Source organism: Balaenoptera acutorostrata, chromosome 13, assembly GCF_949987535.1.
Source record: "Balaenoptera acutorostrata chromosome 13, mBalAcu1.1, whole genome shotgun sequence".
Lineage (NCBI taxonomy): Eukaryota > Metazoa > Chordata > Mammalia > Artiodactyla > Balaenopteridae > Balaenoptera > Balaenoptera acutorostrata.
The window spans coordinates 77724879-77869057 of NC_080076.1; the positions used below are offsets into that span (position 1 = coordinate 77724879).

Consider the following 144179-nt stretch of genomic DNA (forward strand, 5'->3'; position numbering starts at 1 on the left):
AAGACCAGGTGGTTGTTAAAATTTTTTTTTGACTGCATCCTAAAAGCAATGAAAAGCCATTGAAGGGCTTCCCTGGTGGTGCAGTGGTTAAGAATCCGCCTGCCAGTGCAGGGGACACGGGTTCGAGCCCTGGTCCGGGAAGATCCCACATGCTGCATAGCAATTAAGCCTGTGTGCCACAACTACTGAAGTCTGCACGCCTAGAGGCCGTGCTCTGCAACAAGAGAAGCCACTGCAATGAGAAGCCTGCGCACCACAACAAAGAGTAGCCCCCACTTGCTGCAACTAGAGAAAGCCCGCGCGCAGCAACCAAGACCCAAGGCAGCCAAAAATAAATAAATAAATAAATTTATAAAAAAAAAAGAAAAGCCATTGAAGTGTTCAATTTAAGGAGCAACTTGTTTTGCATTTTAGATTACTGTGGCTATTATGTGGTGAATGGATTGGAGAGGGCAAGCCTGTAGGCCCAAGATCAGTCAGGATGTTGTTTGGGTCATCTGGGGGGCCAGGCTTCAGGGGAATGGAGAGAAACAGGCCGGACAACTGCTTGTTGAATACCTATTACCTAAATTAAACTGGCATATATTAAATACAATTTTTGTAAGGATTTTTGGGTAACATCAATGCTGAAGCAGTTAGCATACTGTATGAGAATTCTTTGTATAGGAATGAGATGGGGAGCACTGGGAAGAAAAAATGAGGATTTTGGCGCTCTATAGATGTGGGTTTGAATTCTGGCTCTGCCATTTACTAGATCTGTGGCCCTTAATGAGTCACAGGAGCATTCATCAGGTAAAAAAGCTCTACCTTCTCACTCTGGTCTGAGCTACCTCATCTCCATCATCTCCAATATTACAGTATTCTAGTATTCTGAACTGGTCTCTGTTTCCAGCCTTGCCCTCTTGATCCAATAACTCAAAGTACCCAAAGTAATACTTTTAAAGCATAGATTATATTCCTTTTCTGCTGAAAATCTTTCAGTGGCTCTCCATTTTACTGTTCATTTAAATAGCCTCTACAACCCCTTACCATCTCTACCCCTTTCTCACCTCCTTTCTACTATTCTCTTTACATCTCCTATACCCCTTGCACCTCCTACTGTGCTCCAGCCAGAGACTTCTTCATTTTTCTTCAAATACAGGAGGCAGCCTCCTGCCTCAGGGCCTTTGCACTGGCCTCTCTCTGAGCTTTAAATGTTCTTCCCCTAAATTATTCCCACTGACTGCTCCTTTACTCAAATGTCATCCTTAGTGAAGCCTTCCATAACTAACCTATTTAAAATAATATAAAGGGCTATGGAAAAAAGAAGGGAAATGAGGACCGGAGTATTATCTTGTGTGTTTTATTTATCTTGATTACTGTAGCTCCTCCCGTGAGAACACCAGGATTTTTGTCTTTTCAGTTCGCTGTTGTATCCCCATAGTCAAAAATCAGTGCCTAGCAGATAGAAAACACTCAGATGTGTCCTTCTAATGATATTTAATACAGCTAATAATCACAAAGCACTTATTAAATAGGCCAGGCCTAGTTCTAAACATTTTACGTATTTAATCCTCCCCATAATCCTACGAAGAAAATACAATTACTATTTTCATTTTACAGAAATGAAGGAATGGAGGAAACTGAGGCTCAGAGAAACCAAACAACTCTCCTACGGTTACACAGCTAGTAAGTGGAGCGACTATTTGTGGAATGAAATGAATGAAATTCGACTTGGCGCAGGAATGGAAATTGACACGGTGGGAGCGGATGCGATCAATTCACGCGACTGCGTGCAACTTGAGCGCGCAATGCACCGCCTGACGCCAAGATCTAAAAGAGGATGAGAGGGTGCTTTGGAAACAGCGCGGAGAAGGCTCCAGTGAGCCACCGAACTGCCATCACCAGCCGCCGCTCAGTCCACGGCGGCATGGAAGCAGGAAGTAGCGGCGGGCGTCGCATGGGATGACGTCACAGTGGCGCCGGCAGCGAAGGGCGGGGGAGGAGGAGGAGCGAACCGGGCTTGGGGGGCGGCTGCACAGTCTCTGGGATCCCCAGGCCTGGAGGGGGGTCTGCGCGCGGCCGGCTGGCTCTGCCCCCCGTCCGGTCCGGAGCGGGCCTCCCTCGGGCCAGCCCGATGTGACCGGGCCCAGCGGAGCCTGAGCTAGGAGCGGGTCCGTCGCGGAGCCGGAGGGCGGGAGGAACATGACATCGCGGAGGTGAGGAGCCCCGAGGGCCCGGCCCGGGCCTCGGCCCGGCCCCCGCCGCTTTCGTTCAGCCCCGCCCGGGAGGGGGCGGCCCGGCTGGGCTTCGGACTCCCGCCCGGGGTCGCGGGGGCAGGCTCCGTCCCAACCCCCTAGCCCTCCCGGGCCCGGGGGTCCGGCCCCACCGCGCCCCCACCCCTCGGGTCCCCATTCATTTCCTGCCTCCCCGAGTTCCGGCTCCCGCAGCCCTGGGGATGCCCGTCTGGACGGGTCAGGTAGAACCGCCCGGGGAACCGCGGACGCCAGCGGCCCGGCTCGGCGCCGCATTCCTGACCCATTGCCTCATGAGAATTGCCTCATGGTGATTCCGAAATAACCCCGCTCACTTGGGGAGGCTCCTCGGCCTCGGACGCGGGAGGGGAGAGTAGGGGCCAGTTGCGCGGGGCCAGGCCCCCGACGGTCGAGCCGCTCTGGGTCCCTCTGCCTCTTGCGCGCATTTGGGGGCTTTACTCAGGATCCCTGACCCCTTTATATGCCTCTTTGCATCTCCTTTCCCCCCCACCCCTCACGTGCCAGAAATGGAAAAACTGACTGTATCTGCAGCTATTAGAAGTATTTCCTTCCTCTGCGATCTTCGCTTTGGGAGATGGGAGGGAAGGGAGCTGTATCTCTAGTTACACAACCTTCACAACCTTAAAAGTCAGGTAACATTAATCACCCCCGTTTTACGGATGTGGAAACTGAGGCTCTGAAGAAACGTGCTAGTAAATGATAGGATTTGAACCTAAGAGTCAGAAGGAAGGTTAGTGAATTAATGAGATCCGGTGAAAGCTCAGGGTAATCATATTACTAATAGCTAACATTTATTTAGCTCTTACTGTATGCCAAACAAGTTTAATCCTTACTATAAGTCTATGAGGTAGGTATTGTTATCCCCCTTCTAAAGATGAGTAAAGTGAGTTTCAGAAGTTAGGCAACCTGGGCTTCCCTGGTGACACAGTGGTTAAGAATCCACCTGCCAATGCAGGGGACACGGGTTCGGGGTTAGAGCTGTGGTTGGGGAAGATCCCACATGACCCGGAGCAACTAAGCCCTTGCACCACAACTACTGAGCTTGTGCTCTAGAGCCCGCGCTGTGCTCTAGAGCCCGCGAGGCACAACTGCTGAGCCCATGAGCCACAACTACTGAAGCCCGCACGCCTAGAGCCCGTGCTCTGCAACAAGAGAAGCCCACGCACCACAGCAAAGAGTAGTCCCAGGTCCCCGCAACTAGAGAAAGCCCGTGCGTAGCAACGAAGACCCAATGCAGCCAAAAATAAATAAATAAAATAAATAAATTAAAAAAAAATAAGTTAGGCAACTTGCCTAAGGTCACTCAATCAATAAATGATGGAGCCAGAACCCCTCTGTTAATTACCAGGTTACTATTATTTTATAAGTATTGCCAATAATTTGTAAGCCTTAATGTTGTTGTTAAACAGTAGTGTGATCTACTGTTTTCAGATAATGATCCTGCTATTTTGTATTTCCACTCTTTATATACGATTCCTATATAAGACCCATTGTTTAGACTTCATTGTCCTGTTATGGTCACTGTCTTAGACATTTGAGAAACTGTTTCAAGCTGTTGGAGTTATTTGAATGAGAGACTTTTCAAAATATTAGGAATGTCTTCTCAGAAATACACCTGCACATTATTCATTCATGGAATGAAAAGAGAGAGAAAGAAGAAAACTGAAAACTTAGGAAGTGAGTGATTTGGACAGGTCTGTTGGCAAGTGCTTACAGATCTGGGTAATATATAATTGCATTTCAGCAGAACAGTGTATAGCCTCAAATGTTCTAATTCCTTAGGGAGCTTTTAAATAAAACAGTTGTCTATTTAATCTGTCAAATAGTCATTGAGCCTTTTGTTCCTTGTGTCTGCTCTTCCAGACAAGTAAGGATCTGCTTCTTTTAGGAGACAAAGACTGGGGGCTGGGAGTGGGGTGGGGGCTGGGAGTGGGGTAGGGGCTGGGTAGTAATAGACCCTACATTGTCCAGCTTGTTAGTTTAGAAGCCAGGAAGTGTGGGTATAGCCAAAGCAGCAAGTGGTAAAGATGACAGTTTGAAATGGAGTAATTCCTCCTCTCCTCCAGCCCTCCCTTACCTATTATGGAAAAGAAATGTGTGCCACCTAAAAAGCAGATTATGAATGTAACACACATAATTGGGGATTATTTATTATTATTTTTCAGATCATAGGTCTATTTTATTATTTTAACCCAGCTTTATTGAGGTATAAATGGCATGCAACAAATTGCATATATTTAAGTGTACAATTTGATAAGTTTTGACACGTGTATACACTCGTGAAACCATCACCACAATCAAGATAATGAACATATCCATCACCCCTTTTGATGGCTCCTCGTGCCCTTTATAATCCCTTCCTTGTTGCCAGGCAAACACTCTTCTGCTTTCTGTTACTATACATTAGTTTGCATTTCCTAGAATTTTATGTAAATGGACTTTTATGTGTGGCTTCTTATGCTCAGCAAAATTATGTTGAAATTCGTCCATGTTGTAGTGTGTGTCGTATAGTTCCTTACTTTTTATTGATTAGTAATATTCCATTTTATGAATGTACCACCGTTTATTTATCCATCCACCTATTGATGGATGTTTGGGTTGTTTCAGAGTTTGGCTTCCCAAATAAAGCTGCTCTGAATGTTCGTGTACAAGTGTTTGTATGGATGTATACTTTCATTCCTCTTTGGTAAATACCTATCAGTGGTATGGTTGGATCACATAGCAGATGTATATTTAACTTTTTCAGCAATTGCCAAACTTTTTCAAAGTGGTTATACCACTTAGATTCCCACTGGCAGCGTATTAGAGTTACGGTTCCTCCACATCCTGGCCAACACTTGGAATGGTCAGGTTTTAAATTTTAGCCATTTAAAAGGTGTGTCATTGTATCTCATTGTAGTTTTTTTCCCCATATCAGCACTTTTTAATTTTTTAATTTTAATTTTACTTACTTAATATTTTAATGGAGGTATAATTGACATAGAACATTATATTAGTTTCAGCATAATGATTTGATATTTATTCATTGTAGTTTTAATTTGTGTCTTCCCTGGTGACTAATAATGTTGATCATCTTTTCATGTGCTTATTTGCCATCCGTATATCTTCTTTGGTGACACGTCTATTTGATCAAATATTTTCCCTTTTAAAATTTACTTGTTAAAAAAAATAAAATTTACTTGTTTGTTTTCTTATTGAAATTTGAGAGTTTCTTATTCTGGATACAAGTCTTTGATCAGAATTGCAAATATTTTCTTTTAGTCTGTGGCTTGTCTTTTCATTTTTTAAAGTGTCTTAAACAGAGGTTTTTAATTTTGCTGAAGTCCAGTTTATCAATTAAAAAAAAAAAGGATCATGCTTGTGGTGTCATTCCTAAGAAATTTTTGCTTAACCCAAAATGTCTCAAATGTTTTCTCTTTGTTTTCTGTAAGTTTTATAGTTTTAGGTTTATGATCCACTTTGAGTTAACTTTTGTATGTGGTATGAGGTGTGGCTGTATCTTCTCTTTTTTGCATATGGGTGTACAGTTGTTCTAGCACCATTTGTTGAAAAGACTGTCCATCTTTATTGAACTTGTACCTTTGTTGAAAATCAGCTGTCCATTTATATGTGGGCCTATTTCTAGACTCTCTTCTGTTCCATTGATCTATTTGTCTTTCCTTATGCCAGTACCACATGATCTTGATCATTGTAGCTTTATAACAAGTCTTGAAATCAGGTAGTGTTAGTCTTCGAACTGTGTTCTTTTTCAAATGATTTTTAACCTCAGAATTAATTCATTCAACAAGTAGTTATTGAACCAGGCAGGATGAAGCAATAGAATAGGCAAAGATCGTTGTTCTTATGGCTGAGAGAGAAAGTGGACAAACACATGAATAAATGAGACTATTTCAGGTAGTAATAACTTCTGGGAGGGAAAAAAATAAACCGAATGTGGAGAACGTGGTTAGTTTTGATAATGGGTTTAGGAAAAGTCTCTGAGGAGGTGATCATATGAGCTGACTCCTGAATGACTAATATTCTGAATTTTGTGTTGTTTAATTATCAAAGTAATTCTTTTTGGTTCATGGGTTTAGGGTTTAGAGTTTGTATGCATTTAATAATTACAGTGTCATATATTCAGTATGCTGATACATCTCAACATCACAGGTAAGGAAAGGAAGGAATGAGCAATTATATGATTCTCCCTCCCACCCAGGTAATATAGCAATGCTAGTGCTGAGTTTAGATTTTGAGATTGCTTGGCTGCCCTACTCTGCCTTGTTTAGCTGACAAAACTGGCTGTATTCTTCAGCATCTGGTACATCTTTTGCATTTGCTTTTGTTCCTCTGGAAGGTAGTGTCTGAGGGCTTGAACTGAGAGGGCAGAAAATTTAGCTTATTCTCAGACTCTAGGCTTTTGATTTATCTGATGCAGGTCAGGTACATTTGTCCCAGGCTCTCCTTAGTGGCCCTGTTTGTTTCTATCCTGTGGGAGTAAATAAACTTGCCTTACTGAAAAATAACAGTTCTACGTCTTTCCAGTTGAAACTGGGTTGTCTTTATTAATGTCCTGCCCCGATGTAACCTCGGGTTTTTGTCCAGAGCTGCTCAAATGCAGGGGCCACTGCTAAGATCACTTACCCTTCTTGCACGTGGTCAGTATGGCGAATGTTAGAGAGTCGCACAAGAGCTGGAAAAGCAGAGCCAACCCTTGTTTGTAATTGTTACTAGCGGGCCTTGGTGTACTTTGTTAGGCAGCTATGGAACAATAGAAGATACTGTGCTTATTCCTCTTTCCCCGTGGGAAACACAGACAGCACTTGCCCTCCAATGCTGACCTTTTGAAGGAAGGGGAAGGCAAATACTGATGTTTGGCAGGTTCTGTGGCAGTTGTGGCCTGCAACCAACAGTTTGAGACCCTCCCCAAAATGGATTCAAACACCCTAAAATGCAGCCCAGTTCATTACTGAGTTTTGGAGGGTTGTGTGCATTTAGCAAGCTTGTATATGCTGTGGTCCTTGGCAGCACTGAAATATGAAAGATACGATTCATGTTCACAAGGAGCATTGAATTTAGAGAGGGAGACAGACTTGTAGGCCAGCATCAAATGAGTTTGATGAACGTAGTAGCAAACTGAAACTGAAATTTGCCAGTATAGAGCATACTGTTTAGAATACATACATACTTGTATACTGATATACACATTCATGCACGCTGTATATATGTCTGTCTATACGCACATACATATACACACACGCAATACGTTTATTTTAAAAATAGTAGACTGTAGATCCAAGTCTGTGTCATTCCATTGACCCACTCTAATGAAACACTGACCCATTCATTCAAGAACTTGTGATTTAACTTATTTATCGTGGGATTACTAAGTGCGGGGGGCACTGTGCTAGGCATTGGGTGTTCCAGGTTTTAAGGAAACAGCAAGTGCGAGAGTGCTGAGGTAGGGAGTTCTTGGAGTGCTTGAAGGACAGAAGGGAGCACGTGGCGGAGCTGAGACTGGGGCTGTAGGTGGGGACTAGACCACACAGGGATTTTTAAGGTCCTCACTGTCACGTGGACCATGGAGAGGAGTTTGGGTTGTATTTTAAGAGCAATGCAAAACTATAGAAGGATGTGATCAGGGGAGTGGCATGAGCTGATCTATTTAAAAATATCCCTCTAGCTGCTGTGAAGGGAGAATTGTAGGAGGCTGGAGTGGACCCAGGGAGAGCAGACAAGAGAGAGAGAGGCTTTGAACAGGGTAGAAGCCATTTGTGGAAAGACTTTTGGAGGCAGTTTCCATTTATTGTCTTGTCATCAGAGCAGAGATGCTGACCAGTGAAACTATGAAAAGATAATGATTTATAAAGACATAGCTATCCACTACCATTAGAAAGCTAGCTGCTTTAACTTTTTTTCTAGCCTCTGTTACCTAGAATGCTTGTCCCTATCGACTGCCCCTCCCTTGTGACTCATCCTTTTCCCATAGAAAATTAAAATTTAATTGGAAAAGAGGAATATTCTTGTAATCTGCAGAAAGTACCAAACTCTAAACTTTCTCCCCAAGGACAGAGAGAATGATTTTTCTGGAGCAGCGGGTAAGAAAGCTATACCCAGTATCACTTTATATTTAGGCAAGAAACTGAAATAAGACTTCGGATCCCTAGTTTAAATTCCCTTCTTAGCATAGCAGCCTTGAGAATAAGTTCCTGAAATTATTGGCCTGCTTGACTGTTTCCCCACATCACTGGGGGAAGGGGACATAGATAAAATATTCAGCATCATTGTATTTTCTTTTTGGTTCATCAGCATTTTTTTTTTTTTTTAAACTCACTTGACATAAATAAGGTCCTGGCCTCAGTGAGCTAAGCCTTTGCAGAATCTGTATTCACTAATGAGGGATTTAGATTTCTGGTAGGATTTCTGGGCAGATAGTTTGGGTTTGTAAACTCTCTTGGAGGCAGGGATTCTGTTTTTCCTTTCTTCAAGCCCACTCAGCACAGAACTGATTTGTTTTAGACATTGATTTGAGGCTCTTTTTCACAAGTGTTGGTGTTGTGTGTGTGTGTGTATGTGTTTTCAAGCTCGTTCTGTGAGATGGGTGGTACCGACCTGGACCATGTTATGACCTGAGAGTCTTAATAAATAATAGACAGTGCCAGAGGATGACCGATTAGAAGGGATTGTGAAGCTCTGGCAGGTTTGCAGGAGTTAGAATGTGCAAGAGGAGAATGCTCTTCCCCCCCTTCCCTGTGTGACTTTTTCGCTATGCCCTTCCTCTCTCTTTTCTCCTCCCTGGTTTTTCGTCATTCCCCGAAGTTAATTCAGGCAGCAGTCATTCACCAAGTGCCCACTGTATACATGAGGAAGACTAGAAATTTATCTGTTTTTTTCTCATCCTGTATGGACCCACCTTGTTGACAGACCCAAATGTAGATATACTAATTTGCCCTTTTCCCCTCCTTTTAGATAATACAGATACATTTACATTACTTTTTGGGGAGACTAACCTCTGCTATTTGAATTCACACTAGGTGGGAGATGGGGGCAGGGTTTAGAGATGTACAGCCTCAGTACCTAATATCACCAGTGTAATATTCCTTGAGGCCAGCTCTATAATATCATATTAGTCCTATTAACTCCACTATTCTTCCTTACCGTCTCTCACTAAGATCTCAGGGGTTGAATGAACTCTAACTGCTCTGTGTTAGCGATAAGCATGTTGCAAAGCACAAAACTGCCAGTAATTGCACTACAAATATTAAACATGTAATTGGGAAAGACTTTTTTGGTAAATACAAAGGCTTTTTGAAAAAAATAGCCAAGGAAGGAGAGTTTACAGTATATCAAAACTCAAGTGGGTGGGTTATGGAATAGAACTTTCAATTTCTAATTATATACTGTTTGAGATAATGTAGGGACAGCCCCTGAGCTGTGAAGTTCAGTTTTTGAAAAGGCAGTGTAACATAAATGATTCATATCTCAAAATGGTCTGTGCGAAACTAACATTATTATGCAGGAGAAGAATCTATCCGCATATCTTCCACCAATAATAATAATGACAACAACAGTGATAACAAATGTTTATTAAGCCCTTACTCTGTCTAGCCTTTGTGCTAAATGCTGGTTACTAAGTTTCCCCTGTAAACATCACTCTCCTGTGTTCACTCTTCTCTGTGTGTGTGTGTGTCTGTATGTTCACTCTTAATAACATGATAGGTATAATTAGAAGTTGGAAATGAAATAATAATGGTTTATTTAATAAAGGGCTAAAGAGACCACCTGCCTTATCTCCTCTGCCAATCTACCTGATGGGTGCTGGTTGTAGTTACCCAGCGTCACCTTCAGCAGTGGAAGTCACTTTTATAATGTTCCTCAGCATCAGCAGGATACTCTACATAAGTGTTATTTTTGTAAAATATACAAAGGTGAGAACACATGGTTGTGAATGAAGACCATCTACAGTCAGAGTTCTGCTTTAGAAATTTTTAGAAATAAATAGCAGAGTGTAATGGTTAAAAGTTTGACTTCTGGAGTCTACTTTGCACACTGGCACATGGCAAACAGTAAATGTAGCTACAATTTTAACCAGCCATAATATATAATGGCCAGTAAATTATTTTTTTCCTTGCTATCAGAGCTAGTTGATAATTGAGGGGAAAAAAAGTATATGTAATAATACAAGCATGGAGAAGTCTTTTCTATTTTATAATTCATAAATTTTTATTAAATATAAAATATTATTAGTAGTAAATAATAATTCTGTCTTCTCTTTGTCTCCATACTCTTTCTTGATGTAAATTCTCATCTCTGTCTTATTTACTTTCTTCTCCCAGTCATCCCTGCTTTTTAGTACCTATTGCAGGGTTCTGTTAAAATCTGTGCCTTTATTGTGTTTTATTCTGACCTAAAACTAAATTCCTAGTTCCAAAGGTGAAACTCCTTGGAGTTTTTTTCTGTGCTAAGCATTTTATGTGTATTAATTTATTTCCATTTCACAACAGTGCTGTGGGTTAAGTTTTTCTAAACATAGCAAGAAACCCAGAAGCCATAAAGGAAAAAGCTGATAAATTTAACCATGCCAAGATGAATTTCTTTGGGGAAAAAAAATAACCACAAGCAAGTAAAAAGGAAAAAAAGCTAAGACAAATATTGTCACATGTATAATAAAGGATCATTTTCTGGTTCTATCAAGAAAGGCCCCTTTAAATTTTAAATCAGTAAGAAAAAAAAATCCAATAGAAAACAAACAATGACAAGCTGACAACTCACAGAAAAGGAAAAAAAAAAGTGGTCTGAAAACATGAAAAAGTGCTAGTCTCACGTAGAAATGCAAACTAGAATGGTACCATTTTCCATGACTCAGATGAAAAAGTTTGGTAATATACGTAGTATTGGCAAAACTGGGAGAAAACAGGCTTTCACGCTTAATTTGTGGGAGTCAAAACTGGTATCTTCTTTTGAGTGTGGTTTGGCAAATTTGTCAGAGTAAAAAAAAAAGCTCTTGTCAAAGCAGTTTTATTTCTAAACTTTTAATTTACAGATATACTTGTAAAAGTGTATAAAGATGATTATAAAGGGTGTGATATGCTGCATTATTTGTAATAACAAAAATCTATGAATAATGTAAATGTCCTCTAATAGGAATTAAATTATGGACAGTACATTCTTATAATGGAATACTGTATAGCCATTAAAAAGAATGCTCGCACGGAAAGATCTTTGCGTTGTAGTAAGTGAAAAAATTGGGGTGTAGATCAGGCTTGCATTTGTGTATGTGTGTGTTCCACACAGGCTGACATAGAGAGAGTAGTGTGTTTGCACACATGCACACGTAGGTAAGTAAGTATATGTATGTATATGCACGAGACATTTCTCAAAGATTAGGAAACTGCTAACTGTAGTGACTTCTGACGATGCAAGGGAAGCTTGGGCTTTTTCTCTGAATTTCATACCTATCTGTGCTGTTTTAGTAAATAATTTTTAAAAGGTTTTAGAAAGTTTATGTTTGTGTTCTCAACAAGATTCTAAAGGACATTGAGTCTATAAAAAATTAGAGCTGCCTGAAGTAGTTGGCTGAGATAAGGAAAGATGAAACGGGAATGAAAAACAGGAAGATAAATAAAAAGATCTTGCTAGAAGCAGTAAAGAATGCCCTTGAGGCAGCCCTCCCAGTGGTGAGGTTGTGGACAAACCTGAGAAATTCTTCTAGAATCAATTTTAAAAAAGAAAGAGGAGATAACAGTGGTGACAGTAAAGGAACAGATCCCCCATAGGTGGTGGCGGCCCAGGCTGGATGACCGGTATTTAAAAATGAAGCAACCTCTGAGCCCGCAGTATTTCATTTAATGAAGACCAATAATGGAGGAAGATGCTGGGAGAGAGCTGTAGAGGGGAGACAGAATGGTTTTTCCCTTTGTTCACTTCATTAACCTGATAATTGTAGGTTTAAGGACTTTTTTTTTTTAGATAGTGCAGTATAACCATTACTATAATTTTAAAATAATTAGAATCTTATTAGAATTAGGAGCAAGGTGTCTGCCTTCCGTATCACTGAAGTAGCTGTCTTTATCTGGTATAGGTATCGGTGTTAATATTTGCTTCATGAAAGGAAGTGGTACGTTTTCCTTTCCTTTTGACTGTCTGGAATAATTTATAGAGCAGTGGGATGGTCTGGTCTTTGAAAGTTTGATAGAATTCCATTTAGAAACCATCTGGGCCTGGTGCTTTTCTGTGGGGTAGTTTTAAAATTGCTTTCTCTATTTTTATATAGAAATTGGTTTGCCTAAGTTTTCTCTCTAATGGACTCAGTTTTGGCAGTCTGTATTTCCCTAGATAATTATTCACTTCATCTAGATTTTATAATTTATTTGCACAGCAGTCTGCAAAGTAGTTTCTTTAAAAAATTTTTTTTCTTCTGTTTCAATGCTTATTTCCCCCTTGTCATTTCTTGTTTTGTGTATTTGTGATTTTTTTCTTGTTTTTATACTCCTGAATAAGTTAACTAGTGGTTTGTCTATTTTGTTAATTTTAAAAAGCAGGATTTTTATAATTAGATCTACTACTTTTTTGTTTTCTTTTTCTTTGATTTTTGCTTATTTATTTATTTATTAGCTGCGTTGGGTCTTCATTGCTATGCGCAGGCTTTCTCTAGTTCTGGCGAGCGGGGGCTGCTCTTCGTTGCAGTGCATGGGCTTCTCATTGCGGTGGCTTCTTTTGTTGCGGAGCACGGGCCCTAGGCATGCGGGCTTCAGTAATTGTGGCTCGCGGGCTCTGGAGTGCAGGCTCAATAGTTGTGGCGCATGGGCTTAGTTGCTCCACAGCATGTGGGATCTTCCTGGACCAGGGCTTGAACCCATGTTCCCTGCATTGGCAGGCGGATTCTTAACCACTGCACCACCAGGGAAGTCCTCTATCTTAATGTTTTATACTTACAGTTGACCCTTGAACAACGCAAGTTTGAACTGCACGGGTCCACTTATGCACGGATTTTTTTCAATAAATATGTAGTACAGTATGACACAATCTGCCATTGGTTGAAACCATGCAGTTGGAAGCAGAACTGTGGATATAGAGGGCTGACTATAAAGTTATATATGAATTTTCAATTGCGCGAGGATCGGTGCCTCTAAAGCCCATGTTTTTCGTGGGTCAACTGTAGTGTTTCCTTGCATTGTTTCTCACAAGATGTGTGTGTGTATGTATGTGTGTGTGTATATATACATATATAATTTTTTTCTAAGATGTATATTTAAAAATTTTTTGTTGAAAACAGTTTTTTGAGGGGGTATTTAGGAAGGTTTGTATTTTTTTAAATCTAGTACTTACACCTTTTTGAATGTCCTTAGTCCTCTGTTTTGTTATTTAACTTTTATTATCAGGCTTATCAGATTTTTTTCATTATCCTTAAACATCCATCTATTGCCTATTGCCTATACAACAATGAGGTTTTTTCTGTTTTCCTTTTCCCATTTTCTAGTTGTAGTAGTTCTACTGTGTCACAGTATATAACTATTGTACATTAGTTTTCTACTCTCATTCCCATCTTTGTTTTAGTCTTACATGACATTTATAGATTATTAAATGCTCACCATCGGTTATTTTGTCAATGTTGCTTGTTACCATTTGGTTAGATAAAGTTTATCCTCTAGTAGATTCATCAGGAAAGACTGATAAGTACAGCATTCCCTTAGTTGTTGTATGTTGAAACTTGTTTTTTCTGTAGCTCTGATAGTTGAAGGATAACTTAGCTAGATATAAAATTCTTGGTTTACCCTTTTCTTTCATTGAGTTTTAAAAAAATGCTTGTTCATTTATCAACTTGCTTTATATGTTGGCTTTGAAAAGTCAGATGCTAATCTAATTTGTTATAGTAAGTTATTTGTTTTTCGTGGAGGCCTTGATTTTTTTCCATTTGTCTTTAAAGCGTAATAGTTTCATTAGAATAAGTGTCAGCGATTATTCTGGGCTAATTTTCCCAAGTACCTGGTGGACCCTTCCAATGTATAGATTCACATCTTATTTTATTTGTTTTCTCAGTTTAGGTTTAAATATTAGTTCTGTTCCATTGCATTTCCCCCCTCCCCTTCCCCCAATTATATGTATGTTGTTTCTTCTTCGCTTGTCTTTCATATTAACCATTTTCTTTGTGATCTCTTTTACTTCTTTCTTCATCATATTTTATTCTCTTCATTGTTTTCCTACCTTTCTTTAATGCCACTTATTAGATTTTCATTTGAACTTATTCTCCTTTGGGCGCCTAGTAATTTAGTTTTCATTTCTGAGATGATTTTCTTTTCCTATTTCTTTCTGAGTTTGATCAACTCCCTCTTCATTTTTTCCTACTTTTTGTCCATTTCTGTTTTTAACTTTTAAATTTCTTATTCAGAGTGTTTTTTCATATCCCCAAATCTTGTTTGAGTATACTTAATTCAGATTGGAGTGTTGTCTTATAGTTTTCTTCTGCATCATGGGTGTTTGTCTGGGGTAATTTTCAAAAGCTGACTGATGTGTGACTCTTCTTTTTTGTAGTAACTTTGTATAGACTTATTCACTTTTTTCCTATTTATTTTGTGGCTTTTAAATATTTTAAAGGTTCCTAATTCAACGGCATCTTCTTCTGTCAGTATAGAAAAATCCAGGGTTTTTTTTTTTCATGGATTTGTGTATGTATTTGTGTTTGTGGTAGGGGAGAGGTTATTTGTCCTCTGGGTTTTTTGTTTGTTTGTTTGCAGGTAAATAAATTTCCCCCTTCTACTTCCTTTCCTTTTTGTCACCTAATTGCCAAATGGATCCTGTCTCTTTTTTGCCTTTTTCTTCCCCAGAGACCATGCATTTCTAACACTACACCTTAAATCACTCCCCTTTCCTATAAATAGGGCTCTGATTTACAAGAAAACTTTTTCAGTATTTTCACACTTAAAGTGGACTTTCTCTTTCTGGAGGTGGTTTTATAGCAATTTTAGGCCTGCCACTAGCTCCCCTGTTCTCTCTGACATGCAGTTTTTCTCAGAATGCCCTTGGCTTGGCACAGAGGGTTGCAGTAAGAAGATGAGAGATCACTACTGAGATCTGATATGTCTTCTTTTTTTACTTACAGGTAATTTGGAAGTTTGGGCATTCTCTATCTTCTACTTATGTTGAGGGCATGGTTAGGTTATTGTGTGGTTTTACTTGTTCTTTTTTTTTTTTTAATTTTTATTTATTTATTTTATTTTATTTATGGCTGTGTTGGGTCTTCGTTTCTGTGCTAGGGCTTTCTCTAGTTGCGGCAAGCGGGGACCACTCTTCATCGCGCTGCGCGGGCCTCTCATTATCGCGGCCTCTCTCGTTGCGGAGCACAGGCTCCAGACGCGCAGGCTCAGTAATTGTGGCTCACGGGCGTAGTCGCTCCACGGCATGTGGGATCCTCCCAGACCAGGGCTCGAACCCATGTCCCCTGCATTGGCAGGCAGATTCTCAACCACTGCACCACCAGGGAAGCCCTACTTGTTCTTTTTTAAAAATTCCATATTTTAAAAAAATTTCCCCTTAGTTTTTAATTTTTTTAAATTATTTATTTATTTATTTATTCTGGCCACACTGTGTGGCATGGGGATTGAACCCGTGCCCCCTGCATTGGAAGCGTAGAGTCTTAACCACTGGACTGCCAGGGAAGTCTCCCGTATTGTTTTTGAAGGATATGTGGGAAGATGTGAATTTAGGCAGTCATCATTGTCCTTGGCTACCCTGAAGTCCAGGTACTGTTATAGACACTTTATAAATATTAACTCATTTTATCCTCTCAACACCCTATGACACAGTGTTGTTGCTATTCCCATTTTATAGATGAGTTAACAGTTTAAATAACTAGCCTGGGGTCACACAGAGCTGGGATCTGAACCAAAGTAGTCTGGTTCCAGAGTCCGTGCTCCTACCCATAAAGCTTTGCCACCACATGCCAGCGATTCTCAGCTTTTTCACTTCTGGGGTCTCCTCTTTTTTTTTTTTTTTAAACCATAAACCCAGTATTCTAAAGAGAATTGTTTCCTAACCTGTATTCATCATATAATAATTAGTTTTCCCTTTTTGTTGTAGAAGAAAACATATATGCCACTCAGCTTCAGACTATCACACCAAGTAACATAATTGTTTTGTAGCCAAAAGCAAAAGAGATTTGACATTTTAACTAGCTTATACAGATAGACAAATTGAAGATTAATGTAAGATTTTCACTATACTTTTTGAAAAGTTAAAAGTAACTGGAAGCCTTCCGTTATTGCTTTTTGATTCCTTAGGGCTGTGGGGACTCAGGTGGGAACCATAGATTAAAGAAGCTGTGGACAAGATTTAAAAAAAAAAAAAAAGGGTAGTTTAGTAATCATACTGTATGCAAAAGTATTGGATGCTGGAATGATAGGTATCTTATAAATTCAGGTTGAGTTTTCCCTGGGCAAAATTCTGCCTTGATCTTCTGACAGGCTCTCAGAGGGAGTAAAAAGCAAACTAATATGTTTTCCTTTTGATCTGAACCCTGTGATTTTTCTCTAAGATAATCAGAATGATGTTTAGATTTTCCCCAAAATGCTAGTAAGATGCTATAGGAAAAATTAAAAAGAAAATAAATTTCATTTAATGTAAACAACAGGAATGTTGATAGACTATGTCTAGATTCTTGCCTTTTCTGATTATTTCTTGTCAGAACAATCTTATAGTTATTGTTATGATTGTCAGTAATATCTAACCATTAGTGCTTAATATGTACCAGACACTCAGATGATTAAGCATCTCATATTTAACATGTACCAGGGCTTCCTTCCGTGGTGGCGCAGTAGTTAAGAATCCGCCTGCCAATGCAGGAGACATGGGTTTGAGCCCTGGTCCAGGAAGATCCCACATGCCGCGGAGCAACTAACCCCGTGCGCCACAACTACTGAGCCTGCACACCTAGAGCCTGTGCTCCACAACAAGAGAAGCCACTGTAATGAGAAGCCCGCGCACCACAACGAAGAGTAGCCCCCACTCGCCGCAGCTAGAGAAAGCTCGCGCGTAGCAACAAGACCCAACGCAGCCAAAAATAAATAAAAATTAAAAAATAAATAAATTAAAAAAAAAAAGATTTAACACGTACCAAATCTAACACTTGATTTTTCCTCTCCCCACCCTTTTTCCACATCTCGTACACGGTACCGCCAACCTTCCACTTGCCCAGACATGATACCTAGGAGTTGTTCTTACTCCTTTCTTTCTTTCCCATCTCATATGTAATAAATTAGGAAATCCTGTTGGCTACCCTTAAAATATTCCCAGTTGGACTGTTTATCACTACTCCTTCCACCACCTTGGTCCTTGGTACCATCATCTCTTGCCTGGATTATCACAATAGCTTATTTAACTGATCTGTGTGCTTCTACCCTTGCACGATAGCTTGAAGATGATTTAAAAATATAAGTCAGATCACGTTGCTCCTCTGCCTAAAACCCTCTAGTCCTTTCTCATTTCACAAAAAATAAAAGCTGAAGTTTTTACAGTGTCCTCTGAGGCCCTGCATCATCCGGCTTTTCATTACCTCTCTGGCCTCATCTACCGCTCTGTCCCTTGCCTGTTCTGCCCCAAGCATACTGGCCTCTTGAGTGCTTGAGCATGTCAAATACGGTCTGCCCCCGTGCCCTTGATCTTGTTCCTCCCTCTGCCTGATATGTTCCTTTCCTATATGGCTGCGTGTTGCTGCTTCATTTCTTCCAGGTCTGATCAAATGTTACCTTATTGCTAAGGCCCTCCCCACCACCCTATATAAATAGCATCCACCTCAGCCCCAATCCCACTGACCATGCCCCCAGCCCCCTCTACTGTGCTAGCAGGATCCCAAGCCCCTACCATGGGGAAGACAAGGAGGAGGCGGTGACCAAAGAGAGGAAGGGAAAGGGGTTGTGTTGGTGTTCTTATTTGCTACTCTACTAATAAGCATTTTAGCTGTGACGGTGTGGGAAGTAGTGCTGACAGAGTCCTTTGTTTTTCATTGGTCTATTTCTCTCTCTCTCAAGATGGTTTCACCCGAATATCACTGGCGTGGAGGCAGAAAACCTACTGTTGACAAGAGGAGTTGATGGCAGTTTTTTGGCAAGGCCCAGTAAAAGTAACCCTGGAGACTTTACACTTTCTGTTAGGTAAGTTGGAAGAAAAAAAGAGAATCCTGAGAGTGTTTTCCAGGGGGGAAATGTTAAGACCTCATGTGGACAACTTGCGACCCTCATTTAGAGTCTGAAGGTCTGCCTGCTGCCCTGTGGGTGAGGCCTTGCCAGTGCCCTGGCCCACAGATCAGGTGTGATTCAGGCCTGCTGTGGGGTTTAGGACGTGGCCTCCTGGGAGTGATAGGCTCGGGGAGTCAGCAGAAGGGGCCTGAAGGGGGGCTTTTCTCTCTTGAGAGACCACTGAGGATGAGCTGGAGCATAACATAAGTTCCTAAGGCCTGGGTCGATCCTGGTTCAATCCAAAGCAAGGCTCAATCCTTGTTCCCTGCACTTTTCCTTTCCCGTCTGTTGATTACTGAATGGGAAAAATACTTCCTAAGAGTTTCTTCAAACAGCCTCACAGATGTAGAAAACAAGCTTATGGTTACCAAAGGGGAAGGTGGGGCGGGGGATAAATTAGGAGTTTGGGATGAACAGATACACACTACTATATATAAAATAGATAAACAACAAAGGCTTACTGTATAGCTCAGGGAACTATACTCAATATCCTGTAATAGCCTATAAGGGAAAAGAATCTGAAAAAGTATATAACTGAATCACTTTGCTGTACACCTGAAACTAACACAACATTGTAAATCAATTATACTTTAATTAAAAAAAAGAAAGAAAGAAAGAAAGAAAGAAGAAGAGTTTCTTCAGATCACTTTTCTTTTTCAAGAAATAAAACATCACTGAGGAAGTTGTGGTCCCGTTTGTTCCCCTGCCCAGTCCCATTCCCCTCCCTCTTTCCTCAGAGGAAACCACCATCAAGAGGTTGGTATATCTCCTTCCTGAACATGTTTTTATACTTGTACTGCATTTGTACTATGTGTGAATGATATGAGGTTGGTTTGTGTGTTTTTAGAATTCATATCCATGGCTGAGACTACCTTTAAATTTTTTTTGAGTTCTGTGCTGATATATATAGATCTAATTATTAACTTTAATGGCTATATAATATTTGAAGGTGTGCATATACCACAGTTTATCCCATCCTCTATTGTTGGACACTGAGTTGTTTTTAGTTTGTTTAAAATTGTTTTGAACAGTATTGCCAACATCTGTTACATGTCTCTTTGGACACATGTGGGAGAGTTTTTCTAGAAATTGACTTTCTCTTATACACTTATTCTCCGTACTCTAGCTCATTCCAGGAGCCAGAACTGAACTGCTCTATGAATTTGCTTTTATTATTATTTTTTTTAAATAAAGAAGTAAGGAAAACATGTTCTGAGGATTTATTTAGGACCCCTTCGGGATTCGGAAGTCCCTTTTTGGTATCGATTAGTTTCTCAAGGAGCTCACATTGTTGGCTTTTACTTCCGTTTTGCTACAAGGAGAGGGCAGAAGCCTTCATGAATTTTTCCAGGCTTATCCTAGCACAGACTTCTAACCTACAGTTGAGTGACATTTGACCTGTAAGAGTTTGGATGGAGATTATATAATAATAACAACAATGATGTTGAGGAGGAGGAGGAGGATGATAGCAAACGTTATTGAGGGCTTGACATATTCCAGGCCATCTTGCTAAGCACTCTCCACATATCATTTTATTTAATCTCTCCAACAACCTATGAATAAATACCACTGTTACCTTCATCTTAGGGGTGAGTAAGCTGAAGCACAGAGGTTAATTTACAAAGCTGGTTTCATAGCTAGTAAGTGGCAGAGCCGGGACTACAGAACTGGTGAGGTGTTTTTTTTTTTTTTTTTCCTCAACTTTTTATCTTGAGAAATTTCAGACCTATAGGAAAGTCAAAAGATGAGTACAGTGAATACCCACATTCCCTTTACCTGTTAACATTTTGCCATGTTTGCTCTTTTTCTCTGAGTGTGTGTTTGTGTGTATGTATATACTCTCCCCTCCCCCAACCTTTTGAAAATAAGTTGCAGATGTCAGGATGCTTATTTTTACCTCTGCGTACTTCAGTGTGCATGTCCTATGAACAAGGACATCCTGTATAACTACAGTATCATTATTATATTTGAGAAATTTTAAGTGATTCCATAATGTTATCTAACACACAGTCCATATTCAAATTTCTCTCGTCATTTCAATAGTGGATTTTGAAGCCACCCCTTTATTTCACATCAGGAAGCACATAATATCTGTTTGCCCTGTCTTCTGGAGTATCATTGCTTCTAGGCCCTTATAGTAGACAGAGCTGGGAAATACTTATATATTTAAAACCAAATTTTAAATATATCAGTATCAATAAATATATAAATGTATATCAAACAAGTTTGATAGCTCCAGTTCAGCCCAGTTTCCTTACCTTTTCCCATTCCGTATTGGTGTTTCCCTTCTGTAGAGAGAACCGTGTTTCACAGCAGCATCAATGTATGACCTCATTTGCCCAATCTTATAATACAAAGATAGTTTCAGAATTACTATACCACTATCATTTCTAATTACAAACCCATTAAGTAAAGTTCATGATTTATCTGGAGTGTTTCTGTTCACAGCATATATCCCACTAAGGGTGTACAATCTGTACTGTGTTCAAAAGCTACAGGAATTAATTTTCTGTGTAGTTATGAACTTACTGCAAAGTTAGAGTCATTTCTTTCTTTCTGTATTCAGTTTTTTGGTTTTGTACTCATTTTTTTGATCCTTGTTGATTTTATTTTTTGAATATGTGAAACATTTACAAGATTTAAAAGTCAAACTGTATAAAAAGGTATATTCTGACAAATCTTATTCTTATCCCTACCCCGTGTACCTTATTTCCATCCCTGTAGGTAACCAGTTTTATTAATTTATGGTTTATCTTTCTGTGTTTCTTTTCACACATGAAGTGGAATACTAAATCTATTTCTTTGTAGTTTACTTTTTTCACTTACAGAAATCTTTTAGTGATCTCTCTCATTTTTTAAATTAACTGCCTAACATGTAACTTTATACAATTTCCTAAAAATGGGAATTTAGTTATTTCCAATATTTTACAATGATAAATAATACTGCATTTCATATGATAACATTTTGCATATGTTTTGTGCTTTTGGAAATGTATCTTCAGAGGTGAATTCCCGGGAGTGAGATGACTGGGGCAGAGAGTCAATATATATTGGTATAGTTTTTCCAAATTCCCCTCCACAGTGATTGTACCATTTTGCATTCTCACCAGCAGTGTCTGAGGGTCCCTGTTTTTCCACAGCTTCCAGCTGAGTGTTGTCAAGCTTTTCACTTTCGTCAACCTGATAGGTGAGAAATGGTATCTCAATGAATTTTAATTTCTCTTATGATTGAAGCTGAACATCTTTTAATAAGGTTAAAGGTCATTTGTATATCTTTTTGTTGAACTGTCTTAGAACCAGTGCTTTTAACAACTCTTAAACTGCCAAGTTTCACTTTATATATGTTTTCTTATGTATATGATGTATATTATAGACACTGAGATGCATGTGTGTGTGTGTGCATGCATAAATGACAAGTTTATTGTTCTAGTTTTCTACAGGTGATCTAATCTTTTTGTTATGTGCCCATGCTGAAAATTTGATGATTAAGTTGCCTTAGTTAGTCAAGGAAGATCCCCTTTTTTTAATTTTGAGGAAAAAAAAATACAGAAAAATACAAAAAATTATGTCCAATTACCCATATTGTATTTATTGCCAGTCATTTTTTTCTTCAAAATAAAATATAAAAAAAAGCAAAATTTCCCTTTTTCACCACCCTTCCTGCTGTTCTTCTCTTTGCCACAGAGACAGCTACTTTCTGAGTTTGGTGTATTTCTTTCTAGTTCATTAAAAAAAAAGTACATATAATATAATAAGTAATATAACATAAAAGTAATATAATAATAAAATAGAATATATATGTATGTCTGTGTCATGAATAATGTATAATATTACTTGTGTGCGTTCTGAAATTTTCATAAATGGTACATGCTGAGCATATCATTCTGCATTGTGCTTCTTTCATGCAATATCATGTTTTATTTTGGCTGTGCTGTGTGGCTTGCGGGATCTTAGTTCCTCAACCAGGGATTGAACTTGGGCCCCTGCAGTGAAAGCGCCGAGTCCTAACCACTGGACTGCCAGGGAATTCCCAGTATCATGTTTTTGAGATCCATCTGTGTTGCTTTATAGTCCATACCTGAAATATCTGTTTTTGTGATATGTTAAGTCAAGGTTAGAGATAGAAAGCTGAGGTGTTAAAATAGAATCAGGTGTAGCTGGAGGAGAGAGACCCAAAGTGCCTTTTTTACCCACTGGAAAAGACTGTAACCAAAAATTAGAAGTAGATATCGTTATTAACACTGTAGGACAATTTTTCTTACTTTTCTTCGTTTCCATTTTCCTTTATCTTTAGTAGAAGTGTGTTTATATTTAACAGAGGCTTCATCAATAACACTATAGGGTCAGACTAAAAAATAAATATAGGTCAGTGATTACCATTTTGGGGTTGCCAGACCCCTTGGGTCCACAAAGATGATTATGGGTGTCCTTGAGATGTACTTAGTAGTACAGAAAACCAAATGGAAATCATCAAACTGCCTAGGCTAACTAAAATACCAAGTTTTAGAAACTTTTGGCCAGTGTTGTCAATTCATTGGGTTGACATACTAGCTATCTCACTTTGGAAACTCCGTTAACTATATGTCTTTAAAATGATTTTTAAAGATACAATTATGTATAGTATCTTAAGTGTATAGTGAGATGAGTTTTGACAAATGTGTTTATCAATGCAACCAAAACTCCAATCAAAATCTTGAGTATTTCTATCACCCTAGAAAGTTTCTTGGTGCCGTTTTCTATTCTCCCTCCCCCTAGGAGGCAACCACTCTTCTCTTTTCTATCCCCATTGACTAGCTTATTCTACAATGTCATATAAATGAAGTCATACAGTATATATTCTTTTGTGTCTGGCTTCTTTCTCTTAACATAATGTTTTTGAGATTCACCTAAGTTGATTGTATATATCAATGGTCCTCTCTCTCTTTTATTTAAATTCCTGTGTGATATTTCATTGTATGAGTATTTGTGTATCCATTTTGGCCATAAATATTTGACCTTTCAATTTTTTTCTACTACAAAAAGGCTGCAATGAATATTCTTGTACAAGGCTTTTGGTAGCCATGCAGTTTCATTCCTTTGGGGCAAAATACTAGGAGTGGGTTTACTGGATTATAAGGTAAATGTACGTTTAATTTTAGTGATATTTGTCTTGATTAATTAATGATGAGAAAAATGATTGTCACTTAATATACGCAGAGCCCTTTGTGTTGAAGTGGTTGACTGTGTGGTTATTTCACTCACTGCATTTGTTTAGGAAAAGCGTAAACTTGTACATTCCTTGGGTTTGTTTCAATGTTTAGGTGAAATCTGATAATGAATATGAGATCCATTTTTACTAGTATAGCTCTTTATTTGTCTTTTCCCCCCACTTTTCTAATGGACTATTTTAGAAGAAATGGAGCTGTCACCCACATCAAGATTCAGAACACTGGTGATTACTATGACTTGTATGGAGGGGAGAAGTTTGCCACTTTGGCTGAATTGGTCCAGTATTACATGGAACATCATGGGCAATTAAAAGAGAAGAATGGAGATGTTATTGAGCTCAAATATCCTCTGAACTGTGCAGATCCTACCTCTGAAAGGTCAGTTACATTTTCGTAACTGCAGAGTCTGCATCTCTCCCATGCCATAGGTGTGAGGTGAATGCATTATGGGGGTTTGACTTCTGTTTCTCAAACTGTAATCTTAAAAGTGTTACTAAAGTAAGGGTAATAGGATCAGATTATTCTGAGTGGCCTTTTCTTGCAAAAGCTTCAGTCAGTGTTACTTACACTCGTTCTACAGAAGTCTCAGACTATTCCTGTATATACCTGATACATGCAGTAATTTTAAGATTATTGAACTTGAGCGTTATTGAACTTTGAGCGTTAGGAGAGGAAAACAAATGATAATGGGAACACCAAAATAGCAGTTCCCTGTAGTAGCTTCTGACCAGCTATTCAGCAATGCCACCAACAGATGTCAGTTTAAGCTCAAAAGTGGGAAAGCAGAGAACTCGGTCAGATTTTTCATCAGTTCTTTTATGTTAGATCCACAAATGTGTGAGAATGACCCTAATTAGAGGGAATTGTATTATTTCAGAGATCTTTCCCCGGTGTTGGAACTAAGCTGATAAAAGCTGGGGCTTGACTTAACTTGCATTGATTTTATTGGTTTTCTGCATTCCCAGTCTCTTCTCTCTGACTCAGTACCAAATCAGGGTCTCTTAATTAGGTTTGAATATTTTCTGTCTTCAAGTAGGTTTCTTCTACTTATACCTTTGTGTCACTGGTATTTTATGCTGATAATTTGTTTTCCAGCCAAATTACTAAGCAAAAGGCTGTCAGCCAACTCTGTGCAGTTTATTTTACTCAGTTCAGTTGAGGGTAGATGAAAAATACCTCGAAGTATATTCCTTTAGTGTTGAGCCATTAGCACTATGTGCTATGATCATGCTTGTTTCCTCACCAAGATCCTGAGGGAAAAAGCCACATTATTAATATGACTATGTTAAGATGTTTTCTATAGTAGCTTAGAGTAGCATTGTCTCAAAGTTTGACCTCAGACGGCCTACATTAGGACTTTGCTGTGCTGGTTAAAAATGCAGATTGCTGGGCCCCATTCAGACTTAGTGTATTGGTATCTCTGATTGTGAGGCATGGGAATTCACATTTTTAGCAAAATCCCTTGCCTCTACTCCAAGTCTTATGTGCATTAAAATTTGAAATGATAACCCAGTAGATAGTCCAAAGATGTTGACAGCAAACTTGGAGGCTATTGAAGTATAGATTGGAAACCTGGAAAAGCTTGGAATGCTTGAACTAATTTATAATGAAGATCCTTTTTAATGTAGTGTTTGCATGCCAAAGCAAGGGCAAACATTCAAGTGATTCTCTGTCGCTACCATAACTCTCTATTATAACTTCTTTAAATGACTGTGATTAAATAGTTGGTCCTTTTAGGGTTTGGCAGTGGAGAAATGACAAACTGCCTTTTTAAAAGATGGGGGATTTAAAAGAAAATAGGAAAGATTGAGGATATTTGCCTCCAAATGACTGTGGGCTCATTTAAGGAGTTTAATGGTCTTTTTTTTTTTTTTTTTTTTGGCCACACCACGTGATTTGTGGGATTTTAGTTCCCTGACCAGGGACTGAACCTGGGCCATGCCAGTGAAAGCCCAGAGTCCTAACCACTAGGCCACCAGGGAACTCCCCTAATGGTCACTCTTAATATCTTTGTCATTTTTTTCCTGCCTGCTTGGGATGCAAATTCTGGCTTATGTGGAATGGATCAATCTCTTGGAGGAACGTGCCTGTTTTTAATTGTGTTGAGTAGAGGTGACTATGTATGGTAGTTTTGTGAAAGAATGTTGTGAGCCCATGGCAGAACTCAATTGATTTTTCATTTAAAAAAATTTAGGTGGTTTCATGGACATCTGTCTGGGAAAGAAGCAGAGAAATTATTAACCGAGAAAGGGAAACACGGTAGCTTTCTTGTGCGGGAGAGCCAGAGCCACCCTGGAGATTTTGTTCTCTCTGTCCGAACCGGAGATGACAAAGGGGAGAGCAATGACGGCAAGTCTAAAGTGACCCACGTTATGATCCGCTGTCAGGTAAAGCCCGGATTGAACTGTGGGTCTGGCGAAATGTCATCTTTGGGTGGTTTTTCTGCTGGGAGAAGACCAACACCATTACTTCCAAAGTCATTTAGTTAAGGGCTTCTACACTTTTAGTACCTTGTTAATTATAACTGTTTCATCATTTCAGAACTTTATTAAATTACTTATTTCCTCTCTATCTCTGGCAGATTAAGTCATGCCTCAGTACATCACCTTCTGCCCTGCAGTATCTTTTTTTTTTCTTTGGCTGCATCACGCAACTTATAGGATCTTAGTTCCCCGACCAGGGATTGAACCCCAACCCTTGGCAGTGAAAGCACGGAGTCCTAACCACTGGACCGCCAGGGAATTCCCAGCCCTGCAGTATCTAATCTGTGCTTGGTTACAGCTGGAGTCTGCCTCTGTCTCAATTTCTAAAGCGATGGCCTCAGCTTCTCCCTTGGGTCAGCACAGTCTAGCCTGTGACTACATGTACTTTCATATTATAGAATTCTGGTTAAGGCTGGGAGCACTGAACTCACCATTTCTTGTTTTTAATGTGATGGCTAGACCAAGGAGGTTGGTTGTTGGTCAACTACATCAAACTTTGTTTTGACATAGTTTCCTAAATAGCAACTGTCTATTCACTTATTGCTTCAGTTTTTCAATAAGATTAAAAAAAAACCCCAAAAAACCCAGCTTTATTGAGATACAATTCACACACCATACAATTCACCCTTTTAAAGTGGACAATTTGGTGGTTTTTAGTACATTCACAAATTATGCAGCCAACAACGTTAATTCCAGAACATTTTCATCACCCCAAAAAGAAACCCTGGGTTCATTACCAGTCCCTTCCCGTTTTTCCCCCTCCCCCCAGCTCTTGGCAACCACTAACCTCTTTGTTTCAATGGATTTGCCTATTTTGTATATTTTATATAGATGGAATCATGTAATATGTGGCCTTTTGTGACTGACTTCTTTTACTTAGCATGTTTTTCAGGGTTTATCCATGTTATAGCATGTGTCAGTAAACTATTGGCAAACATTTTGTTGTATGGATATATACCACATTTTGTTTATCCATTAAAAGATTAATGGGCATTTTGGCCCATTAATTATTATGAATAATGCTGCTATGAACATTTATGTACATTTATGTATTTATCATTTTGTGATATTCTCTATTTGATGAGATATCATGTTCATATTTTCTTTTAATTTATAGTTTCCTTTAGTTCTTTGAATATATTTATACTAGCTGGTTTAAAGTCTTTGTCTGGGCTTTCTCAAGGACAGTTTCTATTGAATGCTTCCCACCCTCCCCCCCCTCACCCCCAAGTATGGATCATATTTTCTTGTTTCTTTGCATGTCTCATAAGTTTTTGTTGGAAACTAGGCATTTTAAATAATATAATATAAATCCTTTGCCCTCCTTTCTGAGGCAGTATTATTTGTTGTTGCTACTTTTTATTGTTCCTGTAGTTGTTGTTGCTGTTTGTGTGTTCAGTGACTTTCCTGCCTTTGTCTTGTCTGGCCACTGAAGTCTTTGCTTGGGTAGCTTAGTGATCAGTTAATGATTGAACAGAGATTTCCTTAAATGCCTTGAAACATTAAATCTCCCAGCCTTTGCCAGGGAGGCTGTGTGTGTGTGTGTGTGTGTGTATGTGTGTGTGTGTGTGTGTGTGTTGGGGCACGACTGCTTTCAGTGCTCTGGCACCTTAAAACTCTGCCTTAGCCTTCACTTCCTGCTTGCACAGAACCTCAGGATCAGCTAGAGGTAAAGATTAGGGCCTTTTTGGATCTTTCCTGGACTTCACACAGCCATGTACATGCACATGCACATGTCCTTCTAGATTCTCAAGGATATGTTGGAGGTTTTCAGAGCCCGCTGTGGATGTTGCCTGGATTTTCCTTTTAAGTTTTTGATCAATCTCTTATTTGCCTTGACTGGTATTGCTGCCTTAGGCCGCTGTGGTATTAAACAATTGCTGCTAATTGTTTTTGGGAGATCCCCTGAAGGCAGGCTGAGTAAGCTGTAAGGCAATCAAATAAAGACAAGCTCTGAAAATAAGGCTTTCCCAGGGATCTGCTAAACAGATCAGATAGTGATAATTGTCTAGGGATAGGTCTGGAAAGAGCTCCAAATCCATCTATCTACCCCAGTTATGCTAAGCTGCTTAGTTTTCACAGCTACTGTAGTTATGAGACTATTGGTTTTCAAGGCTACCAAGAAGCTGGGGAGAGGTAGGTGGGAATAGGGCAAGTTAAAAGGCAACAATTTGTTGTTCTTATCAAGGTTCAATCTTTTTCTTGAATAAATGCTCCTTGAACTTTATTGGTTAATTTTCAGAGTTCTGAAAAAGTTGATGACAATTTTTGCCAGGGTTCTTGTTACTTTTGTGAAAGAGCAGATTTTCAGAGGTCCTTACTCTGTCATTCTGAAAGTGCTTCTTCCCCGCTTGCTCGATTTATTTTTTATTTATTTATTTTTTTTAAAGTTTTACTTGATTTTATTTATTTATTTATTTATTTTTGGCTGTGTTGGGTCTTCGGTTCGTGCGAGGGCTTTCTCCAGTTGCGGCAAGCGGGGGCCACTCTTCATCGCGGTGCGGGGACCGCTCTTCATCGCGGTGCGCGGGCCTTTCTCTATCGCGGCCCCTCCCGTCGCGGGGCACAGGCTCCAGACGCGCAGGCTCAGCAATTGTGGCTCACGGGCCCAGCTGCTCCGTGGCATGTGGGATCTTCCCAGACCAGGGCTCGAACCCGTGTCCCCTGCATTAGCAGGCAGATTCTCAACCACTGCGCCACCAGGGAAGCCCTCGATTTATTTTTAAATAAAAGGTCATACCGAAATATCTTCATATATCATTTCTAGGGTTTTGTATTTTCTAAGTTCAACCATTTTCCTGTTGTTTTCCTGAAACAGCCTATTCTGGTCTCCTTGTCAGAAAAAATTTCCTGGTCTCTGTTTATAATTTCCCTTTTAAGTTTTCATTAGAAGATGAAAGTAAAGGCTTGTATATTGGGCTTCAATGCTGCCTCACCAGCCTTAGAGTTTGTTGTGTTTCAGAGAGAAGTAGTTACTTATCTTCTGTTCAGCAGCCTTGTGTATAGTCACTTAGCCTAGAGTATAAGTAAATAGTAAATATGGTTTTTCTTTTTTTTTTTTCTAGCTATTTAGTTAACCTATGAGGGAGAAACTTCTTTGTGGCCTAGTTAGTGTTGGATACTTACTTAGAGCTTCTCACACCTCACAATGAACTCTTTTACATTGGATCTTCTTCTCCATTTTCATCATCTTTGTTGCTTCCCTTTCTTTGTGCTCTTACAGCTCTTCAATCTTTCCATTATTGGGGGAGAGTTAGTCTCTGTACTTGAGTTGGGAAAAACAGTAATTTAACATAAAGGTCATGAACATAATTTTTTTTTTTGTCTTGAAAGGAACTGAAATATGATGTTGGTGGAGGAGAACGGTTTGACTCTTTGACAGATCTCGTGGAGCATTACAAGAAGAATCCTATGGTAGAAACATTGGGCACAGTACTGCAACTCAAGCAGGTAAGCATTTTGGAAAGCTAAACTCCCCCTCCTTATAGCGTTTAAGTCCGAACATAGAATATTCCAAACAGACAGAAGTAGAATAGCATCGTGAACCTCCATGTACCCATCACCCAGCTTCAATTACGATCAACTCATCAAATCTTGTTTCATTTATTACTCCACTCACTACCTTCTTCTTGTAGTATTTGGAAACAAATTCTCGATATTACATCATTTTCATGATTATCTCTATATGTAATTCTAAAAGGCCTTATGGAGTTTTTAAAGCAAAGTTTTTATCAGATTTTCATTGTAGATGCCCCTTTGGTTACCTTTAGGTGATCATACCTTTACATTTTGGAGTTATTGCTGTTTCAAAGCTCACACTTATTACTTAGTGGCAAATGATACCATCTCTAACATTGTGGTCTATTTATAAAGAAAAATAGGTTTGAATTTATATCAGCAAAGTGTGTGGAGATTGAAGAAAGATATATTTCCTGAAAGAACAGAAAGGAAAGTGAAACTCTATTTGAAAACTTTTACTGTGAACTTCCTGTCCTTGCCTCTATGAACACCAACATAGAAGTCTTTTTTTTTTTTTTTTGCATTAACACTTTTTTCTGTAATACTTTCTTCATTTCACACCAACTGCTGAATTTGATTAGCCCCTCAACACAACTCGTATCAATGCTGCTGAAATAGAAAGTCGGGTTCGAGAACTAAGCAAATTAGCTGAGACCACAGATAAAGTCAAACAAGGCTTTTGGGAAGAATTTGAGGTAAGTTATTAAAAAAAAGTTTTTTACATGATTTATTAAATCCTGTTCTTAATGGAAGAGAAGTTGGTTTCATGTTTGGGATTGGATCTGAAAGACTCGGATCTGCGTCCTTTCTTAATTTGGCCATTGATTGACATGGAACAAGTTGCTGAGGGGGCTTTTTCAAATAGAGTGGCGTTATGTTCTGGGAGAAGGGAGTTGGCAGTTAATATTAAATGGATGAGCCAATAGCTCCATTTGGGTCTTTTGGTTTGGACTGCTGGCAAAACCCCAGAAAAAGAAAAGAATCTAATTCTTCGGAAGATTTCCAGCATTGGCTGGGGTCTTTAGAAAGAATCTATAGCTTTACTGCAGTGAATAAGTGAAAGACAGTTATCTCATGGTGGCTTTAATCTGGGAGTTGAAATTTATAACTTTGAGAGGTTAAGTGAACTGATTTCTTTCCTGAAACCAGCTTGGGTAGGAGAATGTCTCCAGTGGGAGTGGGCTGTGTTCCTGTTGCACTGAAGTTTGTCACCTGCCAACTCATTGTAATTTTATTCTCTCCGTTATCATCTCTGTGACAGAAAACTTCGTCAAAAACAATTTTGTGTGTGTGTGTGCCATATTTACCTTCATAGTTATTCTTAGCATGTCGCACAGTGCCTGGTACACAGCAGCAACTCCATAAATGTTTGTTGAATGAGTATTTACATTTAGCTAATATTTATGTTATTTTATTAATACTACTCTGTTTATGGGAATGATTATTCCATACTTTTTGTAGGACTTTAGAATTCATAAATATTTGTGGAATGAATGAACAAATGAATGGCCACATGAAGTCCTTTTAACCACAGTATGTCAGATCAACTTGGTGAGATATTATTTCCATTTTACAGACGAGGAGCCTCAGACTCAGGGAGGTTAAATAAATTGTCCAACTTCTGTACCACGAATACTGATTGAATTGCAGCACTGAGGATGTGTACAGAATAGAACAGTCATGGTCATTGCTGAACATTGCTAACCAGGGACTTGACCTCACATTTATTCTTTTATACCAGCATTGGGTTAGTCACCAAGGACACCATGGTGAACAAGATGGACAGGGTTTCCTCTTTAAGGAGCTTTGAGTTGAGAGAGGGATAAGTACAGAAATTTTAGAAATCTTACATCAAAATTTGAATGAAAAGCCTATTTTTAAAAACTTTTTATTATGCAAAATTTCAAATACATACAGAAGCAGAGCAAATTGTATAATTATAGCAATATATACCTATCACTCAGCATTAACAATTGTTGATATCTGGCCAGTCTTTTTATTTATTAATAAATTAATTAAATTAATTAATTTATTTATTTTTGGCTGCGTTGGGTCTTCGTTGCTGCGTGTGGGCTTTCTCTAGTTGTGGCGAGCAGGGGCTACTCTTTGTTGCGGTGTGCGGGCTTCTCGTTGCGGTGGCTTCTCTTGTTGAGGAGGAGGGCTCTAGAGCACAGGTTCAGAAGTTGTGGTACATGGGCTTAGTTGCTCCGCAGCATATGGGATCTTCCTGGACCAGGGATCGCACCTGTGTCCCCTGCATTGGCAGGCAGATTCTTAACCACTGCGCCACCAGGGAAGCCCCTGGCCAGTCTTTTTAAACTACACCCCACTTAACTCCCCCAGCCCTGGCTTATCTTGAAGCAAATCCCAGATGTTATTTCATCTGTAACTATTTCATTAAAAAAAATTATAACCAGAATATCATTATCACTCTTAAAACTATTAACAATAATTTCTTTCTTTTTTTTTTTTTTTCCACACACACACACTGTATTTTATTTTTACAAGAGATAAATAGACTGACACCAAGCATTGTACATGGATGACCACAACAAAAGCAACAATGATTGCAATTACCAAACATTAACAATAATTTCTTAGTATTAACACATATCAGTCACTGTTCACATTTTCTTGATATACACACACACACACACACTTGCAGATTGTTTGAATTGGGAAGTGTTTTTTCCCCACTTGATTATGAAAAAAATTTGAATATAAAATAGATTTGTATAAAGAACCCCCATGTACCATTATCAGTTTCACCAGTTACCCCAGATATCACATGAAATATCATAAATATTTCAGTGTTCATGGAATTCTTAAAAAATTAACCAAAACACTACTACCACATCTAAAAAAAGATAATAAAAGTTCATCAAATAGCTAGTCATTGTTCCAATTAAGCTAGTTGTCTTTTTTTTTTAATTTGTTTGTTGTTGGATCACTTTTCAAATAAGTTCCCTATGGATCTCTGTTTTTAAACTCTGTTTTTTTTGTATCGTTTTGTTTTGTTTTGCCGTGAGGCTTGTGGGATCTTAGTTCCCCAGTCAGGGATCGAACCTGGGCCCTTGGCAGTGAAAGTGCAGAGTCCTAACCACAAGACCGCCAGGGAATTCCCACTGTTTTTAAAATCTTAAGCCTCTTTATATTCTTACTCCCCTTTCAGCCTCTCTATTCCATCCTTTCCCCCTCCCTTCCTTTCTCTTCCACTCCCTTTTCTTCTCTCTCTGTATTAGTCCATTCAGCTGATATAACAAAATACCATAGACTGGGTGGCTTATACACAACTGAAATATATTTCTCAGAATTCTCAGAATTCTGGAGTTCTGGAGGCTGGATCTGAGATCATGGTGCCAGTATGGTCTGGTGAGGGTCCTCTTCCAGATTGGCAACTTCTCATTGTATTCCCTCCTGGCAGAAGAGGTGAGGGAGCTCTGTGGGCCTTCTGTATGAGGGCACTAATCCCATTCATGAGGGCTCCACGCTCATGACCTAATCACTTCCCAAAGGCCTCACCTTCTAATAACCATCACCATGGGCATTAGGGTTTCAACATAGGAATTTTGGGGGGACACAAACATTCAGACCATAGGACCCTGTTTTTTGTTACTGTTTTTGTTATTGGAGAAAGCAGGTCCTTTGTCCAGAGAGTTACTTACGATCTGGATTTTTCTGAGTGTGTCTCTGTGGTGGATTTTAACACCTTTCTCCCCTGTATTTCTTGTAAGTTGATCTATCTAGACACTTTGTTAAATCAAGTTTTTCTTTGGCAAGACTGCATATGAGATGGTGTGTCAGGAGGTGCTTATGTCCTGTTGCTTCTCTTTTTATTTTCTAAGCAGCAACTGGTAATTATTGCCTAGATCCATTCACTTATAAGGTGTGTAAGATCGTGGTATTCTTAACTTTATCATTCGTCATTATTAGCTGGAATATTTCTATAAAGATAAGCTTTTTGTCACCAAGGCAGGATATATGCCTGATTCTTTCCTGTTTACTAAGTAGTTTTCAAAATAGCATTCTCCAAAAAAAAATTTTTTTATCTATATGTACTCATGGATTTTTTAAACATATTTAGTGTGCTTCTATCTATGGCATTTATTATCATTTCTGTTGCTCAAATTATTTTAGCTTTGACCAGTGGGAGCTTCTGCAAGCTGGCTTCTACTCCTTCCTATACAACTCTAGTAGTTTTTGCTAGATTCCTTACTTTCTGGTGTAGTAAGTTGTTACAGTGTAATACATTTCCCATGTCAGAACTGGAATCAGTCATTTCTCCAAGGAGTGAGTTAGCTTTTCTCTCATTTTCCTCCCTTTCTTCCTTCCTTCTCTTTCTTCCTTTCCTGGGAAGTGGTATTTAGAGACTACAGTCTGGGAGCCAGAAGTGTTTATTGTTGTCAGGTTGGTTATTTCCTTCTCAATGGGTGAAGCTAGAAAAAATTGTTTTCTTGAAATAAATTATGAGTCCAAATGGTACTTCCAATTCAAATTTAGGACTCAGACTAATAAGACTTCCGCTACCCCCAATAATATCATTACTGAAAACAGTTTAATTTTTTTTCCAGCTTTTATTTTTTAATCCTTAGGGTAGATCCTTCAGAGATGTATAGTCAAATTACTGTGCTTTCAACTCATTTGTAATAGTCTTCTCTATGTGGCTATATACGAACTGGATATACAACTAGGTTATTTGTTTCATTTTATGTTTGGATTTCAGAAATTTCTTTCTATAAAATTTTATTTACAATTATATAAAATATTGCCTTTGATTCTAAAGTCAAATATAAAAAGTACATTCAAAGAAGTTTATCTTCTATCCCTGTCTTTTCCTCCTTATATTTATAGCCATTTAAAAAAAAGTTGTAGTTCATCATTACCTTTCAAAAAGTATAAGCAAATATATATCTGTAATTTCATAACCCATCCTTTCATGGATAAATAGTAGCATAATTTTACATACTTTTTTCCAACTTCTTTTTTTTATTACATTGGAGATCACTCCACAGTATTATCTACAGATAGTCTTCATTCATTTTTACTGCACAGTACTCCACTGTGTGGATGTACCATAGTTTATTCAACCTATTGATGAGCATTTGGATAGTTTCCAAATATATTACAAAGAAGATACAATGGATAGCCTTGTGCATGCATATTTTTCTCTTTTCGCTGATTATTGTTAATAATAACATTTTTTTGATATTCTGTGTTAAAAAAAGTGATGATTGTTACTCATCTTTAATTTTTTTTTTTTTTTTGGCCGGGCCATGTGGCTCGCGGGATCTCAGTTCCCGATCAGGGATTGAACCCAGGCCACAGCAGTGAAAGCGCGGAAACCTAACCAACTACACCACCAGGGAACCCCCTACTCATCTTTAATTTTTATTATATATCCTACATGATTTTGGTTAGCATATTTAAAGTCTGAAAAGTATTTTTAATTAAAATTAAAAGATATCAAACCTTTTTGGTAAATATAAGAAGTGAGCTATTTTGTTTTGTTTTTTTAAATTATTATTTATTTATTTATTTTTGGCTGCGTTGGGTCTTTGTTGCTGCGCGCGGGCTTTCTCTAGTTGCGACGAGCGGGGGCTACTCTTCATTGCGGTGCACGGGCTTCTCATTGCAGTGGCTTCTCTTGTTGCAGAGCACAGGCTCTAGGCGCACGGGCTTCAGTAGTTGTGGCTCGCGGGCTCTAGAGCACAGGCTCAGTAGTTGTGACACACAGGCTTAGTTGCTCGGCAGCATGTGGGATCTTCCTGGACCAGGGCTCGAACCTGTGTCCCCTGCACTGGCAGGCAGATTCTTAACCACTGCGCCACCAGGGAAGTCCCAGTGAGCTATTTTGTAATCTAGTCCCATTTTTATGTTACACTTCAAAATAGCTGAGGCCATCATTTGCACAGACCACTTTTCCTATAAAGTGACTATGAACTTTAAAAAAATTACAGCAGCAAATTGGGTATCTGGTGCAGTAGTGGATTCTTTAAGTTCACTTAGGCAACGCTTAGAGAAACAAAGTCAAACCTTCCTACAGCTTGTGGCAGTAGGGAGTTTTTTATGATTCCTTTGGCGGGGTCAGGATAGAACTAAGAAGGAAATCCTAGCCTGACTTTTCTGGCCATGGAAAAAGGTTGATTCTAAACGCTGACCTGATGGTTTCAGTCTGTGACATCTGAAATTCAGTTCATCTTTTATACGTTATTAGCAACAAAATGGGGGAAAACTGAGTTGGCTTTCAGGGGAAATGGAAAAAAACAAGATCACATCTGTACTCTACTAAGTCCTCTGTAGAGGTCAGGCTGGGGTGATAAATTGTCAGGCACTAAATCAGGGCATTAACGTTTCATTTAAACTGAAGCTAGATCCAAGTAGCTGATGGCCTGCTTTCTAGATCTCTTATGTACCTGCTTCTTAAATCCAGTCAGTTTTCAAAAAATTGCCCTTTAAGGTTGGGGCCAGGGGAATAAGGCTGAGAACAGAATGAACCATTACAGAAGAACTTAGGTATGTGGAAGCAGAGACTCATTAAAATCTGAATCCTCTGAAGCTGAAGTTTGATCCAACAGCAAGGCATTATTATTTTAGTGGTTGTACCTTAGTTGTTTCCCAGAAGGTGATAAATTTGGGATCAGTTCCTTCTTACTGTGTGTTCTGATGATCTTTAAAGTGAACTAAAGCTCTAAATTGCAATGCCACTGATAATTTAACTCTGATAGCTATGTTTTGTTTGTCTGTATGCCCGGCTTCCGGTTTTCTGTGAAACTCTTTGTGTTCTTTTGGGTAATTCTTCCCTAGAAGACACTTATAAATTACTTCCGATTTTGCTGCATCTTAAAATACAGAGTCTCTTGTGAAGCTCTTTGGTTCTTTTCTCCTTTGCTCCTGAAATAAATTCAGGTTGGTGGTTTTCTTCTAGGGTATGTGGTATGGTCAAAACATTGCAAACCCAAGTTTTTAATTTTTCCTATAGAGTCCCCATTTTTTTTTCCTTTCTTTCCCCAATTCTTTTTACTGTGGTAAAATGAGATTGTCCTTTTCTGTAAACATCTTTTGTCTCCTGCATATCTCTGCCATGACTGTAAAGAAGTGGAAAGTATTTCTAGGTTTGTTGAAATGAAGTGAAGTTCTGTCAAAATGAGATGGACACTAAATAAATGATCAGGCAGGTTTTTTTTTTTTTTTTAAATTATGGAATAAGATATCTTTTTTATTTTTTTAAGTTTTATTTATTTATTTATGGCTGTGTTGGGTGTTCGTTTCTGTGCGAGGGCTTTCTCTAGTTGCGGCGAGCGGGGGCCAGTCTTCATCGCGGTGCACGGGCCTCTCACTATTGCGGTCTCTCTTGTTGTGGAGCACAGGCTCCAGACGTGCAGGCTCAGTAGTTATGGCTCATGGGCCCAGCCGCTCCGCGGCCTGTGGGATCTTCCCAGACCAGGGTTCGAACCCGTGTCCCCCGCATTGGCAGGCGGACTCTCAACCACTCCGCCACCAGGGAAGCCCCCGATCAGGCAGGTTTTGATCCTGCAATTTTGTCCCTGCGATGTGCAAGTTACCTGAAACCTGAATTCAGCCCTTGTGTGTCACTGTGAGAGGTGTATCACATGGCTACATTTATAGGGTATCTGCCCTCTCTGTGCCTGTTCTTCCCTTTTGAGTCTCTAGACCTGAGTTGCCAGGGGGCCCTGTGAGCTGAGCCTGGACATCATCTGACTGCAGGACCCAAGTTGAGGATGGAAATCTTGCTGTTGATAGTTCTTCGGCTACCAGTCTTTGCCTTCGCCCTCCTCTTCCATCTCACTGCCCCCTCTGTATCCAGAACCCCGGCTCTCCACACACCTGCTTCGTTCTTCTTTCCCTGCAGAAGATTTCTTTGCTTCTTGACTTATGAACTTTACTTCTTACCCCTTTCAGATATTGAAACTAGCAACTTTCAGTCATTGTATCAAAGTCTCAGCGATTTTCACTGGCTCAGGCGCCATCCATCTCTGGTCCAAGGACACCATCACATAGAACAAAGACATCTTCGTAGACCACTGTGTTTGGGGAAAAATAGTTCTCAGATGAAGGTTACAGGGAGTTGGGCAGACACCCCCAAAATATCTCCCCCAAACAGTAGCCATTGGTGGTGGCAGTGATTAATTTGTTCATTCATTTAACAAATATTTATTAAGCACAGACTCTATGCTGGAGTCTCTGTTCTAGGTTCTGGGGATGTAGCAGAGAACAAGTCATAGTCTTTATCCTTGTGGAGTCAATTGGGAGAGACAGTAAACAAAGAAGCAGGTAAGTATTCATTATGTGAGATGGTGATAAATGTTGTGAAGAAAATAAAGTAGGGGAAGATAAAAAGGGTGTGCTGATGGGGGCATCACCATTTTACATAGATCTCTCTGACAGAGTGGCATTTGAGTGGAGACCTGATGGAAATAATGGAGCAAGGCATGCAGATAACCTCAGGAAGAACATTCCAGGCAAAGGGAACAGCAAGTGCAAAGGCCCTGAAGTGGGAATGTGCTTAATGCACGTGGTGCACCATCAGCAGACAGGCCAGTACCATCAGAGAAGGGTGAGCAAGAGGGAAGTGTAGGTGGAGCCATAACGGAGGGGTCAGATCCTACGGGGCCCTGTGGTCAGGGTAAAGCCGTTGGCTTTTACTTGGAGTAAGATGGAAAATCTAAGGAGAGTTTTGAGCACAGGAGTGAGGTGATCACTCAGGTTGCCACACGGAGGACAGTCTGCAAGGGGAAGGATAGAAGCAGGGAGATGGGCAGGGAGGCAAATTGCAATAATTTGAACAGAGAAATGATGTTGGCTTTGACCAGGGCAGCAGCAGCGGAGGTGCTTGAGAACTTGAGACTTTTTTGAAGGTAGAATTGTCAGTATTTGAAGGTGGAGTTGACCGATTGTATGGTTAAGACAGAGGTGAGGCAGGATAAGGTGAGAGTTTTTGGCTTGAGCAATTAATTAGTAGGATGGAGTTACCGTTTGCTTAGATGGGGAAGAATGGAAGGAATGGGTTTGGGGGAGACTCGGAGGGATGAGTTTTGGGGGAAACTGGGAGGGATGGGTTTCGGGGCAGGTGATCAACTTCCATTTTAGACATGTTAAAGTTTGAACTGCCTATTACATACCTAATGGGAATACGATTCTTCAGCTAATTCAATTGTGTCACAGGTTGGATTGTACTAGAATGTTCTTCCTTCCTCACTTCACCTCGCTAACGTCTCTTCACTCTTCAGTTCCCAGCATCAGGGTCATTTGTCATTTTCTCAGGGAAACCTTGATCCCTGTCCCTATGCCTGGGTTGATTCTTCCTGTTATATGTGCACATAGCAGCAGATCCTTTCCTTTGTAGAGTTCACCATCCTTGGAATTCATGAATAATTTGTGTAGTTATTGGTTTAATGTTTGTTTCTCGTCACTCTGCATCCATAGAAGCAGATGGCGTTACGAGGTCTGTCGGCATAAGAAGAGGCCTTGTTCAGATGAAACTGTTGGTGAGAACATAAAGAGACAAACTTTGATCCTGCTGTTTTATGTCTGCTGTGTGCATATTATCTGAAAAAATAGTCCGGGTCAGTCTGTGGGCCTCGCAAGGACAGATAGTCCTGTTTTGTTCACTGTAGCCCCAGAATCCAGCAGAGAGCCTGGCACACAGTAGGCACAAAATAAGTATTTGTGTTGTGTTGAATCTGAGCTGTTTTCCGTGGCAAGAGAGACTTGTATTGGCTTCAGACCCTTTGCTTATATTCAATAAGGAACAGTTTTCTGATGCTTAAAAAGTGTGGAGGAATGTTCCAGGCTTTGCTTTGAGATGTTCCTCTTTATTCTCATGCAGTTTTCATTCGGAGCCCCTGTTTGAGGCTTGGTGAATGCACATTTTAGTCTCTGAGACCCCTCTACACACTTGCTTAAAAAGATGTCATTCAGGGTCGCAGTAATGAATTTCAGGCAGATTTTAGTTTTGAACCCTCTGTTTCTGATTTAGAAAGAAACACAATACACACAGACAAACCTTCCACAACACCTTTTTAACTGGGGTTCTATTTTCTCAGCCCTTTAAAGCTTGTCTTCCTTAGTAATTGGGTTTTTTTTTTTAAAGCCCAGCCTCCTTCTGTTATACAAGCCTCTCTTCCCTGTCGTGGTCTGAAGCTGTGCTCCGCTTGCACAGGCATCGCAGGCATTTCTCTGACAGCCACACAGATGTCCTGGATTCCACCAGCAGCTCTGCCAGCCGACAGAGGAGCTAGTGCCTTTCTTCAAACCCACAAATTCTACTTGGAGATGGTTAGGTTGTATGGAGACAAGGCTTTAACTGCACCCCAAAGCTGTGACTCAAAAAGTAATTCTTGCTGGTGCTCTCTAGCGGAAATCTTCTGCTTGGTGACTAAGCAAAGCCACATTGAACAACCACCCCAACCAGGGCTCCAGCCTCATGATTGAAAATGCTCCGGGAGGGCAGCCTTGAGCTGTCACCAGGCTTTTCCATCCAGGCCTGCGCTCCCAGCTGCTTAATAGAAGGGCTGCCACCTTCTGGTGGGCAGAGCATCACAGTGGCTAAGGGGTTTTATTCCGCAAGCTCCATTCTGGAGAAATTCCTTTGTTTCCTTTGAACTATTTCTCTTTCAGCCCTCTCCCCCCCAACTCCCCCCTTGCTTTTGTTCTGTGCCCCTCCAGTGTCAGGTTTTTCTCTTTAGAGTTGTTTTCATTTGCTGGAGATGCTTGACATCTTTACAGAGAATTGAAGAACCGAAGGTGCTTCCAGGTGCTTTCACATCTCTGCTGTACCTTCCCCTTTGCCTTTGAACAACATTGCTGCTTTCTGCACTGCGGGCCTGTGCTGCAGCCTCCATTTCTTCTTAGCCCCTTTCTTCTTTAACCTTGGAATGTGACAGCCCCCAGTATACTGAAGTAACACTTTGAGAAGACACCAGTGGCTTTCTTATTAAGATTAGAAAATAGTCTTTTCTCTGGCCCCTTTCTTCCGTGAGCTGCTCTTGAGACAGCTGTCCAGCTCCTCATTGCCACCATTTTCTTGTTTCTCTGACCTGCAGCAGCATGTGCCTGGTTTATTCCTTCCTCCCCTCCCTTGTGCTCTTCTTGCTGTTCGTTGCTTTTTCTTCTCCCAACCAGTTAACTCTGGTGGTTCTCCAAGACGTGGTCTGGGCCCTCTGCTTGTCTTGCTTTAAACTTGCTCTTCTTCCCTGAGGAGCACATCCATTTTCACCCTAGTCTGATTACCACTAAGTTTGTGTTGCTTCCAGGCTTTGGTTCTACCTTTTGAATTGTGCCTTCCATGCTTCTTCTTGGCTGTCATATCTCTTCAAACTCAAGCATTTGAGTTTGAACAACCAGACCTGTTATTTTGTTATTTTCCCCTTCAGACCACATATCCCCTTTTACTTCTCATCTCTGGTGGTTGTCCTGTGTTTTCTCTGACCCTGTAGGCTGGAATTCTCAGAGCATCCCTTAATGCATCTTTCTGTTCTTTCTCCCATACCTTGCCATTCACCAGGTCCGGTTGATTTTTCTTTCCTAGTTGTCTTTGTGGTCTTAGAGGAAGGAAAGAAACTAGCATTTATTGTCTGCTTGGTGCTGCATTTTGGGCTAGGGAAATCATCTCATTGCATCCCCAGATCTTATGCGGTAGGTAGATCTTGTGTCCCCGGGTGCTCTGAGAGATCAAGGCACCTGCCCAGGACTGCCCAGGTGGGCAGCAGCAGAGACAGGAGTCTCGCCTTCTGCCAGGGGTGCAGGCTCTCATCGCCTCACAAGACACCAGCTGCTCTTTTACTCTCAGCCTCTGCCCTTCCATTCGCCCTTCGTGCTAATCTACTCTCCGCATTTCTCCTGTCACTCTTCTGCTGAAAAACCTTCAGTGGCTCCCGATTTCCCACCAGAGGCATAGCATTTTCATTTTAAAGATGAAGACACTGAAACCCAGAAGAAGGGAGAAAGTTGTCCCCAAGGATGTGGCTAGCAAGTAGTTGGCTGCGCTTTGAACTTCCAGAACTTCTGACTCTAAGTCTACCATGCTGTGCTTCTCAGCCGTTGAAGATCTCCTGCCCAGTTCTCAAGGCCCCCCATCTCCCCACCTCACCTCATTTCCCACCACTGACAGAACACAGCTTCCAGACTCTTTGACCAGTTTCCTTCACCCTAATTCTGAGGCCACTAACTCTGGCCTCTTAGCCACCTTTGCTTGTGTCCCTAACTTGCTGGGATGTTTTCCTTTCTTCCTTGCACCCATCTTAGCCCCTCACTTGCCTCAAGCCTCACCTCCTCCCAGAAACCTGCTTCACTTAGTTTTCATGGATCTCACTCCCTAAATTCCACACCACATAATTAATTACACACTTAATCATAGATTATTAATGATAGATTTGTCTTGTACTGTTTGCTGCTGTTGCCTATGTCAGAACCTGTTCTCCTCTGGGGACCATGTCTTCTAGATTTGTTTTTCTACTTCACCTTGTTGGAGGAAGGAGGTGACTTAACTTCAAACAAGCACCTGGAAAGGAACCAAATCTTGGATTGGTTTTGTCCCTCACGGTGCTTTGTAAGTGCTTGTCCATCAGTTGGGACCTTCTCTGGTGATGAGAACCTCCAGCTGCCCTTTCACTCCTGGATGGTGCCGTGGACTCATTGGGGACGAGCCTCGCCAACTCCACCGCGGGGAAGCGGTGACAGGCCGTGCAGCGTGGCATCTGGAAGTGGGGGCTTTCACCCGCCGGTGGTGCCTGGTGATACCACAGAGTTTGCAGTAAAGAGGACGGAGCGAGAATTCCAGTGTTCCTCTGTGCGGAGGGCAGATGCCAAAGGGAGACAGGAGTTCATTCAGACCGGGAAGAAGGCCCGGTCTGGCGCCTGCCTACATGGTTACTGCTGTCTTATTATTCGTGGCCCCCACACCAGAGAGGCCATCTGCCTGACAGCCATCCTCAGCCCTCTTTCTCTCCTTCAGGTGACCAGCCATGAGTCGGGTAGGGGGAGAGTTAATAGGAGCTTTTACGTTTTTATTTTTTATAATTTTTAAAAACCTTTTATTATTGAAGTTTTCACACACGCCGAAGTCAAGAAAATAGGACAATGAACCTTCTTTTTCCCAACACTCAGCTGTAACACTTATCAGTATTTTGTTAATCTTGTCTCCTCCCCTTGTAGCTTTGTTTTTTTGTTTTGTTGTTGTTGTTGTTGTTTGTGGCCGCCCCACGCAGCATGTGGGATCTTAGCTCCCCAACCAGGGATCAAACCCGTGCCGCTGCAGTGGAAGCGCGGAGTCTTAACCTCTGGACCGCCAGGGAAGTCCCTGTAGCTTTGTTTTTAAAAATACCGTACAGTTTGGTCTGGCCTTAATGGTTAGTGGCGTTATTTTTTTTTTCCCTTAGCAATTTGTCCCCGTTGCTCAGAGCAGTGCAGGCAAATGGTTCTCAGGCCACTGTCCTGGCACATGGGGCTGCCTGGCTCTGCCCATTCATTTGTTGTTTGTCTTTCTTTGATCCTGTTTCTCCACTTGCATTCGTGACATGCTGGTCAAGAGCCGGTTCTAGTGGTCTTTAATCAGAGGACTTTGGAAGCCTGTGAGGGTCTCTTTCGGTCATCACGGTGACTGGGGATGCCGCTACTGGCATTTAGGCTGGAGGCTGGCAGAGGTCCAGGTGTGGGGAGCACAGATGTTCAACAGCCATAGATGTGAGGGACCGTTCTGCATTGTGAACACCTGTTCCATCCACACTTGGTCATGCTGCTGGGCACGCCTAATGTACAATGTGGATTGGGGATTGCCTTTCTCTTCATGCCTTTTATAAAGGCTTAAAAGTTTGATGTAATCCATTTGTTGATCACCGTTGATTCATGTAATCAGGTCCTTTTTGAGGGTTCATCCTTGGTTGCAAACCCTTTGGTTGTTTTACTTGGGAAAGTGGGGTATCTTGCAGCCTGTGCCCCAGCTTTCTAGTTGCCTGTCCCACGCCTTATCGCTGGCATCCCGCCAGGCCCAGTGGAGAATGGGGATGGAGACAGTGACATTCAGCCGCAGGTCATTCACAGCTTTTGGTGCCCTGGGGGCAGCTGAGAGGGAGGCTGTGGAAGATCAGCCTTGAAGGGATTGTAACCTCCTGGGGGCAGGGCTTGTTGGCTATCCTCCTTTCTCTTCCGGCGGTCAGCCTGCTGCTGGGGAGGAAGCGCCCCTTAGCAGGCGGTAGCTGATCATCTCGGGTGCAGTCGGGGAGCCTCTGCAGGCAGAACGTGGAAAGTGACAACTTCTGAGTTCTTTTTATTTTCAGTCTCACTCGAGATGGATGGCAGCCTTCCACTGTGGGAAATGAAATGTGTTCGGGCGACTTGGGCCCCAGGCGCAGATGAGAATGGGCTACTGGGCACTGAGGAAGGAGCGGGGCTGGAGGGGGGAGAGGCACGCTGTTAGTCATTACTAATACGTGACAGCTGCCAGCCGCCGGCAGTTAGCACCCTACTGCGCCCGGGACACGGTGCCTCTGGGCCTGTCCTTTCTGGAACACTCCAGGGCCCAAACTGTTTCAACTTGTGTGCTGTTCAAACCTCAAATCCGCATGGAAGAAGCAATTGGTAACTTAATGCAGGATGAGGGAAGCCAGAGGCTGAGCTGAGTAGATGGTCCAGCCAACATGCTATGGGTATTGGTGAGGATTTCCCTGGCCTGGAACTCTGGATTATTCTAGAAAAGTGTTCTTGGTGTGTGAGATGATTTTCGGTGGCACCCCATTACAGTAAGATCGAATTAGCGAACGAGGAAGGTTTTTCTCTTTTTAACCCTTACCCATTCCTTTTGACGTGGCTTAGGAGAAGGTCTGAGTACAGTTTTAGTATGCCTCTAACACCTGCCTCTAACACCTACCTCTAACACCTGCCAGTGTCCCTTTTTCTTTACAGAGTCTCAGGCATGCTACAGTATCCAGGTAGAATTTGACAACATTTTGTTTTTATGATATTCCTTTTTCTGGTTACCTTGCATAAATGGTGAGTGATACTGGTTTTCATGTGTGCTAGTAACATGCAGTTTCTTTTTGAAATACATTTTCTGAAGGGGAAAGAAGAGGCTGTTAATTTAAGAAAACAACTGATACAACAGGTGATGTGCTGAGATGGCACAGCATCTTGAAGATGCTTTTCAAGTGACTGAAGATCGGGAAATGCGGTTTTAATATTTTGCCTACGTGGTTTTCCTTTACGTTGAAGGCCAGGCCGACAGTATCAGCATAGGATGCTGAGTGTGGGCCCTGTAGTGCCGAGGCCATCGCCACGATGGTCTATGGTTTGTATGTCTCCCTCCACCCCCTTCTGTATTTATTTGTTCATTCAGCGGATACATTTTGAGTGCCTACTTTGTGCTCGATGCTGTGCTGTTTGCAGGCAAACAAGGGTGGTCCATGCTCTCTAATAGAAGAGACAGATTGTAAAGACGTAGCTGGGATTCAGTGTGATGAGTGTACTCACGGAGGGAGGTGCTGCAGCCCTTGCACTGGTATCATGAGCCACAGGGAGGTCGTGCTGAGCGGGTCAGGAGAGCTTCCCAGAGGAGGAGGTATTTGCGGTGGGTCCTAATGGGTAAGTAAAATGTAACCATTCATAGGTACTCAAGGCAGAGAAAGGGAATTCTAGGCAGAGGGGATGGCATGAATAAGAACATGAAGGCCTGAAGAAATGTGGTGAGTTCAAGACCCTTGTGTATATTTGGTGTGGCTAGAGTGTAGACAGTGCGCCTTAACTCTTAACACCAACCCTATGGGGTAGGTAATTAGGATTAGCCCCACTTTACACTTGAGAACACTGAGGCACGGACAGGATAGTAACTTGGTGAAGCAGAAGCTGAGGTTAGAGGCAGGCCTCCATTAGCTCACAGAAGGTTTCCTGAGTTGTTCTGAAAAGTGTGCATTTGATCTTGAAGGCAGAAGGAGAAATTGAAGGTGATTAAACAGGGTGGGACTGGGTGAAATTTGCCTTTTCTAGAGAATGCTCTGGCAGTGTGCCCTCCACAAGAGAAGCATCACTTGAAGTTTGTTTCATAAGTGAACACTTGAATGCTTTGCTGTCAAGTTTATTTTGAATCAAGCACCTAGTTATTTCCTAGCATGTGTCCCGCCCTCCCCCCACCCCCTTGTAGCTTTTGTTGATGTTGTTTCTCTTCACTTGGTTGATGTTTAAGTGATTGATTCAGTTCATAGTGTTTGAACCTCACCTTAATGTCTAATAATCAAGATCAAACTTCTTCCTAACACAGCAATATTGCACCATAAGGCTGGCTCACAGTTCAGATGAAATGCCAGCTCCAAGGAGGCAAATGGCTGTAATTACTTAAAGTGAACTCATTTAAGAATTTTGAGTGACCATTTGATTGTCAGAGTTCTGCATACATTGTATTTTATTTCTGTCCAGGTTTCCACTGGCTAAACACTTTGGTTATGAGCTGTGTGTCAAGGCCAAATATTGCATTTTGAAACTGAGAGTCAAAACTAACAATTTAAACTCCTGACTTTCATACCTGTCTGTGAAATTCAGATAAATGAAATGGAAATATAACAGGGCTGCTGTGTTACGAAATACTGACTCTGCCTCTCCTTGTAGAGAAATCTCTAAGGGAAAATCATTTTAGCACATATAAATATATTAAAAATATATATAACACTTTACCCCCCCCCCCCTTTTTAGTCTTCCTTTCACTTTCTTGATTTGCCCCATTTGTGATTTCCCATTCAAATTAGGCTTGTTTGAAACCAAGGGTCCCTTGAAGAGGCACTTCTGGTAATTTTGAAAATGAAACCTACTCCTTGAAAATGCTTCAGCCTGGCTTGTCCACCTTCCTGTCTGCTTCTGCAGCTGGTGCTTCTCACCACGTCCCCACGTCCTCTCTTCCCCTGGGGCCAGCTCCGCTGTGGCTGCCTGGCTTAGGCTCTTGTCCTGATCGCGTTCCCCACCTCCTTTCCCTGCAGAGGTGTCCTTCCTGACCCCTCGCTTTGGGAGCCCGAGAGTTCTCCTCCTCCGCCTCTGGCTGCGGAGAGGATAGGGGCCCCCTCCCCTCAGAGCATAGGGGAGCGGGTGTCTGTGCAGACACAGGCTGGCTGCCCGGGGCACTGACACGGGTTTGAGGCATAGGAGGACTCTAAAGCCTTGCTAACAAAGCTTGCATGCCCATGATCTAGTGGTACCAGAACTACTTCTACTGTCCGCCAGGATCCAAATTCGAGAACTGACTTTCAGCTTGCTCTGAATTAATCAGTGGTAAAAGGCAGATCATAACATCCTCAAGAACATGGATCACATGTATTATTTGGATGCTGTATACCAATGCTCACTGGCTTTCGTTCTTAATAATTGTTATTTTAAAAGGTTTCTCTTCTTATAAATATTTATTTATTATAGCAAATTTAGGCAAAAAACAGTTAAAAAAAAAAAGAAAGAAAAGAAAAAGAAAAAGCATAATCCCACTGCTCTGAAAAAAATAATCCCCGTTACTTTTTTGGTGTATATCCTTCTGCCATTTCTTATATACACAGGTGCATGCAGACATATGGGCTTATGTAAGACACTGTTTTCGAAGTTTGACCTGCTTTTCAGTTAATACTTACTCTGATCATCATTCCAAGGCATTAAATATTCTCCTAGGATATCTTTTAAATGTCTGTAGAACATCTTTTGTATGAATGACCGAAAGTGTTTATTTAGGCAGCCCTTTCTGGTTGGACATTTATGTTGTGTCCAGTATTTCTGCCACTCTTGATATCGCATTAAGGTGAGCTTTCTTGCAGCTATTGCCCACGACTCTTGAACATTTCCTAGGATAAATTCCCTAAAGTGGAAGTGCTGGGTCAAGCTTTTTTTTTTTTTGAAGCTTTTGGTGCATAATAATATTTACTTTTGGGCTTCCCTGGTGGCGCAGTGGTTAGGAATCCGCCTGCCAATGCAGGGGACACGGGTTCGTGCCCCGGTCTGGGAAGATCCCACATGCCGCGGAGCAACTGAGCCCGTGAGCCACAACTACTGAGCCTGTGCGTTTGGAGCCCATGCTCTGCAACAGGAGAGGCCGCGACACTGAGAGGCCCGCGCACCGCGATGAAGAGTGGCCCCCGCTCGCCGCAACTAGAGAAAGCCCTCGCACAGAAACGAAGACACAACACAGCCAAAAATAAATAAATAAATAAATAATTAAAAATTAAAAAAAAAAAATTGTTAAAAAAAATAATATTTACTTTTGTTTCTCTCTAGACACTACAACAACAGGAGTGCAAACTTCTCTACAGCCGAAAAGAGGGTCAGAGGCAAGAGAATAAAAACAAAAATAGATATAAAAACATCCTTCCCTGTAAGTATCAATATATTTCTCCATAATAGTCACTCTTGGAGGTTTTGATTCCCAGTGTCTCAGTAACTTTTCTGGGGGCCATGTGCTTTCTCAGCGGATCCAAGGCCTTAGCTTCTTTTAATTGTAAGTAGTTTCCAAAATAATCAGCTGTTTTGGGGATGGATGGCCTCGTTCACTGAGTTCCTGATGTTGATTACGGAGTAAAATTGCCACTGGGAGGCTTAGTGTGTGATTGTTTCCTTCTGTTAATTAATTTTGTCTGCGTAGGAGAGATCATCTCAAGGCTTGCCATCTCCCAGGGTCTCACCATCAGCCTCAAGGGTCCCAGGCTTGTGTCCTTGCTTTGCAGTGCCCAGCCCTTGGGTCTTGGGGACGGCATGCCTCCTCTCTGGGGCTCTGTTCCCTCATCTGGGGAACAGGCGAGCTCCTCCTGGGGGTTCTTCCAACTGTTCCCTTCATCTTTTCCGACATCCCTCATCCCTTGAGCTCGAGTTACTGGAGATTCAGGTGCATGCCTATGCTTTGCTCAGAAGCAGACCTTGTGATATTCATAAAGCAGTACCTCCTTTAACACCCAGATGCTACCAGGTAGAGCCTGAGTTGAACTGTAGTGAAAAAGAGGCCCAGAAGGATGTAGGCCTTGGGTGAGGATCCCAGAAATGGCAGCACCTCCCCTGAGTGCTGTCTCTGTGCCAGACTCTGAGTCCATGTCTCACTTAATCCATATCCCATGCACACAAAGCAGGAGTTCTTATTATCCCCATTTTAGGGACCATTTTAGCAAGGTCACAAGTGGGAGTGAGTGGGAGAACTGGTACTGGAGCCCCCAAAGTCACTGCTCTTAGCCCTGGGCTCTCATTCAGGGTCTCCAGAGTGGGCTGGGTAAGACAGTCTGCTATGGGACAGGGAAGGAACATTTAGAACGTCTCTTGATTTACATCCTTTATCTAAAAAAAAAAAAAAGAAAGAAAATTTTAAATCTGATGTGCAGCCTGATGGCAGAGCGTGCATAATGTTTTTACCCAATTTAAAAATAAGGCTTGGGCTTCCCTGGTGGCGCAGTGGTTGAGAGTCTGCCTGCCAATGCAGGGGACACGGGTTCAAGCCCTGGTCTGGGAGGATCCCACATGCCGCGGAGCAACTGGGCCCGTGAGCCACAATTACTGAGCCTGTGCGTCTGGAGAGGCTGCGATAGTGAGAGGCCCCGCGCACCGTGATGAAGAGTGGCCCCCGCTTGCCACAGCTAGAGGAGGCCCTCGCACAGAGATGGGGACCCAACACAGCCATAAATAAATAAAATAGTGTTTAAATAAATAAAAAAAAAATAAAAATAAAAAGCCAGCTTGTATATCACCTGCTCTTTAAAAAAAAAAAAAAGGCTTGTGTGTATCTATAATTGTATATATATTTCAGTGTTCAAAAACTTTATTATTGAAGTTTATTGGGGAGCATGATCAGATTGGAGAGCACTGCTCTAATGTCTCCTCAGGTCAGAGCTATTTTGTCAGATACTGTAAACCCATCCCATGTGTGCGTGTGTGTGTGTGTGGCATAGTCTTTCTGTATACATAGGTGCGCACACACAGTGTATATGTATATCACATCCATATAGATATTTGTAATGTGTGCAGGTGAGGATGGGAGAAAGTGGAGGCATTTCTAATACTGAGGAGAGACAATGAGGAATTTGTAGAGAATCATTTTGAGCCACAGCATGGTCCTAATGACGTTGGGGAAGCATTGCCCTCTTTATGTCTTAAGTTTGCATTTCTGCTCAGGAGGTCTAAATGGTACTCATTAGTAAGATGTGGGGATGTAGGAAAAGATGAAGGGAACAGTGGTATGAAGTATCTATTGATAAATAGAATATTATTGCCCTTTCCTCCCTTAAAGATCCCAATCAGATGTTTCTTCTGATTAACATCATATTCTTTAAAGATGGGGAGTCTGAAGCAAAAGAACATTATTCTAGTAAGACATACAACTTTATTACTATTTCTCAGTGTAAAATGTGTTGCTTAGGTAGAACACTCAGATTTTTTTAAAACCAGTAACGTACTTTTGTATAAAATTTGGTCAGTAGATACTATCATCAGAATCCTGTTGTCTAGATACTGTATTTAATTCTATTTAATTTAATTCATTAAAAAGAAAACCCTTTTTATTACAGAAAGTTTAAAATATATTCAAAAGTAGACAGAATAGTATAAAGAACCCACACGTACCTATCACCCAGCTCCAACAATTGTCAACTCCTGCCCAATCTTGATTCATCTATATTCTGATACACTTCTCTTCTCTCCCCAAATTATTTTGAAGCAAATCTCAGACATCATGTCATTTACCTGTAGTTTACTCTTCCTCTAAAAAAACCCCAAAAAAACAAAAATACCTTTTGTTTCGAAATAATTTTAGACTCACAAGAAGTTACAGAAATATGTAGAGGGTTCCCACGTACCCTTTACCCAGCTTCTCCCAATGATAATATTCTATATATCCATAGTACATTATCAAAACCAGGGAATTGACATTGCTACTTTATTCTCTTAAAGAAAGCATTATGAGGCATCATATTCAGATTATTGTTTAGGATTTAGTTTTTAATGTTGTTTTATCATGAAATGAACAAAACTTGGACTCGTTGAGGATGAACTGATTTGAACTGATTTGTCCTGAAGAGGTCTCAGTACCTTTGTGACCGTGGTCTCTTTTTCTTCCAGTTGATCACACCAGGGTTGTCCTACACGATGGTGATCCCAATGAGCCTGTTTCAGATTACATCAATGCAAACATTATCATGGTAAACTTTGTTTCTTGTGGTGTTTTCTGACTGTATATTGCTAGCCAGTTTTTGTATTTTAAATCCTTCCTCATGGCCTGAAAGCAGTTTTCAAATGTTTGAAGTATTTTCTTCCTAAATTTCTAGCCTGAATTTGAAACCAAGTGCAACAACTCAAAGCCCAAAAAGAGTTACATTGCCACACAAGGCTGCCTGCAAAACACCGTGAATGACTTTTGGCGGATGGTGTTTCAAGAGAACTCCCGAGTGATTGTCATGACAACGAAAGAAGTGGAGAGAGGAAAGGTATGCTATATACTCTACTTTTTTGAAGTATTGGACATGTCAGGTTGAACATGTTAAGAACTGAATAGGGACTTCCCTGGTGGCGCAGTGGTTAAGAATCCGCCTGCCAATGCAGGGCACACGGGTTCGAGCCCTGGTCCCAGAAGATCCCACATGCCGCAGAGCAACTAAGCCTGTGCGCCACAACTACTGAGCCTGCGTTGTGGAGCCCATGTGCTGCAACTACTGAAGCCCGCGCGCCTAGAGCCCGTGCTCCACAACAAGAGAAACCACCACAATGAGAAGCCTGCGCACTGCAATGAAGAGTAGTCCCCGCTCACCGCAACTAGAGAAAGCCCGTGGGTAGCAACGAAGACCCAACACAACCAAAAATAAAATATAAATAAATAAATAAATTTATTAAAAAAAAAAAAAGCTGAGTAAACACAGTAAGCTTACTCTGACCCTCTGGGAAAAAGGGAGTAGGAGAAATTTGATTAAGACGTACTTTGGTGTAGTTTTCTTTATGTTTCTTCTTCTTAGGGTTCATGGAGCTTCTTGGGTCTGTGGGTTTATAGTTTTCTTCAAATTTGAACAATGTTTACTATTTCTTCACATATGAACTGCCAACCCACCCTGTCCTGGGATACCAATTACACACATATTAGGCTGTTTGAAGTTGTCCTGAGACTTTCTTCATTTTTTTTCAGTTCACTTTTTTCCCTCTGTGTCTGGGATAAGTTAGATAAGTTTCTTTTGCTCTACGTGTTTCAGTTAATCTTTTCTTCTGCAGTGCAGAGTCTGCTGTTCATCCTATCCAGTGTAATTTTCACAGTAGACATTGTCCTTTTCATTTAAGTTTTATTTGAGTCTTTTTAATATATTCTATGTCTCTCTTCTTAACATGTCCATCATTTACTGTACCTTTTGAACATATGAAATATATTTATAATAACTTTTTAAATGTCCTTGTTACTAATCCTATTATATATGTCATTTCATTTTTCCATTTTAGTGGTTTAAGGTAGGAGAGTAAATCCAGTCTCTGTTACCCCATTGTGTCCAGAAGCAGAGGTCATAAAGGGAGTGTAAGAAGGCCTGTCTGGTACCTTCAGGGGATTAGAGGACTAATCAATAAACATTGATTTCACTTGTCATGTGAACTATACTCAGGACTTCTAAGCATTTAAAAAATTAATTTGAACTATCCAGACAATATATTCAGATAAACATTCAAACTCCTTACAATTAAAATTACCTTTGTCACCATCCCTCGTCCACCCAGTTGTTCCCTCCTCCAACATAAACCCTCTTATCAGTTTGATGTGTATTCTTCGACACTGTCTTCTTGGCATTTGCATATGCATGTGTATAATAGGCATTATATACCTACATTTGCACATGTACATGTATTTACATACATACATGCACCTATAGAAGTATATAGTGCTATTTTCTGACAAGTACTGTATGAAAAAGTGCTGTCATACAGTAACTTTATTGTGTATCTTGGTTTTTTTTCCCCCCAGTAAATATATGTTCTAACTTCTTCTGTTAGTGCATATTGGCCTATCTCATTCTTTTTAGTAATCGCATGGTATTCCATGGTATGGATGTACCACCATTTGTTTAACTGTCATATATTAGGCATTTAAATGTTTCAGTTTTTGCTCTTATAAACAGTGCTGAAGTGAACAATCTTGTTCTTGCTTTTGTATGTGGCAAGTGTTTCTCTAGGTTAGATGTCAAGAAGAGTTGCTAGGTCATAGGGGATGTGCATGTCATAAATTTAACAAAAAATTTTTTTAATTTTATTTTTCTTTTTTTCTCTTATCTTTTTTCTGTTTTTGAAATTTTTTTGTTTATTTTTTCTTGTTTATTTATTGTTTTTGCTTTTGCATGTTGCAAATTTTAATAAATTCTGCCAACTACCCTCTAGAGTGGTTGTCCCAAGCAGCATATGCCTAGTACCCATCTCCTTACACTCTTCATGACACTTCAGGTTTTTAAAAATTATAACAGCCCACACCTATAGAGAAGCAGATAAACCTCACTGAGTGACAGCTGTATGTGTTATCCCAAAGTGAACCCATCCATTGTGGACTTTTTAATATGGAAAGGTTCTCTGTTTTTGTTTGTGTTCTAGTCAAAGTTCTTTTTTTTAGATATACTTTAACTGGTTTATGTAAAAGTTGCATGGAATGTAGCAGTCATACCCTATAAAAAGACAGATGGGTGATTTTGGATTTTAGCCCTTCTAATGTAATTTTCATACCAGTTGTGAAGGGCAGTGTGATTTTGTAAGATTTTCGTTGTTGTACTGCTAGTTGTTACACTTCTAAATACCTTTGAGGCCAGGTCTGGTCATTGTGAAACAAAGGCTTCCTCAAGCAGCTGCCTGCAGTAACAGTAGATGTTCTTGAATTAACGGACAAGTTAAAATGTCTTCATAGTTTCTGCTTCAGGTGAGTGTCACCTGCTCTAAGTATGGAAAGGAAAACTGAGCCCTCCGTCCTGCCTGTTGCCTGATTGCAGTTGCAGGAGGCCACCTGTTCTCAGAGGACTTGGGAGCTGTGAAGAGAGGGTTCTCGGGTCACTTCAGAGGGATCAGGATTGGTCCCTCTCAGAAGAGCTGCCAGAAACTCCTAGAATAGACAGACATTGGACCAAGTCACTCTGCCCCCCGCTCCTTACCTCCTTCCCCCGGCCTTTGTCTGTTTTCTCATTCTTCCTCTGTACTCTGCTGCTGGAGAGGAGGACATGATGGGCTTTCAGTCTCCCCGTGAGTGTTTCTGGTAACTTGTTCGCTTGTTATCCCCTCCAGTGCACAGAAGAAAAACCAGACTTTGAATTCCCTTTGATTCCTGGGCTTTAATTTAAGAGCTAAAGTATTAGCACTCACATTTTAGAATTTGTTTGCCAAGGTTTACATCAGAGTTTGGGAAACTGGGAGGAGGGCGCAGTAGATTGCAGATATGCAGAGTCAGCTACAATGTTAGGAGTTGTGATTTAATTTGTCTTCTTTTGAGCGACCAGCAGTCCTCAGAATTGATTGGAGAGTGACAGCATTGCATACATTTAATAGTCAAAGTGTTTATTTGGGGATAATAAAAATTGTGTCAAATCTGTCAAAGAGGTTTTTGGATCTACAGAATCGTGGAGGGAAAGCTGAATTCAGAATAATACATAAAAGACCACATAAGCCATGCCAAGCAGAAAAGTAAACACTGTCCATTAATTCTTCTGTTGACCTTTCCTCCTGCCATGTTTTTTTTCTTTCCCTCAGTCATTGACTTTGGGGATGTCTGCAGCTGCTCTCTGATTTCTTGTTTTATAACAGTGAATTTCTCTGTCTTCCTGATGTACAAGGTAGATTTCTCTTGCTGATATTCGTGTCTTGGTTGTTGTTGAAAGTGAGTGGTGTGGGTGACTGCTCCCAGGAAAAAACAAGACACAAAGGCATTCTCTGCCCAGGACACATCACCAAATATGGGCAGACTCATCTCTCATTGAGCGAAATACCTTCCTCTTTGGCAGCCAGAATGATTCCCTTGGTGCCATATTCTCCAATCTGCCTGCTCTGAAGCCAGCAGCTATTGCAGGCTTGGCGTTCCCAGGCACCCAGTTAAGCGAAGGTGACGTGTGTAGCAGGTATCAGATGGATCTGGATATAGAAAAAGCAGCTGGTTCAAAACCCCATCAGCTGCCTTTCTGTGCTGGAGTTATTCACACTTGGGTTAGGTAAGGCGGGGAGACCTCCTACACCGGCACGGAAATGAACCAGATAGTCTGGCTCGTTGGGCAGCCCATCCACCTCCAGAGCCCCTGCTTGCCGTCCCTGCAGAGTGACTGGCAGATCTCCGGAATTCAGGACTGAGCGCATGCTAGACAGCACCTTCACACAGGGTAGTCCCCTTCTTTCTGCCTCTTTGGTTCTTTAGAGAGAAATAAACAAACACTGACTCTCCTTGGACCTGTGGCTTAAATTAGACAATTTTGCAGCAGCGGCTTTCTCTTCCCACTTCTCCCTGGTTCTCCACACACCTGCTTTTCTTTTTGAATTCTTCTTTCCTTCTTTCACAACCCAACAGTTAGATACCAGACAGGCCATTTTCCATGTTAGTGGTCATCAAGGAAGACTTGAACGTTGGTTTTCTTTTGGTTTCGGCTTTCATGTCAGACTTCACAGAGATTAACTGTCTTTTCTCTGATCCCTTCCAGAGTAAATGTGTCAAATACTGGCCTGATGAGTATGCGCTAAAAGAATACGGGGTCATGCGCGTTCGGAACGTCAAAGAAAGTGCTGCTCATGACTATACGTTAAGAGAACTTAAACTTTCGAAGGTTGGACAAGTAAGTATATTGTCGTACTTTAGAGACTTTGGTAACTGCGCGTGGTGTACGCTAATCCAGGGTCGTGCGGTTGCTCCTGTCTGCATACCTTCAGGCCTTCATTCACTCACTGAATAACATCCATCTATCAGGCGCCTCCTACGTGCCAGGCACCGTCAAGGTACTACTGATACATCGCAAACCAGACCGGCACAGTCCCTGCCCCCACAGAGCCTGGGGAGGTGGAAGGTTAAGGAGTAAATAACCAACTAAGCTTTCCGACTGTGCTCCAGCTGTGAAAGCCACAGGATGGTGTGTTAGAGAGTGACTGGGTACCCGAGATGGAGTAAAGAGGGAGGGCCTCTCTGAGGGGGTGCCACGCAAGCTGAGACCTGAAGGTGGAGCAGCATCCGGGGGTCAGGAGGGGAGTGTTCTAAGCAGAGGGAGCAGCCAGTGCAAAGGCCCTGGGGCCTATTTAGTGACCAGATTCCATGGCATCAGCTTTTAATTGCTTGTAGTTCAGGTTTGTCCCTGGGGTGACTAACTTGGAATCCAACAAGATTTGGATTCATTTTAATTTCATGGTGAGAGGGGCTTACTTTCTCAAGGTCCTTTGGGGACACAAAGGTAAGCGAAATAGCCTTTGTCCTCAGGGAATTGCAGTCGTGTAGCCGAGAGAAGCCACGTATACAAAGTCCTGTGCTGTCGAGCAGACACCGGCTGTCACACCCGTCTAAGGTGCTGGGGTTCTGCTGAGGCTGGGCTTCCTTCCAGCCGGGGCATCAGGGAGACCGTCTCAGAAGAGGGTGGGCCTTTAGGGCGGGGTCTCTGTGGGAGAAGATGGTGAAGGGAGGGCCTCCCAGATGAAGTGTCGTTGTCAGCCAGGGTTCTGAAGTGCCACCGTCAAGGAAGTGGGGTTTACAGGGAATGAAGGCAAGTGGGGAATTGAGGGAGTAAACTTGGGTTGAGAGAGGTTGGGACCAATTTGGGAAGAGCCTTAACTCTCATATGAAGAAATGTAAATTTTAGGGACTTCCCTTTTGGTCCAGTGGTTAGGACCCTGTGCTTCCATTGTAGAGGGCCTGGGTTCGATCCCTGGTTGGGGAACTAAGATCCCACATGCCGCAGGCATGGCCAAAAAAAAAAAAAAAGAAATGTAAATTTTATTCATTGGCTGGTGTAGGACCCGTGACGGTTCTTGTGCCAAGTGGACACACGTGTGGAGACAGGTGCCAGGAAGGTGTCCTACAGCCCCCCGAGGGAGGAGTGGGATGGGGTGACTCCAGTGGCCAGGACACCTGTAACCAGGAGGGCTCCGCAGAGGTCTAGGTCTGATGGCCTCTCTCCACGTTTTGCTTCTTTTTCCTTCCTTTGGAAATGAATATGATATAAAATGCCAGAATAAACTCTAGAAGAGACGCAAGGGATGTGAGAGACCCCTTGGGGGGGGTGAAGTCTGCAGGGTGTGTAGGGATAGTTTGGCTATTGGAGGAGGAGGAGGAATCAGACATCGTGGGGTTTTGAGTCTGAGTGGACGGTGGCACTGTGGCAGAGGTCTGAAAAGCTGGAAGATGTACAGGATGGTAGGGCTTGAATCATTTGGGTAAAAGATGGTAGGGGCAATGGAAAGAAGGGGACCGACTGGAGATAATTGTGGATGTAAATGTGAAGGGATTTGATGATGGCGTGAACGAGGGGCGAGGGGCGAGGGCTGCAGCAGATTTGAGGAGGGAGGGAGGAGGAAGCGCAACCTGCTGGACACGTAAAGTTTGGGACGCCTTTCAGACGTCAAGGCGAGGATGCCAGGGAGGCAAGGGTGGAGGCTGGACGAGGAGGGGGATGGGATCTAGAGCATCGTGGATGGGTTGGTTTTGATCGATGGGGATAGTACTTCTTGGCCACAGGAGGGAAAGAGGAGAAGGTGGCCACAGATACAGGGAGGGGAGCTGACAGGGATTTGCTCTAAATTCTCTATCAGACCTGAGGCAAGGCCATCCTTTGACATTCAAAGGGAATAAGAAGAGGCGAAATGTTTGAGGAAAGTGAGGAAAGGATGAAATAGTCATTGTGTAGCAAGGCAAGAAATCCAGTAAATTGCTGGGCAGTGCTGAGTGCCCATTGAGGTGGTGAAGATGAACATTCAGTGATACCAGTCACCTGGTGTGAGTTTTCTCCAAGGACACTCTGTTCCTTGGGTACAAAACAGGGAAAGTGGGTGGTTAGGTTCGTCCAGGCTTGGGGCTTCGCTGGGGCGGGGCGGGGTGTGTGTGTTTGTGTGTGCAGTGGATGGAGAGAGGGTGGAGGGAGTGGACGTCTGTGATGGAGAGTGACTGTCAGGAGATTGCGTGGAATCTGAGCTGGGCACGCCGCCAGCGAGGGCGGGAGGAGGCAGGCGGAGGGTGGAGGAGGGGCTCAGTGGTCTGGTGAGTTCCAGGAGGTGGTCGGGGGACTGAAGTGAGCTGGAAGCCTTGGCAGTTGTGGTCCAGGGTGGGATGTCAACCTTCTGATGTCAGCGGGGGTGCAGTTGTGGGGAGAGGGTGGAGGTTCAATCGATTGCAGAGACTGAGAGAGGAGTTGTCAAGCAGAAATGAGACAAAGATTTAGAGGACATCAGACAAAGATTCCAGATAGGTTTTTCTTCAGGTTTAGTGATAAACTACCCATCTTCTCATCATCAGGTGTTTCTCAGTAGCAGGTGGATTTTTCTTCAGTTTTAGTGATAAACCATCCATCTTCTTGTTATCGGAGATTTGGGAGGAGCAGGTACGGGAAATGTTGGCGTTTGGGTTTGTGTTTTGCACCCTCGGATGCAGGTGCTGACATGGGACCGATCATATCTCCGGAATTGCTGGTCACAGATTATCTGCTTTTTTGTAGAGCTCGTTCCATGTTTTCTAAAGTGCTATCACATGATCTCATTTAAGCCTCCTAATTGCCTGGGAAGGAGGGGTGGGAGCAGAGACCTCAGTGGCCATTTACGAAGGAGGAGGAGCAAGGGTGCTCCGGGTGCTGGCTCTCTCTCGTTCCCTGTCCTTTCTGTGACCCTGGTAGCCCCCTGATTTTTAGCTCACTGGTAACATACAGAAAAATCTTTTTCTGACTCAGCAGATTAAATGCACATAATTCAAGAAAGGATCTTGATTGTGGTTCAGATTCCCTGGATGTTCTGAAGGTTACTGGTGGTGGACACTGGTCTAGTTACTCTCTCTCTCTTTTTTTAAATCCCCTTTAAAAATGTTACTTAGCTTGGATTGTCTCCAGATATGTAGGAAGAAGATGTAGTGACGAATAGTGCTGTTACAGTGATCCAATCTGGGTAGACCCAGAACACGATGCGTTTTGGTTGTTTGTGGTCTTGGTACCCTTGTTGACCTTTATTAATGTCAGTCCTCAGAAGAGCACCAGTGTGCTGAGTCTCTTAACTGTCTGCTGCGCAATGGCTGTGTGTTTAATTGAGGTTGTTTATTCCTCACGATGGTGTCGTGACTGAGAGATTCTTATCTCCACCGGCAAATGAAGAAGTTGAGGCTTAGAGATGCCCAGGGGCCGCAGTGAGTGTGAATCCTGAGATTTGGGCCTAAATCCACCCATCTGATTGCAAAGCCTGTCTTCTTATCTGCTTTGCACCAAACAGAGGTTTAAATATATTATAATAAAAGTGTGTGCTGGGGGAGGGGAGGAGGGCCAGGTACAAAAAGACAAAGAGGAACAAGTGCTTGAGGGAATACCTGTTTTCTCACCCGGTGGGAGGAGAGCCCTGAATCCCAGAGGCCTCAGTTGCCTCCCAGGTAGAGCTGCACTTGGATGAAGAGGATCAGGGACCTCGTCTGCCCCTGGCTGAGGATTCAGAGACTGGTTCAGGCTGTAGTTTCCTGAAGAACAAATAGCCGTACGAGACATCTTGGTTCTTATGACAGAGGCCAAGGGTTGCCTCCAGGATTGCTCAGCCAGACCCAAAAGGAGGAGAGATCTGGGAAACTCGTGAAGGGGACCTGTAAACAGTGTGTGAGGAGGCTCTGTGCGGGCCCGGTCCCCTGGCTCATGTAGGATCTGGGAAAGATGGGGACCAGACGATTCCTCAACCCCTTGATTTATTTAATTCTTTTCTGGTTTTTCTTGGCTCTACTCCAGGGGAATACGGAGAGAACGGTCTGGCAATACCACTTTCGGACCTGGCCGGACCACGGAGTGCCCAGTGACCCCGGGGGCGTGCTGGACTTCCTGGAGGAGGTCCACCATAAGCAGGAGAGCATCATGGACGCGGGGCCTGTGGTAGTTCACTGCAGGTGACCAACACTTCCACCTCTAGGACGCTGCCTGTCCCATGTCCTGACGCCCAGGGGGCTTGTTTTTACCTGCCCATCCCCAGCTCTTTAACTGAGGGAAAAATTTAATCTCTGTTTGAGGCATTAAGGGACCACTTTGACCCAAAGTACATTTCTTCTAGATCCTACGGGACCACCGTGTACCTGGAGGTGGTGGGGCAGAGGGTGGTAAACACAGTCCTTATTCTCAAGGAGCCCTTAGTCTGGTAATGTTTGCTTGGTTTTCTTTGTTAATATAGTAATTCAGGATTCATCTCTTTGATTGTGCTTCTGTTCTCTTTTTCCACGGAAATAAGGTATACTTTTTCCCCTTGTTTGCTTCAGAAGATTCGGACCGCTCCCCATCCAGGCTTCTAGAAGCCAGGCCCATGGCCTCTGTACCAGAGTTCTCAGGCTGCTGGTGCCCAAGCTTAGGTTTCATGATTATACTGGGGAAAGTCTGGTTTCCGAAATCTCTTTCATATGCAAGTAGATGTGTGTGAAACGTTATTTATTCAGTTCTTTAAAAGCTCCCTTTTATTGAGCACTTGCTCTGTACCAGCATCTGAGCTCAGTGCTTTTCATCCGTTACTCATATTTGATCCTCACAACAACCCATTTCATAGATGAGGAAACTGAGGGTCAGAGAGGTTAAGGGAGTTGCCTCAGGCACATTGTGCTGGAGAAGCTGGGCTCCAAGTGTAGGATGGACTGAGTCCAAACCCCTGTGCTCTTTGCTAATATATTTGCAAATATAAATAGACAATCTTATAAACACTCCCAAGAGCAGACATTGTTTCTGTTAATATTAATAGCTTGGTTTTGGTTATAAAACCCTCATGAATGACTCAGTTGTCCTCGCTCTTCATCCTTCTGCCCACAGTGCTGGAATTGGCCGAACAGGGACGTTCATTGTGATTGATATTCTTATTGACATCATCAGAGAGAAAGGTAGGTCATCTGGAGGACAAGAAGCTACGGTTCCTGTTTTCAGTTTATGGAAGGAAAGTGCTAGTGAAAATAGCCTGTAGAAGAGAATTGAATGTTAAAATATTTTCACAAAAATCTAGGCCGGAGACTTCAGCTTTCAGTATGTTTGCCAGAGAACAGAAGTGATGCTGTTTGAGCTTTTGGCATAAAACAAAGCCTAGGAGCTGTGGGTGCCACTGCTCTGGTCTTTTGTTGAACATGCAGCTGCCTAATCCTTGCTGATGGTATGGGACGGTGCTGTTGGAACGTGAGGGACCCCTCACTGCTGACCCTTTACCCTGTAAATTTCTGGGATCCTTGGTATTGGTCAGAAGGCCAGTGCTGTAGCCCTTGGAACATGTTCGGTTAGAACATTAAAGACTAAATTTGCTTTATCTCTGAGTCTGCTAACAGTTGTGCATTAAACCACTTCACATTGTCTCTGCAGTTTATCCTGATACTCCATGGTGTTTGCTTTGTAGGTGTCGACTGTGACATTGACGTTCCCAAAACCATTCAGATGGTGCGGTCTCAGAGGTCAGGGATGGTCCAGACAGAAGCACAGTACCGATTCATCTATATGGCCGTCCAGCATTATATTGAAACACTACAGCGCAGGATTGAAGAAGAGCAGGTACCAAGCCTAGAAGGCTGGCGTGTGTATTTTCAGTGGTTTTTTCTGGGCAGCTTGGTTATACTCTCCTTCCATGCAAAAGGACAGGCTCTGTTAGATAACTGTCTTTCTTTGAAAAGGAGAAGCAAGTTCCCAACCAGGAAGGGCCTCTCTGGAAATGAATTATTCCCTACTTCACAGCCGTGATTTTTCAGTATGGAGTAGCTCAGGAAGGGGCACCAGGCCTGACAGATTGGGGAAACAGCCACAGAAAAATTGGGATTTTCCCAGGCTCACGTGGCAAGCTTAGAACGCAAAGCCTCAAAGTTTCCAGCCTGTTCCACTTTTGGTCCAGGCGATATTCATCCTGATTCCATCTCTTAAATGAACGCCTCACTCTTAATAGCACATGGGGGTTTGAACCACCAATTTGGTCGAGTTGGAAACAGTAAAATTTCAATTTTAATAAGCCATGCATAATGAAGAACAATGTGGCATTGGTGCCTTTCCATTGGAAGCTCTTCGTAACAGACACAAAGCTGAGTTAAAGAGGATTGAGGAGGCTGCTCTTTTGGGAGCGTAGGCTTATCTCCCTCCCCAGCCCCAGCCCCAGCCCCGTCGCTGCGCTGCAGACTGCATAGTGTCTAAACACCAACAGTATTTGCCTGCTTTATCCTGTTTATTGCCTTCCAGAAAACTCAGCTTCTCAAAATTGGACCTGCCACCTGATTGAAAGATTGCTAGCCTAGCAGCATAGCAGCCGCATTATCAAAGCGTGGTTAGCCAAAGCTAGTTAGTTAGTTTAGTAGGTTCTCAGTCCACACAGAAATACTCACTAGATTGTTTCCTTGTACAAAAACATCTTCAGAAGCAGTGTGTGTATAGAAAGGTACCGTCAAATAGTTAACAAGCTACTGGTTTTGAACTTTACTGCTTTAAGTCTGACTTTGTGTGATTGTAAGTGCTATGAACTGTTTAGATGGTTACTGTAGGCTATTTTATATTTGTCTTCCAGTTATATTAATTTGGGCCAGGAATACTTAAAGCATAAAGTTGCCCAAAGAGAAGGACTCCTAATAAATACAAGAGAGTATAGTACAGTTGGTACAACTGGGAAGTTATTCGGGAATATCTTGAAGAACATAATGTAGTCTTGTTCAGAAAAGCTGGGGGGAAAGCTCTCTATTTCACTCAGAAGCTTTGGTTTTTCTTCTTGTTTTGGAGAATTTAGGGACTCTCCCTCCCAGCTTTTCTGGCACTTCAGATCTTCCCATTACCATATATGGTCCCTCTGACCCTGAATTTGAAGTTGTAATTTGGATTTAGGAACTACTTAAAAAAAACCAAAAAACCTTTGTTGCTGCTCTTTTATTGGAGGTGAGGGGTAGGAGAGGTAGAATGTAGACAGAATGTAGTCTACAGAATGTAGACTATAGAAACTGAATGTCCCTGGTAATCCCATCCCAAGAGTACTAGAATGCATGCATGCATTCATCCACTCAGCCAATACTTTTTTGGTGCCAATATATGTCAGCACATGAACTACTATTTGGTATATGAGCCTTTGGATTTATGTAGCCTAAATATATGTAGGCTTAGATTATATTTATTTTTAAAAATTAGATCCCGTGGTATGTCGTTTTCTGCATTGTATTGTTTGATTCAGTGTAAGAATTTGCTACTTGATTTAGTGGTAAAGTAAGAAGTACTTTATTTTAGCAGAAGGTTTAAGTGGCAGACTTAAGAACATTAAAACCACCTGATTTTTAAATTAAGCAAAAGAACAAAACTCATTTAGGATAATTAATTATTTTGAAATACAGTCATTTCCAAAATTATGAAGCATTAAGGACCTTTGGGAGTGGAAGAATGTGCTACAGAGGGATAAATGAAAAAAAGAAAAGGCAGTAGAGAAACAGACAGCATTGGAAGGAGGAAATGCAGAAACAGAGGTGGGAATCTAGAGGAAATGCAAATGAGCAAGACTGAGAAAATTCTCAGCTCTTTATAAATGGATCTTCTCACACTCTGCTGTTTACTTGGAAGTAGATTTCTTTTGTTAACTTCCATTTCAGAATTAAAACAATTTTTTTTTTATTTGCAGAAACAGTATAATGGAATTCCCTTCACCCACCTTTCCTGACTGTTAACATTTTAACACATTTACTTTATCACTGATTCATATTCTCTCTCTCCATATGTATATATACACACACACATATATAAATAACTTTATATATACCTATATAATTTTTTAAATGAAATGTTTGTAGGTTGCAAACATTAATGTCCCTTTGCCTCCAAATACTCTGATGTGTATTTCCTAGAAATAAGGACATTCTCTTATATAAGCATAGTAAAATTATCAAAATCAAGAAATCAGCACTGATATAGTAGCTATTTTCAAATCTATAGACCGTGTTCAGATTTTGCCAATTTGTCCTACTAATATCCTTCGTGTGGTTCAGGGTCACGTGGTGCATTTAGTTGTCATGTATTTTTAGTCTCCTTCAATCTGGAGCAGTATTCAATCTTTATCTTTCATGACCTTGACATTTTTGAAGAGTTCAGACCAGTTGCTTGGTAGAATGCTCCTCAGTTTGGATTTGTATGATGTGTTCTCTTGATGAGATTCAGGTCATGCATTTTTGACAGGACGGTCGCAGAAGTGATGCTGTGTCCTTCCTGGTGCATCACATCATGAGCTCCCTCTTGGTTTGTTTCGCTCCTGGCGGTGTTAACTTTGATCACTTGATTAAGGTGTTGTCTGTCTGATTTCTCCACTGTTAAGTTGCTGTCTTTCCCTTTTTAAATAATATCTTGTAGGTAGACAAAAGAAACTATATAAATGAACAATTTTTCATCATACTTTTTGCCTACCAGTTTTACATTCATTCATGATTCTTGCCAGGAAAAATTACCACTGTGACATTTGCCCAATGGTGATTTTCTCTTTCCACCATTCTCTTTTCATTTATTAGTTGGAAGCCTCCTATAAGGAATAGCTTTCCCATCTCCCTTATTTATTTACTCATTTATTTATTTATTTATTTATTTATTTATGTCAGAGGGGGTGATAGTCCATTACTGTTACTTATTCTGTTGCTTAAACTGTCCCAAATTTGCCTAGTGGGAACCTTTTCGAGTTGGTTCCTGTGTTTTTTTGATATGGTCCCATTTTTTATTACTTCCTTACTCTTTTTGACACCACAAGATGATCTAGGTTCATCTTGTACTTTCCCAGCCATTTTTCTAAGGAGCCCTGATTCTTCTTATTGAAGAGTGGTATTTCAAAGCCAAGATGTGGATACTGGGTATGTTTGTTTGTACTGGTATAATATTCTTTGAATTGCTAATTAGCAAATTAATTACTCCTCTTGTCCATCTCTCTCTATATAATCCCTCTCTCTCTCTCTCTCTCACACACGTGTGTGTGTGTGTGTGTGTGTGTGTGTATACATACATATATGCATGAGGCCATGCCTCCATTTGTCCTGACTGTTTTATTTGTTTCCCTAGCCTTGTGCTTCTTCACATATCTTCCATAATCTCCTTGGTTGAATAAAAAGGTGTTTTCACATTTGTTCATTTGTTTATTCATTCCTGCATTAATTAAAGTCAGTTGTATTATGCGCGAGGCACTGTGCCAGATCCTGGAAATATAAGTAGTCATGTTCCTGAAATGGAAATAAATCTGTATGATGGAGTAGAAGGAGTTAGAGGGAGAGCATGGGGCGTGTTGGGTGAGATTAGAAAAGTCAGCAGAGGCCAGATTTCGAGGGGGCGGGTCTTGCAGGCCATATTGAGGATTTAAAACTTTATCCTAAGGAAAATGAGAAATCACTGAGGATTTTGAAGCAGGGGAGTGACATAAAAAGATCCTCGGGTCTTCCCTGGTGGCACAGTGGTTAAGAATCCCCCTGCCAATGCAGGGGACATAGGTTCGATCCCTGCTCCGGGAAGATCCCACATGCCGCGGAGCAGCTAAGCCCGTGTGCCACAACTATTGACGCTGCACTCTAGAGACCTCGAGCCACAACTACTGAGCCCGCGTGCCGCAGTTACTGAAACCCACGCACCTAGAGTCCGTGCTCCGCAACAAGAGAAGCCACCGCAATGAGAAGCCTGTGCAGCGCAACGAAGAGTAGCCCCTGCTCGCCACAACTAGAGAAAGCTCGTGTGCAGCAACGAAGACCCAACGCGGCCAAAAATAAATAAATAAAAAATAAATACATTTATGAAAAAAAAGAGATCGTCATTTTAAAAAGAGGGCCCTGGCTTGAGAGGGAAGACTGGGTGGGCACGAGGCTTGAGCAGCTGCAGGGGGACCAGCGTCAGTGAGAACCGATGGTGGTTTGGACGGGATAGCAGGGGCTGACAGTGAGCCCAGGGAGAGTAGAACCAGTAAGATTCTGTGATTAGATGTGGAAGGAGCCAGGGTGTTTGTAATCCTGACATTTGAGCCCAGAGCACCCTGGATGCATCGTCGTGTTGCTCCATTTGGCTTTTGGGCTTTTTTGTAATTTAAGGTTTAAGAATGTAACTGGGGTTACTCACATGGAAAGATAGTTAATACCAGATGATTTTAGAGCCTCATGGTTGGTTCCTCCTTTCAGCCTTGGCTGTGTGTCAGTTGACAAGACGGTAAGATTTATTATAAACATTGCAAGAGACTTGGTAACCATGCTATGTCATTGAATTCCAGTGGAGGATAGATCAATTTCAGATCATTTTTTAGACCTCCTCTGAAATAAATTTCCCTTCACTCCCCAAAGCAAAACAAAACAAAATGAAACAAAACAGCCCCTACCCCCTGAGAATTTTTCTTGATCTACAAGACAGCCTGGGCTGTCATGGTTCCAAGAAACAAACCCATCTGACTTGTGAATCAGTTTTATTTCTTGTTTTTCCAAAATAAGCTAAAAAGCTCCAGCATTTTTATGTTATTCCTCAAGCTGCTATGATTTTTAAAAATAATTCCTGTTCCATTTGCATTAATTATTCCTCATTGGAAAATTCTTTTGTCATCACTTCATGTAGAAATATTGATCTTGATTTTCAAGAAAGTGTGTAGTAGGGAGAAAGAAATGGGGGAATGGAGTTTCAGTCATGCAAGATGAAGAGGTTCTAGAGATCTGCTGTACACCAATAGCAGGTGGTTAACAATATTATACTGTACACATAACGTTTTGTTAAGAGGATATCTCTCATGTGTTTTATTTTAAACCACAATTTTTAAAAAAGTGTTGAGTAGAAAGCATCTTTATGCTTCAGTTTATTTACTGTATATTAAAATTTTTTATTTAAAAAAATGAGTTAGGATTTTAAAACTTTTAAATAAGTGGTGTTCTCTGTCAATTCTTCCAGCTAATATTTAATTTTAAATTATACTGTATCTTTAAAAAAGTTATTTCTTATGTAAGTCAGCATTTCAGTGCTAAAAAGTGTGCGGCTGCTATTCAGAGGTGATTATTCACAAGGGCTTTAAATTTTTAAAACCAGTTCAAAAAATTCAAATACTATATAGACTCAGTGAAACATTTTCTCCTCGGATTTCTTTTTTGCAACTTCTTCCCTAGACTATAAGTTCTGTAATGACTGCAATTTATAATAAATTGGTTTGGCTGCTTTAACAGAGGCTAAATAATAGTGCCTTAAACAAGATAGAAGCTTATTGCTCTATAGAAAAGTCCAAGCTGGCAGGCAATTTGGGGATCAGAGGGTATAGGGCGGGGACCTAGGTTCATCCAGGGACCCAGGTACCTTCGGTCTTGTCCCTCTACTGTCCTTTAGGACGTTTCCTTTTCCACCTGGTTGCAGAGAGTAGGAGGAAGTGGAGGGCAAGCAGCTGCCTGTTAACGTAGGAGTCAGACTTTCTCTGTCGAGGGTCAGACGGTGAGTCTCTTAGGCTTCCCAGTTGCATATGGTCTCTGTTGCATACTCTCTCTCTTTTTTTACAACCCTTTAAAGCTATTAAACTTGTGATGAAGTAACTATTCTTACAAGCCTTGCCAAAGGTCTGGGCTAGATTTGTCCCGTAGGCCATTAGTTTGCCAACCCCTGTTTTAAGGTTATGACTAGAAATTGCACACCACTTCCTCATCTGTTAAAAAGGGCTGGGCATTCCCTGGCAGTCCAGTGGTCAAGACTCCACGCTTCCACTGCAGGGGGCATGGGTTCAATCCCTGGTAGGGGAACCAAGATCCCCCGTGCCGTGTGGCATGGCCAAAATAAATAAATAAATAACATAAATAATAAATAGGGCTAATAATAGTATCTATTTCAAAAGGTTGTTATGAGGATTAAAATGAGTAATATATTCAAATAGTGCCTGACACAAAGCCAGTGCTTAGAAAATTTTAACTTTTTACTGTAATAATAATTGATATTTAACTCTGTGAAAGAGAATTAGCATATTTTTCTTTTGTCTCCTGATTTTTGTCATTGTTTATGACATTTATATCATAATTATGACAGTTGTTCAGTGTTAGTGCTGTATTTAGATCAAAATTCTAGTCCTTTTATCATGGTTTCTGTTTCTCTGAATTCTTTGTTTTGATTTTGATTTATCTCTGTTGGCTAGATTTCATTACTAGCTGTTTTTTTTTTTTTAAGATAATTGCATTCTAAGTTTTTGCATGCTTAAAAATGTCCAAACATTGGTTTTATATCTAAAGGGTAACTTAGCAGGGTATAAGATTCTTGGGGGGTTTTTTCCCCACAGGACTTTTTGGAATTACGTGGCTGTGTTGGAGTCTAAAGTCAATTTGATTATCCCCCCTTATATGTGACTGACTTTTTCTGCCTGGAGATCCAATCCAGGCATATTCTTTATCGTTGATGTTTGGGAGATTGATTGTGAAGTTTTTCCTTTTAAAATGCAGATTCAGATTTTTTTTTTCCTTTGAGATTTCAGGAACATTTACTTGCATTATGTCCTAGAATACTATTTGTTCCCATCTTCAGGAATTCCATAATATATATCAAATCTCTTAGTAGCTTTCTCCATCACTTTTTTTTTTTAATAAATTTATTTATTTATTTGTTTATGGCTGTGTTGGGTCTTCGTTTCTGTGCGAGGGCTTTCTCTAGTTGTGGCAAGCGGGGGCCACTCCTCATCGCGGTGCGCAGGCCTCTCACCATCGCGGCCTCTCTTGTTGCGGAGCACAGGCTCCAGACGCGCAGGCTCAGTAGTTGTGGCTCACGGGCCCAGTTGCTCCGCGGCATGTGGGATCCTCCCAGACCAGGGCTCGAACCCGTGTCCCCTGCATTGGCAGGCAGATTCTCAACCACTGTGCCACCAGGGAAGCCCTCTCCATCACTTTTATGTATTTTATTAATAGTTTAAAAAATATGTTTTCCTCTAGACTGTTTACAATGTCCCTTTCTATGTTTTTAGTTATTTAATTTTTTGCTACCTCTAATTAGACTTGAACTTACTATATTTCGTGTCTTTCTTCTTTTATTTCCTTTCGTTGCTTCGCCAGCTTGCTTTTCATCTCCTCTGTTGTCATATAATCTCTTATTTACGCTCTTTTTTAAGAAAGCTCATGTCTGTAAAGTCTATGATATTAAGGCAGAACTATTTGTGTTCATCTTTTCTTCTTTCTTTGTTTAGGTTCTTTTTTGATGTGTTTTCTCCATCTGCCTTTTACTCTTTGCTCCCTTTTTTCCTTTTTGTACCTTCCCCCCTTCTTTATATAGGTTCTGTGCTGACCCCTTCATTATCGGATAGTCCATAGCAAGGGGAGGCAAGGTGGCTGAGGAGGTCCACAGCTTTGCTTGGGTTTGTTGCCTCAGTGCCCTGTTACCTTTGCCCTGGGAGCACATCCATGTTTTGGTGTTCAGGGGGTCATTCTGAGTCTTTGCAATGCCTGTAGAGTCAGAGGGGTTAATAATGCTTCCTCCTACCCTGCCTCTCCTCTAGGCCACCTCAGCTGGGAGGGTGGCAGTGGACAGCAGAAAGGGCTCTTCAGACTGTGGGCCTTTCTACTGTGTTGAACTGGCTCTTGACAAGGCTTCCCCCACTTCTCCTGTGGCCTGCCATGGCTCAGCCCCAGGCCTTTCACTCCTGGGATAGCGACATTCAGGGGTTTCTTTTTCCTGCTACCACCTGAGGGGTATGTGTTGCTTCTCAGCTTCCTTCTTATTTTGGTCCACTTTTCACAGTACTATATCAGAGACACTTTATAGTTTGTAGATTGGAGTTGTAGCATTCCCTTGTTTTATGTGTAGTAAGATTTTCCATTTTTTATTTAGCTGTTGTTTTTGGTGAGTTTTGAGCAAAAAGTTTGAGGAAAAAGAAATTCCACTGGTGGATTTAAATTTCTTTTATGCTTTACATTTTATTTTGAAAAATTTAAAACATTCAGTACCACACCCATAATAGACCATTTCCTTTTGTCACATTTCTTTCAAATCTTTTTTCTTTTTAAAAGCAATCAAGTGTAACAGCTGTATGGCTGAGATTCCGTTTGATACCCACCCCCAGGACCACCCCTCATCTTCACCCTCGGAACCCCAAGGCAGTAACTAGCCTTGCAGTCTCTTTTTGTATTTAAAAATTTTTAAATACAAATATCTGTATATAATATATGACATTGTTTTTATGTTTAGAATGTTTAGCAAGATGATATACTGTTTCATTGTTTTGCAATTTGTGTTTTTCCACCTAACATTGTGTATGTAATCTGTTTTGATACACACACATACACACACACACACACACACACACACACTTTTCCTCTTCACTGTTGCATATGATTTCGTGATACGAATGTGAGGTATTCATTGTGAGGTATTCAGTGTTCTCTTGGCGAACATTGTTAGGACTAGCACGTCACTGGACATCCTTGTCAGCTCTTTCTAGGCTTGGGTGCGTGAGTTTCTCAAGAAGTAAACGAAAAAAAAAAGAAAAAAAAAAAACGGAAAAAAAAAAAAAAAAGAAGTAAACGTTCAAGGTTGTAAAATACATGTGCCTTTTCATCATTACCAGACACTAACTAGTTAGTACTGTCAGTTCTGACTCATTGTGTACCAAAGTGATGGCACCTCACCCTCTCAACAACAGTGAATGAAAGTCACTGCTGTACGTCAGTAATTGATATGGATACTTTTTCTAACATTTACCGTTTCCTGAATAATCCTGTAATGAAGGCAGCATTACATAATGAAGATAACTCGATGGATTAGATTTTCGGAATTGGTTGTTTCCGGGTGAATTTAGGAGGAAAGAGTGATAAATCATCTAACTAGGAGTCCTACCTAATGCAGTTCATTCTGTATCTGAGATGAGATTACATTTTACTGGTTTTCTCTGCCTTTTTTCCCCCAGAGTATCATTGGGCTGAAAATAAAGTTTTAAATGTGCTAGGGTTTTTTCTGGAGTGGGGGGTGGGGTGGGGACGATATGATAAAGTGTATTTATTCTGCTAAGAGTGCTGCCATCTTTTGTACCTGTGTGCAGTTTTTACTTGGAGTGCATTTATTTCTGAAACTCTTTTCCCACCTGTTTACTTGAAAATCTTTAAATGTGTTGCAAGTGAACTATGAAATGATTAGATGCTAATGTGGCAAAGAACGTGTGAATTCTCTCATAGTTCAGAAACAGGTACATTTCGTTTAATACAGTAAGTTGTTAATGCATGACTCTCTGCTTTTGAATTGTGTGGTTCAAAGGTCCTTCTCACCCATGTGATGTATTTACATGAAGGAGATGAATTCCCTGACATTTGGTCAACATACCAGTACTCAGGGTCCAACTTGTCTGTCTGTCAAACTCTCTCTCTCTTTTTTTCTTTTTAATGAAATGCCTTTTTGACTTCTTCATTCCCTCAAAAAAGTCACAGTTCTTCATATATGCAATCTTCACTTTTCAGAAAAGCAAGAGGAAAGGGCACGAATACACAAATATTAAGTATTCCCTGACGGACCAGGCAAGTGGAGATCAGAGTCCCCTCCCGCCTTGTACCCCAACGCCGTCCTGTGCAGAGTAAGTAGAAATGAAGGAAAATCTTTTTACGTGAACATAATCCTATAGAAAAGCTTAAAAAAATGATACGTCCTTGCAGCACATGCCTTTCCTTGGTGCACATTATTGTTGCCTAACTGGTTCTTGAGTGTGCCAGTGACTAGCTAAACTAAATTTTAGTTGACCTAAACTGAAGGCTGCTTGCCACACTGGCTAGGAGTCTATGGGACTGTACGTATATCAAGTGCTGGTTCTCCAAGGAGAATCTAATTTTTAAAAAATATTTTATTTATTTATTTATTTGGTTGCGCTGGGTCTTAGTTGTGGCAGGCGGGCTCCTTAGTTGCAGCTTGCCGGCTCCTCAGTTGTGGCATGCAAACTCTTAGTTGCGGCATGTGGGATCTAGTTCCCTGACCAGGGATCGAACCCGGGACCCCTGCATTGGGAGCGCGGAGTCTTAACCACTGAGCCACCAGGGAAGTCCCAAGAATCTAAATTTTCTTTTGATGGGGTGTGGATTGTTGCAGAGGTAGGTAACACCCTTTTTGACGAGTCAAGACTCTTTGCTATGTAAAAGTAAGTAAATTGACCATCAATGTGTCAACACAATCATGGTCTAATTTTCCACAGTCAGCAGAAATCTACTGTGGGAATTTAAACCAGGTTAGCAAACTACAGCCCCCAGGCCAAATCTGGGCCATGGCCTGCTTTTGTACAGCTCATGGATGGTTCTTAAAGGGTTATTAAAAAAAACACACACACAAAGAATAATACATGACAGAGACCGTGTATGGCCCACAGAGACTACATTATTTTCGGTCTGGTCCTGTACAGAAAAATTTTGCCAACTCCATGTTTAAACTAAAACATGTGATAAGAAAATATTTGTTAAACGATTATGTGAATAACAATTGTAAGTTATTATTTTTCCGTATATCCTGAAGTCACTCTCTGGTATAACATTTACTTTTTATTTTCCCCTAAGAGTCTTATCCCTGTTTGCTTCTGATGTGTATTTTTAAACCCCTGTTGGCCTTAATACTCTATATAAACATTTTTGATAACATATATGAGGCTCGTATTTACATTTGCTTTCTATTTAACATTGAAATGAAATTATATAGCAAAAGTATGCTCTCCACCAAGCTGCCTCTTCCTTCTGCTTGCTTTTGCTTTCCCAGCGGACCGATGGGGAAAGTTGATTTTAAATTGCTATCTGCAGTGATTTGCGGTGGAACCAGCACATCAGGGCTCCGAGTCCTTGCCAGAAAGCTTTCCCCACATGTTGGCTCAACAGAATTAGCTCTGACAACTCCCTTTTTACCAGTGGCCTGCCTGTGACTAACTAATAGGTTCTCTGCCGCTCTGTTCCCGTTGTCCCCCTTGTAGGGTGCAGACCCAGGAGACCCTGGCCCCTGCTGCTTGTTTCAGCTTGTTCCTCTCTGACCAGCCCAGAGCTGCTGGGTTCATCATCCCCCTGGACTGTTCTGGTCTCCACTCTGCTCAGCAAAACAGAGTCTGGGCTCTGATGCATTGGCCCTCCACCCTGGGGCCCTAAACTGCTGGTCAGCTTCATGTTCACCTTCATGTCGCCGGATTGGGGGCTGAATGGATCTGTAGTCCCCGCCTGACCGTTCCTATGCTTTGCCTTTACATTGCTCTGGCCCATTCAGATCCTTCTGCCCACAGTGAATACCATTCCTTTCTCTATGCACATGTCCCACCTTCCTTCAAGGTCTAACCCAACGCCTCATCATACAGGCCTGCCTCGCTCCACCCTCCTGGAAAACAACTCTCCTTCCGCCAAACCCCAGGAGCACAGGAACTTGAGGCTCTTACTTCAGAATTATTTTGCTGTGTGTTTCTGTCCGATATCCTCTCCTATAATGTCAGCTCCTGGGGGCAGGAGCTATGTCTGCGCCGCATACGGTCCCCAGACAGTAGAGTATGTGCATTATAACTATCATGTAAGGTTCAACAGTATGTCTGCGTTTTTATTAGTGTCATCTTCTTTTTCTTCTTTTCAGAATGAGAGAAGATAATGCTAGAGTCTATGAAAATGTGGGTCTGATGCAGCAGCAGAAAAGTTTCAGATGAGAAGACCCTCCAAGACTTCAAGCACAGAAATAGGTATTTCAACAGGAGTGCTCTAACTGGTTAATTGTTTATATCATTTGTGGCACTGTGAAGCAGGCAAATAATTTGTGACAGTTTTAACAAAGTGAACCATAACTGAATTTTAAAAACCAGCCTCTTTTTTCTTCTGCCTGTATTTCTTTTTCCAAGCTGAATTCATTAAACATTGAAATCAAATACAGAATTAATTCTGTGAAGGGCAGGGTTAGCACTTACAGAAAAATGGTGATACTGGTGATGAAGAGCAGGTATCATCATTCCTGCAATTTTTATTAAAGTAGGTTAACCCACGCTGTGCTGGGAGATGATCTGTAGGGATCTAGGGACTGTGGGGACATGGCACTGGATGGTCAGAGTCAGGATGCCTGAGTTTTCACCCCAGTGGGCCTCTGACCGGCTGGCTGTATGACACAGGGCACTGGACTTCCTGGGCCTCTGACTGGCTCAGCTCCACATCCCTTCCAGCTCTGATGCTGGGAATTCGTCTCCCTTGTACGTCTCCTTCCTTCCAATCACCTTTTTAGACAGGGACCCAATTGTGTGATGTATGTTTAAAAGGTAAGTTTTTAGCGTTTCAAGTCGAAATTCCCATTTCAATGAATAGTATATTTAAAAGCTCTAAATCTACTTTAAAATGGTTTACTGCCTTGCCAAACTTTTAGATGTATGCTCCTTAAGAATTCTAACTTATTTCTTTGCCAGATGTGGACTTTCACCCTCTCCCTGAAAAGATCAAGAATGATGCAAGAAAGTTTACATGAAGAATGAATTTGAATTTGGAAGGCTTGCATTGTGGTTGACTACCTTTTGATAAGCAAAATTTGAAACCATTTAAAGACCACTGTATTCTAACTCAACAATACCTGATTTCCAATTACTCGTGTCCTCAGATAAGAAGAAATCATCTCTATGATGTAGACAGTGTTATATTTTATGGAATTTTATTTTAAATTGAGGAAGCAGTTAAATTGTGCTCTATATTTTCCAGATGATGGTGATTCAAATTCTAGTTATTGGCCTTTTTTTCTTTTGATAACCTCAACAAATTTAGTTTCCCCCCTGCTTTGTGGGGGATGATAGGGCACTTGTAAGAGGAAACATGATTGGGGATAATTAAGTAACAACACCCTATAGAAGTGAGAACAATTTCATTTATCATCACTTATCCAGTAGTGGATAATTCATTTTGATGGCCTCTTATTTTGGCTAAATAATAATTAAGCCAGTGCCCCAGACTGTCTCCCCTTGCATTGCCATTAAAAAATCATGGGGGCGGGAATCATGGGAACTTAGGATAAAAGGCATGGTTTCTTCTTAGCAGTTGACCATTTACCATTCAGCCTGTTGACTGAGAAACTCGTGGTGGGAAAACGTTTGTCATCTTTTCTTTTCATTTGAGTAATTGTCTTGTATTTAGGAAAAAAATGCATCTATGGATAACCAGTTTTGGGTTATCACTTGTTTCTGACAAACCACCTGAAAACTGAGTGGCTTAAAACAACAACTTGCTTTTCCCCATCTCTTCAAACTGGGCTGGACTCAGCTGAGCGGTTCCTCTCCTTGTCTTGCTGGTGTCACTCGTGGTTGGCAGGATGGCTGGGCCTCTCCGTCTGCACGCGGTCCTCAGGTCTCACCTTCTCCACGTGGCCTCGCCTGCAGAGTAGCTGGACCACATTTATGACAGCTCAGAGGTCCCAAGGGTATAAAGCAGTAGTGGCCAGGTTTAGGACTTAAACCCAGAAGTATCACAGCATCACTTCTACTGCCTTCTATTGATTAAAGTCAGTCCCAGGCCCAGCCCCGATTTGGGAAGAGGGGACCGCACGAGGGCATGAAGTGGAGGTGAGGTTCCTTGGAGGCCCCCAGTGTAACAGACTGTCAGAACCAGTGCCATGGAAAAACAGCTAAAAAAAGAGGTTAGCAAAAGTAGAAGCTACTAGTGACCTTGGGAAGCTGAAGCTGGTTATGATAGCTGGTGTAAGCTGGAAGTCAGGCAGAAACAGAGGGCCTTCAGCGAGCTTCCTGAACCAGTTCTGCTGGCTCTTAGCATATGTTCTGAACCACCGCTTTGGGAAACTGGTCTCTTAAGGATGGGTGTGTTCGGAAGGGCAGAGCATTTGAAAGCAGAACCACCTCATTGCCCTGGCCGCTGCAGAGGAAGGTGAATGGGGTGCTTTCTTCACGCCCCTGGTTTCAGTTGGGCCCCACACCCATGCACGCAGTCAAGGCTGCAGTGAGGAGGAGCAGTCCTCATGAGGCCACTAATCAGATTGAATTAGCAGTAGCTCATTTTTGTTTTAACCAAGCAGTAGGATTTGCTAATGTTCTACCTGAAGTGCCTTCTCCAAAGACATCCCTCTTTGCCCTGTGTGTTGAATCATCATTCAATGAGTGTATTTCAATTAAAGCATCATTGGTGGACTTTGTAAAGATAATAAAATGCCATGGCAGCTTTGCCATTAAGTCATGATCTTCTTAATTGGATTCTTCTTGCTTTGTCTCCAGAAAAGGAAGGACTAGATCCAACCCTGTTAGTAGCTCCTTTCTGAGGTCTTTACCTCCTTTGAAACCCTGAGGTTGTTTGGGGAGAGCCTGGCTGCCATTTTCACAGACAAAATTACATGACTTCCCCCCCCACCTCTCCCCCCATCCATCCATTGAACTTAGAATTGTTGAAGGTAATTACCTTCTAAGAGGAATGTAAATGACTGCTGTCTTCTTGTCAAGCCTGTAAAGAGATTCCAGTTCAGTACTTGCAACAAGGATCTTGAATCCTGTTATTTGTATTGCATTGTCACATTGAATGGTTCTCCTTTTTGCGATAATGTTTTGACTCTGGACTTTGGGGGCAAGGTCTTTCACCAGCATACAAGGGTTTGATTGTACAATATATCTGCTGCATTAACGTCTCTGCCTGTAGCTTAAGATCAGTTGTTTTTGCACTTGGAAACACCTGATCTTGGCCAGCTTCGTTTGTAGTAGGACATTGATTTCATTTAGATTTCCCTCCACGAAGTCAGCAACTATTATGTGGTGTAAACTGATGCCAAGACAAGATTAATAGTCCCTAGGTTGCTAAGGTTTGTCGTGTGTTTGGTAAAGGTAATTGCAGGTTCTCCGGTAAGATTACACAGGATGGATTCAGGTGGAGGGGCTGTGAAGATGGGGGAGGGGGAGGTGAGCTCGAGGTGCGGGTGTGAAAAAACAGTGGAAATGGAAGTTCCAAAGAGGTGGTTTCTGAGGAAGTCAGAGGGCCTGGGACCACAGCAGTCAGTAATAGTTGAATCAGGTTACCTGGAAAATAGGTGTGATAGCTACATGTCTGCAGTCTGCTTCTGGGTTGCTGATAGACATTAAATTTGCACAATATTTCCATAGCTGGCTAAGTATTTTAAAATTACAAGCATAGGATTTTATATTTGGGGTGAAGAAATTATCTGGCATGTGGTATTGGGGTTTTTTAAAAAAGCCAAATTTCAGAGTCTTAATAGCCTGTTTTTTTTTTTTTTAAAAGCAAAACAAAACAAAAAGACACCTTGTATCCAGTGTGTGGCCCTCCTGAAAATTCTGGTCATCTCTCCCTTTGAAATCGGTAACTTTACAAATGTAGCTAAATGAGGATGAGAAAATACATGTACTACTTTCTTGGTGTTCGTGCATTCTTTACGGAGCCCAGTTGCTTTGGAACAGCCAAGAAAATCATCAAGATTATTTTTAGGGGTTATTAAGGGGTTACTAGGGTTTTTAAGAACTAATATAATGTCCTGGGTTATTTCTAGTTCAGAGGAATGTGGAAAAAGGTATGCAATTGTGAAGTGTTCTGTTGTAGCTTGTTAATCCGTAAGGGAAACTTCGACTGTAGACGTAAGTACAAACCCAGTGCAGTTTTTGTTTTCTGTATGTTGTTGGGGGAATAAAGTTTTACATCGTAAGCACATGGCCTCCCTGATTTCAATATGCCTTTATTAGGATCTGTATTAGCCCTTAATTTCGTTAAAATCTTTTTTCCTCTTCCTCTTGAAAAATAAGTTCCAAAATATAGTTTATCATATCTTCCATCCTTAAAAAGTTTGTTCCTTTTTTACTATGGGCAGTTCACATAAGGCAAAAATATTAAACAGTTGGTTTTAGTGTGTTGTATAACTTTGCTGTATATCAAACTAATTTTTACAAGTTTTCATCCTAAACCTCAAATTATGTAATTAATAATTTGCCTGTTTATTTATGACCTAATTGTGATTCTTTTATTAATAAAAGCTAATGGAAAAGGATCCTTTATTAAGTCGATGACTAGATCTACAGTTAATTTTCCTGCAGTATATGAAGTATTGTACCAGAGTATTAAAAGATATGTAATATTTTATTGATAAATCTCTCCTTTAAAAGGAATACGTTTTAGGATGTCATCATTTTGATGTGAATCATGTAAATGTTGATAATATGCACTGTTTATTATACATTAGTGTTTCAAGAGATTCACTTAATTGCCTTTTTGCCCACGTATATTATGTAGTCTATTTGCAATTGTTTTAAAAAAAAGTGACATTAAAAGAATAGTTTATGTAGAGAAACATTAGTGGATGTTAATTGTCTCCCCACCTGTATTTATGGGTGTTAGTTCAACTGCTTTGCTAGTTGCAAAGCCGTATTATCAGAGTAAAAGTGTATTTGTAAACTGTATGGGAACTAAAAATTAGGAATAAAACCATTTTCTTATCTTATGGTATTTGTCATTTACTTCATCTGAAATGTCCAGGAAAAACTGGGATTACAGGTCCCTCAACCTCTTACACTAGCCAAATGCTGACATTTTGCAGCTCTTATCTAGAAGGGAACCTGGAATTCAGAATGAATGAATCAGTTCCTCAAGCATTTATTGAGTGCCTATTTTATGAGTAGCTTTGGGAGACAGGGAATTTTATTTGGAAGAACTTGTGAGTAAATAGCGAGTAAAAAGTATGTCTGTATAACGTATACAGGACACGATTAGACTTCCCTGATGGTCCAGTGGTTAAGACTCCACGCTCCCAATGCAGGGGGCCCACGTTCGATCCCTGGTCAGGGAACTAGATCCCGCATGCCACAACTAAGAGCCAGCATGCCGCAATTAAAGATCCCACGTGCCACAACCAAGACCCGTAGCCAAATAAATAAATAAATAAATAAATACATATTATATATAAAAAAAGAATCTGTGGGTGGTTTATGGACAAAGAAATTCATGTGTTGCTCAGACTTGATGTCACGTCTCTACCTGGTAAGGCCATAGACCGTTTTGGGTACAAATTCTCTTCCATTCAGCAAAGATTAAATCCCCACTAGAGGCTGGGGACTGGGAAATGGATGAATAAAACAGTTATACAGGTAGTTATAATTCGATTAGAGTAAACAATAAGGGTATTAACTGAAATTGATGGTTACATAGAGGAGTGAATTACAGGGAGTTAGGATTCAATGGTGAGGGTCACTTAAGCTTATTCTTGACCAGTGGGGAACCTTGTGTGTGCGTGTGTGTGTGTGTGTGTGTGTGTGTGTGTGTGTGTGTGTATGTGTATAGAGAAAGAGGGAAACTGTCCTTTCATTTTCTTATGGGTTCAGTCAAGGCCAGTTTCTTTGGATCTCTTTTTAGAAATGAACATGCAAGGCAAATAGCTATTTCTCTGTTCAGCTCTTGCTTCTCCATTCATCTCTGAACAAAGAATAACTCTCTCTGTCATGTTCTATACCAATAGCAGTTCTAGCACTCTTTTGGACACATTTTGCAACAAAATATAGTACATATTTTATGAGTGTCTTTATTCTCTGTCCATGCATCTACTTACTGCATTTTTAACCATTCAGTTCTTGATGAAATATAAATTCACTGTTTTGGATAATCTAGGCCAGTTTTGCTAGGACTTCCTAGTATAGAGTATAAATTATGGTTTGGAATGAGCCATTTCATTCTGAATGTAATCATTATTGAGATAACATTTTTCAAGGGAAATATCAAGTTCATGTCATAAGGCAAAGGATTTTTTTTCCTGCATTGTAAATGTTTTCATATAAATTTACAAAGTCAAAAAAGTTACATTGTAATTTAGTTTTACAATTAATGAATCATCCTTTATTAAGAAAGATAACATCTGTTCATTCAGGATTACCCTAGATAACTCAGGTGATCTAGGTCTTCCAAGTGATGGTATTTTTTTTTTTTTTTGCCCACACCACGTGGCTTGAAGGATCTTAGTGCCCGGACCAGGGATCGAACCTGGGCCCTCGGCAGTGAAAGCGCAAAGTCCTAACCACTGGACCGCCAGGGGATTCCCGGTGATGGTATTTGAATGTGGCCTCATGATTCATGAGGTCTCGGGTGCTTGTCTTTACTTTGTTTAAAAATTTTTTTTAATTGTAAAATATGGGTAACACAAAATTGGCCATTTAAACCACTTTTAAGTATACAGTGCAGGGAATTCACATTATTGTGCAACATTAAACCACGATCCGCTGCCAGAACTGTTTTCATCATCACAACTGAAATTCTGTACCCATTAACCAATATGTCTGCTTAAAAAAATTCCCCCCCCCCTTAGGCTTAAAGCTCTTCTGAACTTAAAAATTGTGTGTATTTTCTTTGAGTAGGTAATACGTTCACTTAGAACAAAGTGTAAAAGGTTCAGAAGAGCATACAGTGGGAAATCTCCTCCACACCTGTCTCCCGTGAACAGTCTTTCTCATTATCCCCAAGGACCGAGAGCAACTTTGAACATATGCCCCACTGTAAGTGCTGGTTCCCAGGGTTTACATTTGTTACTTGGATGTAGAATGTTGAATTGTCCCCCAGTGAGGCTGACCCTAGTTATAGCCCTACCAGCTTCTTTCCTCACACCTTTATCAAACTACCTTTCAGACTTGAGCCCTCATCTGTCTGATAGGTGAACAAAGATAGTTCAGTGTAACTAAATTTGCATCTCTCTTAAGAAGGAGGCCAAGCATCTTTTCAAATGCTTTGTGTATGCTTTTCTGTGAACTCTTTAGGTCACTTGCCTTTTTTTTTTCTTTCGAGTTCTGGGTCTGTCTTGTTTTGAGTTTAGGAATAAAGATACTTAATTCTCTATGACTGACTGACGACTGAAATTACTGAGTCACCAGGATCAATTTCTATAAAACGTTCCTTAGGTGCATATGGGATACACCTGTCTGTGCATTTTGGTTTGGGCCTTGCTGTGATTGTCATTCTCAGCGGGGATGAGGGAAAGCATTCTTGCCATCACCAGGATGCTAAAGCTCTATACCAGCTACCATGTGAGACTGGTCTTAATTATCTGGGCCAATGAGTTGAGAATTACTTCAGATTTTCTTTCAGATTCAAAAGTGCCAAACAATAATGCATGCATGCATCCATTCAACCACTTTTTTTTTTTTTTTTTGGCTGCGTTGGGTCTTTGTTGCTGCACGCGGGCTTTCTCTAGTTGTGGCGAGTGGGGGCTACTCTTCGTTGCAGTGCATGGGCGTCTCATTGCAGTGGCTTCTCTTGTTGTGGAGCATGGGCTCTAGGCGCGCGGGCTTCAGTAGTCGTGGCACACGGGCTCAGTAGTTGTGGCGCGTGGGCTTAGTTGCTCCACGGCATGTGTGATCTTCCTGGACCAGGGCTCAAACCCGTGACCCCTGCATTGGCAGGTGGATTCTTAACCACTGCACCACCAGGGAAGGCCCCTCGACCACTTTTTAATGAGTACAGTGAGCCATTGACTAGGTGCTGTGAGGAATAAAAAGCAAGTATCTGTCTTGATCCCTGTCTTAAAGGACTTGATGGCCCATTTAGGGAAAGGAGACACACACAGGCTGAATACAAGATGGAAAATAAAACAGCTATGGATGAGCCCTGGATCAAGACTAAAAGAGTAAAAGGAAATGATGATAATACCCTTCATTTACTAAATGACAGTTAAATGTGCCAAACACTACCAGAGATGATTTCAAAACCTGCAAGGCAGATACCCCTCCCCCATCTGTTTTGCTCGCAGTCACGTTCCCAGTGCCTAGCGTGGTGCCTGGGTAGCTCAGTATTTGTAGGATGAATGGCTGATCCCTATTTTACAGATGAGTAAACTGAGGTTCAGGGACACAAACTGACTTATCTGAGGTCCCACTCAGTAAGTGGGGAGCTAGGATTTGTTGAGCCCAGGTGGGTCTGACTCCAAAGTCCATGCCCCCTCCTTTTCACCACACTGGCCCCTGAGGAATCCCGGGAGAGACTTCACACTTAGCTGGAGGTGGGACCCAGTGGAGCATTCCTGGAGGTAGGGCGGGCAGGCAAAGCCACAGAACAGAAGAGCACATGGTTGGGGGTGGGGGAGGGGGAGGGCTCAACTTGGCTGGAGCCCATACCTGGAGGCGGGAATGGGAGGTAAGGTTGGAAAGGCAACCTGGGGCCTCGACCAAGAAGGGTGGCCTTTTTTGTTTTTTGTTTTGGGCAGAAGATGGACAACTATTTTTTTAAAACTGCTTTTTAAAAATTGAGATGTAATTCACATTCCATACAATTCATTCCATACAATTCAAATTACAATACAATTCATGTAATTCACATTCCATACAATTCACATTCCATACAATTCAACTGAATTCCATACAGTTCACAGTGTAAACTGTACCATTCAACAGTTTTTAGTATATTCACAGGTATATACAATCAGCCCCACAGTCAATTTTAGAACATTTGCATCACCCCCAAAAGAAACCCTGTTCCCTTCAGCCGTCACTCCCCAGTGCCCCCAACCCTCTTATACCTAGGCAAAAACCCCCCAAAGCCTTTTTAATCAAAAATTTTGGGTTAAATCATAAGATTTCAGGGAGACCTTCCCCATCTGTCTTAGGTCATGTTCTCGAGAAGTGGAGCCTGCAACAGGAACTCCTGGGCAAGTGATTTGCAGAAGGAACGCCCTCCGGAGAAGGGGAGAGAGGGAGGCAGGGGAGGGTGGGGAAAGCAGGACTTGGTTACAGGTGGAGGTAGCTTCACTCTGATTCCCTGGGGGCAGCTGTGAGCTCTGAGCAGTCACGCCCGGCACCAGGGGAAGGCTGCACCTGCCCCTTTAAGATCTGGGCCGGCAGTCTCAGCATCTACTCCACTGGTGCAGGACCTGGCATGGCCACCACCCTGTTATTTTGGCCAGAAACCTAGGGATCGTCCCTGACCCCTCCCCCACTGCGTGTCCAACCCAGCAGACAGTTCTGGCCACTCTCTTAAAGCATATCTATGCCTGGCCTGTTGCATCTCCCTACCTTTACTACTGCCATCCTAGTCAAGCCACTGCTGTTTCTGAAGGTCAAGGAGACAGGGCAACAGTATTCCTGGAACTGCTGGAAATGCAGAGTCTCAGGTCCCCCTTCAGCCCTACTGACTCAGAACCTGTATTTTTTTTTACAAGATCAGCAGGGGACACGTGGGCACGTTTGAGATGAGCTGCGCTGGAGGATTTCCATGTGGAGAGAAAGGTCGTTGGAAATTATACCCGTGCTTGGGTCAGTTCACGTCTGAAGACAGAGATTTGGGAATCACTTGATATCACAAGAGTAGCCATGAAGAGTAAGAAAAATCCAAAGACTGGCTCTCAAAGAACAAGACAAACGTCATCCCATAAGGTCTTGAAAACAGCTTCAGATATTCTTAGACATCGCACCTACCAAAACCGAGTCTGTGAAATCCCAAGCATATGTTAAATCCATCTAACTATGGGAAGAGAAGGGGAAAAAAAATGTAAAGGAAGCAAACTCTAAAATTAAAGTCTGTTTGGGAGGTGACAGATGTCTGGGTCCAGATTTCTCGACTTGTAAAAAGTAGTTGTTTTCATCTTCATTCATACATGTTTGATGGTTGCTTCCCCTATTACCGTTATTTTTTTTTTCTCATACGAAAATCAATTTCCTTCTTTCTAAAGGTGGATTCTCTCAATGTTAGTTTGTATGAAGGCTTTAGAAAATATCTAACAAAGGTTTGAGTTATGGACAGAAAAGACTCCTGAGCTTCGGCCATACAAATGAGCCTCTAGCAGTGGCCTATTGTGAATTGATTTACTGCGTTTAGTACCTTTTCCACTTTTGAGAATAGACTAAGATCCTTGTTTGGGACCACATAATTCCTCTCTTTATTTTTTATTTATTTATTTTTTTGGCCGCACTGCACGGCCTGTGGGATCTTAGTTCCCTGACCAGGGATCAAACCCATGCCCTCTGCAGTGGAGGCACAGGTTCTTAACCACTGGACCGTCAGGGAAGTCCTAATTCCTCTCTTTAGATATAAGAATAAACCATCAAGTTTCTGCTAAGGGCAAGTTAAAATATATGTTTTGATACAAGGTGTTAATTACGTTTGAGTTTTAGGCTCCAGGAGGAGATGGAACATTCTATTCCAGGCATGTTGATTTAGTGGGAAAAATCAGGGCTTTGGAATCCCACAGTGTTGAGTTTGTTTCCTGGTTTTTTGTCACCTCCTGGCTATAGGATCTTAAGACAAGTCAGTTCAAGCCTTTGATCCATAGATTCCTCTTTAGGAAATCTACCTTGTTGTGAAGAGTTGTTGAGGAGTTTAATGGCAGTGGGTGACCTGGCACATAGTAGGTGCTCAATAAACATCTATGTTCTTCCTATAGGGCTTGGGAAAGTCTTGCAGGCCCTTGACATAGCCTGTTCCTGTGTTATATGAATTTACCAGCTGATGGCACATAGCAGGGATGATGTGAACGAAATTCATGGGTTGCATTAGAGTTTACACAGCCCTTCCAAGAGGTAATGGTTGAGCAAAAACCTTTTACTTTTATTACAGTCAATAAGTGGGAAATTGCTTCAGTTTGGGAAGGAGGTTGATCTGAAAGAGCTGAGAATGGGGACGGGCTGACAGTAAAGACCAGGTCATGCGTTTTGCACACGTGACTTTGGCAAGTAACTTAAGCTTTCAGAACCTCACTGAGAATGGGGTGACAATCATAATATACTGCCTGTGCAGATAAAATGAGCTAACAGACATATACAAGAATGATTGTTTGTAGGAGCAAAACAATGGAAGACCCTCAAATGCCCCTCTACAGAAGAATGGATGGGATCGATTGTGGTGTTTTCCATACACTGATTGATGTGTAGGGAAAGAAGAGGAAAGGAGTGGATCATGTCAACATGGACGAATCGTAACAAAGGGACAAGCAAATCGTGGGAGAAGATGAACGGGATGAGATCATTTATTTTGCATGCTCAGCCACATGCAAAAACAAATAATACAATGTGTGGAGAAGAAAATCATTTGTAGTCAAACTCTGAAGGAAAATATGGGAACGATAACCCCCCACTCTCTGGATAGCTGTTGCTTTGGCGTTGGAAAGGGATGAGGCTGGATGAGAACAGAGAGGGGCAAGTGGGGCTCCAATGGCTTCCAAGATGCTTATTTGAGCTGTTTTTTCATGTTATTAATTTGTGTCTTATTATATAACCTGTTTACATTATAAGAGCATATGTTCCGTATACTTTTGGATTTTATGACATTTTATAATGTATTTACACTATAAGATTATATGTTCCACATTTTTTATGGATTTTATAACATTTTATAATATGTTTATATTATATGTCCCATATATTCTTTTGAACATTTGAAATATTTCAGGATGAAACATTAAAAAGATTACGCTAATAAATGTGACAAGCACCTTGTGAATAGCGCATTGCTCAAGTCAGCGTGTGTAACAGCCAGTAGCTGCTGTTTGTTGAGTGATTGCCAGATGCAGGCACCATGCCAACGGCTTGACCTGCATTCTCTGACTACATCCACACACCACCACACCCCGTAGGTGCAGTTATTATCTTCATTTGACAGATGAGTAAATCGAGGCAGTTAGCCAATACACATCAACTGAGAACTTATTAAGTGCCAGGTCCTGTACTGTTACACTTGCGTTATCTTACTTCATCTTTTGGCAACCCTGGAAACTCCACTGAAAACACAACTTTGACCAGGGGTCGGCAAACTTCTTCTGCAAAGGGCCAGAGAGTAAATATTTTATGCTTTGTGGGCCATGCCATCTCTGTCACGACTCTGCAGCTGGTGTACGACAGCAGCCAGAGATAATGTGTCAATGAATGACCGGGGCTATGTGTCAATAAAATTTTATTGGTGGACACCGAAGTTTGAATTTCATTTAATTTCCATGTATCATAAAATTTCCTTTTCCTTTTGACTTTCTCCAACCATTTTAGAATGTAAAATTTTTCTTCACTCACGAGTTATTAAAAAACAGGCAACAGGCTGGATGTGGCTCGTGGGCTGTAATTTGCCAAACTCGGCTGTAGACCATCAGTTTCATGAGGGCAGGAAACTTCCTGACTTTATTCAGCATTGTACTCAGCACACCATCAAGTGCTCAGTACACATTTGGTGGATGAATGAGTGATACACACTGATATCTCAAAAGTCAGATGATGGCAATGTTTTCTCTCCACTTTGGGCAACCATCTTGGACATAACTAGGGTGAGCATTTTTTCAGGGGGTGCTGTTAATAATGATGTCTGTCCTGGGCAAACCAGGGTGCATGGTGATCCCAGCGTTCGCCATCAGGGAGATGACTCTTTATCACAGTGACAGCAGGACACCGGCCATGTCCTATATGTGTGAGTGCTACTGATTTTTCCCACAATTTCGAATTTGAAGATTTCAAGCGTGCAAAAGAAATGCAAGAATGATACATTAGTACAATGAACACTCACATAATTGTCACCCTGATAGAGCCATTTTTGACATGGTGCCACGTTTATGCCATCTATCTGTCACCTACCTACCTACGTACCTACCTACCTATCTTATCTATCTACCTACCCACCTATATCTATCTACCCATTTACCTACCTATCTTTATCTCTATCTCTATCATTATTTTTCCTAAGAATCAGGTGCAGACATCATGACACTTCATCCTTCAGCACTGCGGTGCCCACGTCCTAAAAACATCCTCAACTTTCTTCGTAATTACAGTACCTTGTTCACCCTCAGGAAATTTAACATTGACACAACACCATTGTCTAACATACAGTCAGTATTTTAATTTCCTCAATTGTCCCCCAAATGTCTTGCTTTTTTGGGAAGCAGGATCCAATCAAAGATCACGCATGGCATTTAGCAGTCCTTTTGATTCAGTCTCCCGGAATTTAGAACAGTTCCCTTCCCTCTTTCTGTCTTTCACAACATTGGTATTTGAAAAGCACAAGCCATTTGTCTTGTACAAAGTCTGTCGATTTGGATTTGTTTGATTGTTTCTTGTGATTAGATTGGGGTTAAACATTTCTGGCAAAAACGACGTGGGCAACGTTGTGTCCTTCTCGGTGTGTCCCATTAAGAGGCACATGGTGTCATTTGTCCTGTTATTGGTGATGTTAACCTTGATCACTTGGCCAAGGTGATATTGTCTAATTTCTCCCCTGAAAAGGAATCTTTCCCCTTCATAATGAACATCTGCCATTTTTTAACTCAAGGGAAATATCATTCAGTAGAAGAAATCACTGAAGAGTGTAAACAGGAAAAGACAAACAGGTACAAGGGGTCCTGTCTGGCAGACAGTTTGCCCAGCTTCCAAGTTCTTGCAAGCTCAGGCGTAACTGAATGTAACTGGTGCATAGCTCCCGGCTCCTTGCTTCGTGACTATATGCACAGCAGCACCCTCGCCCAGCAGCTGTGGGTTTATTGACTGTGTTAGCTTTCCACGATTCGGGAGGGCTGCTGGGGGCGGCAAATCTTGCCTTGGCCGTTGCATTCGTTTTCACTTCATGTAGCTAGAAAGATAGAGCACGTGGCCGGCCACCCTTCCTCTCTATGGCCTTTCTAAGGGCAGCTGTTTGGACACGTGCCACCGTGTTCCAGGCCACCCTTTCTCTCCCCTGATGATTACAGTGGTCCCCAAATGGTCCCTCCAACATCTGCCCTGCTCTCTTCCTTACCCCAGTCCATTCTCCTTCAAGCAGCCCCAGTGAACTTCTCAAAATTCAAATCAGATTATTAACCCTCTCCTTCTTTAAACTTTGCCTATTGTCTTTAGAATAAATATCTAAATACTTACTCTGGCCTACGCTGGATGGTCTGGTCCTTACCTTTCACTCAGAACTTATTTTCTTCCACTCTTGCCTGTCCCTGGTCTCTGCACCCCAGCCACAATGGTTTTCTTTCTGTTTCACAAAAATGCTTCTGCCTCAGGGCCGTTGCATATGCTTCACTGTTCTACCTGAGATATTCTGCTTTCATTCTCCCACTAAGGTAACTACTTGTGTTGTATGCTCACTAGAGACTGGCTTAATTTCTGGTATGGCTGGATCCAGAGGCTCTAGTAAAGTCACTGGAGATTTATCTCTTGACTCATTGTTGGCTCTATTCAGGCTGTTTCTTTCCTCATGGTGGCAAGATAGCTGCCAATATCTCCAAGCCTACATCATACTCCCTCAGCAAATCCTATGAAAAGAGAGTACCTCTTTCCTAATAGTTCTTATAAAAATTATGAGGTTGACTTTAATTGGATCACCACAGCTCACATACCCATTCCTGAGTGAATCCTTATGGCCAGGCGGATGGAATACACACACTCACTGGTCAGACCTGGGTCATTGGAAGGGGGTGTGTGTTGGCCTTTCCTAAGCCTCATGGACTGAGAGTGGGGGTGGTCCTCAAAAGAAAACGGGTGCCATTACCAGAAGAAAGGGTGTGGGTGCTGGGCAGCAAAAAAACAGTGCTCATTACTGACTGTTGTAAGGATTTAAAGAGATCATATTTGAAGCACCCCTAGCCCATTTTTCTGGAAGATAATAAGCATTGTATAAATAAAAGCAAAAAGAAATAACAAAATGAGAGTCAGCAAGATTTGGTGTGCTATGTGGATGGGTGGGGTGGAGATAAGGTACTTGGAGGCCTCAAGTCTGGAGTCTGGGTTCCTGGGAGGATGGACAACCTTCAAGTAAGAACAATGTGGGGAAGGGCTGGGTGGTAGGAGGAGCAGCTAGTTTGCCCTGTTAGAGCTCGTGCGCGTGCGCACGCACATGTGTGTGTGTGTGTGTGTGTGTGTGTGTGTGAGGTGTAAGTGGCAGTCATTAGAGGCCATTCGTTTTCTTTTTTAATTGAAGTATAGTTGATTTACAAGGTTGTGCTAATTTTTGCTGGACAGCAAAGTGATTCAGTTATATACATATAGACATTCTTTTTAAAAATTCTTTTCCATTACTGTTTATCCCAGAAGATTGGATATAGTTCCCTGCACTATACGGTAGGACCTTGCTGTTTATCCATTCTAAATGTGATAGTTTGCATCTATTAACCCCAAACTCTCAGTCCATCCCTCTCCCTCTGCCCCGTCCCCGGCCCTTGGCAACCGCAAGTCTGTTCTCTATGTAGAGACCATTAGTTTCAGTTCCCTGTTTTTTCAGGTGAGGAGCACAGACCCTGTAAGACAGAAAATAATTGGTTCACCTCCCACAGCAACAAACTCTGTCTCCTGGTTTCACTCCCCCAAGCCTGATGTTTTTATTTTTATTTTATTTGTTACTTTCCCTTTGTCTTGAGGGATGCTCATTTGAATTTATTTTGAAAACCAAAGGAGAATATTGCAGGCATTTTCAGTGGCGAAAAGAATTGCATTTCCTGAGGCTAACTGCAACACTGATTGCAATCTACCAGTGTTCACAAGCCCTGAGAGGGTTGCTAAAATCTTCATGTTTATGGCTGTCTTTTTCATAAGGGCAGTTTGGAGAAGATGAAAATAGTTGAAGCTTCTGCAAATCATTTTGTGTAACGGCCATTGACTGCTTCTCAAGTTTTTATGAAATTTTATAAAAGCCTTCTTTTACATTTCAGGGCTTTCCATGTCCAGCGCCTGAAGATATGAACCCACTTAACAGAGCTGAACTGGGGCTCTTGGTTCTGCACGTCTAGGAGAGATTCCAGTCATCCTTATGTCCAAAGAACCTCCAGCTTGGCTGGGAATGACATCTGTATTAATTTGCCTGTGCCCTTGGGCAGGCCATCCTCATGACCTCTGTTCTCCCCTGTCATTGGAATAGGGGGTATGATACGAAGGATAATTTTAGATGATACAAGTTTGGAGCTTTAAATATCACCGGATCACCTGGTTAAGGTGTTCTACCTTGTTCAATTTTTTTTTTTTCTTTTGGGCTGTGCCCCAGGGCTTACAGGATCTTAGTTCCCTGACCAGGGCTCGAACCCGTGGAATTCAATCAGTGAAAGCGTGGAGTCCTAACCACTGGATCGCCAGGGAATTCCCTTCCTTGTTCAATTCTATTTCAGTCTTTTCCATGAAGAAACATCCAGCTTGGTGCTAATATAGTTTTAATGCCTGGCATTGGCTAGTCTCTCTTTCAAACAAATAAAATTTAATAACATTGCTGTTTTTTTCTTTTTAAAAATTTTATCTTTTTTTTTTTTTTAAATTTTATCTTTTTAAATTGAGGTATAGTTGGTTTACAATATTATATAAGTTTCAGGTGTACAAAATACACCCCTGCCAATGCAGGAGACACAGGTTCAATCCCTGGTCCGGGAAGATCCCACATGCCTCAGAGCAACTAAGCCCATGAGCCACAACTACTAAGCCTGCGCTCTAGACCTCGTGAGCCACAACTACTGAGCCCACGTGCCACAACTACTGAGGCCTGCGTGCCTAGAGCCCATGCTCCACAACAAAGAGAAGCCACCTCAATGAGATGCCCATGCACTGCAACAAAGAGTTTCCTCTGCTCGCCGCAACTAGAGAAAGCCCATGTACAGCAACGAAGACGCAATGCAGCCAAAAATAAATAAATAAGTGAAATAAATTTATTAAAAAAAATAGTGATTCACAATTTTTAAAGGCTGTACTCCATTTATAGTTATTATAAAACATTGGCTATATTCCCTGTGCTTTATAACATACCCCTGTAGCTTATTTATTTTATACATATTTTATACATAGTAGTTTGTACCTCTTAATCCCCTACCCCTATATTGCCCTTCCCCCCTTCCCTCTCCCCACTGGTGACCACTAGTTTGTTCTCTGTATCTCTGAGTCTGTTTCTTTTTTGTCATATTCACTAATTTGTTGTATTTTTTAGATTCCACATATAAGTGATATCATACAATATTTGTTTTCCTCTGTCTGACTTATTTTACTGAGCACAATACCCTTCGAGTCTATCCCTGTTGTCGCAAATGGCAAAATTTCATTCTTTTTAATGGCTGAGTAGTATTCCATTGTGTGAATATATATATATATATATATATATATATATATAAAACACACATATATATATATATATATAGTATTTGTGTTTTCCTTTTCCCTTTGTCTATGTAGCCAGTGAGAACTAGTTTTCCATTTATTTATAACACTAGCAACCACCACTACTAACATAGTGCCTACTAATTCCAGGAACTTTTCTAAAGATTTTACATGCATAACTCATTCAATTCTCTTAAGAGATAAGTTATTATTAGTATTCCCCACTTTAGAAAAGAGAAAATCAAATCACAGAGAGGTTGAAGCACTTGCCCAAGGTCACACAGCTAGTACATATCAGAGGGGGGATTTGAACCCAGGAACTCTGCCTCCAGAGCCTGTGCTCTTAACCATTCTACTTTGCTGATGCATGACATAATGTTTCCTTTTACAACGTATGTACCAAAAAAAAAAGGGGGGGGGGAGGTGAGAGTCAATTATATAAAATAGATAATAAATCATTCATGACAAGGACACAGTAAAATTGTGACCATGGCTTTGCATAACTGAAACTTGGGAAACGCTGAACACTCTAGAAACCTAGAATTCTGTAAACGAGGAAAATGCATGCATCAGGGAAGAAGCCAGATGGGGCCTCCTGAGTATATTCTAAGCCACAGCAGTGGTAGCTCACAAAATCGCTTGTAGAAAATGAGAAATGTCTTCCTTTCATAGCCACGGAGCCTGGTGGCATCCACTAAGGGCGTCAGGCGTGCCGGATTCCTTCAATGCGACCTTGCTTGAGGCTGAGATCTAGCGTCCTTTCGTGGAGGTGCCGGCCGCCTCTGGAAGGACCATCATGTGGCAGCTGGTTCAATGTACTGTCTGTGGAATGAGTGTGGGGTGTGCCGGCTGACCTTCGGCCAAAGTAATTAATGGGTTTTTTGGGTTTATAGTCATCTCACGTCCTCTTGGGTGGCAGAGATGGGATGGAGGGGTCTGCACACAGCACCAGAGACAGCTGTGGGCAGCGCTCCTCACCTTCTGTGTCATCCCATCTCCCTCTGTTTTTTGTTTGTTTGTTTGTTTGGTTTTTTAAAGACATTTAGTTATTTATTTATTTGGCTGATTGGGTCTTTCATTGCTGCGCGGGCTTTAGCTGCAGCGAGCGGGGGCTGCTCTTCGTGCGCGGGCTTCTCATTGCGGTGGCTTCTCTTATTGTGGAGCACTGGCTCTAGGCGCGCTGACTTCAGTAGTTGCAGCACGTGGGCTCAGTAGCTGTGGCTCACGGGCTCTAGAGCACAGGCTCAGTAGTTGTGGTGCCCGGGCCTTAATTGCTCTGTGGCATGTGAGATCTTCCCGGACCAGGGATCGAACCTGTGTTCCCTGCATTTGCAGGCGGATTTTTAACCACTGCAGCACCGGGGAAGTCCCATCTCCGTCTGTTTTGCAAACAAACCCTAACACTGACCTTACTCTAACTAACCTCAACCCGAATCCTCCGCTTCTCCCCTGTATCTGCTCGTTTATCAGCTCATTTCCTTTCCAGATTTACTCAGGTATAATTGACAAATAGAAGTTGCATATATTTAAGGTCTACACCGTGATGACTTGATATACATATACATTATGAAGTGATGACCAAAATCAAGTTAATTAATGCATTCATCACCTCACACAGTTACCATTTTCATCCACTCATTTATTCACTTACTCGTTCATTTATTTTTTTCTCCTGTATTTATTGAGCACCTACTATATCAGCTAGGGTTTCAGCAGGAAAGAGAAGGCACACTTTAACTGGGTAATTGAGCAGAGTCTGGTAAAAAGACTATGTACAATGATGTGGGTGTGGTCAAGGGAATTAAAGGGCATATTGAGGCACTGAAGGGCTAGCAGAGGAGTGTTACCACCTCTCGGGCAAAGGGAGGGAGTGCAGTTGGGAGGACCCAGCGACAGGTGGCGCTGTGGAGGAGGGGTCGCTGATAGAAGCAGGAGGTAGGGGTGGGGGTGGTTGTCAGAGCAGGGAGGGGCCAGAAGGAAGCACCCGGATCTCTTCCTCCTCCTGCCTTCCTGGCACATCCTAGATCACTTCCTATTGCCTCTCAAACTTGCAGATGGAGTGTCATTAATTGCCATGTATCAGCACATATATGCTGTTACAGTAAAGAGGAAACTAAAATATTTCTTTTACCTAATGCCCCTTCGAGAGAGGAAGAACAAAAGGCAGATCGAGAGGTCCTTGTCTTAGAAGCAGATGAAGAATGAACATTTTTCTTTGTGGAAATAATGCTCTTCTTAAAGCTTTAATGTGCAAACGATGTGTGACTGTGGCAAAAGAATACTATCTAAGACATCTTTAGGAAACAAACCTATCTGATTTTGTTCTATATTATGTCCGTAAGGCAGAACTCACTCACTGTACTCACTGTAATTCACATCGAGGCTCAGAGAGGGCAAGCAGCTTGCTCAAGGACACACAGTATGTTTGTCAACGCAATTCTGGAGCTGAACCTCAGGTCTCCTGCTTCCTCATGGTGTGCTTGTTCCATTTTGTCATCATCTGTGAAACTGTCTTCATTTGCTGCCTCTCTCTGGGGACAAGCCCAAGTCCTCACAGTCCCTGGAAGAAAGTGCAGTGTTGTTATTTAATCTCTTCAGCTGCATTTCATCTTTTCCAAGCGTTAACGGCATTTCCCATGATGCAATGCTCCAAACAAACGCTGGCTTATCTTCTTGGCCCTTTGCCAACTCAGAGAGTTCAAAAAATGGTGATTTTGTCATCTATCCCTGAATGAAAATTTTTCATTCTAGCTGCCTCTGCAACAGGCAGCTTGGTCAGATCAGAACCTGTCACCTCGCCTCCCTCCTTTGGTGCCACACCCCAACTTTCCCATTTGTGAGGGATGCCATCGTATACTCAGGCTCCCAGGCTGTCAAACCTCAGACTGGTCTTTTAATCTTTTCTCTTTTATTCCCTTTATCCAAGTCATTATGAACTCCTTTGCTTTTTGCTTTTTACTGAGCAGTATAGACTAGCAGTTTAAAAAAAAAAGTGCATGGCGGTGGGGAAATGTTGGCATCAGACAGATCTGGGTTCAAATCTTGGCTCTGCTATTTGTCTGTGTTTTACCTATGAGACGTTGGGCAGGTTCCATAACCTCATCAAGCCTCAGTTCCATGTGCCACCCAGATCCCCATTCAATGGAGGGCTTGTTGCCCTCACTGCTGGGGGGTGCTGACAGCCGATGGCCCTTAGCTGTTAATCCCTTCAAGGATCCCTCAGCTGCAGAGCCACCTTGCTCTTTTGCCTTCCTGGGCCAGCCCACAGCTCAAGGTGGAATATGAAGGCCTGGCCATCTAGACCGAACTTTGAACATCATCAAGAAAGGAAGGAAGGAAGGGAGGGAGGGAAAGAAATGGAGAGAGAGAAAGAAAGAAAGAAGGAAAGAAAGAAAGAAGGAAAGAAAGAAAGAAAGAAAGAAAGAAAGAAAGAGAGAGAGAGAAAGGAAGAGAAAGAGAGAGAGAAAGGAAGGAAGAAAGAAAGAAAGGAAGAAAGAAAGAAAGAAAGAAAGAAAGAAGGGAGGAAAGCAAAAAAGAAAGGAAGGAAGGAAGGAAGGAAGGAAGGAAGGAAGGAGGAAAGAAAGAAGGAAAGGAGACCCTTTGTCTCTCAGGCAAAGGAATGGGGTTCTTATTAAGGGTATTGGCATCCACAGTAATAATAATGGAGCTTGGTCTCTGTTGTATCAAACATTTTGTCCTTTCCCCATTTATCCTGAAAGCTAACTTTTTTTCAGGTTGTCTCATTTTTAAAAGACACCCTGCTGGGAGGGAAATCCCACATCTGAGGGGTGCATTTCCTGTGATTTGCAGGGGAATGACTCAGATTTTTGCATATTTTTAGGAGAGAGTAATGCACAAGCAAACCTAATGTACAAAGGCCCATCCCACTGTGGACCATTCCAGGCTTTAGTTCCCTCTAGCTGCTCTTCTAGGGTCCTGATTATCTTGTTTCCTCGCTCCTGCTGCTCCACAGAGTGGCCTGCCCCTGCCACCCCAGCAAGTTCATCCAGTTGAGAGGATGATATTTACATGATTTGAATAATAATTTTGCATAATAGAGGCTCTCATTTAAATGATGTAAATTTCCTCCTGTCCTCTGTCTAGATTATTATTCATCCATTCAGTGAGATCACTTTTTAGGGATGTGATAGAAATATTTACAAAAGACAGAGAATCAAGTGCGGAAGCTTTGATGATTTCTAGCAAAAAATGAAAAAAAAATGGTTTTGCTTTGTTTTGTTTGATACATTTGAGGGTGGAGGCTGCAGCAGAAGGCATAACCTTTGTATGAGACTCAGTGGATCTTAACGCACTATTTGCCCTGAGTCAGTTGGTGGGGAGTGGGGAAATTGGGGTTGGAGGATCCATCTCAGTCTCTGGATACCTCTTGTGAGATGTACCTGAGGGTTCCCGCCTACCCTGCCCTTCTTCCCTCTCTGTATCTTCTATGTCTTCTGTGGATGCAGACCTGGTGAGTATTTACCTCCTATTCTAATGGAAGGAACAATGAATTTGGGGTTGGGCATAGCTGGTGTATATCTGTCCAGGTTCTTTGGTTGTAAACAACAGAAACCAACTCGGGCTCAGTTAAGTCAAAGGCATTAATCGGAAAGCTCAGGATGTAGACTGTGGGAGCGGGGACATCCAGTCAGCTCAGCATGGGTTCCATGCTCACTTCTTGGCTTGGGGTGATGGAGGCACCCCTAACATTTGCAGGCCCCAAGGCAAGAGTGCAAAGGGTGGCCCATATATCATTTATTTGTATTTGAAAATTATACATCAGGCAAATAAACTTAATAAAATATGAGCTATCTTTATACCTTGGCACATATATGGGTTTGAATTTAGAATCTTGCATTCCTGAGAGTCATGGGCCAGAATGTGATGACTCAGGAAGAGCTCATGGCCCACTCTCCCTTCTCTACTAAACTTTGGCTCTGTCCCATACCCCAAGGGGCCTCGGGTAGATGCCCAGTCCATGCATCCAAGCTCTGTTTTCTACCCCCAACGCACAGCTTTCCCTTGGCCCAGGCAGGTGATGTCAGTGGAAGCAATGGCCTTCTTGGTCCACCTTTCGTGTCCTCACTCTTGACCAGTCAGGGTCCCATCAGGAAACAGCTGGCAGACCCTCATCAGGATAAGGGTTTAATAAAGGGACTATTTATAAAGGTTTGGGCAGGCTGTAGGAAGCCAGGATGGATAGCGCAGAACGTCAGGGCTAGTATAGCAGAGCCGTAACCACTCCTGCATCCAAAAGACTGGGGAGGGAGTGGTTCTGGAATCTGGGATGGAGAGGACCACATGGGCAGGAGTTGTGGCCTTCAGAGGAGGGTTACAGTCAGTCCTAGTGACCCCACAGGGAGAGAGCCAGTAAAATAAATAACACAATCACATGCTCTTTCTGCCTTCTGATCTCCTGTTGGCACCTCCCATTGGCCACACCCAACTGAAATCCAGAGGGCACAGGAGCCCATTGGTGCCACCCACAGGCTCAGCCTCTGGAGTGTGACACATGTGAGTACAAACAGTAACCTAGACATGATGGTGGATGTTGATGGCTTCCTGCTCTTAGTGCTGGGAAACAATGGGGGGTGGTGTGATGTGGGGCAAAGAGGAGTGTGCAGACCCCTTTTGAAGATGGGAGCTGCAACCCAGCTCTGGCCAATTATCACCCTCAAGGGTGTGGGCTAGTATTGCCAGGTGCTCTGAGTTTTGACAGCAGCAGGTAATCCAGATTTTGAAGATATGACATTTAAAGATTTAAATGCATTGGCAACTAATTTTAAAAAAGATTTTAAAGCATAGTGCAGGAGATATGGGGATATATGTACATGTATAGCTGATTCACTTTGTTATAAAGCAGAAACTAACACACCATTGTAAAGCAATTATACTCCAATAAAGATGTTTAAAAAATAAATAAAGCACAGTGCAGTCCCAATAAATCCCATTCACAAACCAGATTTGGCCTGAAGCTGCTCTAAACAGAAACTAATTTGAGGCTTTTGTCTCCAGTCCAATCCCTAGGAGGGAGAAACTCTATTTGACCTATTTTGGTTCAGTTGTCCCTTGCTTGGTCCAATCAGCTACAGCTGGGGAGGGGTCATGTCCCCACTGCCCACTCAGCTAGGGACAGAAGAGTCTGTCTGAGAGCTGGGCAAGTTCCCTTGAGGGCAGTAATGATTTGTGGATCTATTGCAAGGATTTACTCCTGAATGATCAGGAGGTATGTATTAGTTTCTTTTTGCAGCTGTAACAAATGATCAGAAACTTAGTGGCTTAAAAAACACAGATTTATTATTTCACAGTGCTGGAGGCCAAAAGTCCAAAATGGGCTACAATCAAAGTGTCAGCAGGGCTGTGTTCCTTTCTGGAGCTCAATCCATTTCCTTGCCTTTTCCAGCTTTTTGGAGGACAACTGCATTCCCTGGCTCATGGCTCCTTCCTCTGGCTTCAAAGCCAGTGGTGGCTGGTTGAATCTTTCTCACGTCACATCACTGACACTGACTCTCCTGCCCTCTTCTTCCACATGTAAAGGACCCTTGTGATTACATTGGGTGCCCCCAGATAATCGAGGAGAATCTCTTTATTTTAATGTCAGCTGGTTTGCAAACTTAATTCCGTCTGTAACTTTAATTCCCTTGTCATGTGAAGTAACATATTCACAGGTTCCAGGGATTAGGATGTGGACATTTTAGGGGGTCTATTTTTCTGCATATCACAAGGTGGTATCTGCACTTTGCTGGTCATCTGTAAAATGGGGATAATTTTGCCTCCTTCATGGGCTGTGAAAGGGTTCAGATGAGAGCACACCTAGCCCATTCCTGGGAACATAGTAGGCACCCATGTTGGTCCCTTTCCCTTCCCCTTCTTGAGCTATTAGCTTTAATCTGGATAAGCCTCAGTTTCTTCATCTGTTAAATGGCAAAGATACACCAGTCCCACCTACCTCGAAGGGTTGTTCCCTCATTCATTCATTCACCCACTCATTCAGTATTTATTGAGGGCCTATTATGTGCCAGTCACTGTGATAGCTGCTGGGACAGAGCAACAAATAAGGCAGACATGAGGTTTATTTGCAGGTGGAGGAGAAAATAGTAAATAAGGAAATAGATAATCATAATTTCATATAGTAATAGGAGCAAGAAGACAAATAAAATAGGATAAAGGAACAAAAAATAAAGGAAACAGTGGGGGGGGCAGCGGGATGCTATTTTAAATACAGAGATCAGAAAAAAACATGTCTGAGTGACATGTGAAATGACAGAATGTTTGTTGATTGACTTAATGACATTATGCTGATTTCCAGCTTGATTATGGCAGAAGTAGATAAGCTGATTGGTTTTTTTCTTTTTTAATTAATTTATTTTTGGCTGCATTGGGTCTTCGTTGCTGTGTGCAGGCTTTCTCTAGTTGCAGAGAGCGGGGGCTTCTCTTTGCTGTGGTGGGTGGGCTTCTCATTGTGGTGGCTTCTCTTGTTGCAGAGCACGGGCTCTAGGCACGCGGGCTTCAGTAGTTGTGGCTTGTGGTCTCTAGAGCGCAGGCTCAGTAGTTGTGGTGCACGGGCTTAGTTGCTCCGCGGCATGTGGGATCTTCCCGGACCAGGGCTCAAACCCGTGTCCCCTGCATTGGCAGGCGGATTCTTAACCACTGAGCCACCAGGGAAGCCCGATAAACTGATTGTTGGTAGTCTGTGCGAATTACATAAGATTTCTTCCATAAACATTTTACGGTTTTCTGGCTTCCTTTTTCTGTGCTGAATTTTACCATTTTTTAAAGAAGTGACCCAAAGGGCAGATTCATCCATCCTTTTAGAATGGCATGGACATTTCTCTGAATTAGCTCATATTCCTCCTGGAGGGCTCTTAAAGCAGCAGAAAGAGAGACCCTGACAGCCCGGTCCATGCTCTGTCTGTGACCTGCCCTCCATGCTCAGCTGCTGGGAGCCTCGACAGTCTCATTAATGTTGGAAAAGCACTTTGGGTTCCCAGCTGAAAGATACCAAGAAAGGTAGGGCTTAATTATTTTGTTTTTCCCACATCTTCAGTGTGCAGAAAGGCCATCAGAGGCAGCCAGAAACTTCTCCATCGAGAATAAGAGGCTGCAGTTAATGGAGGGAGGAGAGGAGACTGGCAGAGGCAGAGAGAGAGGTGGAGCCCAGAAAAAGTATTTCCTGGCCTCTCGCTGAGGACAGATGGGTCATGTGCTGGTCAGTCCCCTCCCTCCTATGCTTGTGACCCATGTTTCTAGGCTGCCGGTGACATCAGCTTCTTAGGGTCCATTCTGGTCAGACCCATTTCCCTTTTCCATATCAGAACATGGCTCTGTGACCCCACCCCCTCACCCCAGGGGTCTCTAAGTCTTTCTGTGGCGGTCAGTGTAGTCACGAGGAGATGGACACTGGCTGGAGTAGATGATAATAATAGCTTTGAGTTACTGTGCACCAGCTCCCTCACTGACTTTCCACCACAGCCCCCCATGGGAATGATTATCCCCATTTTACAGATGCGGAAACTGAGGCTCAGAGAGGATAAGTGATATACCTAAGAGAGTGGATGAGCTGGGATTTGAACTCAGCTCTATCTGGATTCAGCATAATCTGTTGGCTCCACTTTCAAAATAAATACCTGCACACTTTTCCCCAACTCCACTGCTATCACCTGGTCCAGCCACTATCACATCTCAGTAGCCTCTGCCCTGGTCTCCCTGATTATGTCCTCCCCACCACCTTCTACCCTCCAGTCTGTTCTCATCACAGCAGCCCCAGGGACACTAAGTCCTCCTCTGCTCAAAACTCTTCTATGGCTCCCATCTTACCACAGTAAAAGCCCAAAGCCTCACCCTGGCTGACAAGCCCATGTTCCTTCTTTGTCCTCATCTCCTGCTCTTTATCCCTTTGTTCATTGTACTTCAATCACACAGGCCCCCTTGCTCTTCCTTAATCATACCAGGCACACTCCTACCTCAGGGCCTTTGCACAGGCTCTTCCCTCTGCCTAGAATACTCTTCCTCAAAGAGCCACCTAGGCTCATTTCAAGTCTGTGCTCAAAAGTCACCTCACTGACTTTTCTCTGACAACCCTTTTAAAAATTGCAATTTTTTCCCCACTACCCCTGATTTCTCCCTCTTTCCTTATTTTTCTTCCTGGCAGTTCTCATTATCTAACACACTCTATCTCTTACTTATTTTTGTCTGTTGTTCACCCTTCCCCTCTAAAACGTCAGCTCCATGAAAGCAAGGTGTTTTGTCCGTCATGCTCTCTGCTGCCTCCCCAGCATCAAGAACAGTGTCTGTCACACAGTAGGTGCTCAATAAATATTTGTTGAATGAACGACTCCAAAGCTATCATTCTGTCCACCACACATACTGCTTCCCTAGACTGGCTTCCTGTCTGTAAGAATTCCACGTCCTTGCCAATACTTGCTATAGTCAGACATTTCAGTTTTCTCCAATGCTTGGGTATAAAATAGTATCTCACTGTGGTTTTCCTGTGCATTTCTTGATATGCCTGGGAACTCACGTGTCAACATGTCTGAGGAACAATGGAGCTGTGTCCCCCACCTCGGTCAAGTCCAGACCTCCAAAGTAGACCATCTCTCGGGATTTCTTTTTTTTTTTAAGAAAGAAATGGAAAATTTTATTTAAGCCAAATTAGAGGATCATAACCTGGGAAGAGCATCTCAGAAATCTCTGAGAACTGTTCCCGGGATTTCTTGATAAAATGGGAAATGGGTCTTTGTTTTGGGTTATAATAAGACAAGTGACTTATGTAAAACAAAAGTTAGCATCTGCTCTGCACACCGGCTTTAATATTTAGGGATAATTTAAACCCAAGGAAAAGGCAGAGTTATTAATAACAGTTGAGGGGAAGTGTGAAGAGAGAGTATGTAAATCTTCAATTGAAAAAGCTACTGTAGTTAGCATCCAAAATAAGACCATGCTTAGCATGCCGTTCTGCTCATTTGCAAATTAAGAGATGTATTGTTTTAAAAATAATTAAGTCTAATTTTGCATGTTTGGGAGATGGCTCTCCACTGGCTTAAAAATCTTTATTTATTTGTAATGTTCTGAATATAGTTTAATCTCCAGCGCTAAGCTAAGCATTTGCTGCTTTATGTACTCTCAAATGCTCACCGAGGCAAAGCTGGTATCGCTAGAGGAATGATGTCTGGGGGCCTCGGAAGTTATATTTTGGGGTCCTCTGTAGACCCCAGAGCACGGATCTTAGCAACCGCTGAGTCCAGTTTTCTTCATTTTACATGTAAGGAAATGGAGGCTCAGAGAGGTGAAGGGACTTGTCAAAGGCCACACAGCAAATCAGTGGCAGAAATGGGATTAGAATGCAAGCCCCTTCCAGCCTCAGTAGTTGTATTTTCCACTAAGATTGTGTGTTCCACACTTCAGTCACATTTTTAACATATCCATGTACCCTCTATACTATTTTCACTTAATGTTTTTCCCTTTAAATCAATTCACTTTAAAAAATGTAAAGGTGTTTACTTAAAAGGAAATCACTGCACAAGTGTAAATGGAAAATCTTATTACTCAAAAAAATAGAAAATAAATGACAATTAAAACAAGACAAGCAAAATCATGTTATAAAGCTCTAGTAAGGCAACTGTGATTGATACGACAGCAACTCATGTAAAACAAAAGTCGGCATCTGCTCTGCCCATCAGGTTTAGTATTTAGGGATATTTGGGGCTCCTGAGAACTCTGGGCTGAGACTCCCCCTCTCTTTGTTAAAAAGAGGCAATAGCAAGTGTGAGAGTGGCGTACAGAACCTGTGGTACCAACCCGAGACTTCCTCCTTGTCATGCTCAGGATTGGAAGGGAATGGAAAAGGGATGAATTTCTGCCAAGGTGATTATGTACCATGTAAAATCATCTCAAGCACCACCACAGTTCTCACTTTAGATGAATCTGGACTGTGAGAGCTTCTCTCTCTTTCCTTCTTTCTCTCCCCGCTTTGCATTGAGATGAGGCCCAGTAGCAGATGTTGTAATAGGAACAAGGTGGGCACTCAGCCGTTAGCTTGCCACGGTTACCGCGAGACCATGACCATTACCGCGAGACCATGACTATTACCGCGAGACCTCTGGCACGAGAGCCTCAGAGCAGCGGTTAGAGGTCTCCCTCCGCCAACGGTCGTCCTGGCCGGTGGTGGTTCTCGCGCGGTAGAGTGCGGTAAGAGGCAGATGGCGGCCTTCTCCCCGGGGCCCTTCAGGCTCTCCGGCCTCAGGGCTGGCGGGTGAGCTGGGGACCCCGGGAAAGGCTGAGGGCTGTGTCCAGCAGAGCTTCAGAGCCCTCGCCACGGCCGCCCTTTGGCTGGGCTCAGGCCTTGAGGCAGCAGTGGACCTCTCCGCCATCCCCGCCTCTGCAACCTAATGGCGGCGGCAGCGGTCTCCATGGGGCGCAGTCTGTGGGGCCTCAGGAACCGGAGTATACAGACACTGCCATTAAGGTAACAGCTTCAACCAGCTTCAGTCTCTCCGTTCAAATTTCAAAAACTGGTCCAGCTTAGATCAGTTGTCTACCCCTAGGAGGTGGCCAGAGGTCAGGGTTAAGTTGCAGGGACATTGCACATCATTACTTCAGGTCCATCTCTGTGGTTGTGTTGCAGGAAGGGGGACCCCTTGCAGGGCCCGAGAGTGGGCTCTTGTCTAACACTCGGAAATGAATTGTCTGAGGAGACACGTGTGCTGACAAAGCAACAGACTTTATTGGGAAGAGGCGCCCAGGCACAGAGCAGCAGGGTGAGGGAACCCAGGAGAACTGCTCTGCCACGTGGCTCGCAGTCTCGGGTTTAATGGTGATGGGGTTAGTTTCCGGGTCGTCTCTGCCCAATCATTCTGACTCAGGGTCCTTCCTGGTGGTGCGCACATCGCTCAGCCAGGATGGATTCCAGCGAGAAGGATTCTGGGAGGTTGGTAGGACATATGGACTGGCGTCTCCTCCCTCCTTTTGACCTTTCCCGAATTCTTCCACTTGGTGGTAGCTTGTTGGTTCCATGTTCCTCACCGGGACCCCCTGTTGTAAGATAACTCATGCAAGTGGTTACTATCAGGCCTGGCCAGGGTGTGCAGTTTTGGTCAGTGGTTCCTCTAACAGTTGGGGCTATTCTCAGAGAAGGGCAATTGGGGTGAGCTGGGAAATAACCCAGCTGGTATTTGCTACAACATGTATTCCTATTGATCCTATACAAATGACTCTATTCAGTTTAAGTGAAAAGCCTGAGGGCCAGCTGGGTCCTGGGCGCCTGGCTCCCTCAGTGATAACGGCTCGGCAGGATCTGGGGACCTGCCCCTGAGGGCGCCAGCAGCTGAGATCTGTCTCTTCAGCTGGGCCTGGGCACTGGCAGGAAGACTGAGACTGGGTGCTGGACTAATGCTCCTGGGCAGGGTAACCGGCTGGTGTAGGGACCCCCTCCTCTTAGCCAGGGCCTGGACCTCAGAGGGCGAAAGTTGAGCCTCGGGACCTTGCCCTCTCTTGTCAGAACAGAGAATAACTTTTGTTTTGGTGGAGGTTAACAGGAAGATCGTGACCTGATCGTGCCCTGACCTCAAGAACAAAGGGTCTGACACCAAGAAGTTTGTAGCAACTAACCACGCCCCTCCCTTACCTTTCCTATAAAAGGGCTTTGCTTAAAGCTTTCAGGGAGTTCGGGGTTTTTAAGGCATGAGCCACCCATCTCCTTGCATGGCCCTGAAATAAACATTTCTCTGCTCCAAACTCCAACGTTTTGGTATTGTTTGGCCTCACTGGTTTTCAGGCACACAAACTTGCGTTCGGTAACAGTAGATGAGGTATAAGGGGAAGCATCAGGTAGAAGCTTTCAGGAACCTTCTTAAAAAGACAACCATTTGGACCCTTTGCTTTTACTTCTTCATGTTTTCCTTTTTCCTGTTGGTTGGAATTTGGTTGTGATGGCTGGAATTAGGCAGCCATAATGGACAATGAAGTGACCATGAGAGTGGAGTCTAGTGGAGCAACAAGGTGAGCCTGGCCTCTTGAGCCTCTGGATTTAGTGCTTGATTAATTGATTGATTTGTAAAAGAGAAATGAGCTTCCATCTTGTTAAAGTTCCTGTTACGTTGGGTCTTTGCTGTTCATAGTCAAAGTTCATTCTAATACAAAAGGAGAACGAGCAAACTCTGGATTACTAACTAGACGACCTGGATTCTAGTCCCATTTCTCCAATTCGTATTCCATGCAAATTTGGGGGTGAAAAAATAGGCTCTACTTTACAATCCTCAGCTTTCATTTTAAGCTTCCAATGGGCTTCACCCCTTGGGAACTCTCAGTTCTGCTCAGAAGTGCCGGGTATTTCTATTCTGAGGCAGTGATGTGGGCAGGGTACCCAGGGAAGGAGCAGGGTGGGGACTGGTTCCTGCCTGAATCTATCTTAGATGTCACCCTGTTGAGTAGGCGATCGAGGTAAAATTGGGACTCGGGGGTGTGAGAGCATTCTGTGTTAGAGGGATAGCAGTCCTTGATAGCTGCTAAAAGGCATCACACAGGGAGCACGTCTGTCCTTGAACTGCCTTATCTTTTTCCTTCTGAACCACACCAAGCATGTATCCATGAATGCACAAACAGCCCATTCCTCTCTTCCCCTCATAACATCCTCAGCAGCTGCACAGTTGTTATGTATTTTAAATAAAGCATTTAAAACCTCTCAGAATTTAGCAACAATCACCATGGATACTCATCACTGAAATCCTTTGTTACCATGGCAACATTCCACCCTTTAACCCCACCCCCGCCCCACCCCCATCTTGCCTGTTTACCCTGAAACTGACACATTGGTTATGGTGAATGATAGGAAAAAAATTTGAGAGGAACTTCACTTCCAAGGGCATAGAAGCGTGAAATATCTTGCCAGAAAATAGGTATTTTTCCATTATTGTAATAAGTATGTTTCATTCTCCTATTTCATCACGGATAAATGACTACTATTGTGCAGGGGAGAGGAAGATCAGTGATGAATTAAAGCTAAAACGATCCCTTTGTCATATCCTGTAGGTGATTTTTAATAGCTGTTCTTGCTATATTGAAAACGTGGTCAGTAGCCATCCTGGAGTATTAAACCATTGATACCATTTGACCCACTTCTTGCAGTTTTCAAAAACACTCCAAGACAACCCTTTAGAAGGAACAAACAATCTTTCCAAAGCACTCATAGCAGCCTTTATGGAATGGTAAGAAAGGAGAAACAACCCCATGCCTGATGTTCGGGGAGTGGTTCCGCTAAGCAATCAGAGTGTAAAGCAGCGTGATCTTTTGTAGCATTTACGAATGACACATAGGCTGTGGCTGTATGTACATTTGCTGGTTCAGAGAAATAATGTTGAGCAAATGGAGCAAAATACAGTTGATCCCATGATTACAGGCGAGTGCTCTGAGAATGTTTGTATGCTCCCTAAACAACACTGGGGAGAATTTGGAGATTCTGAACTCCCTTTGTGTTAGCGACCTTTTTAAGAAACTGAGCATGCCTTGGACCATCTCCCCAGAAAAATCCCCAGACACACAATATTTTACATATAATTCTAGGAGACTTGTTGGTCCCTTGATGTCCATCAAGGGTCACCCCCCCACACCAAGGTCCGTCACCTCCCGGTTTAGAGCATCATGTTCATTTAGATCAATCATGGCCATTAAGTTATTTAATTCCATTAAAAAGCCAAAACGCAAACTAAAACATGTTTGGAGATTTCGGATATACTACTTATTTGCTGTCTGTTCCCCCCACTAGAATGTAAGATCCATGAAGGCAAGGGTTTTTCAAGGTCCTGTTTACTGTCTGTATCTCCAGTATCTAGGACAGTGTCTGTTCTGGGAATACTACTCAGTATTTCTTGAAATTATTTAACAGTATGTCCAAATGCAAAGTATTATTATTAGAATCATGACTGTATGGGAAGCATCCATGTTATTGCATGTTGTTGTAAACTATTCATCTACATTGCTGTACAGTGTACGATATTCCATTGTGTAAATATACCACAGTTTGTTCATTCATACTACTATTGGTGGGCATTTGGGTTGTTTCCAGTTTCTTTGTTTTGATTTTTTGTTATTATGAACAGCACAACCTTGAACACTCTAGCACATGTCTTTTAGTGAACAAATGAATGCGTTTCTCTTTGGAATATGCCTAGGAATGGAATTGCTAGATTACAGTGTATATGTATATTTAGTCCTAATAGATATTGCCAAACAGTTTTCCAAACTGGTTGTACCAGTTTGCACTCCTGTTCAGGTAACTCTGCATGTCTCTCCATCTCTAAGTCTATTGCATCATTCCATGGCCCTGTATTCCCTGTAAAGCCGCTTGTGGACATAATCACTGCTTTTTCTGACCCCCTCAGTGCAGTGTCTTTCTTTGTTTTGAACAGTTTCATCTTCGCCCATATGATTTAGCTCTTGAGAAAGCTCTTCTTTCTCTCCCAGTTCCCTTGAAATCGATGCTAATGTTTGTTGAATACGTGAGTGACTGATTCAAATCTTCTGGAACAAATCCCAAATGTTTGCTCTCCCATGTTTATTTTTGGACCATGTGTTAAGAAGAAAACTCTGAGCCATTTGAAAATACTGAATTAAAAGCACATTGCCAGCTGAAAATGACCGCATTGCTCTGACACTCAGATTATGCCATAATTGCTGCCAATCAGGAAAAAGATCTGCCCCTGGTATAGTAGGACCAAAGGTAATTTCTGGAATCTGCTTCCAGAATGGGGTTGGGATGTCACATGGAATTCCAGTAACCTGCCAAGGTGAGCTGTGAGGTTTGTTTCTATTATCTGTTATTTCCCAGAGATTAAATGTTTCACTCATTGTGGGCCACAGCAGGCTTTGATCTTGTCTTCAAAGAACATGGGAGTGGGAGGAAAAACACAGAACCATACCGAGTGCCTAGCATAGGGAAGGCCCCAGGTTAGATGCAGTCTCCTTAATTTAATCCAATTCCACAATAATACCAACATTCTCTTCTCCAGTTCCCTCTCAGAGAATAGCATCTTCATTCACCTAGTTGACAAAGCCAGAAACTTAGGAGCTATCCTTGATGGCCCTCTCTCTCTCTTCCCCATATCCAATCCATCACCAAACCCTGCAGTTCCTACTTCTGAATATATCTCAAACCTTCCCACTCTCTCCACCCCCACTGCCACCATCCTGGTCCAAACTATGGCCATCTCCTGCTGGAACCACTGCCAGCAGGATCCGAGCTGCACTTGTGCTTCCACTCCTGTCGCCTACAGCCTCTTCTCCTCCCAAAGACCAGAGTGAGCTTTGAAACTCACTCTGCTTAAAATCCTTCAGTGAGTCCCTGTAGCAGATGTTGTGGGTGCCCTGGTCATATCCGCTTGGCACACTCCATTTTTGGGCATGCAGACCTGAGAGCTTCGAACAGCCGCACCTAAGATTCGTAGGCGAGGGCTTCTTCTGGCTATTTACAGGGCAGGCTAGAAGTGCCAGGAGTTAGCACCCCTCCCTTCTCCTGGAGCATGTATCAACCCACAACTGGTGATAGTTGGGGGATAATAAGATCCCAGATCCCTTGCTCCTTGGTTGAGGATACATTGAGTGGGGATTTGAGCTCTGTTACCCCAATGGCAGTCTGCTCAGTGATGCACTTTTATTTGCTTCCTTCCATTGCCTTCCCCTCTCCTCTACCAGTGCTTCCTGAGGCCACCTCCCCAAATAATTTATTTGCACTCACATTTTTGTGTCAGGGTCAGCTGTTGGAGGAGGTCATTGAGAGGACGTGACCACTGGTTGGTGGTCCCAGGCAATCAGAGGCTCCTCACCCCCTTCCCCGACCTTGCAGTGTACATTCTGCCCACTGTTCCTGCAGTGAGAGCCATTCTCAAGGACAGCCCAGCCTTGAGAGAGTAGGTGTGATTGAGACCGCCTGGACAGTATATATAACTGAGCCCAGTTGTGGACTCTATATAAACGTTTCAGACTCTGGCAGGCAGGTGTGGAGATCTCCCCCAAGACATGCCTCGGAAGTAAGTTCCCTTGCTTGTTAAAACTGCCACCTACCAGCCTGAATGCTGTGTCCTCCCAAAATTTGTATGTTGAAATCCTAATCCAAGATGTGACGGTATTTGGAGGTGGGGCCTTTGGGAGGTGATTAGGTTAGTGGGGCCCTCGTGACAGGATTAGTGTCCTTATAAGGAGAGGGAGAGATAAGAGGTCTCTCTCCTTGCACACACCCAGGAAAGGCCATGGGAGGACAGAAGCAGGGAGAGGGTCCTCATCAAGAACTCCACCATGCTGGCACCCTGAACTCAGACTTCCAGCCTCCAGCACTGTGAGAAATAAGCATTTGTTGTTTAAGCAGCCTAGTCTATGGTATTCTGTTTGAGCAGGAATTCAAAAGGCATGGATTTGTCCTCCAAGGAACTCACAGTCCTGTTCACCTCCAAGGACTAAGATAAGGGCTGTAAAAAGACCTGCAAACACCCAGTTGTTCACTAACTTACGACTGGATCAAGAGAAAGTGTTATCTATCCATACAATGGAATATTATTCAGCCATAACAAGGAATGAAATATTGATTTGTGCTACAACATGGATGCATCTTGAAAACATGCTAAGTGAAAGAAGTCAGTCATGAAAGACCACATATTGTATGATCCCATTTATGTGAGATGTCCAGAATAGGCAAATCCATCAAGACAGAAGGTAGATGAGTGGTTGCTAGGGGCTAGGAGGAGAAAAAGGAATGGAGAGTGCGTGCTCACTGGGTAGAGGTTTCCTTTTGGGGTGATGAAAGAGTTTTGGAACTAGATAGTGGAGATGGTTGCACAACATTGTGAACGTCATTGACTTGAACCCTTTAAAATGGTTAATTTTATGCTAGATGAATTTTATTAAAAAAAAAAAAAGGCCTGTGAAGAGAAGAATGATCCCTCATGGGGATTATTCCAGCTAATGCCAGAGACCTTTCCTGCTGGTGCCTAGTTCCATGTCTCATGAGGGGCCGCTGTGTTGCCCAGTTCCGGGGACGCCATTTACATGGTATTTATTCTACACGAGTGGCACCCCTTAGAGTTGTGAGACGTGGCAGCTCCGCTTTTGCGGTCAGAAATGGATCTGATGCGCTGGAGTCCCCAAGCCTGTGGCTTTCTTCTCTCGCCAAAAGGCTCAGGAGCACAGCTCTGATGATCCTGACTCCAATTAGGAAAGCAGCGTTAGAGACTGGAGCACAGGTGCCTGTATGTGGCTGGTGAGAGTCCCCAGGCAACCCCGGAAGGATGGCTTCTTCGCTCCCTACAGAATCTCTATCCCAGGGTTGTCGGGCTGGTTCAAAGGGCAGAGTGAGGAGTGCTTGGTAATTGCATTGAGCCAGGGAGCTTGCTTCCCAGTTACTGGGCATTTGAATTTATTTGATGTGGGAAAAGTGTCTGCACTGCTGGACTGCCTCTAAGCTGCAGTGGGAACAGAGAGAGCACAGGCTCCGCCCTAAGATGGACTGGAAGCCAACCAGAGACACCCCTCTGTTTCTCTTGGTGTTAGCCATTCCCTCCTGGGCACAGCGGGGCCAGACGGGCACTTCAGATTAATCACTCTTGGGACTTCCCTGGTGGCGCAGTGGTAAAGAATCCGCCTGCCAATGCAGGGGACACGGATTTGAGCCCTGTTCCGAGAAGAAGCCTGTGTGTCACAACTACTGAGCCTGCGCTCTAGAGCCCACAAGCCACAACTACCGAGCCCGTGTGCCACAACTACTGAGGCCTGCACACCTAGAGCCCGTGCTCTGCAACAAGAGAAGCCACCGCAATGAGAAGCCCGTGCACTGCAACAAAGAGTAGCCCCTGCTGGCCACAACTAGAGAAAGCCCACGCGCAGCAATGGAGACCCAGTGCAGCCAAATATAAATAACTAAAATAAATAAATTTATTAAAAAAAATCACTCGTATCAAACTGTCATTGATGTGTGATAATGCTAAAAAGAATCAGCTTTATGGAGGTGTGATTTCCGTGTAACAGTGCACCCATTTTAAGTGGACAGTTTGATATATATATATTTTTTTATTAATTAATTTATTTATTTTTGGCTGTGTTGGGTCTTCATTTCTGTGCGAGGGCTTTCTCTAGTCGTGGCGAGCGGGGGCCACTCTTCATCGTGGTGCACGGGCCTCTCACTGTCGCAGCCTCTCTTGTTGCGGAGCACAGGCTCCAGACGCGCAGCAGGTTCAGTAGTTGTGGCTCATGGGCCTAGTTGCTCCGTGGCATGTGGGATCTTCCCAGACCAGGGCTCGAACCCGTGTCCCCTGCATTGGCAGGCAGATTCTCAACCACTGTGCCACCAGGGAAGCCCGTTTGATATGTTTTGACAGATAGCTACATCTGTATAACCACCACTACAGTAAAGATACAGAACCTTTCCATCACCCCAGAAACTTTCCTTATATCCCTTTGCCCTTAATCACCACCCCGTCAGTCCCTGAAAACCATTGACTGATCTGCTATCTATCACGACAGATCCCTAGAATTTGATATAAATGAAATCATACAATATGTAACATTTTCTATCTGGCTTCTTTTGTTCAGCATAATGTTTTTGATATTCATCCACATTGTTGAGTGTATCAGTGGCTCATTCCCTTTTCATCACTAAAAAGTATTCCATTATGTGGAAATGCCAGAATTTGTTTATCTATGCATATATTGATGGGCATTTGGGTCACTTCTAGTTTGGGGCTATTATGAATTGCACTGATATGTGGAAATCTTTGTATAAGCATATGCTTTCAATTCTTTTGGGTAGATGCCCAGGAGTGGAACTACTGGGTCGTTTGATAAGTGTATGCTGAGCTTTATAAGAAATTGCCAAACTCTTTTCCAGAGTTATTGTATCATTTAGCATTCCCATCAGCAGTTCATGAATGTTCCAGTTGCTCCATATCCTCACAAACACTTAGTATTGTCAGTCTTATTAGTTTTAGCCCATCTGGCAGGTGTATAGTGGTTATCTCATTGAGGTTTTAATTTGCATTTCCCTAATGATTAATGCTGTTGAACACCTTTTCATGCACTTATTGGCCATTTATATACGTTTCTTTTTGAACTGTCAAATATTTTGTTCACATTTTAATTGGGTTATTTGCATAATATTGAATTATAAGATGATATATTCCAAAGGCAAGGGATAAAGTTATTCAAGATTCTCAGTGTGATGGGAGGGGTTCCTAGCATCCCTTTCTCTCTGGGGTCTGGCCAGGATAACTGAGAAGGGAGCCTTTGGTAATGTAACTTAAGGTGGAGAAAGAGAGATTAAAAGCATAAATCTCTGTAGCATAAAGCACTCAGGACGAGGTTAACCTCAAACTTTAGTATTCATGAGAATCACCTGAGGACATGTTAACCATAGATTCCCTGGGAGCCTCACCCCAAGTGTTTGACTCAGTAGCTCTAGGGAAGAGCCCAGGAATCTGCATTTCTAACAAGCTCCCATGTGATGCTGATGCTGCTGGTCTGGGGACCACACTTTCAGTTACACCTTAAAGATGCTTGAGGGTGAAGGTAGACCACAGTGAGGACCTCTTACTCCTCCCTTTTTTTCCAATTTGTAGTCTCTGAAGCCCTTCCCTCCTCCTCTGTCCAACCACCCATCCCACACTGCAGAGTAATTGGACAGAATGGAATGATTGACAGCCCACATTGTCAACCTATAGAGGATCAAAGTGGTCCAAGGCCTAAGGAGAAGAGCTTTCCAACTGACCTCATAGGGGTAGACACACCTTAAGGAGTGCCCTAAAAGTCAAGAACAGAAGGCATAAACTAGCTGAATCTGGCCTGGATATGTGTCTCTTTTTTGGGGGAAGGGGGTTGCCTCCACTGTGTTTAAGATTCTTCTGAATTAGTTATCAACATGCACAAATGACAGTAAATATAGGATCATTTTTTTTTAAATAAATTTATTTATTTATTTTTGGCTGTGTTGGGTCTTCGTTTCTGTGCAAGGGCTTTCTCCAATTGCCGTGAGCGGGGGCCACTCTTCATCGCGGTGCGCGGGCCTTTCACTGTCGCGGCCTCTCTTGTTGCGGAGCACAGGCTCCAGACGCGCAGGCTCAGTAGTTGTGGCTCACGGGCGTAGCTGCTCCGCGGCATGTGGGATCTTCCCGGACCAGGGCACAAACCCGTGTCCCCTGCATTGGCAGGTGGATTCCTAACCACTGCGCCACCAGGGAAGCCCATAGGATCATTTTTTTAGGGCCAGTGGTTGCAACCAAACTCTAAAACTTTCATGTGAAAGATAAAATTATGCTTATTAAAAAATCTCTTAGTGACTTTGGTGTTTAATTTTAAGATCTATAAATATATTTGGGGGCAGTGATACCTGGAGAGACACCAAGAGCCTGCTAGGAGGAGTGGGAGTGTATATAGATAGGCTGGTATGTGCACAGCACATATTTTTTCTTATATGTGTGTTTATTGAGCTAAAAGACCACACAACCCTAATTGAAAACTTAACAGGAAAGACACTCTGATTTTGAAAATTTATAAACTACAGAGTAAAATATAAATAAAGAAACCAAAAAAAAAAAAAAAAAAGGAAAGAACACTTATGGTTGCCAGTAATTAGGGATGGATGAAATAAGAAATATTTTCGTTCTTAGTTAAACCTTTAGAAATTTTCCAAAGTGCTTAAATGAGAAAGAAAAAGGAGGTGGAGTGAGTGTGGGAAAGGGCACTGCCAATTCAGATGAAGGTAAAAATTTAAATTCTTATTAAACAATCCCCCAAAACTGGCGTTCAAGCAGGCTGTTAATAAAAATGCTCCTTTCAAAAAGATGGTTTGGTGTAAAGCACTTTTTCCCCTTTATGCTTCCCCTTACCCCTCAGGCATCTGGGATATGAAAACTGGGTTCTAATTTCAGTTTTTCTGTTTATTAGCTGTGTGACCTTGGACGATTCACTAGACTTTTCTGATCCTCAGTTTCCTGGGATAGTGAAAATTACTTCTTGGGGAAACTGGAGAAAACTCAGCATTAGACCTTAGGCGGAACTCAAAAGATCCACAGGCTCCAAGAAGACCTTGTAAATGAGCGAAGTGGGCCTAGTGGAAACTGACCAGTCAGAAGAAACACCTGTTTAAAGGACCCACAGTTCCTGAGCTTCCTGCCTCCAGGAAAGTGGGCTTAGTTAGTATGGCCTAAACTTTCTGTTTATCAAAGAGGTACTGAAAATCCCCATATTTATGTGCTCTCTCAGTTTTAAGTGTTGGCAATTAATTCACTTAAAACACTGACTAAACCAAACAGAACATATTCTGCAGGCCACCCTTGGCCACAGTCTTCTGGTTTACATCACTTGCCTTAAACAGGAAGAGAATGAGATGATTTCCACACTGGCAAGATGTTCTTTTCCATTCCACCTTTGGGGATGGGTGTCTTGCTGAATGCAAGCGGGCAATAATAATAGCTGCCATGATTGAGTGCCTACTGTGTGCCAGACACTTTTCTAAGCCTGTTACATAAAACAATGCATTTAATACTTCCAACATCAACTCTATTTCATTTGGTCAAAGAGGTTAAATAAACTGGCTGAAAGTCCACTTTAGGTACTGTATAAGTCACTGATTAAAAATCTTGCTCATTCCAGCCAGCAGTTCCTTTTGAGACTAGAGATGACAGTTGAACCCCCCCCCCCCCGCCCCCCCCCCCGCCACCTCTGTCCAACCCCACCTTTCCTGATTTTCCCTTTGAGGACCCTTAGGAGGGGAGGAAAGTGCTCCTAGTAGAGGGACAGCAAGTGGCGATCCCCCCCTTCTGCCAGGGGCCGAAGACCACTGTGTATTTGGGGATCAGGAAAATGAGTGAATGACTGAATGGAAGAGGGAGGAGTAGGTGAATGGGTTCTGCCAGCCGAGAAACCCAACTGCAGAGACAACTTTTCTTGCACAGGCGGTGGTGGAGGGGGAGGGAGGTGGTCTCGATCTTTGAGCTTACCCTTTATGAGCTTCCCCTCGTCCACTGCTCCCACATCTAAGGTCAGAGCACGCACGCGGGTGTGTACGTGGGGGGGGGGCGGGGGAGGGAGTTGGTGATCGAGGGTCACGCGCAGGTGGCTCTGCCGCGGTGGTGGTGGCGGTCGCAGAGGCGACAAGGCTGGAGGCGGAGGACAAGGGACGGCGGGCCCACAGTCGCTGCGGGCGGGTAAGGTGGGCAGGGCGGGGGCTGCGGGAAGGGGGGCGGGCCACCGCAGGCCCTGCCTCCCGGAGCTGCAGCCCGCGCTGGGTCGGAGGTCGTGGGGGCGTTATCTGGGGGCGGGAAGCGGGGGGACGCAGGACGATTCCCCGGGGAATAGGGCTGCTGTAGCTGGAGGATGCGCTAAAACTGAGGGTTGGGGCGACGACGGAATTGGACGGCGGGGAGAAGGCTCAGGACTGGCGGGACCCGACCGTAATTTGGGGGGCGGGTCCCTGAAAGGGTGTGCTAGTGGCAGCGCCCAGGCGCGGAAAACAGGTGGTCGCCAGCGCGAGCGGTGCCTGGGGCGCAGCGGCGGTGCCTCTAGTGGTGTCACTCTTTCCCAGATGGGCAGGGGGTTAACACCTGGTCCGGGTAGCCACGCGTGTTGGATGTGAGCCTTCTTCAGCGGTCCTAGGGGTTGCCTGGCATCAGCCGGGATACCTCTCCCTCCTTAGGCCTTGGTCAGGGGTCTTTCTAAGGGATAGGGAGAGGGGAGATGCAGAAAGTGCTGATATCTGGACGCTTAAGAGACAGTGGGCATCTGCCCGTGTGTATCAGATTTTTACCCCCATCTTCACTTCTTACCCCAGGGATGGTGGTTTTCATAGTAAGAGGGGTGCTTCCTGGCCTTGCCCATTGACAGTGTTCTTTTAATTTCACCTTATAAACCAGGGATTGCAAACTTGGGTGCATACAAGGACCAGGAGATAAATAATGATCCCAACCCTTATTTGGTCCCAGCTGGGAACCAGGCACTGTCTGGAGAGCTTTACACATATTCATTTACTTAATTCTCACTGTATGTCACTCCCATTTCACAGATAGGAAAACTGCTGAAAGTCACTTGACCACAATCACATGGGTAGGAAGTACCAAGTCAGGACCGGATGGGCAGGATGGGTCCAGATTCCAGGCTCTTAACCACTGTGCTGTGCTGAGCCAATGGACTGTGGGGCCAACTGGAGCCCCATCAGAGAGCCTCACGTTGCCAGGCAGGATTACGGGCCCAGAGTGGCCAGATCATCTGATTTCTTGAGAAGCTAGAACTTGGGACAGTTACGTAAAATCACCTTTATATTTTGACAATTAATTTAAACTTAAAAACACGTTTTATAATGAAAAATTTCAAACATACACAAAAATAAACTGGTATAGTAACATTTTTTAATTTTTAAAAATACTGTATGAGCCAAATAAAACATGTTCAATGGCCACTTCTGTCCTAAACACTTCCAGCTGTTCACTGCTCTGATTTGAACCCTGTCTATTCAAAGTGTGGTCCTGGTCTAGGAGCATTAGCATCAGCATCTCTTGGGAGCTGGTTATAAATGCTGAATCCCAGGCGCCACCCCAGACCTACTGAATTAGACTCTGGATTTTAATGAGATCCCTAGCTGATCCATATACATACTAAAGTTTGAGAAGCGCACTGCTCTGTCTAGGCCTTTTTGCCTGGACAAGTTATATTAGCCTCCTTCCTGATAGGTCTTCTTGTCTCCAGGTTCACAATCTTCTTTTGATGTTATAGTTGCATTTCTTGCCTTTAACACCCTAAAGCTCAGGTCTGGCCCCAGATAATTCAGTGGAGGAAGCATTTTCTTTAGGAAGGTTTGGTTACATTACATAATAGAACTGGCAGTGTTCACACCGGTCTTACCCTCTTCAGGACCCTGAGCAGTTACTTCTTGTAAATCTTACAGAATTGTTTTGAAGATGAAATGAGGTAATATAAGTAAGAGTATTTGCATATATTTTTATTAGTCAGGACTTTTTCAGTTAAAGATAACTTAAACCTGCTTAGGCAAAACAAACAAACAGGGACTTTACAGCTTGAAGGCTCAGAAAATACTAAGGGGGAAGATTTTCGGTATAACTTGATCTAGGAGCTCAAGCAGTGTAATTGGAACTTGATCTCTCTCTCAGGAAGCAATAGGGAAGTGGGGGGGTGAGGGTCTAACCTGGGCCAAATAGCTTGAGATTGGGAACATAGTGGTGTTTACCAAAAAAAGAGGGAATAAACATTTGTTAGGAAAGATCAGAAAGATTATGTAGTTGGAAACCATATTTGTTATCAGTCTCTGGGTTTTTGTCTGATCTCTCCTACTAGACTTCAAGTTCCTTGAGAACTGTGGCTGTATCTTCCTCATCTTTGCATCCCCACAAGTCAGGCATACTGCATTTCACATAATGATGCTCTGGAAGTACTGAATCAAATGTAATTGACTCAAGTAAAGTAGAGATTCAGTCTCTTAGGCACTAGCCTCAGGCAAGGAATCGCTCTCTCCCTTTCGGTTGCAGTGGAAGTCACTGTTCTCAAGCTTGTAGTATAAAGAACATCACAGACTCTGGCTTGGTCGCCTTTGTTTTTCTCACTGCCACCCCTCAGTTCAAAGTCATTTTGTCCCTTTGCAAGTGCCAAGCAGTTAGGAAAATGGGCCCAGCATGAGATGATTTCAAACTGCACAGCATTTTATTATGGAAAGGTAACAGGGTTTTTCTCAGCGTGACCCCAGCAATAGTGGTTGTCTGTGATTGTTACCTCAGAGCTAGGGAGGAAAACAAAAGCTTTCAAATGTATGTGTCAATCAAAGGGAGCTACTGATTCCCCATTTTCTTGGAGGCCAAGATTCTTTTGACAGGCAAAATTATGATTGCCAGCAGCTAACAGTTTGTCTTAGAAAAGCAAAAACCAAACCAAAAAACCCCCACAAAAAACAAAAAACAACCCACCAATCCAAAAATAAAACAAAAGACTCCAAAATCAAACAAACAAAAACCAGCCAATGCAAACTAAATTAACAACAAAAATAGAATGCAGAGAAATCTGGGAAGGTCTACAGAAGTCTTTTAGAGGGAGAATGCTTGGAACTGGATTTCTGTTCTTTTGGTCCAACCTGAATGGGAGAGAGAGTGAGGAGTATAGACATTGTCTGAGTGGGACTCAGAAATATGTCTCCTATAAATTCCATCATTAGGGATTTTGATGGGTTCAATAAGCTCCTATTAAAAAAAACAACAAAAAAACACAAAAGCATGAAAACATATCAGCCACTCACATTTTAGTCTGAACTAGCCACTTTCTGACAGGAGTTGCACACTCGACTGCTTACAGGGTTCAGGCATGAAATGTCAACAATTGAAGCAGGCTGGGCCAGAAAAATACAAGAGTGGTAGGATGTGGTGAGTTGGAGAACATATGCTCCATCTGTAGGTGTTACCGAGTCCAAGCTCATACTGCTCCCTGCACGATAGGCCAATAAATCGAGAGATGAGTTGTTGGGGCAAGGAATAGAGACTTTATTCGGAAAGCCAGCAGACCGAGAAGATGGTGGTCTAGTGTCCCAAAGAACCATCTTAAATCACAGAAGGAAAGGGGAGAGAGAGTGTACTTCAGAGTTCTCAGAAGACTTTGTTCCCTAAGGGAATTACTTGACAATAAAATTCTTCCTAGGGAAAAAACCAAAAACCAAAAAACAAAACCCATCTTTCCTGAGTTAGAATTCAGGCTTCTTTTATGCTAAAAGAGGGTGTGGCTGGTTGCTGCAAACTTCTTGGTGTGGGAATCCTTTGTTCTTCCAGCTGTCCGATTAGGTCAGGTCACCATATTCCTGTAAACCTCCAACAAGACCAATGTTATTCTCTGTTCTGCAACTTTTTATCTCCATTTGAAGGAAAATTGTTACACCTTTAAAGGTCAGAGCCTTGAGAATGGCCTATCCTGTATTTCAGGCTCTAGGCAGCATTCTTAATTAGTAGCAAAAGCAATAGAATACAAAGGTTAAAGTAAAAGATATAGATCCAGTATTGAGTCAGATTTGGTCTTCTGTATTGCACAGGGAGCAGCTGCAACTCAGCTCTGGGCAATCATTACCACGAGGCATTACAGCGTTAGTGTTACTGTATTTTGGGGGACAGAAGTTGGAAACCTAGATTTTTTCATGAAATCTTTCAATTTTTAAAAATATAAAAAAATTTACCTTGTTTATTTACTGGTTTCTAACGTTTCATCATAGCTTCCTTTGATAATCTGACCAAAGCCATAGAACCTGGGAAATTCACACATACTTTATTTTGTATACAATTTCATAGAGGGTCTCTTTCTATTACACTGTGTAGTTCAAGGTCAGCACTGACTCCTAATTCTCAGAATTAGACTGTGGGTACCCAGATCCTTTGAACTGCATGGATTGCTCTCCCGGATGCCTCCTCACTGACATCCTCCCCTCACCCTCCCAATTCCATTCTCTTTCCGTTTGAAAAACTCCTCTCCTTCCCTTTCATCTTTCTTCTTATATTTAAAAAAATTCCAGTAAAGTCATTACTTTTAATTTTTATGATTTAATTGTATTGACATAATACATATACATAGTTTAAAAGTCAGATTATAACATATTTATAACAAAATATTAGTTTCCTACTTCTCTCCTAGTCCATCCCTTGAGGCAACTATTTTCAACTCCCCTAGCTGTTTCTTTTTTATATTTTTAAGATGTTATTTTTCTTTTTAAAAGCTAAAACTAAAACTTCACCATAAATGGGAACCAATACAATTTATCCCTCAGTTTTGCTTTAAGACTTTGCGTTCTTGTTTTCCTTTTCTAAACAATTAAAAATAATCTTTTCCTACTAGGTGTCCAAACCCCAGCTGTTTCTTTTTTTTCTTTTTTATTTATTTATTTATTTATTTATTTATTTATTTAGGCTGTGTTGGGTCTTCGTTTCTGTGCGAGGGCTCTCTCCAGTTGCGGCGAGCGGGGGCCACTCCTCATCGCGGTGCGCTGGCCTCTCACCATCACGGCCTCTCCCGTTGCAGAGCACAGGCTCCAGACGCGCAGGCTCAGTAGTTGTGGCTCACGGGCCCAGTTGCTCCGCGGCATGTGGGATCTTCCCAGACCAGGGCTCGAACCCGCGTCCCCCGCATTGGCAGGCAGACTCTCAACCACTGCGCCACCAGGGAAGCCCCCCCAGCTGTTTCTTACAGCATTTTCCCATCTTCATAGTTCTAATCTTGATTTTTTAAAAAATTAATTAATTAATTTTATTTAATTTATTTTTGGCTGCATTGGGTCTTTGTTGCTGCATGCGGGCTTTTCTCTAGTTGTGGTGAGCGGGCTTTTCTCTGGTTGTGGTGAGCGGGCTTATTGCTGTGGCTTCTCTTGTTGCAGAGCATGGGCTCTAGGCACACAGACTTCAGTAGCTGTGGCACGCGGGCTCAGTAGTTGTAGGCTCACAGGCTCTAGAGCGCAGGCTCAGTAGTTGTGGAGCATGGGCTTAGTTGCTCCACGGCATGTGGGATCTTCCCAGACCAGGGCTCAAACCTGTGTCCCCTGCATTGGCAGGTGGATTCTTAACCACTGCGCCATGAGGGAAACCCTCTAATCTTGATTTTAACGTATGTTTCTAGTTATTTTGTTCACTCTCTCACTCAGTAATTAAGTAATTTATTAATTAAATATATGTACAAAAGAATGCCTACTATGGGCCAAGGGCTCTGCTGGGTGCTGGGGATGGAGGGATGAGCAAAAAACAGATGCAATCCCTCCTTTATGGAATTTTTCACTAGCAGAGGTTTTGTGATTAATCAAACAATCACACAAAAATATGTGAAATTGCAACTGCAGTTAGTGAACCCAGGAAAGGTACATCATACTCCGAGAGAGCATAATAGAGGAATTTGACCTGGTCAAGGAAATGAGAGAAGGTTCCCCTGAAGAAAAAGACAATTGAACTGATATCTAAAAAGTGAGCAGACTTAGAAGAGGGGACAGAGGAAAAGGAAAAGCATTTGGGTAGAGGGAACAGCATATGCAAAGCCCTGCTGAGGAAGGGAGCATGGGGGATTTCAGAAACCATTTCTTTGGCCACTTGGAACTACATTCTTTAACGAAATGAACCTTCACAGCAGAGACTTGGAAGAGAGGCACTGTGGTGAAGAGCTGGGAAATGGGTCCAAATCTTGTCTCTCCGAACCATTAGCAGTGTGCTCTTAGACAAAACACAACTTCTCTGAGCTACAATTATCTTACCTAAAAAATACTGTTACTAAAATGCAAAGAGTTTTGTGGTGAGCATGAAATGACATAATTCTTGTAAAGTTTTGCCCAATGCCTGCCACACAATCAGTGGTCAAAAAATGCTTGCTGGGACTTCCCTGGTGGTCCAGTAGGTAAAACTCTGCACTCCCAATGCAGGGGGCCTGGGTTCGATCCCTGGTCGGGGAACTAGATCCCACGTGCATGCCACAACTGAGTCTGCATGCTGCAACTAGGAAGCCCGCATGCTGCAACTAAGAGTCCGCATGCTGCAACGAAGATCCCATGTGCCACAACTAAAACCTGGTGCAGCCAAAATAAATAAATAAATATTAAAAAATGCTTGCTGATATTATCATTATCCTTTTTTTCTTTACTGTATAAATTATCAGCTGATAGAGCAAATCTAGGCCAAATCCCATGGTTGTGAAGACCAATGAAGTCTGGGGGACAAAAAAGCTTTGGTTTGCACTGATGACCGTATGTGATGCCTTCAGATCACACTGAAGAGAGAACACATGGGTTTTGAAAGTCACCCTGAGCCTGGCATTTCCCTGGTCTGCAGCCATTAGCCCTTATAAAATGAAGGCTTCAGAGCTGTGTGAAACTTCACTCTTATTCCCTGTTAGCACTGTCTGGGCAGGAGGCAGAAGATGGATGCTTTGGGGACCAGCTTGCCTAGAAAGCACCAGAAGACTCTGCCTCCACCTCCAAGGCTCAGAATCCTGGGAGTCTAACCTTCTGCCAGAGAGCTGTGTTGGTCATTCTCTCCCTGTCTTGCCTGGGATCCTAACAACCCACTTCATTTTGACCTTGCTTCTGACCTTGGTGGACACCCTGAACCCAGGTGACAGGGTGTTTATGGTTTGTTACTCTGATGATGATGATGATGTGGTGTGGGCTTTAAAGTTGAAGGGAAGCCAGCACCCACCTCTCTCTTCCCCTCTTACTCTATTTCTGTCAGTTCTTTGTCTTTCTGTCTCTGCCTCTCAATCTCCATTTTTCTCTCTTTGTCTTCATATATCTCTTTGTCTGCCTGTGTCTCACTCATTTGTCTGTCTCTCTGCTTTTCTCTCCATTTCTCTCTGAACTTTACACTAAATTCTCTCTTTTTTTTTTTTTGGCTGAGCCACACAGCCTGCAGGATCATAGTTCCCCAACCAGGGATTGAACCCAGGACCCCAGCAGTGAAAGCACCGTGTCCTAACCACTGGGCTGCCACGGTGTCTCTCTGTCTTTCTGTTGCCCCTGGCTTCCCCACCCTCATCCCTGTCAGCTCATTTTTCCAATTAGCCCTTATTTAACAAGCTATGACTTTATGAAAAGTCCCCTCCAGATGAGGCCATTTTTAATCAAGGGCTTAGCTAACATCATTTTTGTATTTTGTATATGAGCGTGGGGGGGGAGTTAGCTGGCTTGCACTTTGATATAGTTGAGTCAAGATAGCCTTTTTATTAGCAAATACGTGCAGATTGGTTTGCAAGATGTGGGGTATGACTAAAATATTAAATTCCTGAAACCGTCAAAGCACTATTAGATGGGGAAGGTAAGTTATAGAAGCGTGTTCTCCCACAAGAATTACACTGACATTCAAAATTAACTTTTCTTAATTCTGTGTCCACTGCATTACATGCCAGCTTTGAGGGGGAACATTTATTTATTTATTTATTTAAACATCTTTATTGGAGTATCATTGCTTTACAAAGGTGTGTTAGTTTCTGCTTTATAACAAAGTGAATCAGCTATACATGTACATATATCCCCATATCTCCTCCCTCTTGCATCTCCCTCCCATCCACCTTATCCCACTCTTCTAGGTGGTCACAAAGCACCGAGCTGATCTCCCTGTGCTATGCGCTGCTTCCCACTAGCTATCTGTATTACATTTGGTAGTGTATATATGTCCATGCCACTCTCTCACTTCATCCCAGCTTACCCTTCCCCCTCCCCATGTCCTCAAGTCCATTCTCTACGTCTGCATCTTTATTCCTGTCCTGCCCCTAGGTTCTTCATAACCATTTTTTTTCTAGATTCCATATATATGTGTTAGCATACGGTATTTGTTTTTCTTTTTCTGACTTACTTCACTCTGTATGACAGACTCTAGACTCCATCCATCTCACTACAAATAACTCAGTTTAGTTTCTTTTTATGGCTGAGTAATATTCCACTGTATATATGTGCCACATCTTCTTTATCCATTCATCTGTCAGTGGACACTTAGGTTGCTTCCATGTCCTGGCTGTTGTAAATAGAGCTGCATTGAACATTGTGGTACATGACTCTTTTTGAATTATAGTTTTCTCAGGGTATATGCCCAGTAGTGGGATTGCTGGGTCGTATGGTAGTTCTATTTTTACTTTTTTAAGGAACCTCCATACTGTTCTCCATAGTGGCTGTATCAGTTTACATCCCCACCAACAGTGCAAGAGGGTTCCCTTTTCTCCACACCCTCTCCAGCATTTATTGTTTGTAGATTTTGTGATGATGGCCGTTCTGATTGGTGTGAGGGGATGCCTCATTGTAGTTTTGATTTGCATTTCTCTAATGATTAGTGATGTTGAGCCTCCTTTCATGTGTTTGTTGGCAATCTGTATATATCTTCTTTGGAGAAATGTCTGTTTAGATCTGCCCATTTTTGGATTGGGTTGTTTGTTTTTTTGATATTGAGCTGCTTGTATATTTTGGAGATTAATCCTTTGTCAGTTGCTTCGTTTGCAAATATTTTCTCCCATTCTGAGGGTTGTCTTTTCGTCTTGTTTATGGTTTCCTTTGCTGTGCAAAAGCTTTTGAGTTTCATTAGGTCCCATTTGTTTGTTTTTGTTTTTAATTCCATTTCTCTAGGAGGTGGGTCGAAAAGGATCTTGCGATGATTTATGTCATAGAGTTTTCCTCTAAGAGTTGTATAGTGTCTGGCCTTACATTTAGGTCATTAATCCATTTTGAGTTTATTTTTGTGTATGGTGTTTGGGAGTGCTGTAATTTCATTCTTTTACATGTAGCTGTCCAGTTTTCCCAGCACCACTTATTGAAGAGGCTGTCTTTTCTCCATCATATATTCTTGCCTCCTTTATCAAAGATAAGATGACCATATGTGCGTGGGTTTATCTCTGGGCTTTCTATCCTGTTCCATTGATCTATATTTCTGTTTTTGTGCCAGTGCCATACTGTCTTGATTACTGTAGCTTTGTAGTATAGTCTGAAGTCAGGAAGCCTGATTCCTCCAGCTCCATTTTTCTTTCTCAAGATTGCTTTGGCTACTCGGCGTCTTTTGTGTTTCCATACAAATTGTGAAATGTTTTGTTCTAGCTCTGTGAAAAATGCCATTGGTCGTTTGATAGGGGTTGCATTGAATCTGTAGATTGCTTTGGGTAGTATAGTCATTTTCACAATGTTGAACATGGTATATTTCTCCATCTGTTTGTATCATCTTTAATTTCTTTCATCAGTGTCTTATAGTTTTCTGCATACAGGTCTTTTGTCTCCTTAGGTAGGTTTATTCCTAGGTATTTTATTCTTTTTGCTGCAGTGGTAAATGGGAGTGTTTTCTTAGTTTCACTTTCAGATTTTTCATCATTAGTGTATAGGAATGCAAGAGATTTCTGTGCATTAATTTTGTATCCTGCTACTTTACCAAATTAATTTATTATCTCTAGTAGTTTTCGGGTAGCATCTTTAGGATTCTCTCTATATAGTATAATGTCATCTGCAAGCAGTGACAGTTTTACTTCTTCTCTTCTGATTTGTATTCTTTTTATTTCTTTTTCTTCTCTCATTGCTGTGGCTAACACTTCCAAAGCTATGTTGAATAATAGTGTTGAGAGTGGGCAGCCTTGTCTTGTTCCTGGTCTTAGAGGAAATGGTTTCAGTTTTTCACCATTGAGAACGATGTTGGCTATGGGTTTGTCCTATGTGGCCTTTATTATGTTGAGGTAGGTTCCCTCTATGCCTACTTTCTGGAGAGTTTTCATCATAAATGGGTGTTGAATTTTGTCGAAAGCTTTTTCTGCATCTATTGAGGTTATCATATTGTTTTTATCCTTCAATTTGTTAATATGGTGTATCACATTGATTGATTTGCATATACTGATGAATCCTTGCATTCCTGGGATAACCCCACTTGATCATGGTGTATGAACCTTTTAATGTGTTGTTGGATTCTGTTTGCTAGCATTTTGTTGAGGATTTGTGCATCTATGTTCATCAGTGATATTGCCCTGTAGTTTTTTTTTTTGTGTATGACATCTTTGTCTGGTTTTGGTATCAGGGTGATGGTGGCCTCATAGAGTGAGTTTGGGAGTGTTCCTCCCTCTGCTATATTTTGGAAGAGTATGAGAAGGATAGGTGTTAGCTTTTCTCTAAATGTTTGATAGAATTCGCCTGTGAAACCATCTGGTCCTGGACTTTTGTTTGTTGGAAGATTTTTAATCACAGTTTCAATTACAGTGCTTGTGATTGGTCTGTTTATATTTTCTATTTCTTCCTGCTTCAGTCTCGGAACGTTGTGCTTTTCTAAGAATTTGCCCATTTCTAACAGGTTGTCCATTTTATTGGCATTATAGTTGCTTGTAGTAATCTCTCATGATCCTTTGTATTTCTGCAATGTCAGTTGTTACTTCTCGTTTTGCATTTCTAATTCTATTGATTTGAGTCTTCTCCCTTTTTTCTTGATGAGTCTAATGGTTTATCAATCTTGTTTATCTTCTCAAAGAACCAGCTTTTAGTTTTATTGATCTTTGCTATCGTTTTCTTCATTTCTTTTTCATTTCTTTCTGATCTGATCTTTGATTTCTTTCCTTCTGCTAACTTTGGGTTTTTCATTTTGTTCTTTCTCTAATCGCTTTAGTTGTAAGGTTAGGTTGTTTATTTGAGCTTTTCTAGTTTCTTGAGGTAGGATTGTACTGCTATAAACTTCCCTCTTAGAACTGCTTTCGCTGCATCCCATAGGTTTTGGGTCGTTGTGTTTTCATTGTCATTTGTTTCTAGGTATTTTTTGATTTCCTCTTTGTTTTCTTCAGTGATCTCTTGGTTATTTAGTAGTGTATTGTTTAGGCTCCATGTGTTTGTATTTTTTACAGTTTTTTTCCGTCAGTTGATATCTAGTCTCATAGCGTTGTGGTTGGAAAAGATACTTGATACAATTTCAATTTTCTTAAATTTACCAAGGCTTGATTTGTGACCCAAGATATGATCTATCCTGGAGAATGTTCCATGAGCACTTGAGAAGAAAGTGTATTCTGTTGTTTTTGGATGGAATGTCCTATAAATATCAATTAAGTCCACCCTGTTTAATGTGTCATTTAAAGCTTGTGTTTCCTTATTTATTTTCATTTTGGATGATCTGTCCGTTGGTGAAAGTGGGGTGTTAAAGTCTCCTACTATTATTGTGTTACTGTCGATTTCCCCTTTTATGGCTATTAGCATTTACCTTATGTATTGAGGTGCTCCTGTGTTGGGTGCATAAATATTTACAACTGTTATATCTTCTTGTTGGAATGATCCCTTGATCATTATGTGGTGTCCTTCTTTGTCTCTTGTAATAGTCTTTATTTAAAAGTCTATTTTGTCGATATGAGAATTGCTACTCCAGCTTTCTTTTGATTTCCATTTGCATGGACTATCTTTTTCCATCTGGTCACTTTCAGTCTGTATGTGTCCCTAGGTCTGAAGTGGGCCTCTTGTAGACAGCATACATACGGGTCTTGTTTTTGTATCCATTCAGCCAGTCTATGTCTTTTGGTTGGAGCATTTAATCCGTTTACTTTTAAGGTAATTATTGATATGTATGTTCCTATTACCATTTTCTTAATTGTTTTTGTGTTTGTTATTGTAGGTCTTTTCCTTCTCTTGTGTTTCCTGTCTAGAGAAGTTCCTTTAGCATTTGTTATAAAGCTGGTTTGGTGTTGCTGAATTCTCTTTACTTTTGCTTGTCTTTAAAGGTTTTAATTTCTCCATCGAATCTGATTGAGATGCTTGCTAGGCAGAGTAATCTTGGTTGTAGGTTTTTCCCTTTCATCACTTTAAATATGTCCTGCCACTCCCTTCTGGCTTGCAGAGTTTCTGCTGAAAGATCAGCTGTTAACCTTATGAGGATTCCCTTGTATGTTACTTGTTGCTTTTCCCTTGCTGCTTTTAATATTTTTTTCTTTGTATTTAATTTTTGATAGTTGATTAATATGTGTCTTGGCATGTTTCTCCTTGGATTTATCCTGTATTGGACTCTCTGTGCTTCTTGGACTTGATTGACTATTTCCTTTCCTATGTTAGGGAAGTTTTCAACTATAATCTCTTCAAATATTTTCTCAGACCCTTTCTTTTTCTCTTCTTCTTCTGGGACCCCTGTAATTTGAATGTTGATGCATTTATTGTTGTCCCAGAGGTCTCTGAAGATTGTCTTCAATTCTTTTCATTCTTTTTTCTTTATTCTGCTCCTCAGCAGTTATTTGCACCATTTTGTCTTCCAGCTCACTTATCCATTCATTCTTCTGCCTCAGTTATTCTGTTATTGATTCCTTCTAGCGTATTTTTCATTTCAGTTATTGTGCTGTTCATCTTTGTTTGTTTGTTCTTTAGTTCTTCTAGATCTTTGTTAAACATTTCTTGTATTTTCTCAATCCATGCCTCCATTCTATTTCCAAGATTCTGGATCATCTTTACTATCATTACTCTGAATTTTTCTTCAGGTAGATTGCCTATTTCCTCTTCCTTTATTTGGTCTTGTAGATTTTTACCTTGCTCCTTCATCTGTGACATATTTTTTTGCCGTCTCATTTTTTTTTTTTAATTTTGGAAGTTTTTTACTCTTTTCATTTTTTTTTTTTTTTTTTTTTTTTTAATGAGTGAGATTGTGTTCCTGTCTTACTGGTTATTTGGCCTGAGGCTTCCAACACTGGAGTTTGTAGGCTATTCGGTAGAGCTGGGTCTTGGCACTGAGGTGAGGAACTCCGTGAGACCTCACTCAATTGAATATTCCCTGGGGTCTGAGGTTCTCTGTTAGTCCAGTGGTTCGGACTCAGAGCTCCCACTGCAGGAGCTTCGGCCTGATCCCTGGCTTGTGAACCAAGATCCTGCAAGCCAAGTGGGTCAGCAAAAAAAAAGAATGATAAAGTAAAAAATAAAATTAGACTAGGAAACTAACAGATATGTTAGAAAGAATACAAAAATAAAAATATAGATGAGTCAACAACTGGAAGGTACATCAGTACCACAATAGTAAAAAAGAGGAGGGGGGAGAAGAAACAAAAAGGGTGGGGGGAAAAGGCCTTGGCTGTGGAGGGTGGGGCCTAAGCAAGGGCGAGGTTTGGGTGATGGGCATGGCCTATGCTCAGGACCCACAGGGCTGGAAAAGGCCCTGGGGGCTGTGGGGGGTAGGGCTTAGGCTCAAGGAACAGAAGGGGCCCAGGCATGACCCCCATCCCTGGTATCAGAGGGCAGCGGACCTCACCTGGGAGCCCAGCAAACTTTTGGGCTTGAGTGGGTGGAGCAAATGCTCTCTTCTCCTCTCCTGCTCCTCCAGTCTGGGGTCAGGGAGGGCCCCTCAGCCTGCCTCTCCTGATCTCCCCGGCCTCCCTCCTGTGGCCCCAGGACCCATGCGGGCTGGATGGGGCTTTGGAGGGGGGTGGCCGGAGTGGGCCAGGTGATCGCCCTCCGCTCCTCTCCTGCTCTTCCCGGAGAGTCCCTCCCGCCTGCATCTCCTGATCTCCCTGGCTTCAAGGGCACCGAGCCTATCTGGCCTCTACTTCTCCTCCCCGCTCAGTCCCCCTACGTCCTACCGGTTCACTTTGGGGTTCCTCCCGTCTCCTTGGGCATCAGAGGTCCCCACCAGCGGCCGGCAGGCACCCTAGTTGTGGGGAGATGCTAACTCCACGTCTTCCCATACTGCCATCTTCCTGAAGACAGTTTGATCTTTCTAACATGCAGATCTAATTACTCACTCCTCCTGAGGCTTGCATCTTTTCCATGCCTCCCTGTGTCCCTTGGGATAAATTCTTTTTTTTTTTTTTTAAGATTTTATTTATTTATTTATTTATTGATTAATTGATTGATTGATTGATTGCTATGTTGGGTCTTCGTTTCTGTGCTAGGGCTTTCTCCAGTTGTGGCAAGCGGGGGCCACTCTTCATCACGGTGCGCGGGCCTCTCACTACCGCGGCCTCTCCCGTTGCGGAGCACAGGCTCCAGACGCGCATGCTCAGTAATTGTGGCTCACGGGCCCAGCCGCTCCGCGGCATGTGGGATCTTCCCAGACCAGGGCTCGAACCCGTGTCCCCTGCATTAGCAGGCAGATTCCCAACCACTGCGCCACCAGGGAAGCCCCCCTTGGGATAAATTCTAAGCTCCTCAGTGTGATTTATGAGGCTTTGCTGACTGCTTCACCCTCATACTCTCTGGTCTAGTCAAGTTGTAATGCTGCCCCTTCAGTTTCCTCTGTGACTTCTGAGCCTTTGCACATGATATTCTGTCTATCTGGAATGCCATTCCTTTTCCCCTTCCACCTCCTGCCTATCCTTCAGTTTACGTCCTCTGAGAAGCCTCCTAGATCCCCTCTAGTCTGCATTAGGTGCTCCTCATTGGTGCTGTCACATCTCTGGTACTTCCCTTCCCTGCCACTTTCTGGCATGAATGACAGAGCTCTGTGTGGTGACAGACTGGCTGTGCTTTCTTCACTGCTATGTCCCCAGTCTGTAGCATGGTGCCTAGAATAAGTCCCTGGTAATATATGTTGAATAGATTACAGACCTTGCTTCCCAGATCAATCTGCCATCTTGCATCCTATTGTTCAGAAGCATCCCAGTGATGGGAAGCAAATCCAATACCACCTTCTAGAAAATCAACCCCCAATACAAGTCTAACACATAGTGGGCCAATGGTCTTGGTACCCGTGGTGACAGAACAGCTAACACACCTCCCAAAGTGTCCCTTGATCCACTGGAGTAATTGTTCTACTTTTGCACCCTTTTTTGAAACCCACCAATGGTTTCCCAGTGCATTTAGAATAAAACTCAGGCTCCCCTTACAACCTACAAAGTACTGAATGACCTGACCCTTTCCACCTCCCCCATCTCATCTTTCCCCACTTTCTTTCTTCATCATACCCCTTCCCTGGATCACTTGATTTCAGCTACACCATACCAGTCATCTCTGTTTATACCTCAGGACCTTTGCACTTGCTGTTCTTTCTGGCTGGTCCCTCTCCTCCTTCTAGTCTCAGTTCAAATGGCTCTCCCTTTGACAAGCCCTCTAAAGTAGGGCTTGCTCAGCCCGTCTGCATTCCATTATCTTATTTTACTGTCTTTATAGTACTTAGACTTGTCTGAGATTATTCTGTGTATATACTTTTTCTGTTTATAGTTTGCCTCTCCCTGCTTGTATGTACATTCCTTGTCATCTCATTCATGGCTCTTTCCCCCGTGCCTAGAACAGTGCCTTGAATCTAGGAGGTGCTTAATAAATACTTGTTCAATGAATGTGCAATTAGAGAATTAAGCTTTTCAGCAAGCAGAAATACTTCCAGGGACCAGTGTAGGCAGATTCCAAGCATTCTTTCTTTCTTACTTTTTAGTTTGTTAATCAATTTTATTGGTCAGTTGTAATTATGTCTTTTTCTTTAAAATAAATAAATAAATAAATATCTTTATTTATTTATTTTTGGCTGGGTTGGGTCTTCATTCCCGTGCACGGGCTTTCTCTAGTTGCTGAGGCCGGGGGCTACTCTTTGTTGCGGTGCACGGGCTTCTTACTGCGGTGGCTTCTCTTGTTGCAGGGCATGGGCTCAAGGCACGTGGGCTTCAGTAGCTGTGGCATGTGGGCTCAGTAGTTGTGGCTAGCGGGCTCTAGAGTGCAGGCTCAGTAGTTGTGATGCACAGGCTTAGTTGCTCCACCGCATGTGAGATCTTCCCGGACCAGGGCTCGAACCTGTGTCCCCTGCATTGGCAGGCGGATTCTTAACCACTGCACCACCAGAGAAGTCCCTGTAATTATGTCTTTTCATTTTTATATAATAGAGCTGGTTCATGGTCCCATGGTTTTATGGGTTTAGACGAATGTAGTCCTGTAACCACTACCACAATTGGAGATAGTCAGCTGAGCTTTCTTTTTACTCTCCCAGGAAAGGTGTAAGAATTCTGCCCTAGGAAATTCCTGCCACTCTTCTAGGAATGTTTTAACCGTGCCTGGATCCTTACTCATCCTATCCAGAGCGTCTTGGAGAGAAATCATTGTCATTATTTCTTACTTTAGTGTTTAGTTCTAGCAAATAGAAATACTCTTATATAATTGTTCTCGTCAGGAAGAAAGAAAAAAAGGAAAAATAATTAGAGTCCCCTCAATGAAATTAGCAGTCTGCATCAGGGTAACTGTCTTTCCTACTCCTTAATTGAAATGGATGTGCATATGGCTAGTGGCTCAAGCACTTGTCAAATATAGGTGCATCGGCCAGAATCTTAGCTGTCGCTACCACATTTCCCTCTGCTCTGCAGTGTGACATTTTTGGAACACTAATGAAATCCAGACTGTAAAGATTCCAGTGAAGAAATAAAGTGGAAACAAAACAACCTCTTGCAAACCCACGCTCTGCTTTAAATAAAGAGCAATGTCTTTTGAATAATTCAGCCCTGACTGTCAAAATATTTTTTTGGGGGGTGTGGGCTATTCATATAGAACTACTCCAGGGGCCTCTTAATTGCAGCCTTTAGTGCATTTTCAGGGCTGAAACAAGTCGGATTGTTTCTTGTTTTATTTTCCCATCACATATCTGGATCTTGAAAAGATGTTGTTGTGATTGAGGTTAAAAACATTGTTACCCCGATTCTTTTTTACTTTTTAATTTATTTTTATTTATTTATTTTTGGCTGTGTTGGGTCTTCGTTGCTGTGCACACAGGCTTTCGCTAGTTGCGGCGAGCGGGGGCTACTCTTCATTGCGGTGCGCGGGCTTCTCCTTGCGGTGACTTCTCTTGTTGCAGAGAAGTCACACGCACGGGCTCTAGGCGTGTGGGCTTCAGTAGTTGTGGCACGTGGGCTCAGTAGTTGTGGCACGCGGGCTCTAGAGCGCAGGCTCAGTAGTTGTGGCACACCGGCTTAGTTGCTCTGTGGCATGTGGGATCTTCCTGGACCAGGGCTCGAACCCTTGTCCCCTGCATTGGCAGGCGGATTCTTAACCACTGCGCCACCAGGGAAGTCCTGGCAGGTGGATTCTTAACCACTGCACCACCAGGGAAGTCACCTATGTGGACCATCTTTAAAGTCTTTATTGAATTTGTTACAATATTACTTCTTGTTTATGTTTTGGTTTTTTGGCCATGACGCAAGTGGAATCCCAGCTTCCCAACCAGGGATCGAACCTGCACCCCTACGCATTGGAAGGCAACGTCTTAACCACTGGACCGTCAGGAAAGTGCCCAGGAAGGAGTAGATCTCTAAGTGAAAATTGAGGGCAACTGCTAAAAGGGGGATGGATGCTGAGGGAGCACATTACAAATATGTATTACACTTACTGAGTTTTCACTCGCCTTCCAGGACACCACATTCTCCTGGTTTTCCTTCTCTCCTGGCTGCTGCTTCTCAGTCTTCTTTGCTGGTTCCTCCACCTTTAAATAATATTAGTATTCCAGGACTTGGTCTTTCCTTGGACCTCTTCTTTTCTCCATCTAAATTTGACTTTAAGTATCATCTCAGTGTATATGACTTCCAAATTTATTGTCTTCAGTCTGGTGGTTCCCCTGATTACTAGACTTGCATGGCCAATGCCTATGCAACATCTCCTCTAGGATGTCTCATAAGAACCTCAAACTTAACAAGTTCAAAATCAAACTCAGTCTCCAAACAAAACCGTGCTCCTTCCATAGTCTTCCCAATGCCATTAAATGTTAACTCCATCCTTCCTCTTGTACAGGTCCCAAACCTGGCGTCATCCTGGATTCCTCTCCTCTTCTCAAATCCCACATCCGATCTATCAACCAGTCCTGTCTGATCCACATTTAAACCATTTGCAGAACTGAGCACTTCTTATACCTCCACTGCTGTCACCTGGGGCCAACCCATGCCAGTCATCTCTTGCCCTCCATCAGCTTGTTCTCAATACAGTAGCCAGAGTGATCCTATTAAAGCCCAAGTCAGCTTGTCATTTCTGTTTACATGCCATCGGCTAAAGCAAGTCCATGGTTGAGCCCAGCACCCATGGGGCAGGGAAACACACTTCTTCAGTGGAGGTCAGGGAAGGGAGGGAGCAAATACTTGCTGAATAATCATTTATTCTACCCTAGGGGCATTTGAAATTTCAAGATATGTTTATTGAATTCTGCTATGGGTCTAGGTATTGTAAGGAAAGATGAGGAATAAATCATGTAGCTTGGTCCCTGATCTCAGAACAAAATAACCAGTGTTTATTGAGTTCTACTCTGTAGAGGCAGGCATGGTTAATACACATAGAATGATCAAAGAAGGGATGAAGTATTAAACTGAACATGATCACACGCCAGCTTACGTGGCATAGAGAGAAAATGCTGGTCTTGGTCAGTAAAGGAGTCCGTTGTGGAGGCTGGAATGATGAGAAATTCTTGCAGACCACTTAGGTACTTGACCTGGGCTAGAGAGAGAACAGGAGTAGTATTTGGTCTTGTGGGATAGAGAAGACATTCAGGGCAAGGAGACCAGCATGAGCAAGGATGTGGACGGGGGAAGGAGGAGGGTTTGGGGGCACTTGTGGGAAACTGGTAGGGCTGGTGCAGGAGGAAAAGAAATTTCAGGGTTCAGAAGAGTTGTTCTGGGCATGAATCTCAGTTAACCATTAATTAGTTAACTGAGATTGATTCCTTTATTGAGTATTTATTGAGCAGCCATTTTTTAATATTACTATTTTTATTATATACTATATATCTATATTATATATTTAATAAGCAATTATGTTATATATAATATACATATAATTATATGTAATATATTTTATATATTATGTATTGCACGTATTACGGTTTTTTAAAAATAAATTTATTTATTTATTTGTTTATTTTTGGCTGCATTGGGTCTTCGTTGCTGCGCGTGGGTTTCTCTAGCTGCGGCGAGCAGGGGCTGCTCTTCGTTGCGGTGCGTGGGCTTCTCATTGCAGTGCCTTCTGGTTGGGAAGAATGGGCTCTAGGCGCACGGGCTTCAGTAGTTGTAGCATGTGGGCTCGGTAGTTGTGGTTCGCAGGCTCTAGAATGCAAGCTCAGTAGTGTGGTGCGCGGGCTCAGTAGTTTCCCCGCGGCATGTGGGATCTTCCCGGACCAGGGCTCGAACCTGTGTCCCCTGCATTGGCAGGCGGATTCTTAACCACTGCACCACCAGGGAAGTCCAGATCATTACTTTCTTTCCCTAAGAAATTAACCTGTTTTCTATGTTGGGTTTAATTTTACCACAACAAGGAAAAGCTCACTTCCCCGAACTTAATCTCTCCCTTTTGAACAATTAGCTACTGGTGATTGCTTTTTTATTTTTTAAACCAGCTTTGCTTGTTTCCCTGTATTGTGATACAGTAGGAGAATGCCTTTTGTACTTGAATTTTAATTGGGTCAATAGTAATAATAAAAATCCCAGTAATGATAGTAAATATTATTTATAAGCACTTAAGTATCAGGCACTGTACTAATCTCTCTCTCTCTCCATATATATATCTATATGACAAAATCTTTGGCTCATATCAACAACCCTATAAAGTACATATCATGACTATCTGCCATATTACAGTTGAGCAAACTGAGGCTCAAAGATGTACTGTAGTTTGCCCAAGGTCACACAGCTAGGAGGAAGTAGAGAAATATTCAGACTCAGGTCCATCTGATGATCTTTTACCATTCCCTTAGGTGTGATGTCAGTATGCTTTATTTTTTGCCCTCATAGGGTAATGGACACTCCTGTCCGTCTGTGCATCCATCCAATCATTTCATGAATATTTACTGAGTCCCATATGTGTTAGGCAGAGTGCTAGTGATACTGTGGTGCTTTGCCCAAATTTCATCTCCTCCCTAATGCTCACAATGATTTATTCCCATTTTAGGATTCTCTGAGGTGGGTATTCTTGTTCAAGTGATTATTGAAGGAGAGTTCTCAAAAGAAGGGGAGTGAGAAAAACCGGAGAGGGCAGGAAAAATCTAAGCAGTGACATGGTCTCAAGTGGAGATAACTTCAGCCTGATCCTGCAGGAAACTCTGGAGCATAAATTGCACCATGGAGTTGGTGCCATACTGAGACAAGGGGACCAGCCTTCTGTACTACAGTGCCAGTCAGTTACTGATTTGGGGCTGCCCACGGTGGGGTTAAGGTAGCTTCCTGGGCAAGGTGGTTCCCATTTGGAGGACAATTCTTTAGAGAAGGGTGCATCTTTGAGCCCTTAGCAGCCAGCACTCACAGGAGCTGGGGGATGGGTGCACCCACCTGGTAAAGAGGTTCTGGGCAGGGCACCATCAGCATCCACTGCCCTTCCTCTCTCTGTCTCCTGTTGTGCAGGTCAATTGGGCATGCAACTACTCTATAAACAATTGTTGGGGACTTCCCTTTTGGCACAGTGGTTAAGAATCCGCCTGCCAGTGCAGGGGACACGGGTTTGAGCCCTGGTCCGGGAAGATCCCACATGCCGCGGAGCAGCTAAGCCTGTGCACCACAGCTACTGAGCCTGCCCTCTAGAGCCCGCGAGCCACAACTACTGAGCCCGCGTGACAGAACTACTGAAGCCCGTGCACCTAGAGCCTGTGCATCGCAACAAGAGAAGCCACCACAGCGAGAAGGCCACACACCGGAACAGAGAGTAGGCCCCGCTCGCCGCAACTAGAGAAAGCCCGTGTGCAGCAACAAAGACCCAACGCAGCCAAAAATAAATAAATAAATAAATAGATGTATAAAAAAACAAAAAACAATTTTTGGTGGCTCCTTCTGGGCCAGGCACTATTCTAGGCACTGGGGATTTTGGGGTGGGACAGATATAGTCCTTGACGTCATTATTTTTCAGTCTGGGAGGGGGTGGAGGAGCTAGACATTCAGCAGGTGATTATAATATAGTGGGTTCAGTCCCTGGGTGGGAAGTGATGGCTATGCTGACATCGGACTAGCCTGATGAAGTGGCAGGGTGAGCAGGTATGAGGTGGGGGGGGTGGATATTCCAGGTGGAGGAAACGGGGTGATATGGGGGCTGCATCATCCCCAGCCTGCCTCTGTCTGTAGAGTTTTTACCGGTGTTTAGTGGGTAACTCAGATGACTGCTGCCCGTTGTCCTCTGGCTTCCGCCTCTGCTCATGTTGTTTCTGTTTAACCTGTGGCAACCCGGACACAAAACTCCACACCTCTTCGGGGAAGAGGGAAGCCCCAAAGTCACAGAAAAGCATCGAGGACTGTGGGCTTTGCTGAAGATTTCGCAGTGAGATGAAGGTGGGGCTTGCATCATGCAAAAGAGTACCGACAACTCAAAAAAAAGATCGCCATTGGACATTTCTGTTCTCCTCCTCAGAACGAGGAATGGATGCCCTCCTTGGGACTGGTTGCCATTGAGTTTCTCTTTCTTCAGTGGGTTGAGGGGTTCAGGCTTTTGACTCCTCCAACTCTTTCTTTCTTGAAGATTTATTTATTATTTATTTATTTATTTAATTTATTTTTGGCTCTGTTGGGTCTTAGTTGTGGCACGTGGGATCTTCTTTGAGGCATGTGAGATCTTTTTTTGTTGTGGCACGCGGGCTTCTCTCTAGTTGTGGCACGTGGGCTCCAGGGCATGTGGGCTCTGTAGTTTGTGGCACGTGAGCTCTAGTTGAGGCACGCCAGCACAGTAGTTGTGGTGCATGGGCTTAATTGCTCTGCAGCATGTGGTAACTTAGTTCCCTGACCAGGGATTGAATCCGCGTCCCCTGCATTGTAAGGCGGATTCTTTACCACTGGACCACCAGGGAAGTCCCTCCAACTCTTTCTTAAAACCTCAAATCCAACTCCTCACCCTTTCTTATGCCAAGCAATTCCACTCTGCCCCAGCCTGGGCTCAAGCTTACATGCTCCAAATCCATCACAGTGAATAAACCACACGGAGTCCTCCAAGTGATAGATCCCACCCTCCTTGGAGGGTAAGGCCTGTTTAGAATGCCTCTCCCGGACTGGCTTATCAACTTACATATCCAAACCAAAAAAAGATACAACACTGGGTGTATTGGTGCTCTGTCCCCTCCTGGGGACATTTGGCAGTGCTTGGAGACATTTTTGACTGTTGTAACTGAGGAGGGTGGTGCTATGGGCATCTAGTAGGTAGAGGCCAGGGATACTGCTAGGGACCCTACAATGTACAGGACAGCCCCGTGTAACTGTCAGCTGGAGCATTTAGACAAGGGGGAGAGGGGAGAGGTGAAGTCCAAGAGGGAGGCAGGGCCGGATCATGGGGGGCCTTGTAGGCCATAGTAAGGAGCTTACATTTAAAACTTGATCTATACGAATCACCTTCAAAATAGTGATTGTTAGTGGTGTTTAACTTTGTTTTCATAAGGAGTCATGCTTTCATTAAAAGACAGCAAATCTTTCTTTGTGTTTTGAGCTTGGAGACAGTGTTTCTCAAAGTTCAGAATTTATGAAGATCTCAAGACCCGGAGTGAGCCCTCAGGTCCAAAGCTTGGTTCAAGCAGGTGGCCCTTGGCAAGTTGTTTGAGATCTATTGGCTTCTCCCTCGAGACTCACATTGCATGTGCTTCTCTGATCTCTGATTTTCTGTCTGTGAGATGGCATTCAAGTTCCAAGTCAAAACAGGAAGTAAGCATGATTTGCCCAAAGCACATGCTTCTCAGAGTAGCAGTCATGCTCATGTTTAAGGCCAATTAAAAAAATAAACGGGGCTTCCCTGGTGGCGCAGTGGTTGAGAATCTGCCTGCCAATGCAGGGGACGCGGGTTCGAGCCCTGGTCTGAGAAGATTCCACATGCCGCGGAGCAGCTAGGCCCGTGAGCCACAATTACTGAGCCTGCGCGTCTGGAGCCTGTGCTCCGCAACAAGAGAGGCCCGCGCACCGCGATGAAGAGTGGCCCCCACTTGCCGCAACTAGGGAAAGCCCTTGCACAGAAACGAAGACCCAACACAGCCAAAAATAAATAAATAAATAAATAAAATTAAAAAAAAAAGGTTTGAGTGGATGGCATCCATGTTGTTTTCTTTGTGATTCATATGATGAATTGGTTGAGTATTTCCCTATGTGCACTATGTACTCCCCTGGTATATGAGATGATTTCTGATGGGATGTGAGATGATTTGGGGCTCCATGTTACATAACCTCATGACTCACATAGAGATAAGTGTGTTTTCTTTCCAAAACGTTTTCAGTCCTCTGGTAATGGACAAAATATCAGTCGGGTGCTCTTGGCTCCCACCACTGGCTCTAATCCCTCTGTTTAGCAAACAAACAGCAGGCCTCAGACTCAGAGTTGGGGCAGGTAACAATGCTTGACTAGAAATTAATATCATGTTTTTTCCATTGTTATTACATTTTTTCCTCCTTGCCGTTTGGTGAGTATTTGTTTTCCACTTATGGTAGGGATATATACAATCTTTCTTTACGGTGGAGGGGGTGATGGTGGAAATCCTTCCTTAAGATAATTTTATTTGAGTACATGAGTTGATTTAAGAAAAAATAGTATACAATAGACTAGATCAGGGGTCAGAAAACTTTTTCTATAAAGGGCCATAGTTACTCTAGCCAGACCTCTTTCCATATTACATTAGCTTTTCCATTTTCCTTTCTATTCAACCACTTCTTGTCACCATATCACACAACCATGATCAATAGCAAGATGGTGATGAAGTGAACCTGAAGGCAGTTTTTAATTATCCTTTCCAGGGGTCCACCTGGTTCTCTTACAGCCTTTGGATTCTTGGCATCTCATGATGTAGATAGTAAGTACCTGCTAACTGGCACCATAATAATCCCTGATGGGTCTAGTTGTTGTTGGCTTATTGGCAACAAGTGTGCTTCTTGAATCCATGCGTGTCTTATCCCCATGGCCAGATCCACACATGCTGATTAATAACCATCCAAATTAATTAGATCCTATATAACAAAAGAGATGAAGGCTTCTATCTCCAATCAATCCCTAATCTAGTATTTGCCAAAATATCTTCCACGGAACACTGATTTCTACAGGGATCTTTTTAAAAAATTTATTTTTATGCATTTATTTTATTTTTTCCTCTCATCTTTTTAAAAATTGAAGTATAGTTGATGAACAATATGTTACAGGTATACAGTATAGTGATTCATAATGTTTAAAAGTTATACTCCAATTATAGTTATTATAAAATATTGGCTATATTCCCTGTGTTGTACAATATATCCTTGTAGCTTATTTTATACTTAATAGTTTGTAATTCTTAGTCCCCTACCCCTATACTGCCCCTTCCCCCTTCCCTCTACCCACTGGTAACCACTAGTTTGTTCTCTATATCTGTGAGTCTGCTTCTTTTTTGTTATATTCACTAGTTTGTTGTATTTTTTAGATTCCACATGTAAGTGATATCATACAGTATTTATCTTTCTCTGTCTGACTTATTTCACTTAGCATAATGCCCTCCAAGTCCATCCATATTGCTGCAGATGGCAAAAATTTCCTTCTTTTTTATGGCTGAGTAGTATTCCATTGTGTGTGTGTGTGTGTGTATGTGTGTGTGTGTATATATATCTCACATCTTCTTTATCCATTCATCTGTTGATGGGCACTTAGGTTGCTTCCATATCTTGGTAATTGCAAATAATGCTGCTATGAACATTGCGGTGCATGTATCTTTTCGAATTAGTTTTTTTTTTTTTTGAATATATACCCAGGAGTGGAATTGCTGGGTCATATGGTAGTTCAATTTTTAGTTTTTTGAGAAACCTCTGTACTGTTTTCCACAGTAGCTGCACCAATTTACGTTCCTACCAGCAGTGTGTGAGTGTTCTTTTTTCTCCACATCCTCACTAATATTTGTTATTTGTGTTCTTTTTGATGATAGCCATTCTGACAGGGGTGAGGTGATATCTCATTGTGGTTTTGATTTGCATTTTCCTGATGATTAGCGATGTTAAGCATCTTTTCATGTGCCTGTTGGCCATCTACATTTCCTCTTTGGAAAAATGTCTATTCAGTTCTTCTGCCCTTTTTAAAATCAGCTTGTTTTTTTGATGTTGAGTTGTATGGGCTGTTTATATATGTTGGATATTAAATCCCTTATGGGTCATATTATTTGCAAATATCTTCTCCCATTCAGTAGGTTGTCTTTGCATTTTGTCAACGGTTTCCTTTGCTGTGCAAAAGCTTTTAAGTTTAATTCGGTCCCATTTGTTTATTTTTGCTTTTATTTCCTTTGCTTTAGGAGATATATCCAAAAAATATTAGATATTTTTATTTTAAAATATTTATGTCAAAGAGTGTTCTGCCTATGTTTTCCTCTAGGAGTTTTATGGTATCTGGTCTTACATTTAAGTCTTTAATCCATTTTGAGTTTATTTTTGTATATGGTGTTAGAGAATGTTCTAATTTCATTGATTTACATGTAGCTGTCCAGTTTTCCCAGCACCACTTGTTGAAGAGACTCTACAGGGATCTTGATAATTGATAACCCCAAAAGGATTTCATAGTCAAAAAAAAGCCTGGAAAACATTGGGTTAAGCAGGGTTGTTTACTGCAGGACTTCTCAGAACCTTTAATACATTAATGGTGCTGTGAGGCTCCAAGAGGGGGTTAGCAAATTAGGTGGGGAATTGCCCCACCTAATTTTACCCCCAGGACTCTTATTTTTAACACCACGTCTCACAGGACTGGTGTTTTGGGGAATGGGTATCTGGAAATGCTCTCTGAATCATCTATCTATTCAAGTATCCCAGAGAGAGAATGCCACATATTGCCATAGTGCCCCATGTTGAGATGAGGAGATGTGAGATGTTAGAGAAAGTGCCACCTGTCATCAGTGGATCAGGGAGGAGAATATGGGTGAGGTTGGCAGCCTTTTCTGTTAAATGCAGGAAAACTCCTCTTGATGGGTGCCACCCTCCCTAAGCACTGGCATATTGTTAGTTTTAAGGAGACCAGATGGTAAGTGATCACAGCCTTTAGGGAACGAGACTGATCTAGTTTAACCATCCTGCCCTACTCCCACCCTCACCATTATTTAATAGCTGTGTGTCTATGGGCAATTGCTTTAACCTCTCTGAGCCTATGTTAAGAAACTGATCCCAAGGCAAGAATTTCTGTGCAAGTGGTGTATTTGGGAGGTGCCAGAAGAGTATGGGAGTGGTACCAGGAAGGGAAGGTGGCCAGTATGGGGGCAGCATTAAGTTGGTCTCCAGAGTGGACCAGGGGAGTGGTAAGTAAAAGTCTACCTCCTTGGTGGGGGTGGGACTGATGCCCTGGCACTTCCCCCTCTGCTTGCTGGCCAGAGAGGCTTCTGTGGTTCTGTCAAAGATGCAGATGTTGGCAGCTGGAAATGGCTGGAGGACACAGAAGGGCTAAGGCCCGAGGATCAGCTCCAGTCCCATAACCAGATCCGCACACATTGAGCTGACACTGTACTGCAGGATTAGGTGAGGATGGGACCCAGAAGCACTCAGCATGGTGCCTGGTGACAGTGATAACATCTACCAGTTGTTAAGTACTGACTGTTGTGCCAGGCACATGATTGAGTCCTCACAACAGCTCAAGCAGCTCTGGGCAATTATCTCCATTTTACATTTGAGGAAATGGAATCTCAGAGAGGTTCAGTAATACATCAGGGGTCATACAGCTGGGGAATAGTGGAGCAGGGGCTCAAAGTCAGGCTTTGGCTAAAGGCTGTGCCCTTAACCACTGCACCACACACAGCCTCATTACACATGACACATGAGACAGATGCTCATTAATTGTCTTCCTCTTCATTTCCCTTTTCTCTTTCCACCTTCTTCCCTCCTCTCCTTCCTTCTTCTCTCTCCCTCTCTTCCCTCCCTCTTCTCATGATAGTTATCCTGGGACACTCAATGCCCGATACATATTTTTTGAATTGAATGGCATCCCAGTTTGGAGCAATAGATGCTTAGTTCACTAAATTTTGATTGAATCAGCTGTCAGAGAAATCTGAGTGCATGCAAGTTCTGCTGGAGGTAGGGGATTGTGGCCACAGAATTTAATACCCTTTGCAGATCTCAGTAACTTCCTGAAATTCTCTAAGGAGTGGGGAGTGGAGGAGCATGAAGAATGATGAACATGACAAGTGGGAATGCTCTAGTCTCCAATGTCTCCTTCTCAGTGCTCTAGATTTTCTCTCCTTTTCTTTGCCAGTTTCTCCCTCTCATCTTTAGCATCCTCCCTCCCCCCAGCTTCCCAGCATAGATGATGGAAAAAATAACTTCAGTATAAATGCAGTCATTCTTAATGGGGCATTTATGTGTCTGGGGCATGGAAAGTGGCTGGATCACATTGAACAGTCAAACACTGAGAAACTTGGTTAAGAAAGAGGTCTGGGTACAGTTAAATTAGAGCATGTTTCTGTTTTCTGTACATTTAGAATTGTTTGACTATAAATCTACTAATCAGACATGATAAATGTCTGGTTGCAGCCATGGGCTAGCATTTGCATCAGAGAAAGCAAATTTTGAAAAGGTCACCATTTAATTTTTTACCTTTTGCAGCCAGCCTGCATCTCAGTTCTATTAAATTCAAAGCTACACAGTAAATTTACTGCTTGCTTGTTTACTTTACTCTGGTGAGCATCTTTCAGGATTCTAGCTACTGCTTGAAACAGCATGCTTTAAGTGAACTGGATCAGAGAGGGATGTTAGATGTTTTTGAATGCGGAGGTCAGACCCTTAATCTCAGAGAAAGGCTAGAAATTGTGGAGCTCTGTGATTATATTGTTAAAAGACAGATGAGCGGATTCTTGTATGGACTGAGATGTGATAAAGTACAGCTGCCTTCATTCATTCAACCAGGGTCAGGTGAGCACATAACATAGCCAGGCACTAAGCAGTCTACATTTATCATTAACTCTGTTAACCTTTGCAGTAACCCTACACATAGGTTCTCGTATTATTCTTATTTTCTAGGTGAGGAAGTGGAGGCACAGAGATATTAAGTGACTTGCCCAACGTTGCACAGCCAGTAAGTGATGGAGCTGTGTCTCAAACCCAGGGTGTTTGGCTTCCAAGCATGTGCTCTTCCCTGCTGCTTGCTTAATGTAGGAGATGCAGTAATGAATGAGACAGCATCTGCTCTCAAGGATCTCACCTTCTTTGTATAAATAACAAACACAGCATTTAAATCCTTGCATATGTAATTCCAGTAACTATCATTTGCTTCGTACCTACTGTATGCTAGGCACAACACTTCACATTTACTACGTTTCTGTATTCCTTACAATAACCCGACGAGGTAGGAATTTTTGTCTCTATCCAGCAGATGAGGAAACTGAAGCTCAGAGAGGTTAAATTAAATTAAAAGTCATACGTTTAGGGGCTTCCCTGGTGGCGCAGTGGTTGAGAATCTGCCTGCTAATGCAGGGGACACGGGTTCGAGCCCTGGTCTGGGAAGATCCCACATGCCACGGAGCAGCTGGGCCCGTGAGCCACAACTACTGAGCCTGCGCGTCTGGAGCCTGTGCCCCGCAACGGGAGGGGCCGCAATAGTGAAAGGCCCGCGCACCGCGATGAAGAGCGGTCCCCGCACCGCGATGAAGAGTGGCCCCCACTTGCCGCAACTAGAGAAAGCCCTCGCACGAACCGAAGACCCAACACAGCCAAAAATAAATAAATAAATAAATAAAGTAGCTATAAAATTAAAAAAAAAAAAAAAAAAAGTCATACGTTTAGAGAGGTGCTAGCTTTAGCAAATAAAAACATAGGCTACTTGGTTAAATTTGAACTTCTAATGGCAGATCATTTTTAAGTACAAGTATGTTGCATGAAATATTTTGGGGTATACTTATAATAAAGAATTATTTGTTGTTTATCTAAAATCCAGTTTAACTGGGTGTCTTATATTTTGTCCGACAGTTCTACACATTGAGTATGTGGCGATATTGGCATTCAGTCTCCGGTCTTTCTTTTTTTAATTGAAGTATAGTTGATTTACAATGTTGTGTTAGTTTCTGGTGTACAGCAAAGTGATTCAATTATATATATATATATTTTTTCTTTTTCATATTCTTTTCCATTATGGTTTATTACAGAATATTGAATATAATTCGCTGTGCTATACCGTAGGACCTTGTTGTTATCCCAGGTCTTTCTGATTCTAAAATTTTCAGTTGGCCAGTTGAAGTCAAGAAGAGTGACCTCAAATGTGGTTTTAACCTTGAGCTTCACTAGTTGCTTTAGTCCACAGTTACCTGTATATGTTGATAGAGCAGAAAATGATAATAATAATGATAGAAATAGTAATAATAATTCACAAATTCACTACTTATTATAAGTCAGGCACTATTCTAAGATTTTCAGTTGTTTAACTCATTAATCCTCACACTAATTCCATGAGGTATGTTCTATTATTATCCCCATTTTCTAGCAGTGGTTTTCAATTGGGAGTGATTTTGCCCCCAGGGGACATTTGGCAATGTCTGGAGGCATTTTTTGGTCTTCTCAAGTGAGGGGTGCTACTAGCATCTAGTGGGTAGATGCCAGGGATATTGCTAAACATCCTACAATGAACAGGACAGCCCCTCCCCGACCACCAAGACTTACCTGGCCCAAAATGTCAATAGCTCCAAGCTTGATAAATCCTGTACTAGGAGAGCTTGAGGCACAGAGAGGTTTGGTAACTTGCCCAAACTTGTGCAGCTAGTTAGTAGCCAGGGTGAGATTTGAACCTAGGCAGCCAGCTTCCAGGATCTGGGCACTTCACCCAATTTACAGGTGAGGATGGAGGGGCTCAGGAAGATTGGAATACCAAGGTCCTACAGCCAGTCGGTAGCAAGGATGGAACCACGACTCATGTATCTTGATTCCTAATTCATTACTCTCCCTGCCCCCAAATCCCATTATCTATAGTTTCCCAACCAGTAATTCCCAGCATTTATGTGTTCGTGTCGTATTTCAAAGTAGAATTTAAAATTGATCCATTTTTTGTTTGATCCATTTGTTGATCCATTCATTTCAGCTAACATTTCCCAAGCACCTACTATGTGCTCACCCCTACTTGGGAAGTGAAGATACAAAGACAAGACATAGTTTCCACCACATGGGGCTTAAAATCCAGGCACACGTTCATTTCAGTTTAAAATTCTATGATTCTAGGCTTATTTGCATTCATGTTTGTTTTAGGCTGGATTC

The 144179-nt window shown here is 42.4% G+C and overlaps 1 protein-coding gene across 4 annotated transcripts; it reads left to right on the forward strand.

The window, feature by feature from the left end:
- Positions 1–1968: 1968 nt before the first annotated feature.
- On the forward strand, positions 1969–78127 carry PTPN11 (protein tyrosine phosphatase non-receptor type 11). Of its 4 annotated transcripts, none has more exons than XM_028163611.2 (16): positions 1969–2198; positions 18257–18379; positions 23854–24048; positions 25865–26057; positions 29487–29603; positions 30254–30367; positions 47922–48018; positions 50739–50818; positions 50945–51103; positions 55304–55435; positions 59534–59700; positions 60602–60669; positions 61170–61321; positions 71179–71291; positions 73298–73400; positions 74109–78127. In XM_028163611.2, the coding sequence occupies exons 1-15, from the start codon at positions 2185–2187 to the stop codon at positions 73365–73367; spliced, it is 1794 nt and encodes a 597-aa protein (XP_028019412.1). In that variant the 5' UTR covers positions 1969–2184; the 3' UTR covers positions 73368–73400; positions 74109–78127. The 4 variants fall into 4 exon arrangements, with proteins under 4 accessions (XP_028019412.1, XP_007170952.1, XP_057382144.1 ...); XM_007170890.2 differs by having other exon boundaries at positions 59546–59700; XM_057526161.1 differs by having other exon boundaries at positions 23857–24048.
- Positions 78128–144179: the final 66052 nt, after the last annotated feature.

What these genes read in the sequence shown, in the direction of transcription:
- PTPN11 (XM_028163611.2), top strand. An exon ending in GACTTTACACTTTCTGTTAG is followed by an intron (nt 18,380 to 23,853) that starts GTAAGTTGGAAG and finishes GGACTATTTTAG; the next exon opens with AAGAAATGGAGCTGTCACCC. An exon ending in GCAGATCCTACCTCTGAAAG is followed by an intron (nt 24,049 to 25,864) that starts GTCAGTTACATT and finishes AAAAAAATTTAG; the next exon opens with GTGGTTTCATGGACATCTGT.